This window comes from Coregonus lavaretus, assembly GCF_964263955.1.
Source record: "Coregonus lavaretus genome assembly, chromosome: 20".
Taxonomy (NCBI): domain Eukaryota; kingdom Metazoa; phylum Chordata; class Actinopteri; order Salmoniformes; family Salmonidae; genus Coregonus; species Coregonus lavaretus.
Genome location: NC_140007.1, coordinates 19,764,534 through 19,908,712, shown reverse-complemented (window position 1 = coordinate 19,908,712; position 144,179 = coordinate 19,764,534). Strand labels below are relative to the sequence as shown.

Below are 144,179 nucleotides of genomic sequence, written 5' to 3'. Positions count from 1 at the left end.
AATCTGCAAAGAGGAGTGGGACAAAATCCCTCCTGAGATGTGTGCAAACCTGGTGGCCAACTACAAGAAACGTCTGACCTCTGTGATTGCCAAAAAGGGTTTTGCCACCAAGTACTAAGTCATGTTTAGCAGAGGGGTCAAATACTTATTTCCCACATTAAAATGCAAATCAATTTATAACATTTTTGACATGCGTTTTTCTGGATTTTTTTGTTGTTGTTCTGTCTCTCACTGTTCAAATAAACCTACCATTAAAATGATAGACTGATCATTTCTTTGTCAGTGGGAAAACGTACAAAATCAGCTGGGGTCAAATACTTTTTTCCCTCACTGTATATATATAATCCTTTTGGAACAGTAATCGGTGACATTTTATTTCAAACCTAGACTTTCAAATATCTTATTCCCCAACATGGGGACAATTGGGGAACCATACCCCCCCCAAAATAATAATAATAATAATACAAATGACCGTGAATTGTAGCTTTCCTTTGCTTTCTGTTGCTCCGACTCTGTAATAGTCACATTGTTGCCTACACCTGAATCCCACAGTTCTTAACTTTCTAACAGTACTAGGCATGTGTTTGTAGGACTTATAATTTTGATATCGAAATGTATTTCATGAAGGTAGTATACAATATGTGTCACTTAAATAATGCCACCAGAGGGCATCAGAGTTGAACAGGAACATCAAGTTTGTTAGTGACTACATGCAAGAGATCATTCATTTATTCATCGCTATGATCATTGATCTCCTGAAGAAGCTATCCCTACTAGTAAAGTCACCAGGTTGTTAGCTAGCTAGAACCCTCTAGAGTCTTTTGACGCACAGGTATATATATATAAGTAACATAATAAAAAAATCACCATTGAAATACATCAGTTTAAGCTAGAGATATTTTTCGCATGGGCTGTGTCTCAATCCACCACATCCGCCTATGGCGGCCTCCCGCATCTGCGGTGGAATGTGGCCGAACTACAGCGGTGTTTGTCAGACCATGAGATATCCCGAAAATCGTTCTTCTCACGAAAACGGCTGTAGCCTCCGAACTATTATGACCACTCAATGGAATGGGGAGATTCTCACTAACACGATGGTGGTCTCCGTTTTGCTCTACGACCTCCACAAGCCTTGATGTGGCAACTTCTGCTTGTAGTGTCTGAACTGTTTGGGCTACAAACTAATGTGATGCCACAGTGGAAAGGGGAGATTCTCATGACCACGATGGTGTTCTCGGTTTTGCTCTATGATCCCCGTCTGAAGGTAATCAGTACTGGTTTAAAGAAATGTATGGAAGTATGGAGGTAGTTTTGTGCCTACCCCAAAAAAGGAGTTAAATATGTGTAAAAAAAGATATATATACAGTGAGGGAAAAAAGTTTTCATTCCCTGCTGATTTTGTACCTGAGAAAAACTCATGTCAAAAATTTTATAAATTGATTTGCATTTTAATGAGGGAAATAAGTATTTGACCCCTCTGCAAAACATGACTTAGTACTTGGTGGCAAAACCCTTGTTGGCAATCACAGAGGTCAGACGTTTCTTGTAGTTGGCCACCAGGTTTGCACACATCTCAGGAGGGATTTTGTCCCACTCCTCTTTGCAGATCTTCTCCAAGTCATTAAGGTTTCGAGGCTGACGTTTGGCAACTCCAACCTTCAGCTCCCTCCACAGATTTTCTATGGGATTAAGGTCTGGAGACTGGCTAGGCCACTCCAGGACCTTAATGTGCTTCTTCTTGAACCACTCCTTTGTTGCCTTGGCCGTGTGTTTTGGGTCATTGTCATGCTGGAATACCCATCCATGACCCATTTTCAATGCCCTGGCTGAGGGAAGGAGGTTCTCACCCAAGATTTGACGGTACATGGCCCCGTCCATCGTCCCTTTGAAGCGGTGAAGTTGTCCTGTCCCCTTAGCAGAAAAACACCCCCAAAGCATGTTTCCACCTCCATGTTTGACGGTGGGGATGGTGTTCTTGGGGTCATAGGCAGCATTACTCCTCCTCCAAACACGGCGAGTTGAGTTGATGCCAAAGAGCTCGATTGTGGTCTCATCTGACCACAACACTTTCACCCAGTTCTCCTCTGAATCATTCAGATGTTCATTGGCAAACTTCAGACGGCCCTTTATATGTGCTTTCTTGAGCAGGGGGACCTTGCGGGCGCTGCAGGATTTCAGTCCTTCATGGCGTAGTGTGTTACCAATTGTTTTCTTGGTGACTATGGTCCCAGCTGCCTTGAGATCATTGACAAGATCCTCCCGTGTAGTTCTGGGCTGATTCCTCACCGTTCTCATGATCATTGCAGCTCCACGAGGTGAGATCTTGCATGGAGCCCCAGGCAGAGGGAGATTGACAGTTATTTTGTGTTTCTTCCATTTGCAAATAATCGCACCAACTGTTGTCACCTTCTCAACAAGCTGCTTGGCGATGGTCTTGTAGCCCATTCCAGCCTTGTGTAGGTCTACAATCTTGTCCCTGACATCCTTGGAGAGCTCTTTGGTATTGGCCATGGTGGAGAGTTTGGAATCTGATTGATTGATTGCTTCTGTGGACAGGTGTCTTTTATACAGGTAACAAGCTGAGATTAGGAGCACTCCTTTTAAGAGTGTGCTCCTAATCTCATTTCGTTACCTGTATAAAAGACACCTGGGTACCAGAAATCTTTCTGATTGAGAGGGGGTCAAATACTTATTTCCCTCATTAAAATGCAAATCAATTTATAACATTTTTGACATAGGTTTTTCTGGATTTTTTTCAAATAAACCTACCATTAAAATAATAGACTGATCATTTCTTTGTCAGTGGGCAAACGTAGAAAATCAGCAGGGGATCAAATACTTTTTTCCCTCACTGTATACAGTGGGGAAAAAAAGTATTTAGTCAGCCACCAATTGTGCATGTTCTCCCACTTAAAAATATGAGAGAGGCCTGTAATTTTCATCATATGTACACGTCAACTATGACAGAGAAATTGAGATTGTTTTTCTCCAGAAAATCACATTGTAGGATTTTTAATGAATGTATTTGCAAATTATGGTGGAAAATAAGTATTTGGTCACCTACAAACAAGCAATATTTCTGGCTCTCACAGACCTGTAACTTCTTCTTTAAGAGGCTCCTCTGTCCTCCACTCGTTACCTGTATTAATGGCACCTGTTTGAACTTGTTATCAGTATAAAAGACACAACCTCAAACAGTCACACTCCAAACTCCACTATGGCCAAGACCAAAGAGCTGTCAAAGGACACCAGAAACAAAATTGCAGACCTGCACCAGGCTGGGAAGACTGAATCTGCAATAGGTAAGCAGCTTGGTTTGAAGAAATCAACTTTGGGAGCAATTATTAGGAAATGGAAGACATACAAGACCACTGATAATCTCCTTCGATCTGGGGCTCCACGCAAGATCTCACCCCGTGGGGTCAAAATGATCACAAGAACGGTGAGCAAAAATCCCAGAACCACACGGGGGGACCTAGTGAATGACCTGCAGAGAGCTGGGACCAAAGTAACAAAGCCTACCATCAGTAACACACTACGCCGCCAGGGACTCAAATCCTGAAGTGCCAGACGTGTTCCCCTGCTTAAGCCAGTACATGTCCAGGCCCGTCTGAAGTTTGCTAGAGTGCATTTGGATGATCCAGAAGAGGATTGGGAGAATGTCATATGGTCAGATGAAACCAAAATATAACTTTTTGGTAAAAACTCAACTCGTCGTGTTTGGAGGACAAAGAATGCTGAGTTGCATCCAAAGAACACCATACCTACTGTGAAGCATGGGGGTGGAAACATCATGCTTTGGGGCTGTTTTTCTGCAAAGGGACCAGGACGACTGATCCGTGTAAAGGAAAAAATGAATGGGGCCATGTATCGTGAGATTTTGAGTGAAAACCTCCTTCCATCAGCAAGGGCATTGAAGATGAAACGTGGCTGGGTCTTTCAGCATGACAATGATCCCAAACACACCGCCCGGGCAACGAAGGAGTGGCTTCGTAAGAAGCATTTCATGGGGCTGGAGTGGCCTAGCCAGTCTCCAGATCTCAACCCCATAGAAAATCTTTGGAGGGAGTTGAAAGTCCATGTTGCCCAGCAACAGCCCCAAAACATCACAGCTCTAGAGGAGATCTGCATGGAAGAATGGGCCAAAATACCAGCAACAGTGTGTGAAAACCTTGTGAAGACTTACAGAAAACGTTTGACCTGTGTCATTGCCAACAAAGGGTATATAACAAAGTATTGAGAAACTTTTGTTATTGACCAAATACTTATTTTCCACCATAATTTGCAAATAAATTCATAAAAAATCCTACAATGTGATTTTCTGGAAATTTTTCTCATTTTGTCTGTCATAGTTGACGTGTACCTATGATGAAAATTACAGGCCTCTCTCATCTTTTTAAGTGGGAGAACTTGCACAATTGGTGGCTGACTAAATACTTTTTTCCCCCACTGTATACATTTCCAAAATTTCTAAAAACCTGTTTTTTTGCTTTGTCATTATGGGGTATTGTGTGTAGATTGATGAGGGGGAGAAAAATATATATATTTCCTGAGCTTTCTTATATATAGGACAGACACTTCAAAACCTTATTCCTTATGATAAAAAAAAGAGAGTCATTTATGAATGTGTTATTCAATGCGTTTCTACGGGATTTGGTACTCAAGGCCAAATTTAATATTTTCTAGATTTTAATTTTTTTTCCTAAAGGGGTCCTAAAATTCTAAATCAAATAGCTAAATGATCCATGGTATGACCATCATAAAACAATTCCATATGCCAGTTCGTAATCCCCCCCCCCAACATAGTTTTAGAATGGCTGTTTTCGCTGTAGTAATGGTACAACCATGATGTTAACAAATAAATCTAAACATTACAACAATTATTATCTGGGTGATTTTTTTTCTAGGTGCACTGGTGCTTCACCAAAACAAATGTCTGCTGCTAAGGGAAAAGAGAGCCATGTTTGGATGAGTCATAGAAATAAAACTGCTGAAAACAATTTGGCTCACTATTTAAAAAGAAGATGTAGAACAAGCTATTAAGGAAAAAAATTTTGTAGCAGGTACAACTGACTAGAGCAAAAATAATTTTCTTACATTGTTGAAAATAATATTGCGATATATCTTGTCAAATTATAGCCCAATATGTAACTGTATAAAAATAAATCCCCATCACTACATGAGATGCCATGATTGTCCTGTTATAAGACACACATGGTTATGATTGTGACCGAGACAGTCAGTGAGTCATTGTGGAGACACCTGGGAGGACAGTATCATGGTATGTTTCCAGATTGTGTCTGTCTGTGAGGCACAGGCAGAAGGATTTGATACACGCTAGTAGTTTTATAAAACTACACACAAACCGTGAAACCTAACTTCACAGCTTGGTATTGTGGAGAGGATGTACAGGTAACTGCCAAAATAAAGGAAACACTTGAGTAAATGAGGGATACAATGTAGCAGGTGTTTCCACACAGGTGAGTTAACTAAGCAATTGATATCCCATCATGCTTAGGGTCAGTATAACAATGCCCGGTTGCCCATTATTTTGGCTTCCATGGTCTCAAAGGAGCATAGGGGGTTTAAAGGGTGTGTGTGTGTAAGTGTGTGTGTGCGTCTCAGTCACCAGATCTCAACCCAATTGAACACTTATTGGAGAATCTGGAGCGGCGCCTGAGACAGCATTTTCCACCACCATCATCCCTCCAATTGAGTTCCAGACACTTGTAGAATCTATGCCATGGCACATTGAAGCTGTTTTGGCGGCTCGTGGTGGCCCAACGCCCTATTAAGACGCTTTATGTTGGGGTTTCCTTTATTTTGGCAGTTTCCCTCTCACTTCTCCTTCTCAGCCTGTGCTTTCTTTTGATCTGTCTTACATTCCTATTTTCTTCTCCTTTCCTCTCACGTTCACCTCTCTCCTGTCAAGAAGGAAGCCAGTTTGGGATGGGACGCCTGAGTGGATGCACCCACCCACCCACCTCTCGCTCTCTCTCTCTCTCTCGTTCTCTCTCTCCTCGTCTCTCTCTTTCTCCTCTGTTTCTCTCCTCATTCCCCTCTATCTGTGCTATCTTGTCAGATATTCTTGTCAGGCATGTAGGAGCCCTCATCGCCACTACTAATCTTTTCATTCTGTTTGAGAAGGTCAGAATAATCTCAGAGGTACAGCACCCCTCTGTCTTGATATAGAAATGAATCAATCAGAGACACTACAGTTTAGCATGAAAGGGCTCACAATCACAATTCACTTATGAATATTTTTGGGATGGTGTGTAGTGTAGTAGATGAGGTAATAGAACAGTTATTTTATGGTACTGGGTTGTAATGTCACATACATCAACACATTACTCTACTCCCTTAGCCATCTATCGAGCTATAAAAAAGTAAGAGCAAACGCCAACAGAGGATTGCACAACGTACTTTCCCATAATAGTATATGCTAAGTCAAAGAAGTTCTAAAGAAGATATACTAAACCCCCTTCACAGATGTTTCCGATGAGGAGATAGCGTGCAGTGAGTCAGCCTGGAGCCTGAGGGTTTGAAGACACAGTGTTTGTTTGCTTAGGTGTTCACTCTCAAGTACCTGAGGCGTTAACAGCAGTAGTCACAACAAGGTAACAGGAGTCACATGCATTCCGCTATGTGGGGACACTGTTTCTTCCTCTGACTCTTCCTGGCCTCACCTCGTCAGACGGATCTGAAATGTACAGCTAGCCTCTGGTTCTGTCCTGTCGTCTCTTATCTGGGCACCACACTGCCTGTCTCTCTGTGGCACTTACTGCTTCCCCCTATAGAACCAGGGGAGCACACTCGTGTTCCTCAGGACTCTGTATGCTAATTTACTTGACTTCTCTCAGAGAGTTACAGTCTTCCCCACTGTAGGCAACTGGTAACTGACAAAATAAAGGAAACACTTGAGTAAATGAGGGATACAAGGCACATTGAAGCTGTTCTGGCAGCTCATGGTGGCCCAACACCCTTTTAAGACAGAAGCACACACATGAACATAAGGCCAGCGCAGGCTACAAGCCTAATCCTGTATTAGTCCTATTGATCACGCCAGGCTTGGTTTCTATTTACTGGGCTGGATGCTACACCATCTCTCCTGTGATGAGTGTGTGTAGCTGTGTGCCCCTCTGTTCCCCCCCCCCCCCGATATAGTGCACCATGGTCTCCAACAGCTAATATGGTCCAGTTGCGCCTGAGGTAGGACATGTTGAGTAAATAGTATGATTGTAAAGTTTGTGCAGTGTGAGAGAGGTAATGATTTGAAAGGAGATCATACTTTAGATAGGGAAGTGATCCATAAGAAGCATACTGTAGACTTAACATGTTTGTAATGACGTTGCCTTGCCACCCCAAAGTTAATGGAAACATAAGGGCAGAATCACAGTTTACACAAGGGCATGAGTGATATTAGTGCTGTGTTTGTTTGTTTCTACTCTTGCCTCTACCTGTAGAATCACGTCTCTATTTTGGGCTGCAACTGTAATAGTTATTTGAAAATACCTATAACTTCTGAAATATTCTTGCCTCCCCTTTCACTGGCAGTCTGCCAATGCTGAGGTATTGTACCGGAGGATGGTGAATGAAGAGAGAGCAATTAGAAAAACATTGCACAAAGCACAGAGATTGCTGTTTAAGTAGGAATTCTGAGGGTGCAGCACCCACTGATAAATCTAAATTAAAATAAAATAAAATTCTCACAAAATTAGTGAACTAGGCCTTTATTAGTGGAGTAAAATACTTCTCAACACCTTAACTCCCACTCCCCCCATCGTCCAGCACCCACAACCCAAAACATCTTCCTGCAGCCATGTGTTTATGTACTGTCTGATTGAAAAAATTCTACACCATTACATTTCAGTGGTGTTGCAACTGTTGCGATTCTTCAGCTCCTATCATTTGGTATTTGACACTGTTCAGCTCCCTTGTCTCCGAACCATTTAGAAGTGTGATGTTTTCCCCCTCATCAATACACATTTCTTTGCCAGACTTTCCTCCCTTCCATCTTCCACACTCTTTCCCTTTCACAGCCAATGTGAAATGTACAAAATGTCACTCTGTGTGTCAGAAATGAATGGAGTACACCTCTTACATTTGTGAGCCAAAAAGTCTCCAATTCAAACAGAATGTTCAGAACTGGAGGATCAGAAACCTTGTGTTTTTTTACTCTCACAGATTGAAGGCTTCAGATGAATGGGTAATTTGCAAGTTGTTTATGTCTGTTGGTTGAAAAGTTAGCATCTGCCTCAACACGTGCCTCTCCATCACAACCAGTTAAGTTCCATCACCTCATCTGCCACCATCATCTCCATCCCTCTCTTTTGTTCTCTCTGTACCTTCTTGCCTTTCAAGCACTCCCTCTCTCCTTCTCTCGCTTCTTTCCACTCTCTCTCTCTCTCTCTGAACCTGAAAAAGGATTGGGATTATTACAGCCATTTACTGAGCAGAGAAGTGGTTTGGGAGTAGCAAGTAATCAGTGCACATAGTTGTGTGACAACTGTGATTGATTAAAGTCAATGAAACAGGAGCAGAGAGTGCCTGGGTGGAATTAACTCTCTCCATTTGGCGAAGTGTTGTAGAGTGGGCACGTTACAAATCACAGGAACACTTTTGCATTCCTTGAAGAGATATGCATCGAAAAATTAAATTCCATAATGCCTCTTGACATGGAATTCAGTGTGCTAGCCTGAGAGCCTTGTGATATTGACCTGCAGGACATTAGCTGCTCCTTTAAATATGTGACATTGGTGCTGTGCGTATTTGGCCCATGGTTGGATGGTTGTTGTTTTCCATAAGCAGGAAGTCACCCCGCTGAATTATAGTGATGTCAAATTGCTGTGTCCACCTTTAATAGGATTTTCCTACAAACAACAACACACAAAGGAGTCAAAATCTTACATCTCGCAGCTCTCTCCCAAGACATGGTATTTGATATTTGATTTGATAAATTGATGCCAAACAAAGATCCATTGGCCTGTATGCCCCTGCCCTTTCCCTACCAGGCTAATCTGATTCCTTCACTCTCAGGGATATTACGTTTTCATTCATTACATAGAAAGCAAAAATACCTGGAGGCAGCCCGTGTGCATGTCTTCAGGCCACTCACTCTGTGCCCCCCCCCCCCAGCCTGTCTCTGCATCAGGTTGTTCTTCTGTGTTTCTCAGATGGTGTCATGGAGTAGATATTCATTTTGCAGACACCCCAATAGTCCTATTGCCTCTAATTGTGATGGCTGGAGGCATGTTTGAGAAAGTGAGCTGTAATAAAACAATGTGGCTGAGGATTTATACAGAAATGCTGATGCATTGCTGATCAAGCCATTACATTGACAAAATGCTCCACTTGTCAGACAGTCAGCCTCTCTTGAAAATAATTTTGCTTGAGATGGAACGCTGGGCAGGCAGGGTGAGTAGGGACGTTAATGGCCAAATACTTAGCACAGCCGACTGGTGGTTATGAATGATAATGCCAAAGGGGTTAGCACAGCAATATAACTACCCACAAATCAGGTTTTATTTCAACTTTTCATGCTTTACATGAACACACTGATCCCTGCACTGTAAAGTATGTGTGTGTGTACACCACCAAACTTGTTTAGCACTCTTTGGTAATTTGGAAGAGATTCTGGACACTGATAAAGGGCACACTGTCCAATCCCTGATATCTCTCATTAATACCAGTCTCTTAATAACCTTGATTGAAGACTGAGCTTCGGGTTTGATCGTTTTCTCTGATAGAAAAGGTTTGAGACTGAATGTTTCTAGGATTGGAAAGTTTTTGCCTAGAACCCACTCCATGCTGGCTTTACACAGACTTAGCAACAGCTGTCCTTCAAATTTATGTTGCTGAATTATCTGTACGTGCAGAACCGGATTAATGCAGGGGATTACAGGTGCTGAAGCCCCTGTGCCCAGGCCTATGAGAGCCCCAAGATGCAGCAAAGAAAAAGCTACAAAATAATGTACCAAAAATTAATATACATATATACAGTGTATATTATACAGTATATACAGTATATATTAGATATGTAGTATTTATTTTCTATTTTTTTACTGCAACCGCCAACCACAGGAGGATTCAGGAGCCCGCTCTCAATGACTGTAGACAGCCTGCTGCTGCCTGCTGCCGCTCTGCTAATCGTCAGATCGGGGGAGGAGAGGAGATAGAGGGACCACGTGGGTAACTGGGGGGCCCTGCCTTGATTGGGTAACTGATTAATAAAATAAAATAAAATAAACTGCATAATAAATAAATGTGACTGGTCAATTGTGTGAGTCAGGGGCTGGGCCCAAGCCCATAGTGAGCCCAAGAGGCAAAAAAAACATACAAAAAAAGAATGTTTTTCTTAATCCAACCACAGGAGCCCGATCTCAATGTTTAAAATACACCAGAGAGCATAATTTAGCCACAGAGGATCAGTAGTTTCTAAAACATTACTGTGGATAAAATGTTATCACAAGCGCATACAGGTAACTGCCAAAATAAAGGAAACACCAACATAATGTGTCTTAAAAGGGTGTTGTGCCACCACGAGCTACCAGAACAGCTTCAATGTGTCTTGGCATAGATTCTACAAGTGGACCTAAACCATGCCAGGAAAATGCACCCCACACCATAACATAAACTTTGTATCCCTCATTTACTATAGTATTTCCTTTATTTTGGCAGTTACCGATTGCCTACAGTGGGGAAGGCTGCAATTTGGGCAGCATGCATGCCAAATATATGGCTTGTTGTGTTGTGGCTATTTGTATTTGTATTTATTAAGGATCCCCATCCTGGGGTCCAGCAACATTAAGGCAGTTATATACAATTTAAAATATTAACATACTGTAACAGAGACACACTGTATAATCCTTAGATCATAGAAACGTTTTTCAATAGAATCAGCGGAATGAATACACCCCTGATCACACACAAACACAGTTCACTTTCATAGCAGCCACATAAAACAGCATGATCACTTTGCTCGTGGTATATATAATTCCTTCTTGCAACTATCTGAGCGCTCTCCTCCTCTCACCTTTTCCCTTCGCTTGTGGACTTCAGTGCACAACACATCAGCTGTCTGTGACCAGGCGAGAAAATCTTTCCAAGCCAAACCTTCATATCATGACCACTAACCTCTAAACACAGCCTACATCATTGTCACATCATAGTCAACATACTAAAACTAACAATAAACCTGCTACAATCATGCAGTACAGTGTACAGTCAGAAAGTAGTTTAGCAGTTACACCGCCAGGCCCCGGTGGAAATAAATGAATAAAACCAAAAGCTTACCTTTGAAGAGTTCCAGTGTTGGATAGCCATAGCCAGCTAGTTAACATAGCATCCCTCTCTGTTTGAGCCGGGTGTTTGAGTAGGCTAAACTAGCTCGTAGCTAAGTGAAAGTTTTTAAAAATACAACCAAATATAGCTATCTCTCTCTCTCTCTCTCGCGCTCTTTCTCTCTCTCTCTCTCTCTCTCTCTCTCTGTCTCTCTCTCTCTCTTACTGTTCAACTATTGTCTTTCTCTCTCTTTGAGCCAACTACTCACCACATGTTATGCACTGCAGTGCTAGCTAGCTGTAGCTTATGCTTTCAGTACTAGACTCATTCTCTGATCCTTTGATTGATTGCAAGAGCTCTGATAGGTTGGAGGATGTCCTCCTGAAGTTGTCACAATTACTGTGTAAGTATATGGAAGGGGGTGAGAACCAAGAGCCTCCTAGGTTTTGTATTGAAGTCAATGTACCAAGAGGAGGACGGAAGTTAGCTGTCCTCCGGCTACACCATGTTGCTACCCTACAGAGTGCTGTGAGGCTACTGTAAACCTTCATTGCAAAACAATGTGTTTTAATCAATGATTTGATGACGTGAATATATTTAATATACTTTTTTCAAATTTTTCTCTATTAAAATGTTTATGAAATTCACTGAGGATGATGGTCCTCCCCTTCTTCCTGTGAGAAGCCTCGGTTTCGGCCGAGGCTGCCTCTCTTCCTTGCTCGGGCAGGCTTCGGCGTTCGTCGTCTCCGGAATACTAGCTGCCACCGTTGTATGTTTCTATGTTCGTTTGGTCTTGTCTGGAATTGTACACCTGTTGTCGTTTAGTGTCATTAGTGTCCTATAAGTTCTCGTTGTGTTTGTCAGGTGTTGTGTGTGATTGTTTCGCTGTCGTGTTTGTGCTCTACAGTATACCGTTTGCTCTTTGTAGCTTTCCTCCTCTGTTAAGGAGAGTATTTATCGCACATGTTTAGTGCGCCCTTTTGTTTACGCCTGCGTGCGGAGTTTCTCGCCTCAGGGCTTTTGGCTCGTGTATTTTGTTTGTGCCTTCACTAAAGTCTTTTGGACTTATTTTCTGCGTCCTGCGCCTGATTCCAGCACCACACCCACCTACAGCACCTACTGACAGAATCACACACCATTCTGGTCCGGGAGCAGAATGACCAGATCCTGCGGATCGGGACCGCCCTGCAGGATGTTATCAACACACTCCAACGCTGGGAGACCCGAGGGACACCCCCAACTCCACCTTCCCTGCCATCACCATCAGCCAGTCAGCCCATTCCCGCTCCGGAACCCAGGGGAATTCGACTCTCGCTCCTGAGGGCCTACGATGGGACCGCTGCCGGGTGTCAGGGCTTCCTTCTCCAGGTGGAGCTTTACCTGGCCACCATGCACCCGGCGCCCTCGGGACACGAGATCGTGTCCGCCCTCATCTCCTGCCTTTCCGGCAAGGCGTTAGAATGGGCCAACGCCGAGTGGAGGAGGATAGACGCTACCACCATCACATACGCTGAGTTCTCCCGCCGCTTCAGGGCGGTGTTTGACCATCCACCGGAGGGGAAAGCGGAGGGGGAGTGTCTGTTCTGCCTCCGGCAGGGGAAGAGGAGTGCCCAGGAGTTCGCGTTAGAATTCCGCACTCTAGCGGCGGATGCAGGGTGGAATGAGCGGGCCCTCATCGATCACTACCGCTGTAGTCTACGTGAGGACGTCCGTCGGGAGCTGGCCTGTCGGGACACCAGCCTCTCTTTCGACCAGTTAGTCGACATGTCCATCAGGCTGGACACCCTGCTGGCTACCCGCGGACGTCCCGAGGGAGGTCCGTCCATTTCACCCTCCAGCGCCTCCGAGCCGAGCCCCATGGAGCTTGGGGGCGCTGGCGCTAGAGAGAGGAAGGGTCGGAGTACGAGGGGGCCCGTCTCCTGCACCAACTGTGGTCGTGGAGGACACACCGCGGCTAGGTGCTGGGGATGGCCTCCTAGGGGAGAAGACGACAGGCCCCGCACTGGGGAGTCCTTCCAGGTGAGTAGGCGCCCCACTCACCCAGAGCTCTCTGTTGCGCACTTCTGTATACCTGTGCGTTTTCCACAGGTAGCACCTCATTCCCAGCGTAAGGCGCTGGTAGATTCAGGCGCGGCTGGGAATTTTGTTGATAGGAAATTTTGTTTAGATTTAGGGATTCCCCTTCTTCCTGTTGACGTCCCATTCCCCGTTCATGCCCTAGATAGCCGTCCATTGGGATCGGGCTTGATCAGGGAGGTCACGGCGCCACTTAGGATGTGTGCGCAGGGGGGTCATCAGGAGATGATCCAGCTATTTCTGATCGACTCGCCTGCGTATCCGGTGGTGCTGGGCATGCCCTGGTTGAGTATCCATAACCCGTCTATTTCGTGGCAGGAGAGGGCTCTGATGGAGTGGTCTGACCAGTGTGTGGGTCGATGTTTAGGCGTTTCCGTAGGGGCTACCTCGGTGGAGAGTCCAAACCAGGTGCCCGCATTGCACGTTCCCTCTGAGTATGGGGATTTGGCTATTGTGTTCAGTAAGTCGAGGGCGACGCAGTTGCCTCCCCATAGGCAGGGAGATTGTGCGATAGACCTCCAGGCAGGAGCTGCGCTCCCACGGAGCCATGTGTATCCTCTGTCTCAGGAGGAGAAGAGAGCTATGGAGACTTACATAGACGAATCTCTGAGACAAGGATACATACGGCCCTCCACTTCCCCTGCGTCCTCGAGTTTCTTTTTTGTGAAGAAAAAGGATGGAGGGTTACGCCCGTGCATTGATTACCGTAGTCTCAATCAGATCACGGTGAAGTACAGTTATCCACTCCCGCTGATTGCGACCATGACGGAGTCATTGCACGGGGCGCGTTTCTTCATTAAATTAGATCTCAGGAGCGCGTACAACTTGGTGCGCATTAGGGGGGGCGATGAATGGAAGACAGCCTTTAGTACCACCTCGGGCCATTACGAGTATCTTGTCATGCCATACGGGTTGATGAACGCTCCTTCAGTTTTCCAATCATTCGTGGATGAGATATTCAGGGACATGCAGGGGCAGGGGGTGGTCGTGTACATAGATGACATTCTCGTGTACTCGTCTACCCGAGTCGAGCATGTGGCTCTGGTGCGCTGAGTGTTGCGGAGGCTGTTGGAGCACGACATGTATGTCAAGGCAGAGAAGTGTCTGTTTTTCCAGGAGTCGGTCTCCTTTTTGGGTTATCAGTTGTCTGCGTCAGGGGTGAAGATGGAGGTAGACCGGGTGTCAGCCGTGCGTAATTGGCAACCACTGTGAAGGAGGTGCAGCAGTTTTTGGGGTTTGCGAATTACTACCGGAGGTTTATCCGGGGTTTTGGACAGGTGGCAGCTCCCATAACGTCTCTTTTGAAGGGGGGTCCGGTGTGTTTGCAGTGGTCAGCCGAGGCGGACAGGGCGTTTGGGAGGCTGAAGGACCTGTTTACCTCGGCTCCGGTGCTGGCGCATCCGGATCCCTCTTTACCATTTCAGGTAGAGGTGGACGCATCAGAGGCCGGTATAGGAGCCGTGCTTTCGCAACGGTCCGGCACGCCACCTAAACTCCGCCCCTGTGCTTTTTATTCCAAGAAGATCAGTCCGGCGGAGCGAAATTATGACGTAGGGGACAGGGAGCTGTTAGCCGTGGTACAGGCCCTAAAGGTGTGGAGGCACTGGCTTGAGGGGGCTCAACACCCTTTCCTCATTTTGACGGACCACCGTAACCTGGAGTACATCCGGGCAGCTAGGAGACTGAACCCTCGCCAGGCGCGGTGGAATATGTTTTTGACCCGGTTCGTATTTAAGATCACGTACATCCCTGGGTCACAGAACGGTAAGGCAGACGCACTGTCTCGGCGGTATGACACGGAGCAGAGGTCCGTGGCGCCCACTCCCATACTGCCGGAGTCTTGTCTGGTGGCACCGGTAGTGTGGGAGGTCGATGCTGAACTCGAGCGGGCGTTGCGCACCGACCCTAGTCCACCTCAATGCCCGGAGGGTCGGAAGTACGTTCCGCTCGAGGTTCGGGATCGATTGATCTATTGGGATCACACGTCACCCTCCTCTGGACATCCTGGTATCGGCCGGACAGTGCACTGCCTTAGTGCTAAGTACTGGTGGCCCACGTTGGCGAGGGATGTGAGGGTTTATGTCTCCTCCTGCTCGGTGTGCGCCCAGTGTAAGGCGCCTAGACATCTGCCTAGGGGTAAGTTACTACCTCTGCCCGTTCCACAACGACCATGGTCTCACCTCTCGGTGGACTTCATCACTGACCTTCCTCCCTCACAGGGGAATACTACTATACTGGTCGTTGTGGACCGGTTCTCTAAGGCCTGTCGTTTGCTCCCTATGCCGGGCCTTCCTACTGCCCTACAGACCGCCGAAGCGCTATTCACCCATGTTTTCCGGAACTACGGGGTACCCGAGGATATTGTGTCTGATCGAGGTCCCCAATTTACCTCCAGAGTCTGGAGAGCCTTTATGGAGCGGTTGGGGGTCTCGGTGAGCCTCACCTCGGGTTACCATCCGGAGAGTAATGGGCAGGTGGAACGTGTGAACCAGGATGTGGGTAGGTTTCTTAGATCATACTGCCAGGACCGGCCGGAGGAGTGGGCACGGTACGTTCCCTGGGCAGAAATGGCCCAGAATTCCCTACGCCATTCCTCCACTAACCTAACCCCTTTCCAATGTGTGTTAGGTTACCAGCCAGTTCTGGCACCTTGGCAGCAGAGCCAGATCGAGGCTCCTGCGGTGGATGAGTGGGTGCGGCGCTCGGAGGAGACGTGGAACGCTGCACACGTCCACCTGCAGCGGGCCCTCCGTCGTCAAAAGGCGAGCGCCGATCTCCACCGCAGTGAGGGACCGGTGTACGCACCTGGTGATCGAGTCTGGCTCTCTACCAGAAACCTGCCCCTCCGCCTGCCCTGTCGGAAACTGGGTCGGCGGTTTGTGGGGCCGTTTAAAGTCCTGAGAAGATTGAACGAGGTGTGTTACAGATTACAACTACCTGTTGAGTATAAAAGTATTAACCCCTCGTTCCATGTGTCTCTTCTCAGGCCGGTGGTAGCTGGCCCACTCCAGGAAAATGAGATCAAGGAGACTCCTCCGCCCCCATTGGACATCGAGGGGGCACCGGCGTACTCCGTGCGGTCCATCTTGGATTCGAGACGTCGGATGCGGGGTCTCCAATATCTAGTGGAGTGGGAGGGGTACGGCCCGGAGGAACGGTGCTGGGTGCCGAGGAGAGACATTTTGGACCCGTCTCTCCTGACAGAATTCCATCGTAGTCACCCGACGCGCCCTGCTCCGCGTCCTCCTGGTCGTCCCCGAGGCCGGAGTCAGCGCACGTCTGGAGCCGCGCGTCAAGGGGGGGGTACTGTCACGGTTTCGGCCGAGGCTGCCTCTCTTCCTTGCTCGAGCAGGCTTCGGCGTTCGTCGTCTCCGGAATACTAGCTGCCACCGTTGTATGTTTCTATGTTCGTTTGGTCTTGTCTGGAATTGTACACCTGTTGTCGTTTAGTGTCATTAGTGTCCTATAAGTTCTCGTTGTGTTTGTCAGGTGTTGTGTGTGATTGTTTCGCTGTCGTGTTTGTGCTCTACAGTATACCGTTTGCTCTTTGTAGCTTTCCTCCTCTGTTAAGGAGAGTATTTATCGCACATGTTTAGTGCGCCCTTTTGTTTACGCCTGCGTGCGGAGTTTCTCGCCTCAGGGCTTTTGGCTCGTGTATTTTGTTTGTGCCTTCACTAAAGTCTTTTGGACTTATTTTCTGCGTCCTGCGCCTGATTCCAGCACCACACCCACCTACAGCACCTACTGACAACGCTGCCCCTTGGTCCGTCCCGTTCATGAACGATCGTGACACGAGTGGTGTCTTTTGAAGGTATTTATGATGGACTTTGACGATTAATGGGGTTTCTATGGGGGGTGATGATAGAATTCGCAATACTCAAGCAATGGACCTAAAAACTGTCTGGGGGGATGACAAATGGGTGAACTTCCCCTTTAAAGTAATAATTTTGTGCTACAGTACATACTTTTACTCTCAAAGCAATCATTGCCACTTGTGCTGTCTGAGATGAATGAAGAATGGTTAGCTGTAGGTGGGATTGTATAAAGAGATCCATTAGAGCCACCCACAGAGCCCATGCACAAGCCCTCGACCCATCCTCTTCCCCCTCCTGAACTCAAAATGAATAAATACTGACTTTCAAGTTATTCTATGACATGCTTTCGGCGTTCTATTTTGGAACATCTACTGATTTACTTACTTAGACAGACCAATTGTATGTCAGTATCAGCAGTGATTGTTTAAGCAATAAGGCATGAGAACCCGGGGATTCTTGTGTGATAAGTCCTGACTAAGGGCTGTTCTTAGGCCCGAGGTAAAGCCAAGGGCCGGGAAACAGCCCTTAGGAGGGAGTTATCATCTGATAATTCCCGGGTTCGAGGGCCTTCCCACTGGGCATAAACTGGTTGAATCAACGTTGTTTCCACGTCATTTCAACCCCCAAAAATTAAATATGATGACGCTGAATCAACTGATTGGATTTGCCTAAATAATTTTGTTGATTTCACATTGAATTCACGTAAGTTGACAACTCAACCAAATGTTTTAAAAAAATTAAATCTGTGCCCAGTGGGTTTTTGCTTTTATAAAACAGTTGCCAAAATATTTAACATATTTAAAGATTACCGACATGTTTTCATTAAAAACATAATTTTTATGAGTAAATTAGTTATATTTCATCCTTCCACCAGATGATATAGTCTGGGCAAAAGCCAGTTGTTAGTTCTGAGGTTCAGAAGTTGCTAACCAAACAGGCTGGTCGTTTTGACCCAGTCGTTCATTCTATTCATTGCTGCAACATGGACTCAGGGGTAGATGTAAAATGGAGTAGCCAAAATGTATATATTTTATATAAGATACTTTCAGCATTCAATAGTATGAATATTACTTAATTTTTATTTTTCTAACGTATTATCTTAGTTGTACTGGCAAAGATTGAATTTCAGGTACGGGGTTAATTGTAACAAATGTTGCAATGTACCCCCATTACAAATCTGAGTCTAATCTGAGTCTTGTAAGAAAACACAAGAATAATTATTGTCATCAACTATACCAATCAAAAGACTGCTTCTTACTGATAAAAATGATATACGATTAGATACTGTACGTGGGGAATGTTCCAGGTCAATAATAAAAAAAGAGAGGCAACAAAAATATAAAACATTTGTGTCACGGTCGTCGTATTGAATAGACCAAGGCGCAGCGTGATGAACGAACATGGTTAACTTTATTATCTTTAGTGATAATAGACACCAATAAACAAAACAAGAAACGACTCGTGAAGTCCACGGTAACAATGACCAACACGGAACAAAAACCCACAAACACAAAGGGAAAACAGACAGTTTAAATATGGCTCCCAATCAGAGACAACCAACGACAGCTGACACTCGTTGCCTCTGATTGGGAGTCACTCTAGCCAACATAGAAATAAACACAACAGAATGAACACACCCTGGCTCAACATATAGAGTCCCAGAGCCAGGGTGTGACAGTACCCCCCCCTAAAGGCGCGGACTGCGACCGCGCCTCAACTTGAACAAAACAGGGGAGGGCTGGGTGGGCATACCTCCTCGGCGGCGGACCCTCCAATAAACCCCCCATAGCGCCCCTGGTCCAGTCTGGCCCCGCTGGCTGGAGCTGAACTGGACTTAGCAGGAGCGGTTAGCTTCAGCTCCATAGTGGAGCAGTTGACCGGTACCTTACCAGGCACCGGTGACCCAGGCACGGGTTGTGCTGGACTGACGACGCGCACCCCTGGCTTGGTGCGTGGAGGAGGAACGGGCCTTACCAGGCTGACGACGCGCACCCCTGGCTTGGTGCGTGGAGGAGGAACGGGCCGGACCAGGCTGACGACTCGCACCCCTGGCTTGGTGCGAGTGGCAGGAACAGGCCGGGCCGGGCTGGCGACGCGCACCGTAGACTTGGTGCGAGTGGCAGGAACAGGCCGGGCCGGGCTGACGATGCGCACCATAGGCTTGGTGCGTGGAGCAGGGACAGGCCGGGCCGGGCTGGCGACGCGCACCGTAGACTTGGTGCGAGTGGCAGGAACAGGCCGGGCCGGGCTGACGATGCGCACCATAGGCTTGGTGCGTGGAGCAGGGACAGGCCGGGCTGGCGACGCGCACCGTAGACTTGGTGCGAGTGGCAGGAACAGGCCGGGCCGGGCTGACGATGCGCACCATAGGCTTGGTGCGTGGAGCAGGGACAGGCCGGACCGGGCTGGCGACGCACACCGTAGGCTTGGTGCGTGGAGCAGGGACAGGCCGGGCTGGGCTGGCGACGCACACCGTAGGCTTGGTGCGTGGAGCAGGGACAGGCCGGACTGGGCTGGCGACGCACACCGTAGGCTTGGTGCGTGGAGCAGGGACAGGCCGGACTGGGCTGGCGACGCACACCGTAGGCTTGGTGCGTGGAGCAGGGACAGGCCGGACTGGGCTGGCGACGCACACCGTAGGCTTGGTGCGTGGAGCAGGGACAGGCCGAACCGGGCTGTGGAGACGGATAGGAGACCTGGAGTGAAGAGCGGCCACAACCCGTCCTGGCTGAATGCCTACCCTCACACACTCTGTGTGAGGCATCCGCACAGGACGTACAGGGCGGTGTACCCGTAACCTGGTGGCCTTCTGAATCCGCCCCTTTTCTGCCTCCGTCAGCCCCGTCGTCCATGCCGTGTGCCCCCCCCTAAAAATGTTCTGGGGTTGCCTCTCGCCTGTCCGACGTTGACCCGTTTGGCGCCGCTGCTCCTCTCTACGGCGCGCCTCCACCGTCTCTTCCCACGGACGCCGATCCATCCCGGCCTGTATCTCCTTCCAAGTCCAGGATCCTTTCCCGTCCAATATCTCCTCCCATGTCCAGGCTGCCTGCTCCTGGACACGCTGCTTGGTCCTTGTTTGGTGGGTTTTTCTGTCACGGTCGTCGTATTGAATAGACCAAGGCGCAGCGTGATGAACGAACATAGTTAACTTTATTATCTTTAGTGATAATAGACACCAATAAACAAAACAAGAAACGACTCGTGAAGTCCACGGTAACAATGACCAACACGGAACAAAAACCCACAAACACAAAGGGAAAACAGACAGTTTAAATATGGCTCCCAATCAGAGACAACCAACGACAGCTGACACTCGTTGCCTCTGATTGGGAGTCACTCTAGCCAACATAGAAATAAACACAACAGAATGAACACACCCTGGCTCAACATATAGAGTCCCAGAGCCAGGGTGTGACAGTACCCCCCCCTAAAGGCGCGGACTGCGACCGCGCCTCAACTTGAACAAAACAGGGGAGGGCTGGGTGGGCATACCTCCTCGGCGGCGGACCCTCCAATAAACCCCCCATAGCGCCCCTGGTCCAGTCTGGCCCCGCTGGCTGGAGCTGAACTGGACTTAGCAGGAGCGGTTAGCTTCAGCTCCATAGTGGAGCAGTTGACCGGTACCTTACCAGGCACCGGTGACCCAGGCACGGGTTGTGCTGGACTGACGACGCGCACCCCTGGCTTGGTGCGTGGAGGAGGAACGGGCCTTACCAGGCTGACGACGCGCACCCCTGGCTTGGTGCGTGGAGGAGGAACGGGCCGGACCAGGCTGACGACTCGCACCCCTGGCTTGGTGCGAGTGGCAGGAACAGGCCGGGCCGGGCTGGCGACGCGCACCGTAGACTTGGTGCGAGTGGCAGGAACAGGCCGGGCCGGGCTGACGATGCGCACCATAGGCTTGGTGCGTGGAGCAGGGACAGGCCGGGCCGGGCTGGCGACGCGCACCGTAGACTTGGTGCGAGTGGCAGGAACAGGCCGGGCCGGGCTGACGATGCGCACCATAGGCTTGGTGCGTGGAGCAGGGACAGGCCGGGCTGGCGACGCGCACCGTAGACTTGGTGCGAGTGGCAGGAACAGGCCGGGCCGGGCTGACGATGCGCACCATAGGCTTGGTGCGTGGAGCAGGGACAGGCCGGACCGGGCTGGCGCCGCACACCGTAGGCTTGGTGCGTGGAGCAGGGACAGGCCGGACTGGGCTGGCGACGCACACCGTAGCCTTGGTGCGTGGAGCAGGGACAGGCCGGACTGGGCTGGCGACGCACACCGTAGGCTTGGTGCGTGGAGCAGGGACAGGCCGGACTGGGCTGGCGACGCACACCGTAGGCTTGGTGCGTGGAGCAGGGACAGGCCGGACTGGGCTGGCGACGCACACCGTAGGCTTGGTGCGTGGAGCAGGGACAGGCCGAACCGGGCTGTGGAGACGGATAGGAGACCTGGAGTGAAGAGCGGCCACAACCCGTCCTGGCTGAATGCCTACCCTCACACACTCTGTGTGAGGCATCCGCACAGGACGTACAGGGCGGTGTACCCGTAACCTGGTGGCCTTCTGAATCCGCCCCTTTTCTGCCTCCGTCAGCCCCGTCGTCCATGCCGTGTGCCCCCCCCTAAAAATGTTCTGGGGTTGCCTCTCGCCTGTCCGACGTTGACCCGTTTGGCGCCGCTGCTCCTCTCTACGGCGCGCCTCCACCGTCTCTTCCCACGGACGCCGATCCATCCCGGCCTGTATCTCCTTCCAAGTCCAGGATCCTTTCCCGTCCAATATCTCCTCCCATGTCCAGGCTGCCTGCTCCTGGACACGCTGCTTGGTCCTTGTTTGGTGGGTTTTTCTGTCACGGTCGTCGTATTGAATAGACCAAGGCGCAGCGTGATGAACGAACATGGTTAACTTTATTATCTTTAGTGATAATAGACACCAATAAACAAAACAAGAAACGACTCGTGAAGTCCACGGTAACAATGACCAACACGGAACAAAAACCCACAAACACAAAGGGAAAACAGACAGTTTAAATATGGCTCCCAATCAGAGACAACCAACGACAGCTGACACTCGTTGCCTCTGATTGGGAGTCACTCTAGCCAACATAGAAATAAACACAACAGAATGAACACACCCTGGCTCAACATATAGAGTCCCAGAGCCAGGGTGTGACAATTTGACCTGAAAAACCAAAACAATTTATGGATTCACGCAAAACTTCCTAGTAATGTGGATACACTAGCCAAGCATTAGCACATTGAATTTCAGCTTTCTAAGTGGTTTCTAATTTGAGTTATTTAGTTGTTACTTTGTGCCCGTGTTACTTTGTGCGCCGGTCTCCCCTACTATGTGTCCAGCTGCTTCCCTGAGCTGACTGAAGTACTCTCTATGAGTTTGTGCCTGTCCTACGTGACTTTGCAGAGTGTGGAGGACATAACTGAAGGAGAGCAGAGTTGTTTAGAGTTTCCCAGCTGAGTTTTCCATCTAATCTGCTGGCCATTATTTAACCTTTTACTGCAGTGGGCTAAATCAGGGTCACACAGAGTGTCTCTTAGTAGTCTTAAACAAATCTACTTTGAAACAAAAGTATACACCTCACACACATGGTTATGAGCTTAAAAATAAAGAAGACACCTGCACCATGTCAGATATAGAGTTGAAATTTATTCAATTCTGAGTCATCACAGAACACTGAAATATAACACAACAGTTTGACACAGAAACACCAGATTTTCGAAATAATGTTTATTAATTATGAAACTATGAAGAATATTAATAACACTCCACCCATGAGACCACTAGGTCATTTTACTGCAGGAAAGGGCTACTGAGGATAAGCCTCCAGTACAGGCCTATTCAGTCTGACAGGCCTGCTGAGATGACTTGACCATAGAAGTTGGACCCATTCTGAAATGGACCTGGGGCTTTCCCACCTGGACCTGATACGCATAAATAAATGTTTTAAATACAGAGACCCGTTCCGAACGGACCTGAGGACAACTAGACCTGTTCCGGTCGGATCCATTCCGGTGAGTGAGGGAAACAGCAGAAAACTATTTTTTAAGCTACTTTATTAACCGGAGCTGATAAAGCGCGAGAGGGGGAGAGAGGTGCTGCTCTAGCAGGCGGGGGAGGGGCTGTACTTTGAGCTAGTGACATGGGGAGCAGGGAGGAGGGAGCGAAATATGAGTTATAGATCTGTCATTCTCATTGAAAGCAAGTCTAAGAAGCGGTAGATATGTTCTATGTGCGCTATTTCTATGCTTCCCATTCTTAAGTTTTGTTTTTGAGTCTTTTACTTTCGGTTTTGTACACCAGCTTCAAAGACATGAAAAAACTATATTTTTGTTTATTGAAAATATATTTCATAGCGGTTTAGATGGTACAATGATTACCTACACTATACATTGGTTGTTTCGTCACATAAACTGAAATTAGGCAAACTAGTCGAATTTTAGAAACCAGGAAATGGCGGACCGATTTCTGCATATTGCACCTTTAAGCTAGATAATGTTAGCTAGTGTGGTGTCCAAGTCAACGTTGCTAATTATGCTGTGATGATAAGAAGTCCGCTTACACTGTTCTTTGATTATAAAGATTTATTGTATCAAAGTTCACAGTATTAATTTACAGATATCTGCAGTTATATCTGGAGAGAAACGGCCAATCTGTTGATCCAATATGTTGTCTCTCTCTCAGTCCTTTGTTTAAGACATGGTATTTATATCCTATGTGACATAGTATGGCGTGATTTTAATAAACCAATCCCCGGCTTTCACATATCTCCAAATGTCCTCTATTCCAAGAAACCTATGTAGCAATGCTTTTCCAAATGCTTCAGCAAAGCAGAGTAAAGTTCATCTATTACACCATTTGCAAACATCAGCAAAATCAATAGACCTTCAGACACTACACTAGCTAGGTTAACTAAGGCTGTACTGCATGCGCTTTCTCAACCTACAGTTACAAATAACAACAACTCCATTTAGAATATAAAGTAGCAGCCTACCTGTTGGCTCTTGGTTGTTGCAGCCTATCCTTCTCCTTTAGCTTTTAATTCCATCATTTAATTCCATCTTCCATTGATTAGATATCTCCTAACTTTTGCTTAACACAGAGGCTCTATGACTGTAACCTATTGCCGCTTTGATTACTTATGATTGGCCATCAACAACAACAAGCTACATGCGCCATGCTCCACTCTCGTGAAAAGCAAGAGCAGCAGCATAAATCATTTCTCTCTCTTTCTCTAACTCTATTTCTTGAACTGTATTGTTGGTTAAGGGCTGGTAAGTAAGCATTTCATGGTAAGGTCTACACCTGTTGTATTCGGCGCATATCACAAATAACATTTGATTTGATTTCATAACGTTAATTAAAGGGGCAGTGCAGTTAAAAACATGTTTTTCCTGTTGTAAAAAAAAAAAGATATTTCACACTATGAGGTTGAAATAACTCTCTGAAATTGTGAAAACTCTGATAATGCCCTTTTTGTGTAAGAGCTGTTTGAAAAAAAAAAAACGCCTGGAATTGCAGCTTGTTCAGGTGAGATGTAATTTTGGTCCACCGCATAACGTCACCCGTCGATCTGATTATAATAGACCAATTAACGTTAAGAATTTATTTACATATTCCCCCCTACTTTTGGTGCTGGTCCCGCCCAAAATAAAGAGTGATTGTGAAGTATGGCTGCATTTGCACTGTATTCCATCCGAACAATCACTTCGTCTGATTTGGCTTCAGTCGAACCTCCGGCACAGCATACTTTGTACTTTGACTACATTGCAAATCAGGTACACGTGGATTTCCCAGCAGCTCCATCAATTATCACATGGATCTTGAAATCGGAAGCAGCAACCATTCATGAAGTATCTAGATAGCTATTTTTCTATTATAAGTAAAGGACATATTATTCATGGTTTGCACGCTTCGTCACAATATTGTTTTGAATGTTCTCTTGAGGACTGATGCCAAAATGAAAGTTTTACTAGCTACTCAGTGGCATTCTCTGAGCCGCCATGTGCTGATGAAGATTTAGTCTAAAGTGCATTAAACTGACTTGGAAAAACAATTACATTTCTAAAGGAGGAATGTTGTTTCCTACTAATTATACTGAATTATACTGAACTAAATGGCACATTATTATTATTATTATTATTATTATTATTAACAAAAACATAAACGCTACATGCAACAATTTGAGGTACAGTTCATATAAGGAAATACATTATTAGGCCTAATCTATGGATTTCACATGACTGGGAATACAGATATGCATCTGTTGGTCACAGATACCTTAAAAGAAAGTTAGGGGCGTGGATCAGAAAACCAGTCAGTATCTGGTGTGACCACCAATTGCCTCATGCAGCGTGACACATCTCCTTCACATAGAGTTGGTCAGGCTGTTGATTGTGGCCTGTGGAATGTTGTCCCACTCCTATTCAATGGCTGTGCAAAGTTGCTGGATATCCAGAGCATCCCAAACATGCTCAATGTGTCTGGTGAGTATGCAGGCCAGGGAAGAACTGGGTCATTTTCAGCTTCCAGGAATTGTGTACCGTTCCCTGTGACATGGGGCCGTGCATTATCATACTGAAACATGAGGTGATGGCAGCGGATGAATGGCACGACAATGGGCCTCAGGATCTCTGTGCATTCAAATTGTCATCGATAAAATGCAATTGTTTTCAGTGTCTGTAGCTTATGCCTGCCCATACCATAACCCCACCGCCACCATGGGGTACTCTGTTCATAACGTTGACATCAGCAAACCGCTCGCCCACACGACGCCATACACGTCTGCCATCTGCTCGGTACATCTTCCGCGATTCATCCGTGAAGAGCACACTTCTCCAGTGTGCAAGTGGCCATCGAAGGTGAGCATTTGCCCACTGAAGTCGGTTACGAACTGCAGTCAGGTCAAGACCCTGGTGAGGACGACAAGCATGCAGATGAGCTTCCCTGAGACAGTTTCTGACAGTTTGTGCAGAAATTCTTTGGTTGTGCAAACCCACAGTTTCATCAGCTGTCCGGGTGGCTGGTCTCAGACTATCCCGCAGGTGAAGAAGCCGGATGTGGAGGCCCTGGGCTGGTGTGGTTACATATGGTCTGCAGCTGTGAGGCTGGTTGGACGCACTGCCAAATTTGCTAAAATGACGTTGGAGGTGGCTTATGGCAGAGAAATTAACATTAAATTATCTGGCAACAGCTCTGGTGGACATTCCTGCAGTCAGCATGCCAATTGCACACTCCCTCAAAACTTGACACATCTGTGGTATTGTGTTGTGTGATAAAACTGCACATTTTAGAGCGGTCTTTTATTGTCCCCAGCACAAGGTGCACCTGTGTAATGATCATGCTGTTTAATCAGCTTCTTGATATGCCACACCTGTCAGGTGGATGGATTATCTTGGCAAAGGAGAAATGCTCACTAACAGGGATGTAAACAAATGTGTGCACAGAATTTGAGAGAAATAAGCTTGTTGTGTGTATGGAAAACTTCAGGGATTTTTTATTTCAACTGAGACACACACACAGACACACACATACACACACACAGACACACACAGACACACACACACATAGGTCAGACAGGTGAACATCGACTGACAGAGAAGCAGCTGAACTGGTACCCCCCTAACCTTCCTAGGTTGATGCTGGTGGAGTTGGCTGCTGTACATACCATTATGGTGGTACAGGTCGTAGAAATGTTGTAGCCTGGTCCCAGATCTGTTTATGCTGTCTTGATAACTCCTAATGTTTGATAGTTGTCATGCCATGTTACCATAGCAGTTGGCTTGGCTATACATAGGAGTTAGCTATATATCACAAACAAATCAAAGACCAAGCTAACATTTGGCTAATTGTCAGAACAGAAAGAATGAAACTTCAATGTACTTGAGGATTACTCTAGCAATTGTTGGCTTTGTTTACAGGAAAGATAGAAAGGAGGATATTATGTGATTTCCTTGTGTGGCACCTGAATGTTAAGGCAAGCGGTTGTGTATGATGTTATGGTTACGATAGTGATGTTACTTGCACAATGTTTTTAGGTTTGAATGAGACAATGTATTCCCCTAACCTTATTCTTTCAATAAAGTTATTGTTTTATTAATATTATATTACTTGTGTGTCTTTCCTTATCATATTTAAGACTCAATGCTTTCTGTATTTTGTTGTGGTGCAGATATGTGTTTAATTTACTATCCGGATAAGAAAGTGTCTGATCCCGGAAAATTCCATAGAATTTTAGAAAAGTACCATCAGTCACTGAAACAGCTGTTCCTTATTTTGTAAAGATCAGAATATAAATTAATTTGACTGTGAATGAGTTATACCTTCCAGAGCTTGAGTTGTAAAACAATAACTTGAAAAGATACTTACATGCCATGATTTTGACTTTCATTATAACCTTGTTTACGATCTGAGATGGAGCACAGTTTACAATAAAGAAAACTGAATTGCAGTGCATCTGCTTATTATGTTATGTAAATAACTGACGAGAATTTATGAAAAATGACAACAACCTTTCATTGCAGTCTGGTTTCTTTATTTACTTTCAACAACACAACTTAAGTGTTTACTCATTAGAAAAAATGTAATAAGTTATGATCTCCAGTATCATCAAGTATTTCGCAAAATGATAAAATAGACATTGTGATGATACCGAAGATTATATAATGGGCCATTGCGTCTCAGAGGCCTAACGCAGCCTGTAGTCTGCCCTGTAGATAATCATGGCATTCTGGAATGAATAGACTGCAGACACGGTATAGGCCAGTATGGTCCAGCATGCAAACAGGCTGTTCTGGACCTGCATCTTCTGCATCTTCTGGTGACCTATTGAAAACAGTACAACAATGATATAGCAAATTAGGATGCATTATGTAGGCCTTTTGTTTTGATCACAAAACAAAGTAGCCTACACACCTGTGGATGTTTGTTTCTTTCAGTGTCCAACTCCAGCTCTGACTGACAGGTTGATGTGCCTTTGTTATTGATTTTTGAAAGGGTAAGGGGGCAGCTCTAGACCATCCTATCAGCCAATCAGACTGTGTATGTAAATAGCTAATTTCATATTCAATTTTATTTCCTTACACCCACACGATCAGACTGAGCATTTCAGTGGCCCAAGGAGGATCAGCGAAATAAACTATTACAAATATAAAATTAAAAACACAGTGATTTATTAGACATAAAGTGATGATTTAAAAATTAAATTAAAAAGACTGCATGGGGGCTTTAAGCTGTCACAATGATTGACAACAATGTTGTTGAAGATGACCACAGATAAATACAAAATCACTTTTTAAACCTTCCTTCGTATACCTCACCCCCAGCACGCTGTATCAGCTGTTTGGCTGAGCTGGGCTGTGGGCCATATTGTTGTGGTGACCTGGGGAGTCTTCGGACCTCCATTAACGCAGAGGCTTAAATCACAGCTCTCAACTCCCATGCCCCTGCCTATCTGTCTCCTCTGTAGTACACTCATGAGCTCTCAGTTGCTCTCTGGGTCTGTTACATTACTGTGTTCACTGTGTGTTACTTCTCTGATAAAATGTAAATGTTCTACTCTTAGCATGTGAGAATGATTGCAGTGTTAGTGCTAGAAAATGGATCTAAGAGTGGATGGTGTCATTGCAGAGGACTCTTTCCCCAAAAATTTGGTCTTGAATGAATGAGAATTTAGAATTTTGAGATTCGGTCTAGCAGTGTGGTGCACAGCCTCTCATTCCTACCCCATTTGGTCTTGGATGACTGCTCTGTGTCCAGGACAACTGAGGATTAATAGACAATAAACAATAACCTCATCAAGCTAAGTGATTACTCCTTTCATATTGGAATAATTATGAAAGTGGTCTCCAAAACTCCTTTATTGAAAATGATTTCACTATAATTGACTTCCTCAGGGTTTATCTATTTAATTTGCATTTGCTCTCATCAAGTCTGTACTGAAAATCAGGCATTGATTTCTAATTAGTATTTTCTCTCTATTGAAGATGGCAGCATTCTTGGTCTCAAGTTTGATAATAATATGTTTTTACATTTTTATTTTAAGTTTGGGAGTCATGTTACTCATCATCAGAATGAACTCCTCTGTAGTGTGTTGTTATAGCCATGTTAACATTTTTTTACAGACAGAACTTTGATCTTTTACATTGATTCCATTGCAACATGCTCTTTCTCAGTTGTACTGATCTCTTTGTAAAGGAAAATGCTTATTATTTTATTGCACAATTTTTGTTAAGCTGCACAGTGGTCCGTCTGTTAGCCCCTTCATGCTCATGCCACGATGGGATCATTATACCTCATCCCTCTCGTTCTCTCAAATTCAATTGCTGTCTCTTTCATGTCTTATGAATCTGTAACAGATTGCCTCATTGAAGGTCAATATATTTGAGGGCAAGCGGAATCATTAATTGGCTCTATAATTGATTGACGGGTCCTTGGTGTCGCTGGTGTGTACGTGTGTTCTTATGCATCTATGTGTTCCAATATACATCTGCATTTGTGTCACATAATGAGCATGTGTATTCATAGCCGCGGGAAGTAGGGGTGCTTTTCCCCCCCACCAAATTAGTGCACTGGGCCTTTATGACTCCAGTATGAGCTGAATTTTTTTGTTTTTTATTATTTTTTATTCCCACCAAATTAATGCACTGGGCCTTTATTACTCCTGTATGAGCAGAGAAAAACAGTTGTTAGCAGCACCTCCCATCCCGATACACTCTCCCTAGTTGCGGCTTCTAATTGTAACTCCATATCCACTGTATTTATCTAACTTTTTCTGTCAGAGAAGTTACAGTTCCATTTCATTTTAGGGTGAGTGGGAGGGAGTATGTGGGGGATGATGGTGATGGGGATGGGCGATAACGAAGTGTGTTGTGTCAGAGATCAGTCTACACGCTCACATAAGTAATTCTCCCAATGCTCTGCTCTGCCCTGTCCTTCCTCAGGGAAGAGGTGCATAGCAGTGACAGTGATCTGACAACTACCCTCTGTCTCCGCTTCCTAATATAGTACATACTGCCTTTGGTATCTTCTCTGTTGTTATTTCAATAATCGGCCTCAATATCTTTCCTCCCAATTATTTTCACTTATAGCTTTACATGTTCTAATCTTCTTCCTGTCCCTCTCTATGGGGAGTCAGGTTCATTGTCTGTATTTGTCTTTCTTTCTTTTTCTAGTCAAGAATCCCCAGTCTCCCAGTGTCGTCAGTATATGTTATGTTACGATTTAGACTCTTAGAATGTGAGTTGAGTAAGCGAGTGTGAGTAAGAGAGAGAGAGAGAGCAGCTGAGTGAATGAACGAGTGAGTGGGAGCTGTGAGGGGATAAATGGGGAATGTCCGTTCATGGCGGTGATATAGGATAGTACCAACCTGATTGATGATCTTTGGCTCACCAGCCTGAGGTCTCCTATACCCCCATACCCTCGGCAGCGTACCCATAACTCACCTCTGATTTTAGATCATAAATCAGACATGAGATACAGGCTCACGAAACGACCTCTAAGTTCCTTCATACTGGACAGAGACATAAAAATGGTATCCACAAGTTCATCTGACTCTGGTGAAGTAGATGAAGGGCCTCTGCCAAAATCTCAATGTATTCCTTTAATGCATTCCAGGTGACTACCTCATGAAGCTGTTTGAGAGAATGCCAAGAGTGTGCAAAGCTGTCATCAAGGCAAAGGGTGGCTACTTTGAAGAATCTCAAATATAAAATATATTTTGATTTGTTTAACACTTTGTTGGTTACTACATGATTCCATACATGTTATTTCATAGTTTTGATGTCTTCACTATTATTCTACAATGTAGAAAATAGTCAAATTAAAGAACAACCCTGGAATGAGTAGGTGTGTCCAAACTTTTGACTGGTACTGTATATTTACCCAAAAAATATATGGGGGATGGGAAATAATGCCGACAATCAAATAAAATAAAATTATATTTGCCACATGCGCCGAATACAACAGGTGTAGAAATTACAGTGAAATGCTTACTTACAAGGCCTTAACCAACAATGCATTTTAAGAAAAAAATTAAAATAGCAAATAATTAAAGAGCAGCAGTAAAATAAAATAACAGTAGGGAGGTTATATACAGGGGGTACCGGTACAGAGTCAATGTGCGGAGGCACTGGTTAGTTGAGGTAATTGAGGTAATATGTACATGTGGGTAGAGTTAAAGTGACTAGGCATAAATAATAAACAGAGTAGCAGCAGCGTAAAAGAGGGGGTTGGGGTGGGGTGGGGTGGGGGGCAACGCAAATAGTCTGGGTAGCCATGATTAGCTGTTCAGGAGTCTTATGGCTTAGGGTAGAAGCTGTTAAGAAACCTTTTGGACCTAGACTTGGCGCTCCAGTACCACTTGCCGTGCGGCAGCAGAGAGAACAGTCTATGACTAGGGTGGCTGGAGTCTTTGATAATTTTTAGGTTCTTCTTCTGACACCGCCTGGTATAGAGGTCCTAGATGGCAGGAAGCTTGGCCCCAGTGATGTACTTGGCCGTACGCACTACCCTCTGTAGTGCCTTGCGGTCAGAGGCCGAGCAGTTGCCATACCAGGCGGTGATGCAACCAGTCAGGATGCTCTCGATGGTGCAGCTGTAGAACTTTTTGAGGATCTGAGGACCCATGCCAAATCTTTTCAGTCTCCTGAGGGAAAATAGGCTTTGTCGTGCTCTCTTCACGACTGTCTTGGTGTGTATGGACCATGATAGTTTGTTGGTGATATGGACACCAAGGAACTTGAAGCTCTCAACCTGTTTCACTACAGCCCCGTCGATGAGAATGGGGCGTGCTCATTCCTGTCATTTAAACCCTTGTAAAAGAAAGGGAACAGGTAATATATGTAGGTACCGCGATATATGGAATGGTCACAACTACCATGGCACCTTGGCGGTGTAGGCTATAGCTAAGGGCCACCTCAGCTTCCCTAAAGGTCATTTAGATGGAAATGCCAATCAATTAAGAAAAAATCTTAGTTTTTTATAACAGGACCTTTTGGCCTATTATTTTGACACACGTAATCCCTCTGCAGTCAGTCTTGTCACGACTTTAGCTGCCTTGGCAGTAATGGCCTTGCTGTATAAGTATATTATCTGCAAGGGGGTGTTTATAAGCCTTTTACTCCTTAAAAAAAAAAACACAGGCATGGAAAGTCTGCTTTGTAAAAATCCTATATTTGAAAATATAAATTATACTTTTACATCGCTGAAACTTTGGTTGTAAACTTTCACATATTTTCAGCAATTACATGCAGGCAGAAAGACATATTCAGAAAGAAAATATAATGAGCTAAATGTTACATAGCAGAAAACATGGCAGCAACAACTAAGAGAGGAAATACGTTTTGAGGGAAGGAATGGAGGAATGGGTTAGAAGAGCGGAAATGTCTAACAAGGGGGAAATATGGAATGAGAAGATGTATGGAAGCAGTATGAGAGAAAATAATAATAATGGCTATAGAGAAAAGGAGGGCCATGCGAGATGATGACGCATTATTCAGTTTAACTGTCCCTGTCACAACACAAGCAACATCAAGACTCGTATCAAAATAATGATATTCCCCAAGAGGCCTAAAGTTTAGCCAAGGATTATCACATTTCAGAAAGATCCAGTACGAAAGAGGAGAAAGCAATAGCTCATCATGTTTATGTAATTTTTAAGTGTATTACAATAGCTTTTTGAATTTTTCTCCACAGTCAAAAACAGCTTCCCTATTGAACACCAAATGTGTTCAATTTATCTCAACTGTCTTGAATGTACTGATTTTTGCTTGCCCAGGGGCTTTCTGTGACACAGGTAGGAAATCAAATAAGTCATAAACAAAGCAAGCATAAGCTTTTCTACAGCTTTTTTTTCAAACCTTGAATGAGCCAAATTCTAATCTCCTTTATTTTTTCACTTCCTTTGTATTGCTTTCATCGTCCTCTCATCCCTACTTTCCTCACTTGTATTATTTCTCATTCCTTTAGATAAATTGAATCACATCCTGCTTATACTGTATATTCAGCACACACACACACACACACACACACACACACACACACTGTAACTTGTCTGTGTGTGTCGTGTGGACATTGTTGCCTGCTTGATTGCAGGACCGATTATTTGTCTACATTAATGAAAGTGGTATCTACGATGCTGTGACACAAATAAGCAGAGACATCAATTGGTCCTGATGGATGCACTGCTTGTGTCACCTATCTTCAGACACGTCCAGGGATATCTGAGCCTCTCTAGGTGGCATTCCAATAAGCTACTGTCTAGCCCCTGTCATTTAAACCCTTGTAAAAGAAAGGGAACATCCTGTAAAAGAAAGGGAAGAAAGTGAGGAATGCCCTCCTTGGCTTGCCAACTTGACTCTTCCAGTCCACTGCCTGGGCATGCCTCTGTTGCTTTGCCAAAGTCTGGACTAATGAGAATGACAGGAGCCCTGTATAAAAATCTGTGGGAAAGCTGCACTGTAAAAAGTGGGAAAGCGCTGTTGTTCATCTGAAGTGTTTTTACTGATTGGAATGATCGAAAATTACGTTTTGGTTTGTTCAACCGATTTCATTCAATCTTTCTGAAATCCAATAACGAATTTAATGAAAGTTTCTAAATTGCTTTCAACACCTCATGCGAATTGAGTAGCAGTGGGGGCAATGTAGCAGTGGCAGAATCATATATTGGGTTTCAACAAATGCTATTTTTTTTCAATTGAGAAAACACATTTACTTGTAACCAGCTGAAGTAACAACATTTTGGTTGATCCAAAAATGTATTGTTTACAGTGTGGTTCGTGCTCCAATGTTTCCTTAAAAAATAATTTGCAGAGCAAGTTCCCAGAGCTGAAACTATTTGCACCTGCATTAGTTTGACAGCCCAGAGTGATAGGATAATAACTTGGGGTTCATACGCTTCATATCACTCAGTATTTTATTTCTCTTTGTCCTTCTGGTTGTGTATTGAGAGCATTTTCTGCCTGACTGCTCCGGGTTCCCGGCTCCACAGAAAGACTGGCTCAGAGAAGGAGGAGGCACAGTCACTCAGCCAGCAGTGCACAAAAAACCAACCATGAATCCAGTCCAATTTCAGACAACACTGAGGACAGAAAAAACAATGTGAAAGAGCAATGGGGAGAGAAAAGCACAGAATGAAACCAATGGTGCCATTTCTAGAGTAAGGAAATGGAAACCAGTATTTCCTTTAGCGCTGTCATTGGGGAAACAAACGTGACATGGCTGTGACCTTTCATTAATGGACTGGGACAAGATGAGAGACACACTTCACTGTAATATGACCAGATGATCTTGCATTCAAACAGATTGATTTGCATTCACAAATGTGTTGGTGTATCGTCTTACTTTTACACATGAATTCCTTTATATGCTCACTGTACAGTGAAAAGAGAAATGCAATATACATATCAGTACATTGTGTTCCCAACTGTGACTAGTGTACATTGCCATCAACATGAATAGCACAACTTTTCACCTACTTTTCTTTGCGGGATATCCAGGGGCGTCATGCAACCATCATTTTAGAGGGGGTACGAAGTACTTGAGTATGGAGAAGTTGGAGAATTTTGAATTTTTCAAACACCTGCAATCTAGAACCATAATCATTATGCCTAATTGTAGGTAAAATATATGTCGATGTTTCTGCATAGGCTATCTAAGCATACCTCTTTACCTGTTCAATTGTCATTTTAATGAGGGTGTCATTCTGACTGTTGTAAATCACACATCTCAATATGCTGCACTAACATGCCTAGAATATTACATCCATATGAAAACAGTACATGAGATCATAACACACATCATCAATACAGGCATATATCATGGCATCACAATTAATACGCAAATATCATGATATTATCATAAGGTGCCAGACTACATTTAAACCAAGTATTTTTCTGCATATCTAAGCATACCTCTTGAACTGTCTGTATCCTCCTGACTGGTGTTTCTTTTTTTTTTTAAGAAACTAAATATGCTTCTCTGCATCTCTGCACAAATCTGGGTAATAGATTGAAAGGAATGTGAGTCTTATTCAGTACATTTAGTAATTGCTTGCTTTTCTAAAGTAGCAACCTTGCCAACAGGCATGCCGGATAAGATAGTTAGACAAGCTACTATAACTTGATTGATAGCCTGAAATGGTTTGGTTGCTAGTTATGAGGTTGGGAGATTGGGAACTTATGTAGCTGGCTAGCTAAAGCCAACTTCATAAAATTGCTAGGTGGCTAGTATTACAGAGAAATAACAAAATATTGTATTTTTTTATTCAGCAAAAATGAATCAGTAGGCTACATAGCTTGATCAAATTCATTTACAAACGAGTCCTTCCCGTCACCGGCAGCTAAAATCCAACCAAACACTACACTTTCTCTCCTCCTGCACTGATGATACTGTCTGCACACACTAGAGTATCTAGCTTCCTGCCTGGCATATCTTTGCTCCGTTGTGCACCATGAAAGGAACCACTTACTAGGGAGAATAGGGGGGTCAAGTCAGCAAAATACTGTTGAGAGATCTTTTTATAAATAATTATGATAAAACGTGGACTTAAAGATGAAGTTTAGTAGTTAATTGAACACAAAAAATACAAAAATCTGAGGGGGCACATGCCCTTGTGCCCCCTATGGGCATGACACCTCTGGTGATATCTATGATCTTCTGCACATGTGTCTTAGATTAAGCAAGTCTTAGATGATTTTCTGTCTTATATATATATGCATTCCTTAACTCAGGCTGTCATCTGATATCTTATCACTGCATTTATCGTTGGTGAGAGTAAGGAGATTTGGGGCTTACAGGAATAGACAATCCCTTGGGTTCCAGCTTTAAAACAAAATGAACATAACCTGGCTGTAGTTAATCATTCAGTCTGCCTTGCAGGCTACAAGTTATTCTCTCTCCACTCCGCCAGGCAGGAATCTTGTAAGCTCCTCTCCCTCCCTGAATGGGAGTAGCCAAGCAGGTAACAGAGCAGAAATGAGAGGAGATTATGATTCCTGTTGAGTGATTTCCTGAGAAGAGAAAGCTGGTCACTGAGGTGAACTCTACCCGGTGTGCTATGCCGGTTGTCTTAATCCACATGTTCCTATTTTGTGCAATCCCCCAACACCTGCTGTAAGTCAAGTCCTGGGTTCGTGACATAATCATGAGGGGGGTGATCCAGCCCTCTGGACAGAGAGAGAATGGCAGAGCCTTTCCACTGGGCACAGACGTCAGTTCAACTTTATTTACATTTGGTTGAGTTGTCAAAACTAACCGTGAATTCAATGTGAAATCAACAACAAATGTCACCATGTCATTGGATTTAGGTTAAAAGTTCGGTGAAAAGACTAAATGCCTTTATGTTGATTACTTTCTGCAAATCCAATCAGTTTTCCACGTTGATTCAACGCCATCACATCGATTTTTTGGTTGAAATGATGTGGAAACAATGTTGATTCAACCAGTTTTTGCCCTGCGGGAGAGAGCAGAGAAAGGACAGGCAGAGAGTGAAAATGGAGTGAGAGGCAGAGGGGAATATGGAATTGGGTGAGAAGGGACAGCACAGATGGGTGAAATGGCATGATCATTAAGCTGCATCAGGATTGGACTTTTAGAAAGCTTCTACCTTTACCAAGTTGGGCATCTTGTGCAAATTGCTGTTGCTCTCAGAAAAAGACTTTACAAACTGTCACTTGGCTTCTGCAGTGTTCATTTGGTATTCAAATGAATGGTTGGTTATATTGAGTGACAGTGTACTGCATCTGTATCTCTGAGACAGTATGGTATAGGGTAGACTAGTGAAACAGGGAAAGCACATGAAAATGCTTTAGAGAACATTCTAATTTAAACTCAAGGCTGCTGCCTGCATGTTCATTGCCTTAAAACTGCTAATAAATCAAATAAAATCAAATAAAATGTATTTGTCACATGCGCCAAATACAACAGGTGTAGACCTTACAGTGAAATGCTTACTTACAAGCCCTTAACCAACAATGCAGTTTGAAGAAAAATAAGTATTAAGAAAGTATTTACTAAAATAAACTGAAGTAAAAAATAATATTAAAGAGCAACAATAAAATAACAGTAATGTGGCTATATACAGGGGGTACCGGTACAGAGTCAATGTGCGGGGGCACAGGTTAGTCGAGGTAATTGAGGTAATATGTACGTGTAGGTAGAGTTAAAGTGACTATGCATAGATAATAAACAGAGAGTAGCAGCAGCGTAAAAGAGGGGGTGGGGGAACAATGCAAATAGTCCAGGTAGCCATTTGATTAGCTGTTCAGGAGTCTTATGGCTTGGGGGTAGAAGCTGTTAAGAAGCCTTTTGGACCTAGACTTGGTGCTCCGGTACCACTTGCCGTGTGGTAGCAGAGAGAACAGTCTATGACTAGGGTGGCATGAGTTTGACAATTTTTAGGGCCTTCCTCTGACACCGCCTGGTATAGAGGTCCTGGATGGCAGGAAGCTTGGCCCCAGTGATGTACCGGGCTGTATGCTCTACCCTCTGTAGTGCCTTGGGGTCGGAGGCCGAGCAGTTGCCATACCAGGCAGTGATGCAACCAGTCAGGATGCTCTCGATGGTGCAGCGGCATAACTTTTTGAGGATCTGAAGACCCATGACAAATATTTTCAGTCTCCTGAGGGGGAATAGGCTTTGTCGTGCCCTCTTCACGACTGTCTTGGTGTGTTTGGACCATGATAGTTTGTTGGTGATGTGGACACCAAGGAACTTGAAGATCTCAACCTGCTCAACTACAGCCCCGTCGATGAGAATGGGGGCGTGCTCAGTCCTCCTTTTCCTGTAGTCCACAATCATCTCCTTTGTCTTGATCAAGTTGAGGGAGAGGTTGTTATCCTGACACCACACGGTCAGGTCTCTGACCTCCTCCCTATAGGCTGTCTCATCGTTGTCGGTGATCAGGCCTACCACTGTTGTGTCGTTGGCAAACTTAATGATGGTGTTGGAGTCGTGCCTGGCCATGCAATAATGGGTGAACAGAGAGTACAGGAGGGGACTGAGCACGCACCCCTGAGGGGCCCCCGTGTTGAGGATCAGTGTGGCAGATATGTTGTTACCTACCCTTAATAACAGCTTTATCGTTTGCTAAATTGTAAAAAAGAAAAGAAAAAAGAAGGACTTTCACCACCACAAAACACTCAATGGGCTGGGTGGATGAAGAATACACTCTTCTATCTCAGCTTGTCCCATGACCCCCGTGATTGACAGCTCCATTATAAGGCAGAGCTGACAATCCGCCAGGGTACACTTTGGAAAAGGTCAGACACATCTGTGCTAAATGGTGCATGTGCTTGGTGTGCCTGCCTCTGTGTGTGTGCTTGGTGTATCCATCTGGGAGTGTGTGTACTTGGTGTGTGTGTGTGTGTGTGTGCATCTGTCTGTGTGGCAGGTTGAATGCACGGTGTGCCTGTGTGTGTGGGTGTGTGTGTACTTGGTGTGCCTGTGTGTGTGTGGAAGATCATGAACCACAGAGCGAGGCAACTGATATCACTATATTCACTCATTTATTCACGTATAGCAAAATGAGATGGAATGATTTATTTTCAAAACATATATTATATAAAGCAGAGCCATCTATACAGTATATAACTCTGAGATGAAGCAGAAATACAGTGGCTTGCAGAAGTATTCACCCCCCTTGGCATTTTTCCCATTTTGTTGCCTTACAACCTGGAATTAAAATGGATTTTTGGGGGGTTTGTATCATTTGATTTACACAACATGCCTACCACTTTGAAGATGCAAAATATTTTTTGTTGTGAAACAAACAAGAAATAAGACAAAAAAACAGAACACTTGAGCGTGCATAACTATTCACCCCCCAAAGTCAATACTTTGTAGAGCCACCTTTTGCAGCAATTACAGCTGCAAGTCTCTTGGTGTATGTCTCTATAAGCTTGGCACATCTAACCACTGGGTTTTTTGCCCATTCTTCAAGGCAAAACTGCTCCAGCTCCTTCAAACAAAGACATCACCTTTGGCATAGAGCACAGTACTTACAGTAAGCAGCAGGTGTACACCATGAGCAAATACTTAGATAAACGGTATGAATACGTACAACATCAGCACCTGTCAGAAGCTATCCGCTGGGCACAGACGTCATTTCAACATCTAGTTTTGATTTACATTTGGTTGAGCTGTCAACTATTGTGAATTCAACGTGAAATGAACAAAAAATGTCATTTGATTTAGGTTAAAGGCTACGAAAAAAGAAATATGAAATTCCCTTACGTTGATGACTTTTTGCAAATGCAATGAGTTTTACACGTTGAGTCAACTCCATCACATTGATTTTTGTGGTTGAAATGACATGAAAACAACGTTGATTTAACCAGTTTTTGCCCAGTGGGTAGGTAACATGGTTCAGGATTGGGGTCTATTTCAATATACTGTGGCGTATTGTGGGGTGTGACACACCCGCCTTAGCCACTAAGAATTTCACTGTACTGTTTTACACCTGTTGTGTCCTGTGCACGTGGCGAATAAACGTTTAAACTCCAAATTATGATTATTATATTGAAGGCTACAAGGTGTGTTTGTTGGTTCCATACTAAGCTGTGGAACCTGCACACCTGAGTGTTACTAATCAAAGCCTGCCAGCAGTGTTGAAGAGGGGCATGCTTGCTCACACTGCACCCACTTTCAGTTCAGGAATTTGATGATCACCATTCATGGAATTAAATAATTTCTCATTATTTTGATTTTGGATTCCAGACTTGACAGAATTGAACATTTAGGCTACGCTGCGCTACTGTTTACTACATTCACCTCATATCCAAGCTACCTTTGGGGAGACAAACATAACTTTCAAAGTTCCGTTTTCTTATTAGGATCTTATTACGATCACATTCAAACCATCACCATGGCAATGGCTGGGAAAGTGGTAATAGATTTTTGCCTAGATATCCTGAGCATAGCCTTGTACAACAAACTGTTACTCTGTCATTAATGCACTTTATATGTCATGTCTTTTACTATAACAGCCATTTTACGGGCTCCTGACCAATTGTGCTATTTTGTGTTTATTTGCATTGAGCTTAAAAAAATTTTGCACGTAATGTTTCCGCCATTGTTTCCTATAACCGAAAACAGCTTCTGGACATTAGAACAGTGATCACTAACCTCGATTTGGATGAGGATTTCTACTTCTACCCTCTGTTCTATTGGTGAACGTGCAATCACTGGAGAATAAACTGGACGAGCTAGGTTCGAGACTGTCCTAACAACGTGATCTGAAGAACAGTAATATCTTATGTTTTTCCGAGTCGTGGCTCAACAAGGACATGGAAAATATACATCTAGCTGGTTTTTCTATACATCAGCAGGACAGAACGGCAGCGTCGGGTAAGCTCGGGGGGGTGTCTTTGTTAACTTTAGCTTGTGCACAACCTCTAATATTAAGGACGTCTCGAGGTTCTGCTTGCCTGAGTTAGAATACCTCATGATAAGCTGTAGACCATACTATTTACCAAGAGAGTTTTCATCTATATTTTTCGCAGCTGTCTATTTGCCACCACAAACCGATACTGGCACTAAGACCGCGCTCAACGAGCTGTATAGGGCAATGAGCAAACAGTTTTACCTAATTTCTACCAGCATGTCACCAGTGCAAGTAGAGGCAAAAAAACTCTAGATCACCTTTACTCCACACACAGGAACACATACAGAGCTCTCCCTTGCAAGCAAAAACTCAAGCATTAAGTACTAGTGACGCACACGCTCAATATGGAAGTGGTCAGATTAAGCGGATGCTAAGCTACAGGACTGTTTTGCTAGCACAGGATTCATCTGATGGCATTGAGGAGTTTACCACATCAGTCACCGGCTTCATTAATAAGTGCATCGACGATGTCGTCCCCACAGTGACCGTACGTACATATCCCAACCAGATGCCATGGATTACAGGCAACATCCGCACTGAGCTAAAGGCTAGAGCTCCCGCACTCAAGGAGCATGACAGTAATCCAGACGCTGAGAATAAATACCGCTACACCCTCCAACGAACCATCAAACAGGCAAAGCTTCAGAACAGGACTAGGAGCGAATCCTACTACACTGGCTCTGACGCTCGTTGGATGTGGCAGGGCTTGCAAATTATCCCGGATTACAAAGGGCGAGCTACCTAGTGACAGGAGCCTACCAGACAAGCTAGATGTCTTCAATGCTCTCTTCGATGCAAGCAACACTGAACCATACATGAGAGCACCAGCTGTTCCGGACGACTGTGTGATCACACTCTCCGTAGTTGATGTGAGTAAAACCTTTAAACAGGTTAACTTTCACAAGGCCGCAGTGCCAGACGGATTACCAGGACGTGTACTCAGAGCATGCACTGACCAGCTGGCAAGTGTCTTCACTGACATTTTCAACCTCTCCCTGACCCAGTCTTAATACCTACATGTTTCAAGCAGACCACCATAGTCCCTGTACCAAAAAACACCAAGGTAACCTGTCCTCTGTAGCTCAATTGGTAGAGCATGGCGCTTGTAACGCCAGGGTAGTGGGTTCGATCCCCGGGACCACCCATATGTAAAAATGTATGCACACATGACTGTAAGTCACTTTGGATAAAAGCGTCTGCTAAATGGCATATTATTATTAGTATATTAATTGACTACTGCCCCGTAGCATTCACATCTGTAACCATGAAATGCTTTGAAAGGATGGTTATGGCTCACATCAACAGCATCATCACAGACACCCTGGACCCACTCCAATTCGCATAATGCCCCAACAGATCCACAGATGATGCAATCTATATTGCACACCACACTGCCCTTTTCCACCTGTACAAAATAAACACCTACGTGAGAATGCTTTCATGGACTACAGCTCAGTGTTCAACACCACAGTGCCTGCCAAGCCCATCACTAAGCTAAGGACCCTGGGATTAAACACCCCCGTCTGCAACTGGATTCTGGACTTCCTGATGGGCTGCCTTCAGGTGGTGAAGGTAGGCAACAACACATCCGCCACACTGACCCTCAACACGGGGGCCCCTTAGGGGTGCGTGCTTAGTCCCCTCCTGTACTCCCTGTTCACCTTTGACTGTGTGGCCGCGTACGACTCCAACACCACCATTACATTTACCGACGACACGATGATGGTAGGCCTGATCACCAACGACGATGAGACAGCCTACAGGGAGGTGGTCAGAGACCTGGCAGTGTGGTGCCAGAACAACAACCTCTCCCTCAACGTCAGCAAGACAAAGGAGCTGATCGTCGACTACAGGAAACGGAGGGCTGAGCACGCCCCATTCACAACAACAGGGCTGTAGTGGAGAGGGTCGAGAGCTTCAAGTTCCACGGTGTCGACATCACTAAGGACCTATCATTGTCCAAACACACCAACACATTTGTGAAGAGGGCACGACAAAGCCTCTTCTCCCTCAGAAGGTTGAAAAGATAAGAGCATCTTGAGAGCATCTTGACTGGCTGCATCACCGCTTGGTATGGCAACTACTTGGCATCCGAACGCAAGGCGCTGACTCTCTTTCACTGGCTCTGTGCACACTCACCGGACTCTACCCACACACTCACACATACTACATTGACACTCCAAAAAACACACACATGCATATTGACCCCCCACACACACACTCACATAGACACACTTTCACACTATTCCCATATGCTGCTGCTACTCTCCTTATTGTCTATCCTAAATTGCCTGGTCACTTTTACTCCTACCTATATGTACATATTGCCTCAATTACCTCAAACGACTGCACATTGACTCGGTACCGTTACTCCTTGTATACAATGCATTCGGAAAGTATTCAGACCCCTTTAATTTTTCCACATTTTGTTACATTACAGCCTTATTCTAAAATGGATGAAATGTCCCGAAGCCACTCCTGCGTTGTCATGGCTGTGTGCTTAGGGTCGTTGTCCTGTTGGAAGGTGAACCTTCGCCCCAGTCTGAGGTCCTGAGCAGGTTTTAATAAAGGATCTCTCTGTACTTTGCTCTGTTGATCTTTTCCTTGATCCTGGCTAGTCTCCCTGTCCCTGCCGCTGAAAAACATCTCTACAGCATGATGCTGCCATCACTATGCTTCACAGTAGGGATGGTGCCAGGCTTTCTCCAGATGTGACGCTTGGCATTCAGGCCAAATAATTAAATATTGGTTTCATCAGACTAGAGAATCTTGTTTCTCATGGTCTGAAAGTCCTTTACGTGCCTTTTGGCAAACTCCAAGCGGGCTGGCATGTGCCTTTTACTGAGGAGTGGCTTCCGTCTTGCCACTCTACCATAAAGGCCTGATTGGTGGGGTGCTGCAGAGATGGTTGTCCTTCTGGAAGATTATCCCATCTCTACAGAGGAACTCTGGAGCTCTGTCAGAGTGACCATTGGGTTCTTGGTGATCTCCCTGACCAAGGCCCTTCTCCCCCGATTGCTCAGTTTGACCGGGCGGCCAGTTCTAGGAAGAGTCTTGGTGTTTCCAAACTTCTTCCATTTAAGAATGATGGAGGCCACTGTGTTCTTGAGGACCTTCAATGCTGCAGACATTTTTTGGTACCCTTCCCCAGATCTGTGCCACGACACAATCCTGTCTCGGAGCTCTGCAGACAATTCCTTCAACCTCATGGCTTGGTTTTTGCTCTGACATGCACTGTCAACTGTGGGACCTTATATAGACAGGTGTGTGCCTTTCCAAATCATGTCCAATCAATTGAATTTACCACAGGTGGACTCCAATCAAGTTGTAGAAACATCTCAAGGATGATCAATGTAAACAGGATGCACCTGAGCTCAATTTCGAGACTCATAGCAAAGGGTCTGAATACCTATGTAAATAAGCTTTTTCTGGTTTTTTTTTATACTTTTGCAAAAATGTCGAAAAACCTGTTTTCGCTTTGTCATTATGGGGTATTGTGTGTAGATTGATGAGGAGAAAAATTACAACGACCCTAAGCACAAAGCCAAGACAACGTAGGAGTGGCTTCGGGACAAGTCTTTGACAAATACATTTGATTTAATTGATTTGATTTTTTATTTGAGTGGGCCCTCCCTCCCTCCAGGAGAATGCACTTATTTCCCCTCCTTTGTCCCAAAAAATCTGGTCTATTTCCTGCATCTTTTGATTAATCGGAACCGTGTAATCAGAGTCTGACTCAATGTCTCCATTCTTCTCTTCTTCTATCTCTCAAATGTTCGTCATTCTCCATGGTACACAATGTATTGTATAGACACTGAGTAGTTATGACAGTAGGGTGTACGCTATATCCATTTCAGCTACAGTGCTCTCTCCATGCTTCAAAGACCAGAGTCCATATTGTGTCCATAGTTCTCTGTCTTGTAAAGTAATCTTGCTGCCACTGTTCGAGCTCTTCTCTCAAGATCAGATGCTATGGATTCAAAGTTCATAGCCTAACTACAGAACAATTGGCAATGTAGCATTTATTGTATACAGTGAGGGAAAAAAGTATTTGATCCCCTGCTGATTTTGTACGTTTGCCCACTGACAAAGAAATTATCAGTCTATAATTTTAATGGTAGGTTTATTTGAACAGTGAGAGACAGAATAACAACAACAAAAATCCAGAAAAACGCATGTCAAAAATGTTATCAATTGATTTATATTTTAACGAGGGAAATAAGTGTTTGACCCTCTCAATCAAAAAGATTTCTGGCTCCCAGGTGTCTTTTATACAGGTAACGAGCTGAGATTAGGAGCACACTCTTAAAGGGAGTGCTCCTAATCTCAGTTTGTTACCTGTATAAAATACACCTGTCCACAGAAGCAATCAATCAATCAGATTCCAAACTCTCCACCATGGCCAAGACCAAAGAGCTCTCCAAGGATGTCAGGGACAAGATTGTAGACCTACACAAGGCTGGAATGGGCTACAAGACCATCGCCAAGAAGCTTGGTGAGAAGGTGACAACAGTTGGTGCGATTATTCGCAAATGGAAGAAACACAAAATAACTGTCAATCTCCCTCGGCCTGGGGCTCCATGCAAGATCTCACCTCGTGGAGTTGCAATGATCATGAGAACGGTGAGGAATCAGCCCAGAACTGCACGGGAGGATCTTGTCAATGATCTCAAGGCAGCTGGGACCATAGTCACCAAGAAAACAATTGGTAACACACTACGCCGTGAAGGACTGAAGTCCTGCAGCGTCCGCAAGGTCCCCTTGCCCAAGAAAGCACATATACATGCCCGTCTGAAGTTTGCCAATGAACATCTGAATGATTCAGAGAACTGGGTGAAAGTGTTGTGGTCAGATGAGACCAAAATCGAGCTCTTTGGCATCAACTCAACTCACCGTGTTTGGAGGAGGAGGTATGCTACCTATGACCCCAAGAACACCATCCCCACCGTCAAACATGGAGGTGGAAACATTATGCTTTGGGGGTGTTTTTCTGCTAAGGGGACAGGACAACTTCACCGCATCAAAGGGACGATGGACGGGGCCATGTACCGTCAAATCTTGGGTGAGAACCTCCTTCCGTCAGCCAGGGCATTGAATATGGGTCGTGGATGGGTATTCCAGCATGACAATGACCCAAAACACATGGCCAAGGCAACAAAGGAGTGGCTCAAGAAGAAGCACATTAAGGTCCTGGAGTGGCCTAGCCAGTCTCCAGACCTTAATCCCATAGAAAATCTGTGGAGGGAGCTGAAGGTTTGAGTTGCCAAACGTCAGCCTCGAAACCTTAATGACTTGGAGAAGATCTGCAAAGAGGAGTGGGACAAAATCCCTCCTGAGATGTGTGCAAACCTGGTGGCCAACTACAAAAAACGTCTGACCTCTGTGATTGCCAACAAGGGTTTTGCCACCAAGTACTAAATCATGTTTTGCAGAGGGGTCAAATACTTATTTCCCTCATTAAAATGCTAATCAATTTATAACATTTTTGACATGCGTTTTTCTGGATTTTTGTTGTTGTTATTCTGTCTCTCACTGTTCAAATAAACCTACCATTAAAATTATAGACTGATCATTTCTTTGTCAGTGGGCAAACGTACAAAATCCGCAGGGGATCAAATACTTTTTTCCCTCACTGTACAAGCCTCCTAAACATTCTTATTTCAAGTAAAACACTGTTAAATGTAAGTTAAATCACAGTTATATAAAAAGAAAAGCCTCAGTAGGAAAGATTGACTACTGTGCAGTAGTGTGATACATCTAAATTATTCCAAAACCAGTCCTACAAAATAGCTGTGTTTGCTGTAATGGGTCAGGAGTTGGCACATTAGAACAGCCTATAGGGCTCAACACCACAGCAGATCATCCACTAGCTGTAACTGCCATCTGTTGCTCCTCTTCATAATATTACATATTCTCTCAGCATTTAATTAACATTCACAGTCCAAGCAGAGATGTTGTTTTGATCAATACTCTTTCCAGTCGTTACTTCCTCAGCAGATAACAAATGGTGGTTAATTTGACCACCATTCTCTCAATCCCAAAAAAGAGTCAGAGAGAGATGATAATACCCTGTGAAAGTCACCGCCCCTTCCACTTTAATGCCGTGTCATGTCCTCTAATCTTTTGAACAGGCTTCACGATTATATCATCAAATTTGTGAAAACGCATTTCAGATATTTATACAATTATATTTGTGTTTCTGGATTAATTTACTTCTGCCAGATGCCTTTTATTAAGTTTTTGCTCTTGAAACACCATTGCACTTAGTTTTTGCCCATTGAAGACCATTTAAAAAGCCTACAATGTTCAAAAACTGAGGGGAAGTCACTTCCTGGTAGCTGTCACAGCGTATAGTTTTTATCCTCCTATTTCAAAGATCCAGACGTATGCTGATAAGTGCAGAATGTTCTGATCGTCATCATATCATTTGATAAACTACTGTAAGTGGTTAAATCTGAGTAGCATTGATAGTTCTATAAAACTCTGAATGTACATACGTTACAATATTTACAGCGTTAAAGACTATTACATCCAAAAATTAATCTTTCTTTCTCTCTCTTTCTTTCTCTCTCTCTTTCTCTCTCTTTCTTTCATCATAACAATATATCACATTTTGGATATGTTGTGTGTGTAACCTATCTAGGACAATGTGTCAGTGATTCAAAGTGCCAGGGTCCCCATCAAGCCCATATTGAGTCCTGCAGAGCACTATAATACATACATTGCAATTCTGAAATGGAATGTTATCAGGGGTGTGGTTCTGTCATCGTCAGTAGACGGTCTCCTTAACGACATTGGAGGAGAAGGTGTGGTTACTGCAGATGCTGATGGAGTGTCTGGTCAGAGGACGTCTCTGTTTCTTGCGACGATACGGTAGGCAGAAGCAGCGGAGCGTGTTGAAGAAGATCTCCCGGTAGTTGGCTGAGACCAGGTTGTAGAGGACTGGGTTGATGGCTGAGCTCACATAGAAGAGGACGTTGGTCACCATGAAGAAGTAGTGGTAGTAATCATACCCTTCCCTGTCGGGGAGGTGGAGGGAGGGGAACACAGGGAGGAACAATCAGTGATTTTCATTGACTGATGCAATACTGAAAAGCTTCACATCACCAACATGTCAATTAATGTGTCATTGTAAATGAAGATAATTGTTTGCCCATATTTTTCCTCTTTATAAACCACAATTGTTGACCAAATGTACTTCTACCGTCCTCTCCAAGACAGATGTGTTTAAATTAAGCATTAGGTCTCAGAGGATAGATTGGTGACGCATGTCAGATGGGAAACCTTGTTTACAGAAGGCTTATACACCGAGTGTACAAAACATAAGGAACACCTGCTCTTTCCATGACAGACTGACCAGGTGAATCCAGTTGAAAGCTATGATCCCTTATTGATGTCACCTGTTAAATCCACTTCAATCAGTGTAGATGGAGAGAAGACAGGCTAAAGAAGGATTTTTAAGCCTTGGATTGTGTATGTGTGCCATTCAGAGGGTGAGTGGGAAAGACAAAATATTTAAGTGCCTTTGAACGGGGTATGGTAGTAGGTGCCAGGCGCACAGGTTTGAGTGTGTCAAGAACTGCAATGCTGCTGGGTTTTTCACGCTCAACAGTTTCCTGTGTGTATCAAGAATGGTCTACCACCCAAAGGACATCCAGCCAACTAGATACAACTGTGGGAAGCATTGGAGTCAACATAGGCCAGCATCCCTTTGGAATGTTTTCGACACCTTGTAGAGTCCATGCCCTGACAAATTGAGGCTGTTCTGAGGGCAAAAGGGGGTGCAACTCAATATTAGGAAGGTGTGCCTAATGTTTTGTACACTCAGTATATACACAACCACCTTCTCCATCTGTAAAGTTTTGTTTTAATCGTTTCTGGGACATGCTTCCTTAGCTTTAAACTCCCTTCTGCAATCACTTACTCAATGGTGTGCATTTGGTTCAATTAAGAAAACCATATATTGTGAGAGTAGTCAGGCGATCATTTGGACATTAGCGAGAGACAGACTTAGGTAAATAAAGCTTTCACTCTGATCACTCTGACAAATGATGCTAATTAAATCAGGGAGATCTATCTATTCTGACTGGGTGGCTGAGCTCCCCTCTATGTCACCCTGCTCTGACGGATGACTCTCTGACCAGTCAACCAATGTGTGTGTACTATGTATGAATGTGTGTATGAGAGAGAGAAATAAAGTATATAGAACATTGAAGTGCTTAAAAGCATGCATTCCATTTAGGTTTGCACTTATTGATGGATGTTCACTTATTTACTGGTATGTGACGTATGGTGGCTAGATGGACTTGTTACAAAACCCATTGAAATGTCTGCATGTTACTCACTCTGTGAACTCTGCGTAGCAGTACATGAGGCGCCGTACATAATAGGGTAGATAGCACACCACAAAGGCAACAACCACAGCCCCTGCCAGAGAGAGAGAGAGAGAGAGAGAGAGAGAGAGAGAGAGAGAGAGAGAGAGAGAGAGAGAGAGAGAGAGAGAGAGAGAGAGAGAGAGAGAGAGAGAGAGAGAGAGAGAGAGAGAGAGAGAGAGAGAGAGAGAGAGAGAGAGAGAGAGAGAGAGAGAGAGAGAGAGAGAGAAATTAAGGTAAAGACATGTTGTACTATTCAGGCAGAGACAGAGGCTCCATCTGAAATGGTACCCTATCCGTTATATAGTGCACTATAGTGATAGGATGCCATTTGGGACAAAAGCAGGGTGTGAATCTCTCTTTGCCATCAGGGTAACACATGATCAAAGCCTGCACAGTTGAATTAGGTGCAGTGGGTCTAAGACAAACATTGCTTTCACAGTTAGAATAGCAGTACAGTGTTATATTAGCAGTACACTGTAGGTCAGGGATCATCAACTAGATTCAGCCACAGGACGATATTTTCTTGAGCGGATGGTCATTGGCCGGAACATACACTACCGGTCAAACGTTTTAGAACACCTACTAATTCAAGGGTTTTTCTTTATTTTGACTATTTTCTACATTGTAGAATAATAGTGAAGACATCAAAACTATGAAATAACACATATGGAATCATGAAGTAACCCAAAAACTGTTAAACAAATCAAAATATATTTTATATTTGAGATTCTTCAAATAGCCACCCTTTGCCTTGATGACAGCTTTGCACACTCTTGGCATTCTCTCAACCAGCTTCATGAGAGTCACCTGGAATGCATTTGAATTAACAGATGGGCCTTCTTCAAAGTTAAAATGTGTAATTTCTTTATTTCTTAATGTGTTTGAGCCAATCAGTTATGGTATGTTGTGACAAGGTGGGGGGGGGGGGGATAGCCCTATTTGGTACAAGACCAAGTCCATATTATGGCAAGCAGCTCAAATAAGCAAAGAGAAACGACAGTCCATCATTACTTTAAGACATGAAGGTCAGTCAATACTGAAAATTTCAAAAACTTTGAAAGTTTCTTCAAGTGCAGTCACAAAAACCATGATGAAACTGGCTCTCATGAGGACCGCCACAGGAATGGACAATCCAGAGTTACCTCTGCTGCAGAGGATACGTTCATTAGAGTTACCAGCCTCAGAAATTGCAGCCCAAATAAATGCTTCACAGAGTTCAAGTAACAGACACATCTCAACATCAACTGTTCAGAGGGGACTGTGTGAATCAGGCCTTCATGGTTGATTTGCTGCAAAGAAACCACTACTAAAGGACACCAATAAGAAGAAGAGACTTGCTTGGGCCAAGAAACACGAGCAATGGACATTAGACTGGTGGAAATGTGTCCTTTGGTCTGGAGTGCAAATTTGATATTTTTGGTTCCAACCGCCATGTCTTTGTGAGATGCGGTGTGGGTGAATGGATGATCTCTGCATGTGTATTTCCCACCGTAAAGCATGGAGTAGGAGGTGTTATGGTGTGGGGGTTCTTTGCTGGTGACACTGTCTGTGATTTATTTAGAATTCAAGGCACAGTTAACCAGCATGGCTACCACAGCATTCTGCAGCGATACGCCATCCCATCTGGTTTGGGCTTTTCAAAAGGACAATGACCCAACACACCTCCAGGCTGTGTAAGGGCTATTGTACCAAGAAGGAGAGTGATGGAGTGCTGCATCAGATGACCTGGCCTCCACAATCCCCCGACCTCAAACAAATTGAGATGGTTTGGGATGAGTCGGACCGCAGAGTGAAGGAAAAGCAGCCATCAAGTGCTCAGCATATGTGGGAACTCCTTCAAGACTGTTGGAAAAGCATTCCAGATTAAGCTGGTTGAGAGAATGCCAAGAGTGTGCAAAGCTGTCATCAAGGCAAAGAGTGGCTATTTGAAGAATCTCAAATATAAAATACTTTTGTGGTTACTACATGATTCCGTATGTGTTATTTCATAGTTTTGATATCTTCACTATTATTCTACAATGCATAAAATAGTAAAAATAAAGAAAAACCCTTGAATGAGTAGGTGATCTAAAACCTTTGACCGGTGGTGTAATTACAAATAATTTGTAGACTGCAAATTGACCGCAAGAAGTCCAAACAGATATAATGTTTTACTAAAACATATTTATTTCAAACCTTGCTTACATTTCTATACGATCACGTATCTCTCTATTATGCGTGGGAATACTTGGGAACAGATTTCTTGAATCAAAATCACATGGAGCTGATTTCCTGGTGTTTTTAGTCTATTATGTCCAACAAAAATAATATATATTTATATACAGTGACTGGTATATATACAGGGAGGGAAAAAAGTATTTGATCCCCTGCTGTTTTTGTACATTTGCCCACTGACAAAGAAATGATCAGTTTATCATTTTAATGGTAGGTTATTTGAACAGTGAGAGACAGAATAACAACAAAAAATTCCAGAAAAATGTTATAAATTGATTTGTATTTTAATGAGGGAAATAAGTATTTGACCCCTCTGCAAAACATGACTTAGTACTTGGTGGCAAAACCCTTGTTGGCAATCACAGAGGTCAGACGTTTCGTGTAGTTGGCCAGCAGGTTTGCACACATCTCAGGAGGGATTTTGTCCCACTCCTCTTTGCAGATCTTCTCCAAGTCATTAAGGTTTCGAGGCTGACGTTTGGAAACTCGAACTTTCAGCTCCCTCCACAGGTTTTCTATGGGATTAAGGTCTGGAGACTGGCTAGGCCACTCCAGGACCTTAATGTGCTTCTTCTTAAGCCACTCATTTGTTGCCTTGGCCGTGTGTTTTGGGTCATTGTCATGCTGGAATACCCATCCACGACCCATTTTCAATGCCATGGCTGAGGGAAGGAGGTTCTCACCCAAGATTTGACGGTACATGGCCCCGTCCATCGTCCCTTTGATGCGGTGAAGTTGTCCTGTCCCCTTAGCAGAAAAACACCCCCAAAGCATAATGTTTACACCTCCATGTTTGACGGTGGGGATGGTGTTCTTGGGGTCATAGGCAGCATTCCTCCTCCTCCAAACACGGCGAGTTGAGTTGATGCCAAAGAGCTCCATTTTGGTCTCATCTGACCACAACACTTTCACCCAGTTCTCCTCTGAATCATTCAGATGTTCATTGGCAAACTTCAGATGGGCATGTATATGTGCTTTCTTGAGCAGGGGGACCTTGCGGGCGCTGCAGGATTTCAGTCCTTCCCGGTGTAGTGTGTTACCAATTGTTTTCTTGGTGACTATGGTCCCAGTTGCCTTGAGATCATTGACAAGATCCTCCCGTGTAGTTCTGGGCTGATTCCTCACCGTTCTCATGATCATTGCAACTCCACGAGTTGAAATCTTGCATGGAGCCCCAGGCCGAGGGAGATTGACAGTTATTTTGTGTTTCTTCCATTTGCGAATAATCGCACCAACTGTTGTCACCTTCTCACCAAGCTGCTTGGCGATGGACTTGTAGCACATTCCAGCCTTGTGTAGGTCTACAATCTTGTCCCTGACATCCTTGGAGAGCTCTTTGGTCTTGGCCATGGTGGAGAGTTTGGAATCTGATTGATTGATTCTGTAGACAGGTGTCTTTTATACAGGTAACAAGCTAATATTAGGAGCACTCCCTTTAAGAGTGTGCTCCTAATCTCAACTCGTTACCTGTATAAAAGACACTTGGGAGCCAGAAATCTTTCTGATTGAGAGGGGGTCAAATACTTATTTCCCTCATTCAAATGCAAATGAATTTATAACATTTTTTACATGCGTTTTTCTGGATTTTTTTGTTGTTATTCTGTCTCTCACTGTTCACATAAACCTACCATTAAAATTATAGACTGATAATTTCTTTGTCAGTGGGCAAACGTACAAAATCAGCAGGGGATCAAATACTTTTTTCCCTCACTGTATATATATATATATATATATATATATATATATATATATATATATATTGCTCCGAAAACTTGGGGGGCCACCCCCGGGCTCCTGACCAATTCTGCTATTTTGTGTATTTTCTTTACGCTGATCTTAACTGTTTTTGTACATAATATCTCTGCCATCATTTCCTATGACCGAAAACAGCTTCTGGACATCAGAAAAGCGATCACTAACCTCGTTTTGGATGACAATTTCTACTTCAACGTGTTTACTATGGACCAGGCCCTAATCCAGGGACTCGAAAGAGGAAGCGACGGCGCAAGAGAGGCAGAGGAGCCGGTATCCTGACGGGACTATGTTGGCGAGCAAATAAACTGCCTCTACATTTCGTTCTATCATACAGTCACTAGAGAACAAACTAGATGAGCTCCGTTCGACCCTAGCCTATCAACGGGACCTGAAGAACAGTAATATTCTATGTTTCTCAGATTTAACCAGCATGTCACCTGTGCAGCTAACGGAGACACAACACTAGATCTCCACACACAGAAACGCATACAAGGCTCTCCCTCGCCCTCCCATTATCTGACCATTACTCTATTCTCCTGATTCCTGCTTACAAGAAAAAACTCTAACAGGAAGTACCAGTGACACGCTCAATACGGAAGTGGTCCGATGAAGCGGATGCTAAGCTACAGGACTATTTCGCTAACACAGACTGGAATATGTTCCGGGATTCATCTAAAAACATTGAGGAGTTCATTAATAAGTGCATCGACGATGTCTACCCATTAGTGACCGTACGTACATATCAAAACCAGAAGCCATGGATTACAGGCAACATCTGCACTGAGCTAAAGGCTAGAGCTGCCGCTTTCAAGGAGCGGGACACTAATCCGGACGCTTATAAGAAATCCCGCTACGACCTCCGACGAGCCATCAAACAGGACTAAGATCGAATCCTACTACGCCGGCTCTGACACTCATCGGATGTGGCAGGGCTTGCAAATTATACGCATTACAAAGGGAAACCCATCCGCGAGTTGCCTAGTGACGCGAGCCTACCGACCCAACAAATCAACAGATGACGCAATCTCTATTGCACTCCACACTGTCCTCTCCCACTTGGACAAGAGGAATACCTACAGTATGTGAGAATGCTGTTCATTGACTACAGCTCAGTGTTCAACACTAAATTCTCAAAGAACCAACAGGACCCTGAACAGCTTCTGCCCCCAAGCCATAAGACTGCTAAATAATTAACCAAATAGCTGCATTGACCCTTTTTGCACTAACTCTTTTGACTTTGAGGAAAATGGCGCCGACAGACATGACAGCTCTGCTTCTAGTTCCTAAGCAACTTTGCAGTATTTAGTTTTTTTGTGTGTTATTTCTTACATTATTAGCCGGAAATAACTTTTGGATATCAGAGCGACAGTAACTCACCAGCATTACGACCGGGAATACGACTTTCCCGAATTGGATCCTTTGTTTGTACTCCCCAGGGCGTTTTAACTGATTTCAGAGCGTGATCCAAAACACTGCCGGCGGAGAAGAGGCATTCGAAGTGGACTTCTAGTCCAACTCAGGAGGCGCGCACACCATCCACCGCTTCCGAGTATGTTACTCGCTAATGTTCAGTCTCTGGATAATAAAGTAGACGAGCTCAGGGTGAGAATCTCCTTTCAGAGCGACATCAGGGATTGTAACATACTCTGTTTCACGGAAACATGGCTCTCTCGGGATATACAGTCTTTGTCCATACAGCCAGCTGGGTTCTCAGTATATCAAAATGGAGTCGCAATTCAACGTCTCAAACACAACGTATGTGAAAGGGTCTACAGACAATCACGGACTACAAAAGGAAAACCAGCCACGTCGCGGACACCGACGTCTTGCTTCCGGACAAGCTAAACATCTTCTTCATTCACTTTCAGGATAACACAGTGCCACCGACGCGGCCCGCTACCAAGGACTGTGGGCTCTCCTTCTCCGTGGTCGACATGAGTAAGACATTTAAGTGTGTTAACCCTCGCAAGGCCGAGACGGCATCCCTAGCCGCATCCTCAGAGCATGCGCAGACCAGCTGGCTGGAGTGTTTAGGGACATATTCAATCCCTCCCTATCCCAGTCTGCTGTCCCCACTTGCTTCAAGATGTCCACCATTTTTCCTGTACCCAAGAAAGCAAAGGTAACTGAACTAAATGATTATCGCCCCGTAGCACTCACTTCTGTCATCATGAAGTGCTTTGAGAGGCTTGTTAAGGATCTTATCACCTCTACATGTTTCAAGCAGACCACCATAGTCCCTGTACCAAAGAACGCCAAGGTAACCTGTCTAATTGACTATTGCCCCGTAGCACTCACATCTGTAGCCATGAAATGCTTTGAAAGGCTGGTCATGGCTCACATCAACAGCATCATCCCAGACACCCTAGACCCACTTCAATTTGCTTACCGCCCCAATAGATCCATAGACGATGCAATCGCCATCACACTGCACACTGCCCTATCCCATCTGGACAAGAGGAATACCTATGTAAGAATTATGTTCATTGACCATAGCCAAGCTCATCATTAAACTCGGGGCCCTGGGTCTGAACCCCGCCCTGTGCAACTGGGTCCTGGACTTCCTGATGGGCCGCCCCAGGTGGTGAAGGTAGGAAACAACACCTCCACTTCGCTGATCCTCAACACAGGGTCCCCACAAGGGTGCATGCTCAGCCCCCTCCTGTCCTCCCTGTTCACCCATGACTGCGTGGCTAAGCACGCCTCCAACTCAATCATCAAGTTTGCAGACGACACAACAGTAGTAGGCCTGATTACCAACAATGACAAGACAGCCTACAGAGAGGAGGTGAAGTCCCTGGGAGTGTGGTGCCAGGAAAATAACCTCTCCCTCAATGTCGACAAAACAAAGGAGCTGATCGTGGACTTGAGGGAGCACGCCCCTATCCACATCGACGGGACCACTGTGGACCAGGTGGAAAGCTTCAAGTTCCTCGACATACACATCACTGACGATCTGAAATGGTCCACCCACACAGACAGTGTGGTGAAGAAGGCGCAACAGGAGGCTGAAGAAATTTGGTAAATTACCTTTTAATGGTGTCAGTCCAAGGCTCTGCATCTGTCCTCGTGCTCCTAGACCTTACTGCTGCTTTTGACACCATCGATCACCACAATCTTTTGGAGAGATTGGAAACCCTAATTTGTCTACAGTCGTGGTCAAAAGTTTTGAGAATGACACAAATATTAATTTTCATAAAGTCTGCTGCCTCAGTTTTTATGATGGCAATTTGCATATACTTCAAAATGAACTTAATCCCCAAAAAACATTTCCACTGCATTTCAGCCCTGCCACAAAAGGACCAGGCAAGGCTGGAGATCACTCTGTCATGCTGATTGAGTTAGAAAAGCTTTAAAAGGAGGGTGGTGCTTGACATCATTGTTCTTCCTCTGTTAACCATGGTTACCTGCAAGGAAACACGTGCCGTCATCATTGCTTTGCACAAAAAGGGCTTCACAGGCAAGGATATTGCTGCTAGTAAGATTGCACCTAAATCAACCATTTATCGGATCATCAAGAACTTCAAGGAGAGAAATTCAATTGTTGTGAAGAAGGCTTCAGGGTGCCCAAGAAAGTCCAGCAAGCACCAGGACCATCTCCTAAAGTTGACTCAGCTGCGGGATCGGGGCACCACCAGTGCAGAGCTTGCTCAGGAATGGCAGCAGGCAGGTGTGAGTGCATCTGCATGCACAGTGAGGCGAAGACTTTTGGAGGATGGCCTGGTGTCAAGAAGGGCAGAGAGGAAGCCACTTCTCTCCAGGAAAAACATCAGAGACAGACTGATATTCTGCAAAAGGTACAGGGATTGGACTGCTGAGGACTGGGGTAAAGTCATTTTTTCTGATGAATCCCCTTTCCGATTGTTTGGGGCATCTGGAAAAAAGCTTGTCCGGAGAAGACAAGGTGAGCGCTATCATCAGTCCTGTGTCATGCCAACAGTAAAGCATCCTGAGACCATTCATGTGTGGGGTTGCTTCTCAGCCAAGGGAGCGGGCTCACTCACAATTTTGCCTAAGAACACAGCCATGAATAAAGAATGGTACCAACACATCCTCCGAGAGCAACTTATCCTAACCATCCAAGAACAGTTTGGTGACGAACAATGCCTTTTCCAGCATGATGGAGCACCTTGCCATAAGGCAAAAGTGATAACTAAGTGACTCGTGGAACAAAACATCGACATTTTGGGTCCATGGCCAGGAAACTCCCCAGACCTTAATCCCATTGAGAACTTGTGGTCGATCCTCAAGAGGTGGGTGGACAAACAAAAACCCACAAATTCTGACAAACTCCAAGCATTGATTATGCAAGAATGGGCTGCCATCAGTCAGGAGGTGGCCCAGAAGTTAATTGACAGCATGCCAGGGTGGATTGCAGAGGTCTTGAAAAAGAAGGGTCAACACTGCAAATATTGACTCTTTGCATAAATGTAATGTAGTTGTCAATAAAAACCTTTGACACTTATGGAATGCTTGTAATTATACTTCAGTATACCATAGTAACATCTGACAAAAATATCTAAAAACACTGAAGCAGCAAACTTTGTGAAGAGCAATACTTGTGTCATTTTCAAAACATTTGACCACGACTGTACTGTCTTTGAGTCAGTCATGTGCGTGGTTTAAATAACTTGATTACGAATACGAGTATGGCCATGTCGGCACACCCCTACCAGACAGACTTGTCTAAATTGATGGGTCATGTGGAAGAAATGCTATAACCACCCCGCAGCCACATCTAGCTAAGTGGATGGGTCACTATTGTCTAGACATGTACACATGTTCATGAAATATTATAGATGGCCGTAATCACCCCCAGACACACCTGGCTAACTTGATGGGTCAAGTAATCCTCTGGCAAAGTGGAGTCTTTTCTTTAGACATGTAGCTAGCTAACGTTCGCTAGCTAGCTAACAGTATGCTTTAACTTGCAATGAAAATGACATCTGACAAAATTAGAAACGTATAATATCTGAAAATGTAGCCAGACTCTTACCCGCATACATGAATGAACGCTTCATGGCAACGTGTCTTTTCCATTTGGTTTGTAACTAGCTACAGCTTGTTTGGCCCGTTGTTGTGTCAAGTCACTCCAGTTCACATTGACCGTGTGCAGAATGTTGTCCATCACAACTTTTTCCCACAGATCTTTGTCGATAGCGCCTGCTAAATTCTGGGCAGCAATAGCAATAGCGGTAGCAAGGATTATCTACACATACTGAGCAGCTCATGTTATAGACAGAAGCGTGCTACATGGCAGGCCATTCCGAACTCATCTCTCGGCATGTCCAGCCCATCCATTATCTCAGCCAATCATGGCTAGCAGAAAGGTTCCTGTCTTTTTCCGTGGCTAAACCAACTAGGCTAGTATATTTAACCATTGTATTCGTATTTACAGATGGCATACAAGTTTGTTATTAAGGCACATGAAAATTCACATGTTCCAGAAGGCATTTCTGCCATAAAACGCATTTTGATTAAAAAACAAAAAACAAACTTAAAATGCCTTTCCTGTGAAGTAGTGACGTGTGATATATGCCTAGCTTCTTGAAACTAGGCATATATACTCTACTATACTCTATGTGATCTATATAGAGTATAGTGCATTCGGAAAGTATTCAGACCCCTTGACTTTTTCCACATTTTGTTACGTTACAGCCTTATTCTAAGATTTATTAAATATGTTTTTTTCCCTCATCAATCTACACACAATACCCCATAATGACAAAGTGAAAACAGGTTTTTAGAAATGTTAGCACATATATTATAAATAAAAGAAATACCTTATTTACATAAGTATTCAGACCCTTTGCTATGAGACTCGAAATTGAGCTCAGGTGCATCCTGTTTCCATTGAGCATCCTTGAGATGTTTCTACAACTTGATTGAAGTCCACCTGTAGTAAATTAAATTGATTGGACATGATTTGGAAAGACACACACCTGTTTATATAAGGTCCCACAGTTGACAGTGCATGTCAGCGCAAAAACCAAGCCATTAAGTCGAAGGAATTCTCTGTAGAGCTCCGAGACAGGATTGTGTCGAGGCACAGATCTGGGGAAGGGTACCAAAAAAGTTCTGCAGCAATGAAGGTCCCCAAGAACACAGTGGCCTCCATCATTCTTAAATGGAAGAAGTTTGGAACCATCAAGACTCTTCCTAGAGCTGGCCGCCTGGCCAAACTAAGCAATCGGGGGAGAAGGGCATTGGTCAGGGAGGTGACCAAGAATCTGATGGTCACTCTGACAGAGCTCTAGAGTTCCTCTGTGGAGATGGGAGAACCTTTCAGAAGGACAACCATCTCTGCAGCACTCCACCAATGGAGTGGCCAGACGGAAGCCACTCCTCAGTAAAAGGCACATGACAGCCCGCTTGGAGTTTGCCAAAAAGCACCTATAGACTCTAAGACCATGAGAAACAAGATTTCTCTGGTCTGATGAAACCAAGATTGAACTCTTTGGCCTGAATCCCAAGCCTCATGTCTGGAGGAAACCTGGCACCATCCATATGGTGAAGCATGGTGGTGGCAGCATCATGCTGTGGGGATGTTTTTCAGTGGCAGGGACTGGGAGACTAGTCAGGATCGAGGGAAAGATGAACGGAGCAAAGTACAGAGATATCCTTGATGAAAACCTGCTCTAGAGTGCTCAGGACCTCAGACTGGGGCGAAGGTTCACCTTCCAACAGGACAATGACCCAAAGCACACAGCCAAGACAACGCAGAAGTGGCTTCGGGACAAGTCCCTGAATGTCCTAGAGTGGCCCGGCCAGAGCCCGGACTTGAACCCAATCGAACATCTCTGGAGAGACCTGAAAATAGCTGTGCAGTGACGCTCCCCATCCAACCTGACAGAGCTTGAGAGGATCTGCAGAGAACAATGGAAGAAACTCCCCAAATACAGGTTTGCCAAGCTTGTAGCGTCATACCCAAGAAGACTATAGGCTGTAATCGCTGCCAAAGGTGCTTCAACAAAGTACTGAGTAATGGGTCTGAATACTTATGTAAATGTGATATCTTTTTTATTTTGAATAAATTTGCAAAAAATTGTACCAACCTGTTTTTGCTTTGTCATTATGGGGTACTGTGTGTAGATTGATGAGGGGGAAAAAACTATTTCATCCATTTTAGAATTAGGCTGTAGCGTAACAAAATGTGGAAAAAGTCAAGGCGTGTTAATATTTTCCGAATGCACTGTAAACCCACACACTGAGCATTAAAACCCTTTCATTGTGGCAGGCTACCCCACTGGCCACCCAGAGGCGGAGAGCTACGACGAGGACCTGAGACATCTGAAGAAGAAAGTGGACGCTGGGGCCGACTTCATCATCAGCCAGCTCTTTTTCCGGGCCGACACCTTCCTCAAGTTTGTCAGGGACTGCAGGGCCATAGGGATCACCTGCCCCATCCTACCAGGCATCTTCCCTATCCAGGTACTGTGGGACATGGACGTGTGTGTCGGTGTGGTGTGATCAAAGATGACATTTGTCAAAGATTAAAAGGGAGGGGTAGCGTGGGTGTACTTTGTAATGGTCTCTTTGAACAGAACATTATTTCTAATGTGATGATAGCCAGCAAAGGTGTAACACATTACCAAGTACGTTCAGTGCAATTCAAAACAACTTTTTCTCATAATCGGACCATTGTCCCTTGGAATTTGAGTCAATTCCACATTGATGCCAGTCAATTCAGAAATTGAACAGAAATCCATTATATTTATTGATAACACTCCCACCGTGATGTGCGTATTTGTCTTTTTTCATTGTCTTAGCGCTGTGGGAGTACATCAGCTGCATGGAGACATCCTTTGTTTCTTCATGACATTTGTTTTTCTGTTGGTCACATTTTGTCATGATGAGTACATTACAGGCTAGTGGTTTCACCCCTGCTCTCAGTCTAAGCCAATCTCTCTTCCTCAGTCTGGACACCCACACAGTGTGAAACAGAGCAGAAAAGTTTGTCCCCATACGAAATGACTTTACATTTTAAAATCAAGTTTGCTGTTTTTGCTAGTCTCTTGTGACAGATGTGATGTCACACATAATAATTGGTTCTCGGTGCCAAGATTAGTTTAAGCGAGCGCTGATCTGGGGTCCAAATTGCAAAATAATTTAACCATTTTCATTTGATATTTGCAAGGGTTGAAATGTTACCTCAGATGGGTGTCCATTAGGCTATGTGTCAGTGGCAGGCCCTGAAAGCTGCATCTTAGCCTGGTTGAATCAGAGCCCTGGCTTTAGTCATGGACCATAAAGGATGATTAGAGATGCTGTAGCCTTATTATGGTCAAGCTTATTGTATCTGTATATCACAATTAACATATCTGCTTTCTAATTCGTTTATATATTTGTGCTATGGTCCTTGATAATCTAATAGCGAGGACAATTACAAAACCTGAATCTCAGAGGATGAATGTAATTGTGATAACTGTTATGATTATCAGCTAGCAGTGCTATCAAATCTTGGATCAGGTTAACAGAATATACAGTAGTATACAGATATGGATGTGTGCACCCAGTCTGTTTCTGTGTATATGCATCTTTATCTTATAGTCAAGGTAACAAAACTGTGTCTAATTAACAAACTTGCATGTCTGCATGGATGGCAACATACAGTGCATTCGGAAATTATTCAGACCCCTTTACTTTTTCCACAATTTCTTACATTACAACCTTATTCTAAAATTGATTAAATAGGTTTTTTCCCTCATCAATCTAGACACAGTACCCCATAATGACAAAGCAAAAACAGGTTTTTAGACATTTTAGCAAATGTATTAAAAAAACAACAACTGATATATCACATTTACATAAGTATTCAGACCCTTTATTCAGTCTTCTTGGGTATGACGCTACAAGCTTGGCACACCTGTATTTGGGGAGTTTCTCCCATTCTTCTCTGCAGATCCTCTCAAGCTCTGTCAGGTTGGATGGGGAGCGTCGCTGCACAGCTATTTTCATGTGTCTCTCCAGAGATGTTAGATCTGGTTCAGGTCCGGGCTCTGGCTGGTCCACTCAAGGACATTCAGAGACTTGTTACGAAGTCACTTCTGCATTGTCTTGGCTTTGTGCTAAGGGTCGTTGTCCTGTTGGAAGGTCAACCTTCGCCCCAGTCTGAGGTCCTGAGCGGTCTGGAGTAGGTTTTCATCAAGGATCTCTCTGTACTTTGCTCCGTTCATCTTTCCCTCGATCCTGACCAGTCCCTGCCGCTGAAAATCATCCCCACAGCATGATGCTGCCACCACCAGGCTTCACCCGAGTGGCGCAGTGGTCTAAGGCACTGCATCGCAGTGCTAGTTGTGCCACTAGAGATCCTGGTTCGAATCCAGGCTCTGTCGTAGCCGGCCGCGACCGGGAGACCCATAGGGCGGCGCACAATTGGCCCAGCGTCGTCTAGGGTAGGGGAGGGAATGGCCGGCAGGGGATGTAGCTCAGTTTGTAGAGCATGGCGTTTGTAACGCCAGGGTTGTGGGTTCGATTCCCACGGGGGGTATTAATTAAAAAAAAAAAAAAAAAAAAAAATGATGTATGCACTAACTGTAAGTCGCTCTGGATAAGAGCGTCTGCTAAATGACTTAAATGTAAATGTAAATGTTTCCTCCAGACATGACATTTGGCATTCAGGCCAAAGAGTTCAATATTGGTTTCATCAGACCAGAGAATCTTGTTTCTCATGGTCTGAGAGTCTTTAGGTGCCTTTTGGCGGGCTGTCATGTGCCTTTTACTGAGGAGTGGCTTCCGTCTGGCCACTCTACCATATAGGCCTGATTGTTGGAGTGCTGCAGAGATTGTTGTCCTTCTGGAAGGTTCTCCCATCTCCACAGAGGAACTGTGGAGCTCTGTCAGAGTGACCATCGGGTTCTTGGTCACCTCCCTGACCAAGGCCCTTCTCCCCCGATTGCTCAGTTTGGCCGGGCGGCCAGCTCTAGGAAGAGTCTTGTTGGTTCCAAACTTCTTCCATTTAAGAATGATGGAGGCCACTGTGTTCTTGGGGACCTTCCATGCTGCAGAAATGTTTTGGTACCCTTCCCCAGATCTGTTCCTCAACACAATCCTGTCTCGGAGCTCTACAGAGAATTCCTTCGACCTCATGGCTTGGATTTTGCTCTGACATGCACTGTCAACTGTGGGACCTTATATAGGTGTGTGCCTTTCCAAATCATGTCCAATCAATTTAATTTACCACAGGTGGACTCCAATCAAGTTGTAGAAACATCTCAAGGATGATCAATGGAAACAGGATGCACCTGAGCTCAATTTTGAGTCTCATAGAAAAGGGTCTGAATACTTATGTAAATAAGGTATTACTGTTTTTAATTTTTGAAAATTAGCTAAAATGTATAAAAACCTGTTTTTGCTTTGTCTTTATGGGGTATTGTGTGTAGATTGATGAGGATTTTTATTTATTTAATCCATTTTAGAATAAGGCTGTAACGTAACAAAATGTGGAAAAAGTCAAGGGGTCTGAATACTTTCCGAAGGCACTGTATGCCGTCACAGTGGACAATCAGTTGTTATAGGAACTATGCTGGACTGTATGGAATAGGCGATATGCACAGGCGAGCATGACGTATTTCCAGTTAAATCTCAGGATGGATGTAAACTTCCGGTTATCGTAGAATGCTGTGCTACCGTATGCTAGCATTGAACATCTGAAACGGTTAATTTTCATTGTTGTTGTTGTTTATCTTAATATTTATGTTAATGTTTTTACTTGTAATACTTCGTCTTGACTTATAACACGATGACGTGTAAACGTACAAAAGTGTCCTTTCAAAAACGGGATGACAGCTCTTCCAGCCATCACTGCTGTGTGCCGCAATGTACGGTGTCTGCCACTGAATTACATAAACGGTTGGTGATTAACCTTCGACGAGTCAACTTTCTTACAACAAACACACGAGTCTGCAGCTGACACTTTCTAAGTGAAGATGTGATAGAGCCTCCGACTCCAGCTGGGCGCAGACGTCTGAAGAAGGGAGCTGTTCCAGTGCTGTTTCAATGGAACCATTGTTCGTGGTTTATGCTACTTCTGCTCTGTTTCAGTGCACGAAAGTACAGGAGGGACGACAGACATGCCACATTCAGAGTAATGGGCAGTCTGATATAGTAATGCAACCAAATGATTGCATATCCCACACCCAGCCACACAGGAACAGTAGCTTTTAACAAGCACAACTGGCTGTGAATCACGCAATGTCATCTGAAATACACAGAAACATAATTTAATGGGTTTTGAAAGGCAAGGGTCTACAGCAGCAGGAGTAGGAGCAAAACTTGTTCTTTCTACTTTTTACTGGTGTAAGCAACTTATCTACTCGTGTCACTTTTGTGCTTTCTGCATCACTTTCCTACTGTCTTGCACCACTTGGCTATACTGTCTCCCACCACTTACCTATTGTCTTGTGCCATTTACCTACCTTCAAACAGTATTGGCAGAGCAGTAGGCGAGTGGTGCAACATTGTAGCCTAGTACCAATAACAACAGTAGAGTGAAGGTTTTGCTCCTAATTCCTCTTGAAAAGTAGAAACATCAAGTACAAAAGCAAGGAAGTTGGGCCATATGTTTATAAAGAAAGAAGTAAAGATGACAGGACAGTTTTGAGTAGAACATCAGCAGTTTGAAGAATAGCTGAGTGGAATATGTTACTGTCATTGCAGTCATCAAGTCAGGAAAAAGTAGTAATCTCATTATTGTTTACATTTCAAACCAAACTCCAAACAGACCCAACAACAAAGCTACCCTGGTCTGTATTAGGCTACCACTGTTCAGCTATCGTGAAAACCACTAAAGTTCTAAAGTGTTCTCTTAGCAATGGCAATCAAAGCTGTGGTAACATTAAACGAGTAAAACATGTGTTGAACGGAACCTTGAACAAGTTCAACAGAACTTTGAACGTGTCACTTAATCTAGTCCTACTCTCAGCTGGTGTGGTGGCTTTAGTTTCTTCATTGAGCGGTAGCAGTGGGCTCTCACAGAGATCTCATTTGTAGCCCTGTTTTTACCTGATACTTTCATAAAAGTACAAACACATGAAGTGAGAGGTATATACACATGATTAAACTTTATTTAAAGCATGATTAACCTGAAGCAGGACGGAGTCATGACTCAAAACACCAAAGCAAGGCTTCTAGCTCAGGCTAGCTAGCGTTAGCATATTACCTTCAAAGTTGCAAAGAAAATAAGAAACGTAAAATCTGAAGCCTTTATCCAGTTTGCTAAGTGGTGTCGTACTGGATGTCCGGACGACCCTCCGTATATATCATTAACAGATACTTTAGGCAACTCCAGCAAACACCTTGTAAACTTCATCTCTGCCATCATAACGGTCTACTGTCACTGTCTAATGTTTTTTTCCGGTAACCGGAAATGCCCAAGCATCCTTACGCCAATACAGAAGTGATGCGTGCATAGAGCCTGCAGTGACTCAGCTTGGGCAGACTGGATAATACTGTCACAGTGATTAAGCCCTCTGACTTACTAAGTTAATTTCTAACTGTCTCCATGCTGTAATATGTAGGAAACATGAATAACTCTACGGCACCCAAAAAGTTCAGTTATTGACCTAAGTTGACCTGAGAAATAGCTTGGCCCACTTCGGCCTTCGCACTGTCCTTTGGTGTAGGGTGAAAAGGAAGAAATTCAAGAAAAATATGAACACGCACACACATTAACTTACATTAAGTCCACTTTGTTCCGCTCTGTGATTGCAATTAAATTAAGCATGGGCCTTCCCCTTTCCCCTGTCATAATAAGAGGCAGGAGTGACAGGCATGAGCTAGCGTGTGCAGGGGAGGTTAATGTCTGTTACCAAAACAAGCCAGTTCCATCAGTCTGAGTGGGACTCTGAGTGCTGTTACTTTGAGGTTAAGTGCCAACAGTAATGGCCTTGTCCTACTACTATATAGCAGTTTTCCAGAAATATTCCCTTTGCATTTATTTATCAGTGGGCAGCTAGTTCACTAGGAGGACAGAGGCTGATGATTATTGTCCACTACTGTTTCAAGTGCATGTAATCACTGAGTGGAATCCATCCATCTTCCACTCTAGAAGGAGGCATGGAGCTAATAATGCTGACAGCCTGACGCCAGGCATAATGAAACAACTCCATACTATTATTATGGTAATCAGGAGTTGAAGGAGTTTAATTTGTCCTTTGAAGCCTTTGGTCATGTGTCTACCCAACTAGCCACAGCAGATGGAGAAAGCTATGAGATACTATTCTCCTTTTTGGTACTTCGAGTAAAATCATACATGGTAGGATCTTTTTGTGTCGGTAAAATCAATTATGCGAGAAATGGCAATGGAAATGCCTTTGTGCGCAAATATTGATATAATAACCATCACATCGAAGTAAACTTGGAGTCATGCGATGATATGTTGTGTGGTCCTCCCACTACGACTAGGGAAACCATGCAGTGTATTAGGCTACAGATTAAATAACTTATGATGAACTTCACAGGGCGGTGAAAGTGCACAGTGACCTTGATGCTACTTCCCAATAAATATCGAGGGTCTTATTCTGGTGACATGATGATCGATGCTTGACTGCCGTTTGACAAATAAAAATATTCAAAAAAAATGTTTTTTCTACATTGGAGATAATATAAGACAAGTACTGGAAACAATAGAACACTATGAAAAATCTGGGAAACCAGGCCTGGTATTCATAGCTGACTTTGAAAAGGCTTTTGATAAAGTATGACTGGAATTTATATATGCCTGGAATATTTCAATTTTGGAGAATCTCTTATACAATGGGTTAAAGTTATCTATAGTAAACCTAGGTGTAAAATAGTAAATAATCGCTACTTCTCAGAAAGTATTAAACTGTCAAAAGGAGTAAAACAAGGTTGTCCACTATCGGCATATCTATTTATTATGGCCATTGAAATGTTAGCTATTACAATCAGATCCAACAATAATATCAAGGGGCTAGAAATCCAGGGCTTAAAAACAAAGGTGTCATTGTACGCTGTTGATTCATGTTTTCTTTTAAATCCAAAATGTGGATCCCTCAACAGCCTCATAGAGTGTACTATAGTGTACTATATTACGTATTGGATCACTAAAAAATACAACTTTTACATGAACGTGTAGTTTACCAATAAAATGGTCTGACGGTGATGTGGACATACTCGGTATTCATATCCCGAAATAAATAAATGAAAGTTAGAAAAAATGTATAAGATCTTGCTACCATGGGGAAAAAATACCTGTCTATTTGTAGAAAAATCACCCTGATTAACTCTTTAGTCATATCCCAGTTTACCTATTTGCTTATGGCCTTGCCTACACCTAGCGACCTGTTTTTTAAATTATATGAGCAACAATGATTCAATTTTATTTGGAACAGCAAGCAAGACGAAATTAAACAGGCCTATATTTATAACTAATATGAATTCGGAGGGCAGAAATGATTAAATATTAAAGTATTAGACCTCTCACTAAAGGCTTCAGTCATAAATAAATCCAAACTGGTTCTCTAGTAGATTAGTAAGAATGTCTCACCCCATGTTCAAGAATGACCTTTTTCCCTTTATTCAGATTACAATCTCTCACTTTCGATTACTTGAAAATGAAATAATCTCCAAAATATCACTATTTTTAAAACAAGCCATAGAAAGTTGGTTGCAATTTCAGTTTAATCCACCAGAAAAGACAGAACAAATAATACAACAAATATTATGGTTAAACTCAAATATACTAATTGATTTAAAAAAAACATTATATTAAAAAAAGGTATAATCTTTGAAAATGATATCATCATAAATAGGACTGGTGGAGTTATGTCACACATGCAACTAACAAAAATATATGGAAATGTCTGCTCTACCCAAAATTACAACCTACTAATTGGAACATTAACGCAAAAATGGAAGAGGCAATTGGAAGGGGGAAAAGTAAGCAACATTTACCTGGAGCTACTACTGAGTGATTTGAAAAGTCATAGTCAATTCAATCAATAATATAATAAATATTTTAGCAAAAAATTGTATCTTTAATTTACAATCTGTAGAAACTATGAGAATAGAAGGGTTCAGAACTTTTGTGAAACATCACAGCACATTTGAAATATATATTGCAAATATACATCTAAATAGGATGGTGTTAAAAGATAGATGGGAGGGGGTTGAGTGGCGCTGAAGGGTGGGACTAAAAACATCAAGATACAGTGCATTCGGAAAGTATTCAGACCTCTTGACTTTTTCCACATTTTGTTACGTTATTCTAAAACGGATTAACTTGTTTTTCTCCCCCTCATCAATCTACACACAATACCCCATAATGACAAAGCAAAAAAACAGGTTTTTAGAAATTTTGGAAATGTATACAGTGGGGAAAAAAAGTATTTAGTCAGCCACCAATTGTGCAAGTTCTCCCACTTAAAAAGATGAGAGAGGCCTGTAATTTTCATCATAGGTACACGTCAACTATGACAGACAAAATGAGGAAAAAAAATCCAGAAAATCACATTGTAGGATTTTTTATGAATTTATTTGCAAATTATGGTGGAAAATAAGTATTTGGTCAATAACAAAGTTTCTCAATACTTTGTTATATACCCTTTGTTGGCAATGACACAGGTCAAACGTTTTCTGTAAGTCTTCACAAGGTTTTCACACACTGTTGCTGGTATTTTGGCCCATTCCTCCATGCAGATCTCCTCTAGAGCAGTGATGTTTTGGGGCTGTCGCTGGGCAACACAGACTTTCAACTCCCTCCAAAGATTTTCTATGGGGTTGAGATCTGGAGACTGGCTAGGCCACTCCAGGACCTTGAAATGCTTCTTACGAAGCCACTCCTTCATTGCCCGGGCGGTGTGTTTGGGATCATTGTCATGCTGAAAGACCTAGCCACGTTTCATCTTCAATGCCCTTGCTGATGGAAGGAGGTTTTCACTCAAAATCTCACGATACATGGCCCCATTCATTCTTTCCTTTACACGGATCAGTCGTCCTGGTCCCTTTGCAGAAAAACAGCCCCAAAGCATGATGTTTCCACCCCCATGCTTCACAGTAGGTATGGTGTTCTTTGGATGCAACTCAGCATTCTTTGTCCTCCAAACACGACGAGTTGAGTTTTTACCAAAAAGTTCTATTTTGGTTTCATCTGACCATATGACATTCTCCCAATCCTCTTCTGGATCATCCAAATGCACTCTAGCAAACTTCAGACGGGCCTGGACATGTACTGGCTTAAGCAGGGGGACACGTCTGGCACTGCAGGATTTCAGTCCCTGGCGGCGTAGTGTGTTACTGATGGTAGGCTTTGTTACTTTGGTCCCAGCTCTCTGAAGGTCATTCACTAGGTCCCCCCGTGGGGTTCTGGGATTTTTGCTCACCATTCTTGTGATCATTTTGACCCCACGGGGTGAGATCTTGCGTGGAGCCCCAGATCGAGGGAGATTATCAGTGGTCTTTTACAGTGGGGAAAAAAAGTATTTAGTCAGCCACCAATTGCGCAAGTTCTCCCACTTAAAAAGATGAGAGAGGCCTGTAATTTTAATCATAGGTACAAGTCAACTATGACAGACAAAATGAGAAAAAAAATCCAGAAAATCACATTGTAGGATTTTTAATGAATTTATTTGCAAATTATGGTGGAAAATAAGTATTTGATCAATAACAAAAGTTTCTCAATACTTTGTTATATACCCTTTGTTGGCAATGACACAGGTCAAACATTTTCTGTAAGTCTTCAAAAGGTTTTCACACACTGTTGCTGGTATTTTGGCCCATTCCTCCATGCAGATCTCCTCTAGAGCAGTGATGTTTTGGGGCTGTCGCTGGGCAACACGGACTTTCAACTCCCTCCTAAGATTTTCTATGGGGTTGAGATCTGGAGATTGGCTAGGCCACTCCAGGACCTTGAAATGCTTCTTACGAAGCCACTCCTTCGTTGCCCGGGCGGTGTGTTTGGGATCATTGTCATGCTGAAAGACCCAGCCACGTTTTATCTTCAATGTCCTTGCTGATGGAAGGAGGTTTTCACTCAAAATCTCACGATACATGGCCCCATTCATTCTTTCCTTTACACGGATCAGTCGTCCTGGTCCCTTTGCAGAAAAACAGCCCCAAAGCATGATGTTTCCACCCCCATGCTTCACAGTAGGTATGGTGTTCTTTGGATGCAACTCAGCATTCTTTGTCCTCCAAACATGACAAGTTGAATTTTTACCAAAAAGTTATATTTTGGTTTCATCTGACCATATGACATTCTCCCAATCCTCTTCTGGATCATCCAAATGCACTCTAGCAAACTTCTGGACATGTACTGGCTTAAGCAGGGGGACACGTCTGGCACTGCAGAATTTGATTCCCTGGCGGCGTAGTGTGTTACTGATGGTAGGCTTTGTTACTTTGGTCCCAGCTCTCTGCAGGTCATTCACTAGGTCCCCCCGTGTGGTTCTGGGATTTTTGCTCACCGTTCTTGTGATCATTTTGACGCCACGGGGTGAGATCTTGCGTGGAGCCCCAGATCGAGGGAGATTATCAGTGGTCTTGTATGTCTTCCATTTCCTAATAATTGCTCCCACAGTTGATTTCTTCAAACCAAGCTGCTTACCTATTGCAGATTCAGTCTTCCCAGCCTGGTGCAGGTCTACAATTTTGTTTCTGGTGTCCTTTGACAGCTCTTTGGTCTTGGCCATAGTGGAGTTTGGAGTGTGACTGTTTGAGGTTGTGGACAGGTGTCTTTTATACTGATAACAAGTTCAAACAGGCGCCATTAATACAGGTAACGAGTGGAGGACAGAGGAGCCTCTTAAAGAAGAAGTTACAGGTCTGTGAGAGCCAGAAATCTTGCTTGTTTGTAGGTGACCAAATACTTATTTTCCACCATAATTTGCAAATAAATTCATAAAAAATCCTACAATGTGATTTTCTGGAAAAAAAATTCTCAATTTGTCTGTCATAGTTGACGTGTACCTATGATGAAAATTACAGGCCTCTCTCATCTTTTTAAGTGGGAGAACTTGCACAATTGGTGGCTGACTAAATACTTTTTTTCCCCACTGTATGTCTTCCATTTCCTAATAATTGCTCCCACAGTTGATTTCTTCAAACCAAGCTGCTTACCTATTGCAGATTCAGTCTTACCAGCCTGGTGCAGGTCTACAATTTTGTTTCTGGTGTCCTTTGACAGCTCTTTGGTCTTGGCCATAGTGGAGTTTGGAGTGTGACTGTTTGAGGTTGTGGACAGGTGTCTTTTATACTGATAACAAGTTCAAACAGGTGACATTAATACAGGTAACGAGTGGAGGACAGAGGAGCCTCTTAAAGAAGAAGTTACAGGTCTGTGAGAGCCAGAAATCTTGCTTGTTTGTAGGTGACCAAATACTTATTTTCCACCATAATTTGCAAATAAATTAATTAAAAATCCTACAATGTGATTTTCTGGATTTATTTTTCTCATTTTGTCTGTCATAGTTGACGTGTACCTATGATGAAAATTACAGGCCTCTCTCATCTTTTTAAGTGGGAGAACTTGCACAATTGGTGGCTGACTAAATACTTTTTTTCCCCACTGTATGTTCAGAACTTTTGTGAAACAGCACAGTTAAAAATATATGGCAAATAGAAATCAAAATGAATGGTCTTCAAAGATAGATGGGAGGGGTTGAAGGTAGCTGAAGGATGGAATTAAAAACAAACAAAATGTATATAGTATGTACAAGCTGGAAGTAGAAGAGTAAGTGTTGTTGTCCATTAGTTTACTCCAATTAGGGGAGGGGTGGTAGGGTTAGGGGAAAATAATAAAGGAAAATATATATTTTTTCATATACAGTAGGGAGAACAAGTATTTGATACACTGCCGATTTTGCAGGTTTTCCTACTTACAAAGCATGTAGAGGTCTGTAATTTTTATCATAGGTACACTTCAACTGTGAGAGACGGAATCCAGAAAATCCAGAAAATCACATTGTATGATTTTTAAGTAATTCATTTGCATTTTATTGCATGACATAAGTATTTGATACATCAGTAAAGCAGAACTTAATATTTGGTACAGAAACCTTTGTTTGCAATTACAGAGATCATACGTTTCCTGTAGGTCTTGACCAGGTTTGCACACACTGCAGCAGGGATTTTGGCCCACTCCTCCATACAGACCTTCACCAGATCCTTCAGGTTTCGGGGCTGTCGCTGGGCAATACGGACTTTCAGCTCCCTCCAAAGATTTTCTATTGGGTTCAGGTCTGGAGACTGGCTAGGCCACTCCAGGACCTTGAGATTCTTCTTACGGAGCCACTCCTTAGTTGCCCTGGCTGTGTGTTTCGGGTCGTTGTCATGCTGGAAGACCCAGCCACGACCCATCTTCAATGCTCTTACTGAGGGAAGGAGGTTGTTGGCCAAGATCTCGCGATACATGGCCCCATCCATCCTCCCCTCAATACGGTGCAGTCGTCCTGTCCCCTTTGCAGAAAAGCATCCCCAAAGAATGATGTTTCCACCTCCATGCTTCACAGTTGGGATGGTGTTCTTGAACACGGCGAGTGGAGTTTAGACCAAAAAGCTCTATTTTTGTCTCATCAGACCACATGACCTTCTCCCATTCCTCCTCTGGATCATCCAGATGGTCATTGGCAAACTTCAGACGGGCCTGGACATGCGCTGGCTTGAGCAGGGAGACCTTGCGTGCGCTGCAGGATTTTAATCCATGACGGCGTAGTGTGTTACTAATGGTTTTCGCATGGAGCCCCAGACCGAGGTTGATTGACCGTCATCTTGAACTTCTTCCATTTTCTAATAATTGCGCTAACAGTTGTTGCCTTCTCACCAAGCTGCTTGCCTATTGTCCTGTAGCCCATCCCAGCCTTGTGCAGGTCTACAATTTTATCCCTGATGTCCTTACACAGCTCTCTGGTCTTGGCCATTGTGGAGAGGTTGGAGTCTGTTTGAGGTGTCTTTTATACAGGTAACGAGTTCAAACAGGTGCAGTTAATACAGATAATGAGTGGAGAACAGGAGGGCTTCTTAAAGAAAAACTAACAGGTCTGTGAGAGCCGGAATTCTTACTGGTTGGTAGGTGATCAAATACTTATGTCATGCAATAAAATGCAAATTAATTACTTAAAAATCATACAATGTGATTTTCTGGATTTTTGTTTTAGATTCCGTCTCTCACAGTTGAAGTGTACCTATGATCAAAATTACAGACCTCTACATGCTTTGTAAGTAGGAAAACCTGCATAATCGGCAGTGTATCAAATACTTGTTCTCACCAATGTATATATTCTTGCTCTTATCCATAATCATTTAATTATGTAGACTACCTGTATCTCAAGCTGTTGTCTAGAGCGCACATGCCAAGACCAGAGTATTTGTAACAAAACTATCAGTAGAGTTGAAAATGCGATGGAAACACATTGAAGATTTTTCTTCGGTATATGAAAACGTAAGCCAAAAAGTACATTTTGTGTGCACTACGTCATCATGCACTGATTTTTATCTGCAGCAAGTCCGTTTGGTGGAAATGCCACTGGTGGGAAAATGCGCATATTTTCTTAATGTAGATGTTTTGATATTCGCAGGAAAATCTGTCGCCAATTAAATGGAAACCTAGCTAATGGAAAGGATTAATTCAGGTAGTAGATTTGGCTGCAGGTTTTCTCTTTTAGATAGTGTGTCCCTTAATAGACTGCTAATGAAATCAGTGGTGCTTAGAGATACGGAGAGTGAGGCTAAGGCTGGAGGGGCCTGCGTCTGTTCTTTTATACATCTTTACACACACTTGTCATGGGAGGGAGGACTACTTTGGCGTCCTTGGATAAATGTACTCTTTATAGCTCCAGTACGCCATTCTATCAGCCAACTCAGTGGCCTTGTAGTTAGTGTGTCTAAGATTGGAAGGTTGGGAGTTCGATCCCCGGCCGAGTCATATCAAAGACTGTAGAAATGGGACCTGATGCGTTTTTGCTAGGCATTCAGCATTAAATAGATAGATAGGGGGTAAGGCCCTGCGAAAGTCTAGCGTCCTGTCCAGGGGTTGTACTTGTACATCAAGCTGCCTCACACTACAGAAACAGGAGATACCACTGTTCCTATGAGCTGTTCCGGCTCCTGCAAGGCTACTTATTTATACCATTTTATCAGGACATAAACAACCACAATCTCAGTAATTCCCAATATGTTATCTGCTGGCTTGGAGATGGGGTCTCACAAAAGTTAAGACCCCATCACCTAATGTCTAATGACACACAGATAGTGGACTGTTCTTCGGTATGTAGTAGTTTTTACAAACATACGTACATACCTGTGTAAGCATTTCTGCCAGTTAAAGGAATAGTTTTGTGTTTAACTCCTCATGGCTGTGTGTGTGTGTGTGTGTGTGTGTGTGTGTGTGTGTGTGTGTGTGTGTGTGTGTGTGTGTGTGTGTGTGTGTGTGTGTGTGTGTGTGTGTGTGTGTGTGTGTGTGTGTGCGTGCGTGCGTGCGTGCATGCATGTATGTGTATACAAGTGAGCATAGTATACTCACGTAGAACCATGACTCCATGACGCAGCGACTGTGTGCGGTTTGGCTCCACAGCGATACTCAGCATGGTGGGGTTGCCTTCAATGATGCAAATGCGGGTGTCCTGCTTCGTCTCTCTGAACATACGCAGCAGCTGACTGGCGATGATCCCGTTCAGAGCAGATATGGCTACCATGGGAACCACAAAGGACAGGAACACATTCACCTGTCCAGAGAAAGGGAGAGGCAGAGAGAGAATAAGTTAGTAAGACTGTACTTTTTGGAATTGTTGGCTTTCTGCCAATTAGCCAATATAGTATTTGCCTTAAACAATATTGGAAATGCCAGTAAAGGAGAGGAGAGGACAATGTGGAAGATGGCCCTGTATATGTGTCTGGGTGTAATTAGTTATATGTTATCTGATATCTGAATGCTACACCAGACAGACCAGAAGTATCAGCCATTTTCCCCTCTCTTATTAACTGCAGTCCTTTTAATATAATGGTCAGTCTATGTCATGCAAAGAGAAGGTGTCCTTAATGTTTTGTACACTCAGTGTATGTTGTGTGTGAATGAAGGCGAATGGATGAGTAAGTAGATGTATAGAGGGGTGTAGATGTGTCTGAGAAGAAGGGAGGGTGGAATAAACTTGGCCTGGGTGGGTAAGAGAGGACATGTATGGGAGGTGGTGATAAGCTTGGCATGTTGGGGGGCAAGGGTGGGTAAGGATGGGAGGATGGGACAAGCTTGGCTTGGGTGGGAAAGGGTGAGTAAAAATGTAAGGTTGGAATAAGCTTGGCTAGGGTGGGGTAAAGGGGGGAGAACTGGGAGGGGTAGTGGAGAGGGATGGATTTGGTTTGAGAGAGAGAGAGAGAGAGAGAGAGAGAGAGAGAGAGAAGGAAGGACTTAATTATATACAACAATGCATTTTTTTTGTGACTTGCAAACCCATTTTAAAATGAATAAGCGTTTTGGACAGATAAGAAAGGATGTCGAATCATTATTATTCCTTGCTTGTCATAATAACTAAGATTCAATGGTGGTTATTGGTGAGAATGGAGAGGGGCTTTAGCCAGTGGATTGGGATGGGATGACATCAGACACTTCTCTGAGGTGTGTGTGGTGCCTCCACTCATCCCATTTCAGTCTCTCGGTGGACCCACTCTCCCCAAGTAGACCCCCACCAGTCACTATACTTTAATTTAATTTATAAGGTAATACAAACTGACCACAGTACTTAACTGGCAGTCTTTCTTCAATGTATGTATAATGACATAATCCACTTTAGGAGAGGAGTTTGAGCTAAAAAGACCTAAAAAAGGCACAGCGCCTCGAGTACAAAGACGTACCTTGCTTGAATTTGTATTTCTTTATTTTTTTGTCTGCTCAGTCCACATGCCCACACATTCAGAACATATTCAGACCCCTTGACTTTTCCACATTTTGTTATGTTACAGCCTTATTCTAAAATTGATTAAATTGTTTTTTCCCCTCATCAATCTACACACAATAATGACAAAGCGAAAATGTTGCACATTTATTCAAAATAAAAAACAGAAATACCTTATTTAGATAAGTATTCAGACCCTTTGTTATGAGACTCGAAATTGAGCTCAGGTGCATCCTGTTTACATTAATCATCCTTGAGATGTTTCTACAACTTGATTGGAGTCCACCTGTAGTAAATTCAATTGACTCCCGAGTGGCGCAGTGGTCTAAGGCACTGCATCGCAGTGCTAGCTGTGCCACTAGAGATCCTGGTTTGAGTCCAGGCTCTGTCGCAGCCGGCCGCAACCAGGAGACCCATGGGCGGCGCACAATTGGTCCAGCGTCGTCCAAGGTAGGGGAGGGTTTGGCCGGCAGGGATGTGGGTTCGTTTCCCACGGGGGGCCAGTATAAAAAAAAACAACAAAAAAAACGTATGCATTCACTAACTGTACGTCGCTCTGGATAAGAGCGTCTGCTAAATGACTAAAATGTAAATGTAAAATGATTGGACATGATTTGGAAAGGCACACACCTGTCTATATAAGTCTATATGTCTGTCTATATGTCAGATCACAAACCAAGCCATGAGGTCAAAGCAATTGTCCGCAGAGCTCCGAAACAGGATTTCATTTATATTATGGTGTTTCTATTCCAAGAAAAATGAAAATACATTTTACAGTAGCCTATGTCTTGCCTACCTAAAACATCTGTTAATACATTTGAAGTCCTTTAAAATAGAAATAAACTAGATATAGGCTACTGTGGGTGGGGTAGGCTAAATAATTACAACCGAATAGGCCTAATTAAAATAATAGTTATAAAGGGAATTAAAAATGCTAGGTAAAGAATGCCCGGAGCAAAATTGTAGCGGGAGAGAAGGCAGACACCATTTTTTAAACCTGCTCGAATTACACCTGCTCCTCACTCTTACAGTGCCTTCAGAAAGTATTCATACCCCTTGACTTATTACACATTTTGTTGTGTTACAGCCTGAATTCAAAATGGATTAAATAAATACAAATATCACCCATCTACACACAATACCCCATAAAGACAAAGAGAAAATATGTTTTTATTGTTTGCAAATTGATTGAAAATTAAATACAGAAATATCTAATTTACAGTGCATTCGGAAAGTATTCAGACCCCTTTACTTATTCCACATTTTGTTACGTTACAGTCTTACTCTAAAATTGATACAATTTTTGCTACACACAATACCCCATAATGACAACACAAAAACAGGTTTTTAGAAATGTTTGCAAATGTATTGAAAATAAAAAACGGAAATATGGACTTAAGTAGCAAAATTTGAAATTGTGTTTTTTTTACATTGGATAAAAGTAGCAACTCAGAGCTAGAAAATGGTATATCATACACTAAAGTTGAGGAACAGCTCCTGAGTGGCGCAGTGGTCTAAGGCACTGCATCGCAGTGCTAACTGTGCCACTAGAGATCCTGGTTCGAATCCAGGCTCTGTCACAGCCGGCCGCGACCGGGAGACTCATGGGCGGCGCACAATTGGCCCAGCGTCGTCCAGGGTAGGGGAGGGAATGGCCGGCAGGGATGTAGCTCAGTTGATAGAGCATGGCGTTTGCAACGCCAGGGTTGTGGGTTCGATTCCCACGGGGGACCAGTATAAAAAAAATATGTATTCACTAACTGTAAGTCGCTCTGGATAAGAGCGTCTGCTAAATGACTAAAATGTAAATGTAAAAAATGAACAAAGGGAAAGTAATTCTGCTTTGAAAGTTGATAAACTTGTAACCCCACTTTTGTGAAAATGGCCCTTGAATGTTTTGGTAAACCTACTGGAGAGCACTTCTTTGTCTACACCCATTCAGCATCGTTCACACCCTCTTAAGCCTTAGCTCCATCCATCTCATTAAGGATTCACAGGTGAGGCCATGTACTAAACAACCAAAGATTTCAAGATTAAAGATTGGTTTATACTACGTCTATCGACAGTTGTCGCAGTGACATCATAAACATTCTATTGTCGTCCGATATCATACTTGTCGTTATGAAAAAGTGTAAATACAAAAACTACAGGCTGGTGGTCCAAAATAGCATAACTGGTGTATTTTAACACCAATAAACGCACCCGTTTAAAAATGAATTTCAAATAATGACCATATCATATAGCTGACAACGTTTTCACTTAAGCTAATTTGTATTCATTATTACAGGAAAATAAACTCACAACAACATAATTATTTACAAGTTAATGGCGAGCAAATTACAGAAAATAGCTTATGGTTTTGAGTGTGACTAAATAAAAGCAGGGCATTCTACTGGAGAAGTTTAGAACATGGACACTGTCTCGTTGGCCTAACGTTATATCCTAATTTGACTTCGGTGCGTTCTTCACATTACTGTCTCTGGTAAACACATACTATATCAAATAAAATGAACGTTTATTTGTCACATGCACAGGATAAAGAAGGTGTAAACAGTACAGTGAAATTGTTACTTGCATAGTGGAGTATTTTGCTTAGACATGTAGCTAGCTACCTAAACAATGAACCATAATCCCAAATCATTACGTTACTTCCCGTCATTAATATGCAGATACTAACCAACCAGGTTCAATGTTAGCTAGCTAGTTAACATTAGGCTATAACTACAGTGAGGGAAAAAAGTATTTGATCCCCTGCTGATTTTGTACGTTTGCCCACTGACAAAGAAATGATCAGTCTATAATTTTAATGGTAGAAAAAAAATCCAGAAAAACGCATGTCAAAAATTTTATGAATTGATTTTCATTTTAATGAGGGAAATAAGTATTTGACCCCCTCTCAATCAGAAAGAGTTCTGGCTCCCAGGGGTCTTTTATACAGGTAACAAGCTGAGATTAGGAGCACACTCTTAAAGGGAGTGCTCCTAATCTCATCTTGTTACCTGTATAAATAAAACCTGTCCACAGAAGCAATCAATCAATCAGATTCCAAACTCTCCACCATGGCCAAGACCAAAGAGCTCTCCAAGGATGTCAGGGACAAGATTGTAGACCTACACAAGGCTGGAATGGGCTACAAGATCATCGCCAAGCAGCTTGGTGAGAAGGTCACAACAGTTGGTGCGATTATTCGCAAATGAAAGAAACACAAAATAACTGTCAATCTCCCTCGGCCTGGGGATCCATGCAAGATCTCACCTCGTGGAGTTGCAATGATCATGAGAACGGTGAGGAATCAGCCCAGAACTACACGGGAGGATCTTGTCAATGATCTCAAGGCAACTGGGACCATAGTTGCCAAGAAAACAATTGGTAACACACTACACCGTGAAGGACTGAAAATCTGCAGCGCCCGCAAGGTCCCCCTGCTCAAGAAAGCACATATACAGGCCCGTCTGAAGTTTGCCAATGAACATCTGAATGATTCAGAGGAGAACTGGGTGGAAGTGTTGCTGTCAGATGAGACCAAAATCGAGCTCTTTGGCATCAACTCAACTCGCCGTGTTTGGAGGAGGAGGAATGCTGCCTATGACCACAAGAACACCATCCCCACCGTCAAACATGGAGGTGGAAACATTATGCTTTGGGGGTGTTTTTCTGCTAAGGGGACAGGATAACTTCACCGCATCAAAGGGACGATGGACGGGGAAATGTACTGTCAAATCTTGGGTGAGAACCTCCTTCCCTCAGCCATGGCATTGAAAATGGGTCGTGAATGGGTATTCCAGCATGACAATGACCCAAAACACACGGCTAAGGCAACAAAGGAGTGGCTCAAGAAGAAGCACATTAAGGTCCTGGAGTGGCCTAGTCAGTCTCCAGACCTTAACACCATAGAAAATCTGTGGAGGGAGCTGAAAGTTCGAGTTGCCAAACGTCAGCCTCGAAACCTTCATGACTTGGAGAAGATCTGCAAAGAGGAGTGGGACAAAATACCTCCTGAGATGTGTGCAAACCTGGTGGCCAACTACAAGAAACGTCTGACTTCTGTGATTGCCAACAAGGGTTTTGCCACCAAGTACTAAGTCATGTTTTGCAGAAGGGTCAAATACCTATTTCCCTCATTAAAATGCAAATCAATTTATAACATTTTTTACATGCGTTTTTCTGGATTTTTATGTTGTTATTCTGTCTCTCACTGTTCAAATAAACCTACCATTAAAATTGTAGACTGATCCTGTCTTTGTCAGTGGGCAAACATACAAGATCAGCAGGGGATCAAATACTATTTTCCCTCACTGTAGCAATCAAATGGCTCTGAGATATGAATAATATTACTACAGATCATACACGTAATGTTAGCTAGCTAGCTAACAGTACGCTTTAACTTTTGGACAAAATTAGAAACGTATAATAACTGAAAACGTACCCATATACATGGATGGACACTTCTCCCGCTCTGTCACAGATGCCATGGTTGCCCTTAGTTTGAAGATGTAATCTGGAGACAGGTGTTTTATACAACAGCCTTCTGTGTGCTCTCTTTTCGACTCTGTCTGTATATTTGCAATCAAACGCCAGAATTTTCTCCATCTCCTTAGCTATCATACTCTAATTCCACCGGGCATTCCACTGATTTCAAAACTCGGTCCTCCAGAAAGTGGAGAACAACACTTTGGCAGATCTATTATGTGATATCTTTTAAAAAAAGCCACGTTAGAAAGGATTACCTACACATACTGACCAGCTCATGTTATAGACAGAAGCATACTACATGGCAGGCCAATCCGAACTCATCTCTCGGCATGTCCAGCCCATCCATTATCTCAACCAATCATGGCTAGCCTGAAGGTTCCTGTCTTTTGCTGTGGCTAAACCAACTAGGCTCGTAATTTAACAATTGTATTCGTATTTACAGATGGCATACAAGTTTGTTATTAAGGCACATGAAAGTTAACATGTTCCAGAAGGCATTTCTGCCCAAAATCGCATTTTGATTAAAAAAAATGCCTCTGCTGTGAAGTAGTGACGTGCGACTTACGCCTAGTTTCCTGAAACGAGTCACATTTCCATAAGTATTCAGACCCTTTACTCAGTACGTTGTTGAAGCACCTTTGGCAGCGATTACAGCCTTAAGTCTTCTTGGGTATGACGCTACAAGCTTGACACAGCTGTATTTGGGGAGTTTCTCCCATTCTTCTCTGCAGATTCTCTCAAGCTCTGTCAGGTTGGATGGGGAGCGTCGCTGCACAGCTATTTTCAGATGTTCGATCAAATCAAATTGTATTTGTCACATGCGCCGAATACAACAGGTGTAGACCTTACAGTGAAATGCTTACTTACAAGCCCTTAACCAACAATCAAAAAAATTGATCACTAAAAAATAAGAATAAAACATAATTAAAGAGCAGCAGTAAAATAACAGTAGCGAGGTTCAATTTAAGTGTGTGTGCCACCAGGCTTAAAGGGAAGCAAAAGTCATTCTGCTACCTAAAAATAGTAAAGCCCCCTTTACTGGCTCAAATAGCTGACCAATTAGCCTGTTACCAACCATTAGTTAACAATTGGAAAAAATTGTGTTTGACCAGATACAATGCTATTTTACAGTAAACAAATTGACAACAAACTTTCAACATGCTTATAGAGAAGGACATTCAACAAGCACAGCACTTACACAAATGACTGATGATTGGCTGAGAGAAATTGATGACAAAAAGATTGTGGGGGCTGTTTTGTTAGACTTCAGTGCGGCTTTTGACATTATCGATCATAGTCTGCTGCTGGAAAAACGTATGTGTTATGGCTTTACTCCACCTGCTATACTGTGGACACAGAGTTACCTGTCTAACAAAACACAGAGGGTGTTCTTTAATGGAAGCCTCTCCAACATAATCCAGGTAGAATCAGCAATTCCCCAGGGCAGCTGTCTAGGCCCATTACTTTATTCAATCTTTACTAATGACATGCCACTGGCTTTGAGTAAAGCCAGAATGTCTATGTATGCGGATGACTCAACACTATACATGTCAGCTACTACAACGACTGAAATGACTGCTACACCTAACAAATGGCAAGGAATAAGTTAGTCCTAAATATTTCTAAAACTAAAAGCATTGTATTTGGGACAAATCATTCACTAAACCCTAAACCTCAACTAAATCTTGTAATAAATAATGTGGAAATTGAACAAGTTGAGGTGACTAAACTGCTTGGAGTAACCCTGGATTGTAAACTGTCATGGTCAAAACATATTGATACAACAGTAGCTAAGATGGGGAGAAGTATGTCCATAATAAAGCGCTGCTCTACCTTCTTAACAGCACTATCAACAAGGCAGGTCCTACAAGCCCTAGTTTTGTCACAACTGGACTACTGTTCAGTCGTGTGGTCAGGTGCCACAAAAAAGGACTTAAGAAAATTACAATTGGCTCAGAATAGGGCAGCACGGCTGGCCCTTTGATGTACAGAGAGAGCTAATATGAATAATATGCATGTTGATCTCTCCTGGCTCAAAGTGGAGGAGAGATTGACTTCATTACTACTTGTGTTTATGAGAGGTGTTGAGGTGTTGACATGTTGGGTGCACCGAACTGTCTGTTTGAGCTACTGGCGCACAGCTCGGTCACCCATGCATACCCCACAAGACATGCCACCAGAGGTCTCTTCACAGTCCCCAAGTCCAGAACAGACTATGGGAGGTGCACAGTACTACATAGAGCCATGACTACATGGAACTCTATTCCACATCAAGTAACTGATGCAAGTAGTAAAATTAGATTTAAAAAACAGATTAAAAAAACACCTTATGGAACAGCGGGGACTGTGAAGCAACACAAACATAGGCGCAGACACATGCATTCACACACACGGACACATGGATTTTTGTACTGTAGATATGTGGTAGTGGTGGAGTAGGGGCCTGAGGGCACACAGTGTGTTGTGAAATCTGTGAATGTATTGTAATGTTTTTAAAATTGTATGAACTGCCTTAATTTTGCGGGACCCCAGGAAGAGTAGCTGCTGCCTTGGCAGCAGCTAATGGGGATTTATCCTCAGAGTTCGTACTGCTTGGTGACCTAAATTGGGATATGCTTAATACCCCGGCCATCCTACAATCCAAACTAGATGCCCTCAACCTCACGCAAATTATCAACGAACCTACCAGGTACAACCCTAAATCCGTAAACATGGGTACCCTCATAGATATCATCCTGACTAACATACCCTCTAAATACACCTCAGCTGTCTTCAACCAGGATCTCAGCGATCACTGCCTTATTGCCTGCGTCCATAACGGGTCCGCGGTCAAACGACCACCCCTCATCACTGTCAAACGCTCCCTAAAACACTTTAGCGAGCAGGCCTTCCTAATTGACCTGGCCCAGGTATCCTGGATGGATATAGATCTCATTCCGTCAGTAGAGGATGCCTGGTTGTTCCTTAAAAGTAATTTCCTCTCAATCTTAAATAAACATGCCCCATTCAAAAAATACAGAACTAAGAACCGATATAGCCCCTGGTTCTCCTCAGACTTGACTGCCCTTGACCAGCACAAAAACATCCTGTGGCGTACTGCATTAGCATCAAATAGCCCCCGCGATATGCAACTTTTCAGGGAAGTTAGGAACCAATATACACAAGCAGTCAGGAGAGCAAAGGCAAACTTTTTCAAACAGAAATTTGCATCCTGTAGCACTAACTCCAAAAAGTTTTGGGACACTGTAAAGTCCATGGAGAATAAGAGCACTTCCTCCCAGTTGCCCACTGCACTGAGGCTAGGAAACACTATCACCACCGATAAATCTACAATAATCGAGAATTTCAACAAGCATTTTGCTACAGCTGGCCATGCTTTCCATCTGGCTACCACTACCCCGGCCACCAACTCTGCACCCTCCGCTGAAACTTGCCCATGCCCCCCCCGCTTCTCCTTCACACAAATTCAGACAGCTGACGTTTTGAAAGAGCTGCAAAATCTGGACCCCTACAAATCAGCTGGGCTAGACAATCTGGACCCTTTCTTTATAAACCTAGCCGCCAAAATTGTCGCAACCCCTATTACTAGTCTGTTCAACCTCTCTTTCATAACGTCTGAGATCCCCAGAGATTGGAAAGCTGCCGCGGTCATCCCCCTCTTCAAAGGGGGTGACACTCTAGATCCAAACTGCTACAGACCTATATCCATCCTACCCTGCCTTTCGAAAGTTTTTGAAAGCCAGGTTAACAAACAGATCACCGACCATTTCGAATACCACCGTACCTTCTCCGCTATGCAATCCGGTTTCCGAGCTGGTCATGGGTGCACTTCAGCCACGCTCAAGGTCCTAAAATATATTATAACCGCGATTGATAATAGACAGTACTGTGCAGCCGTCTTCATCGACCTGGCCAAGGCTTTCGACTCTGTCAACCACCGCATTCTTATTGGCAGACTAAATAGCCTTGGTTTCTCAAATGACTGCCTCGCCTGGTTCACCAACTACTTCTCAGATAGAGTTCAGTGTGTCAAATCGGAGGGCCTGTTGTCTGGACCTATGGCAGTCTCTATGGGGGTGCCACAGGGTTCAATTATTGGGCCGACACTTTTCTCCGTGTATATCAATGATGTCGCTCTTGCTGCTGGTGACTCTCAGATCCACCTCTACGCAGACGACACCATTTTGTATACATCTGGCCCTTCATTGGACACTGTGTTAACAAACCTCCAAACGAGCTTCAATGCCATACAACACTCCTTCAGTAGCCTCCAACTGCTCTTAAACACTAGTAAAACTAAATGCATGCTTTTCAATCGAACGCTGCTGGCACCCGCCCACCCGACTAGAATCACCACTCTTGACGGGTCTGACCTAGAGTATGTGGACAACTACAAATACCTAGGTGTCTGGTTAGACTGTAAACTCTCCTTCCAGACTCACATAAAGAATCTCCAATCCAAAGTTAAATCTAGAATCGGCTTCCTATTTCGCAACAAAGCCTCCTTCACTCATGCTGCCAGACATGCCCTCGTAAAACTGACTATCCTACCGATCCTTGACTTCGGCGATGTCATTTACAAAATAGCCTCCAACACTCTACTCAGCAAATTGGATGTAGTCTATCACAGTGCCATCCGTTTTGTCTCCAAAGCCCCATACGCTACCCCCCACTGTGACCTGTACGCTCTTGTTGGCTGGTCCTCACTACATGTTCGTCGTCAAACCCACTGGCTCCAGGCCATCTATAAATCAATGCTAGGCAAATCCCCGCCTTATCTTAGCTCATTGGTCACCATAGCAGCACCCACCCATAGTCTGCGCTCCAGCAGGTATATCTCACTGGTCATTCCCAAAGCCAACACCTCCTTTGGCCGCCATTCCTTCCAGTTCTCTGCTGCCAATGACTGGAATGAATTGCAAAAATCTCTGAAGCTGGAGACTCTTATCTCCCTCACTAACTTTAAGCATCAGTTGTCAGAGCACCTTACCGATCACTGCACCTGTACACAGCCCATCTGAAATTAGCCCACCCAACTACCTCATCCCTATATTGTTATTTATTTTGCTCTTTTGCACCCCAGTATCTCTATTTGCACATAATCTCTTGCACATCTAGCATTCCAGTGTTAATACTATTGTAATTATTTTGCACTATAGCCTATTTATTGCCTTACCTCCATAACTTGCTACATTTGCACACACTGTATATATATTTTCTGTGGTATTTTTGACTTTATGTTTTTTACCCCATATGTAACTCTGTGTTGTTTTTATCGCACTGCTTTGCTTTATCTTGGCCAGGTCGCAGTTGTAAATGAGAACTTGTTCTCAACTGGCTTACCTGGTTAAATAAAGGTAAAAAAAAAAAAAAAAAAAAAAAAAAAATCCATAAGAAATACAAATACAAATACATGGGGTACCGATACAAAGTGAATGTGTGAGGGCACAGGTTAGTCAAGGTAATTGAGGCAATATGTACATGTAGGTAGAGTTAAAGTGACTATGCATAGATAATAAACAGAGAGTGGCAGCAGCGTAAAAGAGGGGGTGGGGGGGGGGGGGTGGGGGGGGAGAGAGACAATGATTAGCTGTTCAGTAGTCTTATGGCTTGGGGGTAGAAGCTGTTAAGAAGCCTTTTGGAGCTAGACTTGGCGCTCTGGTACCACTTGCCGTGCGGTAGCAGAGAGAACAGTCTATGACTAGGGTGGCTGGAGTATTTGACAAATTTTAGGGCCTTCCTCTGACACCGCCTGGTATAGAGGTCCTGGATGGCAGGAAGCTTGGCCCCAATGATGTACTGGGCCGTACACACTACCCTCTGTAGTGCCTTGCGGTCGGAGGCTGAGCAGTTGCCATACCAGGCAGTGATGCAACCAGTCAGGATGCTCTCGATGGTGCAGCTGTAGAACTTTTTGAGGATCTGAGGACCCATGCCAAATCTTTTCAGTCTCCTGAGGGGGAATAGGCTTTGTCATGCCCTCTTCACGACTGTCTTGGTGTGTTTGGACCATGATAGTTTGTTGGTGATATGGACACCAAGGAAGTTGAAGCTCTCAACCTGTTCCACTACAGCCCCGTCAATGAGAATGGGGGCGTACTCTGTCCTCTTTTTCCTGTAGTCCACAATCATCTCCTTTGTCTTGATCACGCTGAGAGAGAGGTTGTTATCCTGCCACCACACGGCCAGGCCTCCCTATAGGTTGTCTCATCGTTGTCGGTGATCAGGCCTACCACTGTTGTGTCGTCGGCAAACTTAATGATGGTGTTGGAGTCGTGCCTGGCCATGCAGTCATGGGTGAACAGGGAGTACAGGACGGGACTGAGCACGCACCCCTGAGGGGACCCTGTGTTGGCAGATGTCTTGTTACCTACCCTTACCACCTGGGTGCGGCCCGTCAGGAAGTCCAGGATCCAGTTGCAGAGGGAAGTGTTTAGTCCCAGGGTCCTTAGCTTAGGGATGAGCTTTTGTCCAGGTGGGAAAGGGCAGTGTGGAGTGCAATAGAGATTGCATCATCTGTGGATCTGTTGGGGCGGTATGCAAATTGGAGTGGGGTCTAGGGTTTCTGTATAATGGTGTTGATGTGAGCCATGACCAGCCTTTCAAAGCACAGGGACTATGGTGGGCTGCTTGAAACATGTTGGTATTACAGACTCAGTCAGGGACAGGTTGAAAATGTCAGTGAAGACACTTGCCAGTTGGTCAGCGCATGCTCGGAGTACACGTCCTGGTAATCCGTTTGGCCCTGCAGCCTTGTGAATTTTGACTTGTTTAAAGGTCTTACTCGCATTGGCTACGTAGAGCGTGATCACACAGTCGTCCGGAACAGCTGATGCTCTCATACATACTTCAATGTTGTTTGCCTCGAAGTGAGCATAGAAGTAATTTAGCTCATCCGGTAGGCTCGTGTCACTGGGCAGCTCGCGGCTGTGCTTCCCTTTGTAGTCTGTAATAGTTTGCAAGCCCTGCCACATCCGACGAGCGTCAGAGCCGGTGTAGTACGATTCAATCTTAGTCCTGTATAGATGCTTTGCCTGTTTGATGGTTCGTCGGAGGACATAGCTTGATTTCTTAAAAGCATCCTTGAAAGCGGCAGCTCTACCCTTTAGCTCAGTGCCGATGTTGCCTGTATCCATGGCTTCTGGTTGGGGTGTGTACGTACGGTCACTGTGGGGACGAAGTCATCGATGCAGTTATTGATGAAGCCAGTGACTGATGTGGTGTACTCCTCAATGCCATCGGAAGAATCCCGCAACATATTCCAGTCTGTGCTAGCAAAACAGTCCTGCAGCTTAGCATCTGCGTCATCTGACCACTTCTTTATTGACCGAGTCACTGGTGCTTCCTGCTTTAGTTTTTGCTTGTAAGCAGGAATTGGGAGGATAGAGTTATGGTCAGATTTGCCAAATGGAGGGTGAGGGAGAGCTTTGTACATGTCTCTGTGTGTGGAGTAAAGGTAATCTAGAGTTCTTCTCCTCTTGTTGCACATTTAACATGCTGGTAGAAATGAGGTAAAACGGATTTAAGTTTCCCTGCATTAAAGTCCCCAGCCACTAGGAGCGCCACCTCTGAATGAGCGTTTTTCTGTTTGCTTTTGGTCTTATACAGCTCATTGAGTGCGGTCTTAGTGCCATTATCGGTTTGTGGTGGTAAATAGACAGCTACGAAAAATATAGATGAAAACTCTCTTGGTAAATAGTGTGGTCTACAGCTTATCATGAAATACTCTACCTCAGGCGAGCAAAACCTTGAGACTTCCTTAATATTAGATTTCGTACACCAGCTGTTGTTTACAAATATACACAGAGCGCCATCCATTGTCTTACCGGAGGCAGCTGTTCTATCTTGCCGATACAGCGTATATCCCGCCAGCTGTATGTTATCCATGTCGTCGTTCAGCCACGACTCTGTGAAATATAAGATATTACTTTTTTTTATGTCCTGGTGGTAGGATATCTGTGATCATAGTTAATCTATTTTGTTATCCAATGATTGTACGTTGGCTAATAGGACTGATGGTAGAGGCAGATTACCCACTCGCCGTCGGATCCTTACAAGGCACCCCGACCTACGTCCCGATATCTCTGTCTCTTTCTCATGCGAATGACGGGGATTTGGGCCTTGTCGGGTGTCTGAAAAAAAATCCTTTGCGTCCGACTCGTTAAATAAAAAATCTTCGTGCAGTACGAGGTGAGTAATCGCTGCCCTGATATCCAGAAGCTATTTTCGGTCATAAGAGACGGTGGCAGAAACATTATAAAATACAAAATACATTACAAATAACGCGAAAACACACACACAATAGCACAATTGGTTAGGAGCCCGTAAAATGGAAGCCATCTCCTCCGGCACCATTATCATTATCACGTTCAAGTCCGGGCTCTGGCTGGGCCACTCAAGGATATTCAGAGACTTGTCCTGAATCCACTCCTGTGTTGTCTTGGCAGTGTGCTTAGGGTTGTTGTCTCGTTGGAAGGTGAACCTTCGTCTCAGTCTGAGGTCCTGAGTGCTCTGGAGCAGGTTTTCATCAAGGATCTCTCTGTACTTGGCTCCATTCATCATTCCCTCGATCCTGACTAGTCTCCCAGTCCCTTCCGCTGAAAAACATCCCCACGGCATGATGCTGCCAACACCATGCTTCATCGTATGTATGATGCCATGTTTCCTCCAGACGTGACGCTTGGCATTCAGGCCAAAGAGAATCTTGTAGCTCAGTTGGTAGATCATGGCGCTTGCAACGCCAGGGTTGTGGGTTCGATTCCCATGGGGGGCCAGTATGAAAAATGTATGCACTCACTAACTGTAAGTCGCTCTGGATAAGAGTGTCTGCTAAATGACTAAAATGTCAAATGTAATTGTCTGAGAGTCCTTTAGGTGCCTTTTAGCAAGCTGTCATGTGCCTTTTACTGAGGAGTGGCTTCCGTTTGGCCACTCTACCGTAAAGGCCTGATTGGTGGAGTGCTACAGAGATGGTTGTCCTTTTGGAAGGTTCTACCATCTCCACAGAGGAACTCTGTAGCTCTGTCAGAGTGACCATCGGGTTCTTGGTGACCTCCCTGACCAAGGACCTTCTCTTCCGATTGCTCAGTTTGGCCGGGTGGCCAGCTCTAGGAATAGTGGTTCCAAACTTCTTCCATTTAAGAATAATGGAGGCCACTGTGTTCTTGGGGACCTTCAATGATGCAGAAATGTTTTGGTATCCTTCCCCAGATCTGTGCCTCGATCCTGTCTCTGAACTCTACGGACAATTCCTTCGACCTCATGGCTAGGTTTTTGCTCTGACATGCACTGTCAACTGTGGGACCTTATATAGACAGGTGTGTGCCTTTCCAAATCATGTCCAATCAATTGATTTGACCACAGGTGGACTCCAATCAAGTCCTAGAAACATCTCAAGGATGATCACTGGAAACAGGATGCACCTGAGCTCAATTTCGAGTCTCATAGCAAAGGGTCTGAATACTTATGTAAATAAGGTATTTCTGTTTTTTGCAAACATTTCTAAAAACCTGTTTTCACCTTGTCATTATGGGTTATTGTGTGAGGAAAATGTATTATTTACTACATTTTCGAATAAGTCTGTAACGTAACAAAATTTGGAAAAAGTCAAGGGGTGTGAATACTTTCCGAATGCACTGTATGTATTGTATACAATAAGTATGAATTCTTACTATGATCCTCCTGTTCTATGGAATGCCCACTGCCCTCATATATCATGTCTGCTAAAAGGTTTTATTTTGTTCTTCAATGACAGACGGAACAGATAAGGTTAACTTTGATTCTATACAAGTAAAGACCATCAAAATCCAACTTATAACATGGAATGTTCACAGGCATATGGTTCTCGAACACTTAAAGAGATTGTCTTCAGCTGTGGTTTTCTTGCAAGAGTTACATTTTTTTTTTTTTTACATTTAATATTTAAAGAGGATCTGGGTTTAGTAACAGCAGAGGTGTGGGCATGCTGATAAGTAAGAATACACAATTTTCCCTTATATCCCTGCACATGGACCAAGAAGGCTGTTTTCTAGTGTTGAATTGTACCTTACATGGTGAAAAATACAGATTGATTTCATTGTATATCCCACCAGGGGGAAATCTGGTGTTTTTAGATAGAATTCAAGTTGTATTAAATAAAATCCAGACAGGAACTATTATTTGAGATTATTCAAATAGCCACCCTTTGCCTTGATGACAGCTTTGTACACTCTTGGCATTCTCTCAACCAGCTTCATGAGGTAGTCACCTGGAATGCATTTCAATTAACAGGTGTGCCTTCTTAAAAGTTAATTTGTGGAATTTATTTCCTTCTTAATGGGTTTGAGCCATTCAGTTGTGTTGTGACAAGGTGGGGGGGGGGGGGGGGGGGGGTATACAGAAGATAGTCCTATTTGGTAAAAGACCAAGTCCATATTATGGCAAGAACAGCAAAAATAAGCAAAGAGAAACGACAGTCCATCATTACTTTAACATATGAAGGTCAGTCAATACGGAACATTAAAATAACTTTGAAAGTTTCTTCAAGTGCAGTCGCAAAAACCATAAAGCGCTATGATGAAACTGGCTCTCATGAGGACCGCCACAGGAATGGAAGACCCAGAGTTACCTCTGCTGCAGAGGATAAGTTCATTAGAGTTACCGCCTCAGAAATCGTAGCTCAAATAAATGCTTCACAGAGTTCAAGTAACAGACACATCTCAACCTCAACTGTTTAGAGGAGACTGTGTGAATCAGGCCTTCATGGTTGAATTGCTGCAAAGAAACCACTACTAAAGGTCACCAATAATAAGAAGAGACTTGCTTGGGCCAAGAAACACAAGCAATGGACCTTAGACCGGTGGTAATTTGTAATTTGGTCTGGAGTCCAAATTGGAAATATTTGGTTCCAACCGCCATGTCTTTATGAGACGCAGAGTAGGTGGACGGATGATCTCTGCATGTGTATTTCCAACCATAAAGCATGGAGGAGGTGGTGTTATGGTGTGGGGGTGCTTTGCTGGTGACACTGTCTGTGATTTATTTAGAATTCAAGGCAAACTTAACCAGCATGGCTACAACAGCATTCTGCAGCGATACACCATCCCATTTGGTTCGGGCTTAGTGGGACTGTCATTTTGTTTTTCAACAGGACAATGACCCAACACACCTCCAGGCTGTGTAAGGGCTATTTTACCAAGAAGGAGAGTGGTGGAGTGCTGCATCAGATGACCTGGCCTCCACAATCCCCTGACCTCAACCAAATTGAGATGGTTTGGGATGAGTCGGACGGCAGAGTGAAGGAAAAGCAGCAAACAACTGCTCAGCATATATGTGGGAACTCCTTCAAGACTGTTGGAAAAGCATTCCAGGTGAAGCTGGTTGAGAGAATGCCAAGAGTGTGCAAAGCTGTCATCAAGGCAAAGGGTGGCTATTTGAAGAATCTCAAATATAAAATATATTTGGATTTGTTTAACACTTTTATGGTTACTACATGATTCCATATGTCTTATTTCATAGTTTTGATGTCTTCACTATTATTCTACAATGTAGAAAATAAGAACAAATAAAGAAAAACCCTTGAATGAGTAGGTGTTCTAAAACTTTTGACCGGTAGTGTAAGTGTGTTGGCTACGGAGAGAAACAAAATGGTGCAGTTTGAGGCCATGTGGTGGAAAGTAATACGGCCGCTTAGAGATAATCTGGGTCCCTCAAGAGTCGTCAGTGACGTTTCCTGTAAACCGTGACGTGGGACACAATCCTGTTCGCCTGCCATGAACGAAGCGGTCGATTGGCTCAAGCAATAGCTCTATCGAAGCAGAAGGAGCTAGGCTATCGTCCTGTGCTAACGGTTTGACCGTATCTCATTCCTACCCAAAACAATAGCATCATATCTAAAAATTATTGTATATGAACAATATTTTTTTATAAATGCAATATTTCAGGTGTTATGTCTGACTGAGAACAACGTGATTATTACGCTTTGATATATTAGAATCATAGTTATCAATACAGCACTCCTACATTGTTCTCAGACAAACAATGGCCCGTGTAGACTTCAATAAAAGACTGCCGTCTCGACTCATAATGTACTGTTTAGTACGTTACCACTTTTAAGCTATGCTTTTTTAAATAAATAAGGCATGCATTTTCTGGGTGAAGCCTGTGCGATACATTTTATTGACATGTTTGATAGTGCACCTAAAGTGAAAAAAGCCTTTGCCAGTTTGTGGTTCTTTGGGTACATTTTTGGTTCTTTTGGGTTGTATGGGGTACCTGTTTGTGGATGTTTTGGGTCATTTTGGGTTATTTTGTGTACTTTTAAGTACCTGTTTATGGTTGTTTGGGGTCGTTTTAGGCACGTTGTGGTTGTTTTTTGTACTTTTTGATTGTTTTGGTTAAGTTAGTGTTATTTTGGGTACCTGTTTTGGTTTGTAGGACCCAGACAGAGGGTGAGAGGAGAATTTGGGAAAGAGGTTGAATTCACTTTAGTTGGACATATGGTGCATCTATCAGCCCTATTCCAGAGCCTTTCAGGCCACAATGTTCAAGCATATTCAACTTCATATTCTGTCATGAAAGGCTGTAATAGGGAAACCTGACCTTAAAGCCATATATATCATTAACGTGATCACCATACATTATAGTATAGTTAGTCTCTACAAATCTCATCACATGTTGAATGGATACATACTTTTGTCAATTGGTCAGTCAGCTGATTGCCAGCAGACTATAAGTACCCTTGCACAAGCCTTGACTTGTGCGAGGCCGGAACGGCTCATAGATGCAACAACTTATCTCCTGTTTCTGTAGTGTGAGGCCGCTTGATGTACAAGTACACCCCCTAGGCAGGATGCTAGTCTATCGCAGGGCCTGGCTATGCATACTGCTACCTGATATAGGGCGGAAGGTAGCCTAGCGGTTATAGGGTTGGGCAAGTAACTAAAAGGTTTCTGGTTCGAATCCCCGAGTTGACAAAGTATCAAATCTGTCAATGTGCCTTAGCAAGGCACTTAACCCCTATTGCTTCTGTAAGTTGCTCTGGATAAGATGTTAAATGACTCAAATGTAAAATGATATTAAGAATGGGCAGTACTGTACCTGTTGATACAGACTCATAAATGTGAGCTAAGTACAGCATGTCACATTATTATGATTCATAGGAATACTGCCGATTAGAGCGTTGAGCACAACGTATAAAAATCAATTTACATGTGCACTTTATGATCCAACAGAGACATGAGGAATGGAAGCAACTCAATATCTGCTTACGTTACTACCCCTGACACAATGGGTCTGCACTGGGCCAACAAATGCAAGAGAGTTAATAGTGCTCGTTTAAACTTTTTAAGTATACTGTATGCCTTGAGCCTTGGATAGGCGTTGAATCTTTGACACCACTCCCTACCCTTATCCTCATCACAGACATCTTTCAGAATTACAATATTCAGCCATGTCAAGAGATGCTACAGTAACAAGATTTCTGAGTGTCTCTGTGGATCCAACAAACCCTAATCTTTGGTCCCATACTCATTCTATATCCATAAGAAGAGGTACATTCGTTAACTGGATCTCATTTTAGATAGCATACTTTGGCATCGTTTCCTGTAATTCCACTGAACAAAACAGATAAATGTGACCAAGAGTGATGTTTACTGGAAAACACAGACCTGTGACCTTTCAAATCAGAGGCTGTGACTTCAATTTAACATGAATGAAAGTAGGATCAGCCAGTAGATTGGAGTGGAGGGGTAGAAAAAAACAAGGGCTGTGTCTGAAATCTGGCTTGACTACTACTTACTTAAACTGCATACTGTTTAGAACGTACGGTTTAGTAAAAATGCGTCATCTAATGCGCATTTGCGTTGATTCCCGCCATTTGTTCATTTGGTACAGTGCGTCTCCTCAGCTGATTATTAGCTGTTGTCAGACACACATGGGTCTCTAAAGATGATTCTCTTCCTCAAGTGTGCAGCGAATTCTACTAGATTAAAAGCTGAAATGAGTATGACATCCTGGCATTTAAAACATTCAACATTTTTGAAATTTCACATACTATAAAACATACTTTTTTCGCACACGGCCAAAGTATTCGGACACGGCCAAAGTCAGTTTTCTTGGCACGGGCCCCTTGGAGTTTGGGGTTTCCCTTTGCCCTGTTCTGCCCTCCTGCTTTTAGACAGATGACTGGAAATGAGGTGGTTGGTCTGTCTGCCAGGAAAATTGGTGTAAAAGCTCCCCCTTCTGAAAACCCGACAGGACGGGACTTAGTGTGCGTAATGAACAGGGTCAGAAACGGCAGGGCAGTACATGCTTTGGGAAAACATGAACCGTCTAATTGCACGGCCCTAACGAGGCTAAGCTGGAACAGGCAATTAGAGGAGACAAGACCCTAACGAGCTGCAGCCAGTCTGAGCCACTTTCAATGACAGCTTTCAATGATTAGACCTTTCTAATTATATTTCTTGCTCTGAACTTGTACTTTATATGAGAGAAAAAAAGGCTATATAAGGCTTTTAACATTTTGCTTGCATGCTCTGTTGCATGCTTTGAAAATGCCATGTTATTAGTACCCCGTAGCTTTAGCAGACCTTTGAATTTCAGAGCATATACTTTATCACTCGCTAAGCATTCCCCATTTATTCAGTGGAACTGACATGATAAACAGAGTGATCATGAATCTGAGGTCACCCCTCTAGACTTTGAACATATGACACCTCTAAATCATACTCTGTGTCTCTGTCTGTCTGTCCCCAAGATCAATACAGTATGTTCCAGCCACAGCAGCTCCTAGCCTCCAGTAAAAGATGAAAAGCTGAACAGCTTTATTTTGGTAATATGTTGACTGTTGAATGCTCTGTCATGAAAGCCACCTTTCAGAAACCTCCTCTATGGGCATCCAGTTGCCATACAGTTGAAGTCGGAAGTTTACATACACCTTAGCCAAATACATTTAAACTCAGTTTTTCACAATTCATGACATTTAATCCTAGTAAAAATTCCCTGTCTTACGTCAGTTAGGATCACCACTTTATTTTAGGAATGTGAAATGTCAGAATAATAGTAGAGAGAATGATTTATTTAAGCTTTTATTTCTTTTATCACATTCCCAGTGGGTCAGAAGTTTACATACACTCAATTAGTATTTGGTAGCATTGCCTTTAAATTGTTTAACTTGGGTCAAACTTTTCGGGTAGCCTTCCACAAGCTTCCCACAATAAGTTGGGTGAATTTTGGCCCATTCCTCCTGACAGAGCTGGTGTAACTGAGTCAGGTTTGTAGGCCTCCTTGCTCGCACACGCTTTTTCAGTTCTGCCCACAAATGTTCTATAGGATTGAGGTCAGGGCTTTGTGATGGCCACTTTGTTGTCCTTAAGCCATTTTGCCACAATTTTGGAAGTATGCTTGGTGTCATTGTCCATTTGGAAGACCCATTTGCGACCAAGCTTTAACTTCCTGACTGATGTCTTGAGATGTTGCTTCAATATATCCACATAATTTTCCTTCCTCATGATTCCATCTATTTTGTGAAGTGCACCAGTCCCTCCTGCAGCAAAGCACCCCCACAGCATGATGCTTCCACCACGTGCTTCACGGTAGGGATGGTGTTCTTCGGCTTGCAAGCCGCCCCCTTTTTCCTCCAAACATAACGATGGTTATTATGGCAAAACAATTCTACTTTTGTTTCATCAGACCAGAGGACATTTCTCCAAAAAGTAAGATCTTTGTCCCCATGTGCAGTTGCAAACTGTACATGGCGGTTTTGGAGCAGTGGCTTCTTCCTTGCTGACCGGCCTTTCAGGTTATGTCGATATAGGACTCGTTTTACTGTGGATATAGATACTTTTGTACCTGTTTCATCCAGCATCTTCACAAGGTCCTTTGCTGTTGTTCTGGGATTGATTTGCACTTTTCGCACCAAAGTACGTTCATCTCTAGGAGACAGAACGCGTCTCCTTCCTGAGCGGTATGACGGCTGCGTGGTCCCATGGTGTTTATACTTGCACAAAGTAGATGTCCTAACCGACTTGCCAAAACTCTATTTTGTTAACAAGAAATGTGTGGAGTGGTTGAAAAACTAGTTTTAATGACTCCAACCTAAGTGTATGTAAACTTCCGACTTCAACTGTATGTGGGTATACAGTTGAGTTAGATTGTATTGTCAATGCTGGGCGATGATTGCAGCTTTTCATGCGCACACACACACATTTTTGGTTTGTATAGCAGTCTGTGGAATGTGCGAGTCCATTGAGCATCTGGCAGGCTGGCTCTGGGTTTGCCCCCGGTGCTGTCTCTGACTGGGTCCTGGGGAGAGCTGTCTGCTCTGGGCTCAAGGCCAGTCTCACACACAAAACAAAGACTACCTGCCCAGAAAAAAATATAAATTCTCTGTCTCTGTCTCTGTCTCTGTCTCTGTCTCTGTCTCTGTCTCTCTCTCTCTGTCTCTCTCTCTCTCTCTCTCTCTCTCTCTCTCTCTCTCTCTCTCTCTCTCTCTCTCTCTCTCTCTCTCTCTCTCTCTCTCTCTCTCTCTCTCTCTCTCTCTCTCTCTCTCTCTCTCTCTCTCTCTCTCTCTCTCTCTCTCTCTCTCTCTCTCTCTCTCTCTCTCTCTCTCTCTCTCTCTCTCTCTCTCTCTCTCTCTCTCTCTCTATTCTCATTAAGTTTTATGATCAGAGGACAATCTGACGTCAGGCTATTTGCTCTGTGGCGTTATGCATACAGGACTCAGCAGGACTAATCAAACACACTTTGTCTCTGTTCGGAAATACAAAGTGGGGAAATAGCATGATTTCCAACAGCAGTATTGGCTGTGGCTCTGATGATGACTGGTCCTGGGTAGCCATGTTCTGTCCCTTTGTGTCAGCCCTCCTGCTCCTGATCCAAACACAGATGCCACTGACCGTGTTTCTCTTTAATTAACAGTCTCTTTTCATAATTTCTCCAGCAATTAATTTCACAGTTCTTTACCCTCTTGTTTTCCATCCATTCCCTTATTGTGGGTGTTGTGTGAGCCTTTCTTAGTTTGGCTGAGTAATTCAAGTTGTCTGCTTTGACCACCCCTTAATGACCAGGCACATTTTGAGTTTTTGTGCCCACAGACCTGAATCCAGGCCTCATGGTATGAAAATACTAATTATGAATTCCCTTGAAATCCTCACTCTATACTATAATGTAATTATGATATGAATACCACTAAACCACATAGCTTCAGTACAGTCGTATTCTATAAACATGTGTTTTTTATTTATTTATTTTTATTTCACCTTTATTTAACCAGGTAGGCCAGCTGAGAACAAGTTCTCATTTACAACTGCGACCTGGCCAAGATAAAGCAAAGCAGTGCGATAAAAACAACAACAACACAGAGTTACACATGGGATGAACAAAACATAATGTCAAAAATACAATAGAAAATCTATATACAGTGTGTGCGAATGTAGTAAGTTATGGAGGTAAGGCAATAAATAGGCCATAGTGCAAAATAGTTACAATTTAGTATTACAGTTTCTCTCAATTGCTAAAACACTAAAACCCATTGGCTGAACAAAGTTATCAGTTGCCTGGACTCATTTAGCTAATTATGCAGTCTGTTGTCAATGCCTTAAACCATTTCACATGGTAAAACACAATTTGCAGATCTCACTTAGACTTTTCAGCAAAACACATTTTCATTCCAAAACACATTCTGCACTCTAATGCACATGTCATCCATACTGGTAAACACGAGTGGCAACAATCAAATACAAATAGAGAACACATGTCATTGATTGAACACAACCACTCAAAATTGATTTAACCTGTTTCAAATGATGCGACACAACCAATATAAGACAGTTCAGAGAGCAAACAGGTTGTTGAAGGTGGGAAGGAGAAAGTCTGAGAATGGATAGAAGAAACAATGTGAGAGGACGAGTGCGTATGCGAGGTGGGCGGCGAGGAGGAAGAGGAGGAGGAGGGCAAGAAAGAGGAAGAGGAGGACGAAGAGGAAGAGGAAGACAAAGAGTGGAAATATCTGAAATTCAAGCAATAGTCATAGACCATGTTCTTGTCCATGGACTGACAATGAGGGAAGCAGGACTTAGAGTGCAACCCAATTTGAGCCGATTTTCTGTGTCCACCATAGTAAGGACATTCAGAGAAGAGAACAAGTACAGTATACTACTGTATTTTTGTAATTGCAAATTTACTGTACTACACTATATGCAGCTGTTTCAATAGACATTTGTAAAGTTAATCACTGTATGTATTGTACTCCCTAAAATGTATGTAAATGTACTGCCTAAATATGTTTTGTAACTGCACAACTACTTTTTGTAGAATTGCAAGGCTGCCACATGCAGGTGGAAGGACAGCTATATTCACTTGGGAGCAAGAGGCCATTATAGTTGGCATGGTCCTTCAAGGTAATGCAATACGACTCAGATAAATCCAGGAACGAGTGATACAAGACAACACACACTTCCAGGGAATCGACAGTGTGAGCATGACCGTGTCCTCCATCGTAACAGGATGTGAATGAAACAAGTATACAGAGTATCTTTTGAGCGCAACTCACCAAGGGTGAAAGAACTGCGAGCTCAGTATGTGCAAGTAAGTGTACATTCAGAAAGATTTACTGTAATCCAGATTGTCTACAGTACTAACACATACTATGTGAATGACATTACTCTTCAGTACATACAATGTATGTGAACCAGAAGTGCATACAGTAGGCCTAATTGTACTCTACAGTATAGCACTGTCTCTGTACGACTTACAAAATCCTACATACAGTATATTGTATTCCTACACAGACAATATTTGACTTGGAATCCTTGGACAGACCCCATGAGTTAATCTTTGTCGATGAAGCAGGCTTTAATCTAACAAAGAGGAGAAGGAGAGGCCGAAACATGATTGGACAGCGGGCCATTGTTGAAGTCCCTGGTCAATGAGGTGGCAATGTCACAATCTGTGCTGCTATCAGCAACCATGGTGTTCTACATCCCCATGTTACACTCGGGCCATATAACACCCAGCACCTTCTAAGATTTATTGCCAATCTAAGAGATATTTTATTTGAGCAGCAGGTTCAAGAGCAGCAGGGTCAAGAGCTAAATGAGAATCCCATTCCCACCTATGTGATAGTGTGGGACAATGTCAGTTTCCACTGAGCTGCTCAGGTAAGGGAATGGTTTAACATCAAAGGGCAGTTTATGAACTTGTACCTCCCTCCATACTCGCCTTTCCTGAATACGATTGAGGAGTTTTTCTCCTCTTGGAGATGGAAAGTGTATGATAGACAACCCTACACCAGAGTAAATATGCTGCAAGCCATGGATTTAGCCTGTGGTGATATAGGTGAGGAATCATGTCAGGGCTGGATATGGCACACAAGAGGCTTCTTCCTCCGTTGCCTCAGGAGGGACAATATTGCTTGTGATGTCGACGAAGTGCTCTGGCCTGACCCAGCCCAAAGACAAGAAGAAGCACATTGATCACATGTTTACTCCTTTGATTTTTGTCCCTTTCAGTATTGTATACTGTAGTGCAGTGCATTGTAGGCTGTATACTGTAAAATGGACAAATTGTATGGCCCTGAACATTGTGCTTTCCATTTGTTAACAGTACTGACTGCTCAATAGATTTTGACTGGTTGCAGGTTCATATCAACAAAGAACAAGAATTACAGTATCACGGAGACAAAGGACAAGTTTCTGAGATGCAGGGTACAGTACTGTAAAAATAGGGGTACAAGGAGGAGGAAGAACAAAAAACAAAATTGCAAAGAGCAAAGCAGAGTAGTAATTTCTGATCAATTTTGAGCTACTATGATAGAACATGTTTTCGTTCATATAAAAATATGAAATTTGTTTTGAGATTAAAAATGTACTTCTCCCTGAGAACTGTATGTTTTGAACAATGTGTTTTCTATTTTTCGGTGTATTGTTTACTGACTGTTTGAGAGTGTATATCATTTTGATCACTTTGTTTATGATTTGAGAGCAGTGTTTGATTTTGAACACAGGTAAAACTGTTTTGAGGCGAATGTTTCATTTTGCGAGAGTGGTCAGAGGTTTTGTAAATAGTGCTTGAAGATGAGGTTTTGTGTTTAATGTTTTCAGGAAATGGAGCAAGGTTTCAGAAATTGTGTTTTAGCAATTGAGAAAAACTGTAACACTGGAGTGATAGATGTGCAGAAGATGATGTGCAAATAGAGATACTTGGGTGCAAATGAGCAAAATAAAGAACAATATGGGGATGAGGTAGTTGGGTGGGCTAATGACAGATGGGCTGTGTACAGGTGCAGTGATCGGTAAGCTGCTCTGACAACTGATGCTTAAAGTTAGTGAGGGAGATAAGAGTCTCCAGCTTCAGAGATTTTTGCAGTTCGTTCCAGTCATTAGCAGCAGAAAACTGGAAGGAATGGCGGCCAAAGGAGGTGTTGGCTTTGGGGATGACCAGTGAGATATACCTGCTGGAGCGCATATTACGGGTGGGTGTTGCTATGGTGACCAATGAGCTAAGATAAGGCGGGGATTTGCCTAGCAGTGATTTATAGATGACCTGGAGCCAGTGGGTTTGGCGACGAATATGTAGTGAGGGCCAGCCAACGAGGCTTTCGTGACAAAACGGATGGCGCTGTGGTAGACTACATCCAATTTGCTTAGTAGAGTGTTGGAGGCTATTTTGTAAATGACATTGCTGAAGTCAAGGATCGGTAGGATAGTCAGTTTTACGAGGGCATGTTTGGCAGCATGAGTGAAGGAAGCTTTGTTGCGAAATAGGAAGCCGATTCTAGATTTAACTTTGGATTGGAGATGCTTAATGTGAGTCTGGAAGGAGAGTTTACGGTCTAACCAGACACCTAGGTATGTGTTCCTAACAGCCAGGTACATTGCATTAGACAATGTGTTGACTAATAAAACAATGTCCTTTGCGCAATTGAGTCATGAAATAATCGGATTTGTCTATTGAAGATCCTAATGAAATTATGTGATTATTCAGTTCTCAGCAAGTGGGGCTCTGACTTTTTAGGTAAAAAAAAAAGTTTATGTGGAAAGCAAGGTGATCGGAAGGTTGGGTGTTGGATCCTCGATCGAGTCATACCAAAGACTAACATATTCCTCTCTGCTTGGCACTCAGCATTAAGGAGATGGATTAGGGGTAAAGACCTGTGACAGACTAGCGTCCTGTCTAGCGTCCTATCCAGGGGGTGTACTTGTACACCAAGCTGCCTCGCGCTACAGAAAGAGGGGATCCTCCTGCCCTATGGGTCACTGTGACTTGGGCTCTATTCAATCCGTAAACGGAAGTTCAGCCTTACAGCGTGATTTAAATTTAAGGCAATTTTCCCGCGTTAGCGGACTATGCATTCACGGTAAACGCTGCATATGTTGGCTCAATCGGAAATTACCTTTACATTTCCATCGCGCAATCTGTAACGCTTCAGCGATACAGATTGAATAGAGCCCATACAGTACTTTCTGTGACCACAGGTTGATGTGACCTAAGTCACTTTGGATAAAACCCACTGGACAGACACAACTCAACACCTGTCGAACAACATTAAAAAACCAGGCTCATCAAGAAGGGGCAAGTACTCTGGTGGGCCTTATGGAGAACTTTTCCTCTCCCCTTACTCGCATCCCTTTCCATGCCATCCTGCTGTGGTGGAACCAGTCAAAATCTCTCCAGGTACTCATCGACTCTGGGGCCAATGAGAGTTTTTTGGACGCTACCCTGTTGTCCGAGATGGGCATCCCCACTCAGCCCCTCTCCATTCCCATGGACGTTAGAGTGCTGGACGGGCGCTCTATGGGCCGGGTCACTCACAATACCACTTTATGCTGATTAAGTCTCCTCAGGTTCCTGTGGTATTGGGATTCTCTTGACTCCAGCGACACAATCCCATCATAGACTGGACTGCGGGTGCCATTATGGGCTGGAGCCCGTTCTGCCACGCCCATTGTCTGAAGTCAGCGCAGCCTGCCCTGGGACGTCTTCCTCTGGGCTTGGAAGTTGCCCCGGACCTCTCCGCCATTCCCGCGGAGTACCAGGACCTCCGGGAGGTGTTCAGTATGGCCCGGCCCACTTGGCTTTTGCCGCACCAACCCTATGACTGGGGGATTGACCTTCTCTCAGGCACCACTCTGCCCCGGGGACGACTGTACTCTCTGTCGGGTCCGGAGACCAAGACTATGGAGACCTACATTGAGGACTCCCTAGATGCAGGGTTCATCCGTCCTTCTGCCTCCTCCGCCGGCGCAGGGTGCTTCTTTGTGGAGAAGAAGAACAAAACCACTAATCTCCTCAGCCTTCAAGCCGCTCCAGGGGGCCACAGTGTTCTCCAAGCTGGACCTACGGAACGCCTACCACCTGGTGCGGATACGGGAAGGGGACGAGTGGAAGAATGCCTTAAAAACAGCCAGTGGTCAAAACGAGTATCTGGTCATGCCATTTGGCCTTACCAACGCCCCAGCTGTGTTCCAGGCTCTGGTTAATGATGTTCTCCGCGACATATTTAACCGGTTTGTCTTCGTCTACCTCGGTGACATCCTCGTCTTCTCCCGCTTCGCCTAAGAACACGTGCTCCACGTCTGACAGGTTCTCCAACGCCTCCTGGAGAACCAGCTTTTTGTGAAAGCGGAGAAGTGTGAATTCCATCGTTCCACCATCCACTTCCTGAGTTACATCATCGCTGCAGGGAGTGTACAGATGGATTCCGGGAAGGTGAGAGCGGTGGTGGATTGGCCCCAGCCTACGTCCAGGGTGCAGCTGCAATGTTTCCTGGGATTCGCCAACTTTTATCGTCGCTTAATCCGGGGTTACAGCACCCTGGCTTCCCCACTGTCTGCACACACCTCTCCCAAGGTTCTGTTCATGTGGTCCCAAGCTGCTGACCGGGCGTTCCGGGATCTCAAACACCGTTTCACCACAGCTCCCATCTAGGTTAATCCTGACCCGTCCCGCCAGTTCATGGTGGAGGCCGATGCTTCGGATGTCAGAGTAGGGGCTGTCCTGTCCCAGCGTTCTGCCCTGGACCTCAAGTTACATCCCTGCGCCTTCTTCTCCCATCACCTCAACGACACGGAGAGGAACTACGATGTGGGGAATCGTGAGCTTCTCACGGTTAAGATGGCGTTGGAGGAGTGGAGGCACCGTCTGGAGGGGGCGGAACGTCCATTCATTGTGTGGACCGACCACAAGAACCTGGAATATCTCTGGACTGGGCAAGCTAGGTGGGCCCTGCTCTTCACCCAGTTCAACTACTCTCTCTCCTACCGACCAGGATCCAAGAACATCAAGCCGGATGCGCTGTCACGCCGCTATAGCCCCGTGGCTACACCCTCAGATCCCGAGACCATCCTTCCCACCTCGTATCTGGCGACGGCACTAAGCTGGGGAAATGGGAAGCATGTTCGTGAGGCGCAGCGTTCTCAGCCGAACCCCGGGGGGGCACAGATAACCGGATGTTTGTGCCTGACGCTGTCTGCTCCTCAGTCCTGGGAGTGGGCCCACTCCTCCAGGCTTGCCTGCCACCCAGGCTCCCGTTGGACCCTGGCCTTTATGCGACAATGCTTCTGTGCGCAGAACAAGACTCGTCGGCAAGCTCCGGCTGGTCTTCTTCAACCACTGCCTGTCCCTCACCATCCCTGGTCTCACATATCCCTGGACTTCGTCACGGGTCCTCTCCGTCTGATGGCAACACCGCCATCCTGACAGTTGAGGACCGGTTTTCCAAAGCCGCCCACTTCATTCCTTTTCCCAAGCTACCCTCAGCCAAAGAGACAGCCCAACTCATGGTGCAGCACGTCTTCCGGATACATGGACTCCCGGTGGACATGGTCTCCAACTTGGGTCCTCAGTTCTCGTCCCGGTTCTGGAAGGCGTTCTGCATGCTCATTGGGTCGTCGGCCAGCCTGTCCTCCGGGTTCCATCCCCAGTCCAACGGCCAGTCGGAGTGAGCCAACCAAGACTTACTCTTTGCTGCCTGGTCTCCACCAACCCCACCACCTGGAGCCAGAAACTAGCGTGGGTCGAAAACGCCCGCAACACCCTTCCTTGCTCTGCCACAGGTCTCTCGCCTTTGAGTGTTCCCTGCGCTATCAGCCCCCGCTCTTCCCTGAGCAAGAGGAAGAGGTCGGCATACCTTCGGCCCAGATGTTTGTCCGCCGCTGTCGTCGTACCTGGAAGGGAGCCCGGTCGGCCCTTCACAAGACCACCTCCAGGTATCGATGACAAGTGGACCACCACCAGACCCCGGCTCCACGGTATCGTCTCGGGCAGAAGGTATGGCTATCCACCCTTGGATCTGCTCCTCCGGATGGAGTCCCGCAAACTCCCCCCCCCCCCCCGGTTTATCTGCCCTTTTTCCCCATCTCCAAGGTCATTAGCCCCTCTGCTGTTCGTCTTCTGTTGCCCCTTACCCTCTGTATACATCCCACTTTTCATGTGTCTAAAATCAAACACGTCTCACAGCCCTTTGTCTCCTGTTTCCAGGCCCACCCCTCTCCCCAGTCTCATCAACGGCCAACCGGCGTACACGTTGAGGTGTCACCTGAAGGTTCGACCTCGGGGTAGGGGATTCCAGTACCTGGTTGACTGGGAGGGTTATGGCCCGGAGGAGAAGTGCTGGGTCCCTGCTAGGGACATCCTGGACACAGGCCTCATCTCTGAGTACCAACACCGGCACCCCAGTCAACCAGGTAGGGGGGGGGGGTACTGTCACACCCTGATCTGTTTCACTTGTCTTTGTGATTGTCTCCATCCCCCTCCAGGTGTCACCCATCTTCCTCATTATGCCCAGTGTATTTATACCTGTGTTCTCTGTTTGGCTGTTTCCAGTTTGATTTGTTCATCAAGCCTACCAGCGGTTTCCCCCTTGCTCCTGTCTTTTCCAAAGTTCCTGTTTTCTAGTTTTCCCAGTTTTGACCATTCTGCCTGCCCTGACCCTGAGCCTGCCTGCACCTTGTCCCACCACACTGGATTACTGACCTCTGCCTGCCCTGACCCTGAGACTGCTTGCCGTTCTGTACCTTTTGGACTCTGATTTGGATTACTGACCTCTGCCTGCCCTTGACCTGTCGTTTGCCTGCCCCCTGTTCTATTAATACACTAAAACGTGATAATAGGAGTACCTATTTCTTTGTTAACCACTCAATACAGAATTGCTGCATGTGCACACTCCCTCAAATCTTTTGGAGAAAATATCCTTTCTATTTTATTCAGCTTTATAATTGTATTCTTCATACTATAAAATAAAATAATGCCAAGGAATTCTAAGCAAATCTTGTCTGCTAAATGAACGAATGTAGCCCACAGCCATTTGGCACAGCCAGATCAGGACCTAACATAAGGACAACTCAGAGTATGCTGTTCTGTTCTTCTGAAATAGTCTACATTTTCTTCATATCATGCTTCTTTAGAACTGTCTAAAATAAATAGATTATGGATTTATTGTGAAGGTGTAGGCTATATTACATGGATTTATTAGACTTTTTTAAATGTAGATGTTCCAAAGGTCTGTATCAGTGCCTTGTAGGCTATGTGTGGAATCCAGGAGATGCTAAATGTATTTATGTTAATTAACAGCCAATTACCGTGAGACTGACAGTTATTTGCTTGACTGTAAGAAGCGCTCATCATTTCAAATAGGCTACATGTCGTATTAAAACAGTATATAAACACTAAATAGATCAGAAGAAGGAACGAAAATATATTATTTAGGCTATATTAAGAAGGAACGAAAATTAATTATTTAGGCTATATTATTAGCCTTTTACTTCAAGGCTATAGCCTACAAATAAATAAATTGTGAAGCACTTGCGAGTGCAACACACTAGGCTGGCAGGAACATTAAGCGCTCAGCATTTAAACAACATTTAGATGTATTCAATTATTAGAGTCTATAAACTGCGCACATAGGCTGTGACTGACTTAGAATTAAATAAAAATTAAACGAAAAATGCCATATTAGGCTCAATTAAATAAAAATCCCTTTGAATTAACTTTTAGAAACAGGAGTTTGGCCAGAGTCTGTGGCTTCAGGTTCATGCGATGGTGCCTGGAGAGCAGGCCAGCAACAGAGAATATCCTCTCCGCACTTGCAGAGCCACTGGAGATGCTAAACACCTTTCGGGCCACTCTTGCAGGGATGGGCAGGGATGCAGAGTTGTTTTTTGATTTTTCTATAGGTAGGCCTAAAGGTTTTTAGGCAAAATTACCCTATCGAAACAGAAAGCTCCTTGAAAGAGGTAATATGTCAGGCCTATTGGGCCAAAATAAATGATAGCCTATTGTATAGCTAATAGAACGAAAATGAACAAAACTTTTAAGAGATCTGATTTTTTGTGTGTAAATACTTTGCTAAAATGACACGCTTAGCTAGCTACCTATCTCGTTCCTTTCTGTTAGCATGTGCACGTAGTACACCATCATGCTTTCGGGATACACGTCTTTTCAGATTCCACAATGATTCTTTAGTTGTGGACACTACATCACTGCACTCCCTCTCTTGCTCTTGGTCATCCTCATCTTTGTAAGTCACCTTGATTTTGCACCTGTGTTTTTTCAGTTTATTTTTGAAAATATTTAGTGAACTCCATGACAGTAGCTAAAGCAAGGGGTTATAGCAGCACACAAGTAGCCTACAAATGCATGCTGGGCATGCCCTGAACTCATGAAGTGAAGTGAGCGCTACTAGAGCGAAATTGAAGAGGGTGAGAAGGCCAAAGCTCCAGCCTTTGGGAAACTTGCTCCGCGCTCAAATCAGATTGGGCACGCTCCGCTCCTCACTCCGCTCACATACTTTGCTCACAATCTCTGTCTCTTCCTGGTGGATGGACAGAGCAAGGGAATCAACTGGACAGCTCTCTGAGCCATAACACTGTATATAGATGAGCCAAGAAAACTGTCAATTTATTTTCTGTTAGATTTTCTTATTTTAATTTAAAACTAAATCACTAGAATTGCACCAGGATAGATTGAAAATGTATTCAAGGATTTAGCAGGCTTTTACACACACGCCAAAAAAGCAATAACTCTTACTGTTTTCCCTATAGAAGATACATTTAATAATGTACTGTAGGTTGTGATTATTTGGTAATACCATATTGTTAACCTTATGGCCAGCATAGCCCCTTAGTCTGTTAAAACACTCTTGAGTCCCTGTGTCATGTAGGTACACTAAGCTGAGCAGTTCTCTGAATGGTGTAACTCATGCTTTTGACATACAGTTGAAGTCGGAAGTTTACATACACCTTAGCCAAATACATTTAAACTCAGTTTTTCACAATTCCTGACATTTAATCCTAGTAAAAAGTCCCTGTCTTAGGTCAGTTAGGATCACCACTTTATTTTAAGAATGTGAAATGTCAGAATAATAGTAGAGAGAATGATTTATTTCAGCTTTTATTTCTTTCATCACATTCCCAGTGGGTCAGAAGTTTACATACACTCAATTAGTATTTGGTAGCATTGCCTTTAAATTGTTTAACTTGGGTCAAACGTTTCGGGTAGCCTTCCACAAGTTTCCCACAATAAGTTGGGTGAATTTTGGCCCATTCCTCCTGACATAGCTGGTGTAACTGAGTCAGGTTTGTAGGCCTCCTTGCTCACACACGCTTTTTCAGTTCTGCCCACAAATGTTCTATAGGATTGAGGTTAGGGCTTTGTGATTGCCACTCCAATACCTTGACTTTGTTGTCCTTAAGCCATTTTGCCACAACTTTGGAAGTATCCTTGGGGTCATTGTCCATTTGGAAGACCCATTTGCGACCAAGCTTTAACTTCCTGACTGATGTCTTGAGATGTTGCTTCAATATATCCACATAATTTTCCTTCCTCAAGATGCAATCTATTTTGTGAAGTGCACCAGTCCCTCCTACAGCAAAGCATCCCCACAGCATGATGCTGCCACCCCCGTGCTTCACGGTTGGGATGGTGTTCTTTGGCTTGTAAACATTCCACTTTTTCCTCCAAACATAACGATTGTCATTATGTGCAAACAGTTCTATTTTTGTTTCATCAGACCAGAGGACATTTCTCCAAAAAGTACAATCTTTGTCCCCATGTGCAGTTGCAAACCGTAGTCTGTTTTTTTTAGGACGGTTTTGGAGAAGTGGCTTCTTCCTTGCTGAGCGGCTTTTCCGGTTATGTCGATATAGGACTTGTTTTACAGTGGATTTAGATACTTTTGTACCGGTTTCTTCCAGTATGAAAATGTATGCACTAACTGTAAGTTGCTTTGGATAAGAGCATCTGTTAAATGACTAAAATGTAAAACAATATTAAAATGACCAGTGTTCAATGGCTAAGTACATTGGACAGCAGTCCCTAAGGTGCAGGGTAGAGTACCCGGTCTAGATGGTAGTGGGGTAAACAGGCCGTGGCTCGGGTGGCTGAGGTCCTTGATGATGTTCTTGGCCTTCCTGTGACACTGGGTGCTGTAGATGTCCTGGAGGGCAGACAGTGTGCCCCCCATGATGCGTTGGGCTGACCGCACCACCCTCTGGAGAGCCCTGCAGCTGCGAACGGTGCAATTGCTGTACCAGGCGGTAATACAGCCCAACAGGTTGCTCTCAATGGTGCATCTGTAGAAGTTTGTGAGGGTCTTAGGGGCGAAGCCAAATTTCTTCAGTCTCCTGAGGTTGAAGAGGCGCTGTTGCACCTCCTTCACCACACTATCGGTGTGAAGGGACCATTTCAGGTCGTCAGTGATGTGCCACGCCAAGGAACTTGACGCTTTTGACCCTCTCCACTGCGGCCTGTCATTGTGGATGTTGGCGTGCTCCCTCTGCTGTCTCCTGTAGTCCACAATCAGCTCCTTCTCTTTGTTGACGTTCACGAAGAGGTTATTTTCCTGGCACCACTCCAGAAATAACACAACAAAAAATGAATACTGCAAAGTTGGCTAGGAGCTAGAAACAGGGTGACCATGTCAGTATAACCTACTATTCCTAGTTGAATCAATTTCAACTTTAGATAGATCAACATAAAAAATGTAGAGTTTTCCTAAGTAACACCAAATTTACTTTGATTAATAAAAGAAAGTCAGCATAACCTGCTATGTATAGTTCAATCAATTTCGGTTTTGGTAGAGATAACGTCACATTTTCAATTAATCTAATTGACTATCAACTTAAATAGACTAACTGTATATACCCTTGACTTTTTCCACAGTTTGTTACGTTACAGCCTTATTCTAAAATGTATTACATTTTATGTTTTCCTCATCAATCTACACACAATACCCCATAATGACAAAGCAAAAACAGGTTTTTAGAAATGTTTGCTAATTTATTAAAAATAAAAAACTGAAATATCACATTCACATAAGTATTCAGACCCTTTACTCAGTAATTTGTTGAAGCACCTTTGTCAGCGATTACTGCATAGAGTCTTCTTTGGTATGACGCTACAAGCTTGGCACAACTGTATTTGGGGAGTTTCTCCCATTCTTCTCTGCAGATCCTCTCAAGCTCTGTCAGGTTGGATGGGGATCGTTGCTGCACAGATATTTTCAGTTCTCTCCAGAGATGTTCGATCGGGTTCAAGTCCGGGCTCTGGCTGGGCTACTCAAGGACATTCAGACACTTGTCCCGAAGCCACTCCTGCATTGTCTTGGCTGTGTGCTTAGGGTCGTTGTCCTGTCGGAAGGTGAACCTTCGCCTCAGTTTGAGGTCGAGTGCTCTGGAGCAGGTTGTCATCAAGGATCTCTCTGTACTTTGCTCTGTTCATCTTTCCCTCGATCCTGACTAGTCTCCCATTCCATGCCGCTGAAAAACATCCCCACAGCATGATGCTGCCACCACCATGCTTCACCGTAGGGATAGTGCCAGGTTTCCTCCAGAAGTGATGCTTGGCATTCAGGCCAAAGAGTTCAATCTTGGTTACACCAGACCAGAGTATCTTGTTTCTCATGGTCTGTTAGTTTTTAGGTGCCTTTGGGCTGTCATGTGCGTTTTACTGAGGAGTGGCTTCCATCTGGCCACTCTACCATGAAGACCTGATTGGTGGAGTACTGTATAGAGGGTTGTCCTTCTGTAAGTTTCTCCCATCTCCACAGAGGAAATCTGGAGCTCTGTCATTGACCATTGGGTTCTTGTTACCTTCCTGACCAAGGCTTTCTCACCCGATTGCCCAGTTTGGCCGGGCGGCCAGCTCTAGGAAGAGTCTTTGTGGTTCCAAACTTCTTCCTTTAAGAATGATGATGGAGGCCACTGTGTTCTTAGGGACCTTAAATGCTGCATACATTTTTTGGTACCACTCCCCAGATCTGTGCCTCGACACAATCCTGTCTCGGAGCTCTACGGACAATTCCTTCGACCTCATGGCTTGGTTTTTGCTATGACATGCACTGTCAACTGTAGGACCTTATAGTGTCGCACATCTGGATTTGGGGATTTTCTCCCATTCATCCTTGCAGATTTTCTTAAACCCTGTTAAATTAGATGGGGAGCGGCAGTGAACAGCAATCTTCAATTCTTTCCACATATTTACAATGGGATTCAAGTCTGGGCTTTGGCGGGGCCACTCAAGGACTTTCACATTCTTGTTCTGAAGCCATTCCAGCGTTGCTTTGGCTGTATGCTGTGGGTCATTGTCCTGTTGGAATGTAAATCTTCACCCCAATCTATGGTCGTTTGCACTCTGAAGCAGGCTCTCAAGGATTTGCCTGTATTTGGCTCCATTCATTGTTCCCTCTATCCTTACCGGTCTCCGAGTCCCTGCAGCTGAAAAGCATCCCCATAGCATTATGCTGTCACCACCATGCTTCACGGTAGTGATGGTGTTCGACAGGTGTTGAGTTGTGTCTGGTTTTCTCCAGACATAGTGCTTTGCATTCAGGCCAAAGAGTTCAATGTTTGTCTCATCAGACCACATCTTTTGCCTTATGCTCTCAGTCTTTCACGTGCCTTTTTGCAAACTCCAGGCATGCTCTCATGTGCCTTTTACTCAACAGTGGCTTCCATAAGGCAACTCTCTCTAAAAGTCCAAATTGGTGAATTGCTGTAGAGACTGTTGTCCTTCTGGCAGAGTCTGGGTAGTTCCATATTTTTTCAATTTCCCAATGATGGAGACCACTGTGCTCTTGGAAACGTTCAACACAATTGTTTTAAACCTTTACCCTGATACAGTGGGGAGAACAAGTATTTGATAAGCTGAAAAATCGGCAGTGTTTCCTACTTACAAAGCATGTAGAGGTCTGTAATTGTTATCATAGGTTCACTTCAACTGTGAGAGACGGAATCTAAAACAAAAATCCAGAAAATCACATTGTATGATTTTTAAGTAATTAATTTGCATTTTATTGCATGACATAAGTATTTGATCACCTACCAACCAGTAAGAATTCCGGCTCTTACAGACCTGTTAGTTTTTCTTTAAGAAGCCCTCCTTTTCTCCACTCATTACCTGTATTAACTGCACCTGTTTGAACTCGTTACCTGTATAAAAAAAGACACCTGTCCACACACTCAATCAAACAGACTCCAACCTCTCCACAATGGCCAAGACCAGAGAGATGTGTAAGGACATCAGGGATAAAATTGTAGACCTGCACAAGGCTGGGATGGGCTACAGGACAATAGGCAAGCAGCATGGTGAGAAGGCAACAACTGTTGGCGCAATTATTAGAAAATGGAAGAAGTTCAAGATGATGGTCAATCACCCTCGGTCTAGGGCTCCATGCAAGATCTCACCTTGAGGGGCATCAATGATCATGAGGAAGGTGAGGGATCAGCCCAGAACTACACGGCAGGACCTGGTCAATGACCTGAAGAGAGCTGGGACCACAGTCTCAAAGAAAACGGAACGGGAGAAGGTCATGTGGTCTGATGAGACAAAAATAGAGCTTTTTTTAGTCTAAACTCTACTCACCGTGTTTGGAGGAAGAAGAAGGATAAGTACAACCCCAAGAACACCATCCCAACTGTGAAGCATGGAGGTGGAAACTCATTCTTTGGGGATGCTTTTCTGCAAAGGGGACAGGACGACTGCACCGTATTGAGGGGAGGATGGATGGGGCCATGTATCGCGAGATCTTGGCCAACAACCTCCTCCTCTCAGTAAGAGCATTGAAGATGGGTCGTGGCTGGGTCTTCCAGCATGACAACGACCCGACACACACAGCCAGGGCAACTAAGGAGTGGCTCCGTAAGAAGCATCTCAAGGTCCTGGAGTCTACAGACCTGAACCCAATAGAAAATCTTTGGAGGGAGCTGAAAGTCTGTATTGCCCAGCGACAGCCCCGAAACCTGAAGGATCTGGAGAAGGTCTGTATGGAGGAGTGGGCCAAAATCCCTGCTGCAGTGTGTGCAAACCTGGTCAAGACCTACAGGAAACGTATGATCTCTGTAATTGCAAACAAAGGTTTCTGTACCAAATATTAAGTTCTGCTTTTCTGATGTATCAAATACTTATGTCATGCAATAAAATGCAAATTAATTACTTACAAATCATACAATGTGATTTTCTGGATTTTTGTTTTAGATTCCGTCTCTCACAGTTGAAGTGTACCTATGATAAAAATGACAGACCTCTACATGCTTTGTAAGTAGGAAAACCTGCAAAATTGGCAGTGTATCAAATACTTGTTCTCCCCACTGTATATGCCTCATCGCAATTCTCTCTGAGATCTACGGACAGTTCCTTGAACCTAATGGTATTGTTTCTGGTCTGACATGCACTGTCAACTGTGGGACATTATATACACTACATGACCAAAAAGTATGTGGACACCTGGTCGTCAAACATTTCATTAAAAAAATAATATGGACTTGGTCCCCCCTTTGCTGCTATAACAGCCTCCACTCTTCTGAGAAGGCTTCCCACTGAATGTTGAAATATTTCTGCGGGGACTTGCTTCCATTCAGCCACAAGCATTAGTGAGGCCGGGCACTGATGTTGGGCGATTAGGCTTCACTCGCAGTCAGCATTCCAATTCATCCCAAAGGTGTTCGATGGGATTGAGGTCAGGGCTCTGTGCAGGCCAGTAAAGTTCTACCACACAGATCTCGACAAACCATTTCTGTATGGACCTCGCTTTGTGCACGGGGGCATTGTCATGCTGAAACACGAAAGGGCCTTCCCCAAACTGTTGTCAGAAAGTTGAAAGCAAAGAATCGTCTAGAATGTCATTGAATGCTGTAGTGTTAAGAACTGTTCCTCGGGAGCTTCATTAAATGGGTTTCCATGGCCGAGCAGCCACACACAAGCCTAAGATCACCATGCACAATGCCAAGTGTGGGGTGGTGTAAAGCTGGAGTGGTGTAAAGCTCGCTGCCATAGGACTCTGGAGCAGTGGAAACACGTTCTCTGGAGTGATGAATCACGCTTCACCATCTGGCAGTCCGACGGACTAATCTGGGTTTGGCAGATGCCAGGAGAACGCTACCTGCCTGAATACATAGTGCCAACTGTAAAGTTTAGTGGAGGAGGAATAATGGTTAGGGGCTGTTTTTCATGGTTCGGGCTAGGCCCCTTTGTTCCAGTGAAGGGAAATCTTAACGCTATAGCATACAGTGACATTCTAGATGTTTCTATGCTTCCAACTTTATGGCAACAGTTAGGGAAGGCCCTTTCCTGTTTCAGCATGACAATGCCCCCGTGCACAAAGCGAGGTCCATACAGAAATGGTTTGCCGAGATCGGTGTGGAAGAACTTCACAGGCCTGCACATAGCCCTGACCTCAACCCCATCAAACACCTTTGGGATGAATTGGAAAACCAGCTGTGAGCCATCCAAATCGCTCAACATCGGTGCCCAACCTCACTAATGCGCTTGTAGCTAAATAGAAGCAAGTCCCCGCAGCAATGTTCCAACATCTAGTGGAAAGCCTTCCCAGAAGAGTGGTGGCTGTTATAGCAGCAATAGGGGGGGGACCAAGTCCATATTAATGCCCATGATTTTGGAATGAGATATTCGACGAGCAGGTGTCCACACACTTTCGATCATGTAGTGTATATTATGGGACAAGCTGGAGTCAAATTGGTCTAAATGGTAACATCCTGAAATGCTTTATAGCCATGCATGATAATGTGAAATGTTGTATTCGAGTCAATGACTGCCTAACTGACTGGTTCCCCGTTGACATTGGAGCGAAACATGGTTGCATTTTATCACCTATTCTGTTCTCAATGTATATAAATTCTCTCTCTCTGGCCATAAAAGCTCTAGGAAAAGGTGTCTGTCGGAACAATTAATGAGCGTCTTATTTTACATGCAGATGACATTGTATTGATTTCTGAAACTAAAGATGAGCTTCAAGAAATGTTACATATTGTTTTTAATTGGTCTGAACAATGGAAACTGAATATCAATGTAGACAAAAATAAAGTAGTATACTATACACAGTGTAGAAAACATTAAGGACACCTGCTCTTTCAATGACAGACTGACCAGGTGAAAGCTATGATCCCTTATTGATGTAAATTGTTAAATCTGCTTCAAATCAGTGTAGATGAAGGGGAGGAGACAGGCTAAAGAAGGATTTTTAAGCTTGAGACAATGGAGACATGGATTGTGTATGTGTGCCATTCAGGGTGAATAGGCAAGGAAAAATATTTAAGTGCCTTTGAACGGGGTATGGTAGTAGGTGCCAGGCGCACCGGTTTGTGTCAAGAACTGCAACGCTGCTGGGTGTTTCATGCTCAACAGTTTCCCATGTGTTTCAAGAATGGTCCACTACCCAAAGGTCATCCAGCCAACTTGACACAACTGTGGAAAGCATTGGAGTCAACATGGGCCAGCATCCCTGTGGAAAGCTTTCGACAGCATGTAGAGTCCATGCCCTGATGTATTGAGGCTGTTCTGAGGGCAACTCAATATTAGGAAGGTGTTCTTAATGTTTCTATACTCAGTGGAGGAACTCAGCAGTATCTAGTACACCTTTTATTTTCTCATGTGGTCCTGCTATGTTAGATATCAGTGAGTACAAGTATTTGGGGTTGATTTTTAATGACATTTTGGATTTCAATTTGTCTGTTAAGTACATAGCTAACCATGTGAAATGTGCCCTTGGTGCCATCATTGGTAAGTGTAAAGCCATGGGTGGCCTACCTTTTAAATGTTTCACAAAACTGTTTGATTCATTGGGGCCATGCTACCTATTATTACTTCTGCTGCAGCTGTATGGCCGCACAGAAATGATACTTGTGTTAATGCTGTTTTTAACCGTGCTTGCAGATTTGACCTTGGTGTGGGTAAATACACACCAAATGCTGCTATATGGGCTGGAAAACTCTATGGCATCACCAGTGGCTATGTATTTTAAGGCCAGGCACCACAGGCTGAAATGACACTTTTGCATTTACTTATCAATTTTGAGATTTGTTGGTATTTTGGTTCATTAATATTAGTATTTTCAAAAAGTAAATATAAAAATGTCAAAAACGATGGAAATGTATAATTTTTTTTGTTTATCATACTACAGTCATCAGAATTTATGAATTTTAACCACTTTAAAATGAACATTATGTACATCAATAATTTCAAAGCTCACTACATAAAAATTACACAATTTAAAAGCCCATTTCATAGAACATTTTAAGAACTGGAATATATTTAGTAACTTACTTTGAATAGATGGTGATTGGGTCTAAATAGGCGTTTGGCTATGGTAGTCTAATTTTGTGTGCATTTCCCTAAGGTCAGACTTTCCACACGCCAACAAATTTCTCAGCTTCAGAATCATCTGCATTCACCAAATGTTGTGTTGTTATTCTTAGATATATTCTCCAGACTTACCCAGAGGGAATTGTTGACATGTTGTACATTTTTTAGTCGAGATTACATTTTTGAAAAATGCGTTTATGTATTTTGCATGCATTTCTTTAGTACAGTATTTTACAGATTGAAAAATGAAACAAGTATTTATCCACAATCTGCACTGGACAAGTCCAGTCCTGGATTGACTTAACAATATGAAACCAAAATATTTAGACTGGCTTCATCCAGTGTCCAGAAAAATGTATTTGCACGATATGCAAATATAGCATATTTAATGAGATATTGCCTACTTTGCATATTTAAATAACATATTTAAAAACAAAATGTAATACAAAAAAGTATTATATTTATCTCTACATTTAACTGGTCAAAGTTGATTATGATAATATGAAGGGGGATCAGGCTGTTGATTGTGGCCGGTGGAATGTTATCCCACTCCTCCTCAATGACTGTGCGAAGTTGCTAGATATTGGCGGGAACTGGAACATGCTGTCGTACAGGTCAATCCAGAGCATCCCAGACAGCTCAATGGGTGATATGTCTGGTGAGTATGCAGGCCATGGAAGAACTGGGACGTTTTCAGCATCCAGGAATTGTGTAGATATCCTTGCGACATGGGGTCATGCATTATCATGCTGAAACATGAGGTGATGGCGGCGGATGAATGGCACGACAATGGGCCTTAGGATCTCGTCACGGTATCTCTGTGGATTCAAATTGCCATCGTTAAATGCAATTGTGTTTGTTGTCAGTAGCTTATGCCTGCCCATACCATAACCCCACCATGGGGCACTCTGTTCACAACGTTGACATCAACAAACTGCTCGCCCACACAACTCCATCTGCCCAGTACAGTTGAAAACGGGATTCATCCATGAAGAGCACAATTCTTCGGTTGTGCAAACCCACAGTCTTTCCGTCTGCCCGGGTGGCCGGTCTCAGACGATCCCACAGTTGAAGAAGCCTGATGTGGAGGTCTTGGGCTGGCGTGGTTACACGTGGTCTGCGGTTGTGAGGCCAGTTGGAGGTACTGCCAAATTCTCTAAAACAACTTTGGAGGCGGCTTATGGAAGATAAATTAACATTCAATTATTTGGCAACAGCTCTGGGGACATTCCTGCAGTCAGCATGCCAATTGCGCACTCCCTCAAAACATGAGACATTTGTGACCTTTTATTGTCCCCAGCACTATGTAATGATCCTGCTGTTTAATCAGCTTCTTGATATGGCACACCAGTCAGGTGGATGGATTATCTTGACAAAGGAGAAATGCTCACTAACAGGGATGTAAAGAAATTTGTGCACAAAATTTGAGAGAAATAAGCATTTTGTGCGTATGGAACATTTCTGGGAAATTTAATTTCTGATCATGAAACATAGGACCAACACTTTACAGGTTGCGTTTATATATTTTTGTTCAGTGTAGTTTTTGGAATGATGGTTACATTGAAACTGAAGCTCATGCTTTACTTTACTGTGGGTTATACAACAAAATTAGGGATGATCTGTTTTGTCAATTGTAACAGTCTTGACAATTATGTAAATGCCTGCGCCAAAGCCTGCCACCTTATCTTCTAACAAGGATGATTCTTTATTAGTGCCTAATCGTCCTTTTATCCACTGTACTTTGTTTGTTTTTGTTGTCCCCCACGATGAAGCCGGGGAGGGGACTGGATCTGTCTCCGTCCATTCGTTCGCTAGTCACACGCGATCTCAGACAGCACTGGGACGATTTTGACTAAACTTGAGTGAATGATGCGTTTTGCCGGCATTTACAAAATTACACTGATTGGCCCGAGTCGAGAGCTATAGTAATGACCAGAAATGTATTAGTCAAACGCTATATCTCAATTAGCCGAAGGGTGGCGCTGCATCATTCGTGGGGGACGACAAGTTTACTGTTGCCTTGTTTATGCATTCATGTGTATAGATGATGTAATGCATTATACAGTGCATTCGGAAAGTATTCAGACCCCTTGACTTTTTCCACATATTGTTACTTATTTACATAAGTATTCAGACCCTTTGCTATGAGACTCAAATTGAGCTCAGGTGCATTCTGTTTCAATCGATCATCCTTGAGATGATTCTACAACTTCATTGGAGTTCACCTGTGGTATATTCAATTGATTGGACATGATTTGGAAAGGTACACACCGGTCTATATAAGGTTCCACAGTTGATTGTGCATGTAACAGCAAAAACCAAGCCATGAGGTCGAAGTAATTATCTGTAGAGCCCGAGACAGGATTGTGTCGAGGCACAGATCTGGGGAAGGGTTCCAACACATTTCTGCAGCATTGAAGATCCCCAAGAACACAGTGGCCTCCATCATTCTTAAATGGAAGAAGTTTGGAACCACCAAGACTCTTCCTAGAGCTGGCCGCCTAGAGCTCCAGAGGTCCTCTGTGGAGATGGGAGAACCTTCCAGAAGGACAACCATCTCTGCAGCACTCCACCAATCAGGCCTTTATGGTAGAGTATCCAGACGGAAGCCACTCCTCTGTAAAAGGCACATGACAGCCCGCTTGGAGTTTGCCAAAAGGCACCTAAAGATTCTCAGACCATGAGAAACAATATTCTCTGGTCTGATGAAACCAAGGATGAACTCTTTGGCCTGAATGCCAAGCATCACTTCTGGAGGAAACCTGGCACCATCCCTACGGTGAAGCATGGTGGTGGCAGCATTATGCTGTGGGGATGTTTTTCAGCGGCAGGGACTGGGAGATTAGTCAGGATCAAGACTGGGGCGAAGGTTCACCTTCCAACAGGTCTGCAGAGAAGAAAGGGAGAAATTCCCCAAATACAGGTGTGCCAAGTTTGTAGCGTCATACCCAAGAAGACTCAAGGCTGTAATCGCTGCCAAAGGTGCTTCAACACAGTACTGAGAAAAGGGTTTGAATACTTATGTAAATGAGATATCTGTATTTAATTTTCAATACATTTGCTAAAATTTCTAAAAACATGTTTTCACTTTGTCATTATAGGGTTTTGTGTGTAGATGGGTGAGAACATGTTTTATTTATTCCATTTAGAATTTAGGCTGCAACGTAACAAAATGTGGAAAAAGTCAAGAATTGGGCTCCCTGAACGCAGCGAGACACTTTTGGACTCAAGTCAAGCCTTGGCTGAGTTTGTGAGATGTTAACTGGAAGGTACAGAAAGCTGTGCCACGGTTCTGTCATCAGTCATGAGTGTTAGAGTTTGGTTTGTTTCCCAGTGGCTTCACAGCAGGCTGAGGTGGTTGGAAAGAGAAATACCATAATCCCAAGTGTTTCACACAGCATAGACTCTCCAGAAATACAACCAGAGAGTTCCCTGCACGGTGGGACACCACTCATGTTAATCCCAGAGTTGCCCTATTATTCTGTGGTGCTCTATACCAAAAACTAAGTAATACTGCACACGCAAACACACTCACATACGTGCACACACACACACAAATGCACACACTACACCCATCGACAGGGGATAGCATCAATTTGAGGGCTACGTTTCCGCCACACCCAAAAACATCTGTGGGCAGCTAGTGGAGTATCTCTCTCACTCTCGCTCTCTTTCTTTCTCTGTAGTGATCAAACTGGTGGATGAAGTATTAAATGACCCTGCACTACAGCAGGAAGCCAAACAAAGGTAAACAGACTTATTAGTCCTGTTGCTTCTGAAATGGGAGTCACTAATAAATCTCTGGCACACACACACACACACAAGCACACAACTAGTGTAGTAGTGGTGATCCCTCCTTTTATCACCGTGCCTTAGGTTGATAAACTGCCTCCCATGCCCTGATGCTTGACAGTCAGTATTTAAGAAAATAAGCGAAGACATATGTGGCTACCCTCCAGGTATCCTAGGCTACACATGGTTTGTTGTGGTGGAGAGTGTGTTCCTGCAGCATGTGTAATGACATCCCTATGCGTAGGAGGAGGAGAAGACTCTTCAGCCTTGAAATTACATGATGTAAGAAATGGTCATGTTGTATATAGGGAATAGAGGAAAAGAACTGACAGCTCTGGCAATGCAATTCTTAGAATTAGGAGATGGTAAGTTCTGTGGAAGTGCAAAATTCATACAATTTATGGTGCCATTCCATCAAGCTCCGAGCTCGACCTTGCTATACCATACATTCTGAAGAAATATGTTGTGCAACAACAGCACCCCTAGAAGACAGGATTTCCTGTATTTGTTTGCTGTTCTCTCAGTTTTTGTGTGCGACAATGATATGTGAGGATGGAAGTGGAGGGTGTGGGGACAATGCAAGGAAGGACAAGATAAGATTATATGTACTTTATAGTCCATTAATGTACAGAGAACGGAAATGTGTCTTTACGCACAACCAAGGGGTGGGAAGCAATGGGTCAGCCGCAGTGCAACAATTATAGGTGATTAAGTGCCTAGTTCAGGGGCACAACAGCAGGCAATGGTATCTAGGATAATGCCAGCAACCCTCTGCAACAAATTTTCCTGTCTGAGCTAGGATTCTAACCAGCAACCCTCCAGTTGCTGGCCCACTTCTTTTACCAGTAGGCTACTTGCTGCCACAATATCACCAGTCACACACTTCCACATACAACTGCAGCAGCCCATTACCGTGACAACAGTTTTAGGTATTGCATCTCCAAAATGTACCACCAGGTTCTCTCTCATGAGTGGGGAAATTAATTAAAATGTTCTGATTATTGGGTATTCATCTCATCCTACTCCCTTGCACCGTTTCTCTCTCTATGTGTGTGTGTGTGCGCGCCTGCGTGCATGCGTGTGCAGTGACTAAATAGGGGCGTAAAATACCGCTACACCAGTGGAGGCTGCTGAGGGGAGGATGGCTCATAATGGCTGGAATGGAAACCATGTGTTTGATGTATTTTATACCATTTCACTAATTCTGCTCCAGCCATTACCACAAGCCTGTCCTCCCCAATTAAGGTGCCACCAACCTCCTGTGCACTACACAACTGATTGTTGCAAAATAAGGAGTTTCAAACCCACCTGAATCACTATCTTCAATAAGACGGGTGACACGATGGTGGTGCATATCTTCTCCCCTTGGTGCCCATGGTACTTCTGGCCCATGGTGAAGAGCATCGGAGAGGCCAGGAGGAACGAAGCCACCCACATCCCGCTGATCAGCTTCTTGGTGCGGCTGCGTGACATGATGCTCTTTGCCTTGAAGGGGTGGCAAATTGCCATATAACGCTCCACGCTGAGGCTGGCGATGTTGAATGCAGTGGCATACGAGCAAGCATCCCGAATGAAATAGTAACCTTTACAAACGACTCCTCCGAACGCCCAAGGGTGATGGACCCAGATGAAATTATAGAGTTCGACGGGCATGCTAAGGACAAGTATGAGCAGGTCGGAGACGGCGAGACTGGCTAGGTGGTAGTGGACAGTGCTTTGGAGATTTTGTAGTGACTTCTTGGTCAGCAGGGTGTACAGCGTAACGGAGTTTCCTAAGCAACCGACCGCAAAGAGTGCAATATAGATCACAGTGACCAGGACTTTCGAGTAGATGTTAGTGTTGACGTCCAACGAGTCCTCCTCATAGAACTCCGATCCGTTGTCAAACAGAGAGTAGTTCCCCAGACGCAGAGAGTAGTTGTTCCTTTGAGTGAGAAGTTTCTGCGCCAGCGCGCGTAAGTCTAGAAAGTCGCGCCCTGTCAGTGTAAAATTAAACTCCATATTGTTTAATGTAAATAATTTACTCTTAGAATCACTTGTGTAAGACTGCAAAATATAAAAATCCTGTTGAGAAAACACATGTAGCGTTCGTGAGGGAAGGTTGTTTGCGCGTAAAAGCAGCAAGGTGACTACGGATTTGAGCCCAAGAGGAAAGTTATGATGCTTTTATATATGGCACAGGAGGAGGCGTGCTTGACTCGAAACCTTGTTCGATGACGCAGTGCCATTCGGTGATTTTTTTGTTGTTGTTGTAGATATATCCATTGATAGTTCACCTTGAATACCTAAAATAGACTCGATCTTTATAAACGGGTTCTTGCCATTTCATGGCTTTAGAAAGTAGATAGGTGTAGGCTGTCGATAAATGTTGATTTAAATATCATTAGCTATTGGACGGATGATGATGATCTCTGGATTTTGAGATGTAATAGTTGTACTGTCATTTGTGAGACACTTAGCCTAGAAAACTAGAGTGCTTGGGTGTGCTTAACTGCTCTTTGTATCAGAGACAGCCAGACTGTGTGTGCACCCAAGATAAAGATTCATGATCATAATGAATGGTTACCGTCACTCACATATCTGAATGGAGAGTAGCAGAGCAGAGGATAATGCCTAATCAATTTGAAATATACAGCAGCAGACAATTAATACAAAAATAAAATGTAAACAAATAAGCAGACAATATGTAATGAATACTCACAGAGAAAAAGGGGTAGATTCACGCGCAGAGTGTGGCAGGTGTTTATTTCACCTTCCCAAAAGGCAGGAATCGTGGTCACAGGCAGGCAATGGTCATACACAGGTAGGCAAACAGGCAGGAGAATCAAAACTAGGACTGAAGGCTATAACTGGTTCTCACAAACAAGCTAGGAAAAGGATTAGTAGAGTCAAAACGAACAATACCTCACAAGGCACAAACAGAATGAACTGAACAAAATAAGGAGCTAATGAGACCAGGTGAGTAACAAACACAGGTGAAATCAATGAGCAAATATGAAAGACAGGGCTACGTTCAAGAACACAAAGAAACAGGGCTTCGTCCAAGAACACAAGGTTGACTAAGAAAATAAATACAGATCTTACAGGAGGTCATTAATGTAGACGATGAGAGAGCGGTTGATCATATCCTGGAAAACCTTGTTCATAAAGGATTGGAAGACGGCGGGGGCGTTAGTAAGGCCGTAGGGCATGACCAGGTATTCGTAGTGCCCTTGTGCGGTGATAAAAGCAGTCTTCCATTCGTCGCCTTCACGTATACGGACAAGGTTATATGCACGTCGCAGGTCGAGTTTTGTATAGACGTTGGCGCAGCCCACTTGTTCAAGGGTCGCTGGGATCAGAGGAAGAGGGAAACGGTTCTTGACCTTGACGTCATTCAGGGAACGGTAATCAATAAATGGACGGAGACCACAGTCCTTTTTTCAAACGAAGAAGAAGCTGGATGCAGCCGGGGAAGAAGAAGGACGAATGAAACCATTTGAGTGCTTCATCAATGTAGTTCTCCATTGCCTCATTTTCCGGGATGGATAGGGGGTAAATACGGCCCGTCGGTGGGCACACTCCAGGGAGTAAGTCAATAGCACAGTCCACTGGGCGATGTCGTGGCAGAGTGGAGGCCTTGATTTTGCTGAAGACATTGCTGTACTGGACGTATTCGGATGGTATAGTGGGTGGCACTGCAGAGGCAGAGTCCTCAATGGTGGTGGCTCTGCAGTGTAGGCTGAGACAACTGGTGAAGCAGGTAGAAGACCAGGACAGTAGTTCACCTTGTCTTCATGAGATGGCAGGGTCGTGACGACAAAGGCAGGGGTGTCTGAGGAGGAGTGGCTGTTTGGGGGATGATAGTTCCATGAGTTGAATGGTTTCGGTGTGGAAGACTCCAATCTGGAGGGTTACGCTCTGTGTCGGGTGCGTAATGAAGCCCGTGCCCAATGGCTGCCCGTCCAGGGCGTTAATCCTTAAGGGAGGGGTGACAGGTGTTAGATCAATGTCAAACTCTTGTACTAGCTGGTGGTCGATCAAATTACCTGCTGCTCCCGAATCTATCAAGCCCTCTACGTACTTAGTAACCCCCTTTGCGGTTATCAATACTGGGATGGAGAATTGCTTCTGGGAGATATTTAGAAATAAGGACACGCCTACCTGCATGGCAGCGGAGGGACCCTTCTCATCTCTCCGTGGGGGACGAACAGGGCAATGGCAAGTAGATTATCTTTCCCTCCACAGTATAGGCAGAGCCCTTCTTGGATCCGCCTTTGACGTTCGATACGCGGGAGAGGAGCATGGCCCATCTGCATGGGCTCTACGTTCAAGAACACAAAGAAACAGGGCTACGTTCAAGAACACAAGGTTGACTAAGAAAGTAAATACAGAATCTTACACAATGATTACATGCATCAGTGTATAGAGTGCTCATTGTACAGTCTTATTGCTAATTGGATATAGGAGCCCCTAAATCTTTTTTAATGGATTTTGTGTTGGAGAAGGTGCCGACTCCCTCTCCTCCTACATCTTTCTCCACAGGGCCCCATGGAGCAGATGTAAGCTACTCCATCCTTAGAAGCTTCCCACTGTGGATAGACGTCAATTTAGTGTCTATTCCACGTTGGTGCAACATAATTTAATTGAAATTACATGGAAACAACGTTGATTCAACCAGTGTGTGCCCAGTGGGAAGTGTGTAGATAATAGCAATCTCTCCCTCCCCCCATCTCTCTCTCTGTCTCTCTCGCTTTCATACACACACACCATTTTAGCTGCCTATTGAAATTGCAGCCAGATAGCTCAAGATTGACATCGAAATTGGACATTTGTCCATGTCCTGAGGATTTCGGGAAATGCCTTCAAAACCGGCCACTAGGGGCAACAGTGAGTGCGCTATTAACATCAAGTTGGCTTGGGTTTTACTAGGGCATTGTGGACGGGGGTGGCGGATGGACGTGTATCCCTGGCTCCCAAATTCAATCCAAGTCGTAGACAATCTTTTTTAAAAGTTTTTTTTTACCCTATCCAAAAACTTGAACCCTTAACTTAACCATTCGGAATGTTGCGGAGCAGGTTGAGCAACCCATTGTGTGAAAAACACTTACAAATTTGACGTTTGGAGCAACTTAAAAATGTAACATTTTTGGATAAAAAGTCAGAATCTAAAGTCAAATTGGTAAAACCGTGAGATCTTGTTGCGAAGTTGGTGTTGCCATAGGTGGGAGAGGCGGGCGCTGGTGTGCTCCACACATTTTGTTGCAGGTGCGTAACACACACAAACACAAAATCCCGCCACAGTGTGCAGAGGTTAAAAAGAAAAACTCTTTCACAGCTGGAAACCATAAACGGCAGATTGCACATAGTGAGTTGCCAGTTATAATGACCCAAACTCAAAGGAGAGAAAATAATGTTGCCTAGCCTCTGAAAGGCGATGGGACTTTAATGTCGTATCTGCTGCTGCAGAGCCCACTGAGGCAGGCAAGTCTGACGTTGCACACAGTTAATCAACTCAGACACATCTCCACAAGTTATGTTTTTAACACAGCATTTTTAAAAATAATTCTCAGAATCCATCCGTGTTTATCTGCTTCAGTGTGCAATGAGATATATTGTGTGGATTAAACACTGTAGCATTCATTGTGCTCTAGCTCTCAGATGGATGGATGCTTGGCGTAATTTCAACATTGACACATTTGTCAAACTGAGAAGTTCTCGCTATCTGTCATTGGGGGATTCTTATTTTCTGTGTGCCTGAGGCCACCCCTGTAAACTGACATTTGGCTGCCTTCCTCTCTCGGAGGGAGATGGGTGTCTGTCTGTCTGACTCACTCGCTGTCCTCAGGCAAGGCAAATCAAAGTGCCTGGCTATGCTGGAGGGCTGCTCTGCTCTGTCTGCATGCTCAAGTTAAGCAGCTCAAGTTTTCAGTTGTTTTGTCTTATTTCTTCTTTGTTTCACAATAAAAAATATTTTGCATCCTCAAAGTGGTAGGCATGTTGTGTAAATCAAATGATACAAACCCCCAAAAAATCTATTTTAATTCCAGGTTGTAAGGCAACAAAATAGGAAAAATGCTAAGGGGGTGAATACTTTCGCAAGCCACTGTATTGCCACTTTAATGTTTTAGTTTATTGTCGAATGAATACCAACAGAGTGGTCCAACACCAAAAGGTCATGATTTAGATGTTTTTGTTGTTGAAAATAACATAAGCTTAAATATGTGCAGAAAACATTTTTGAACATCTTGGCATGGTTCTGTTATAATCTCCACCCGGCACAGCCAGAAGAGGACTGGCCACCCCTCATAGCCTGGTTCCTCTCTAGGTTTCTTCCTAGGTTTTTGCCTTTCTAGGGAGTTTTTCCTAGCCACCGTGCTTCTACACCTGCATTACTAGCTGTTTGGGGTTTTAGGCTGGGTTTCTGTACAGCACTTCGAGATATTAGCTGATGTAAGAAGGGCTATATAAAATAAAATTGATTGAAATACATGTGCCTAGAACTTGCATAAAGTGAGCAATTGATAGGGTCAAATGTTTGCTTTATACATTCCACCACTACAATCTTAACCCATGTTTTCATATTGTGATAACACAGTTATGATGATCAGATTTACAAGATCATAGAAGCTACCATAAAATATAACAAGAAAAGTGATCCCTGCCTGATCCAATTTATGTTATGTTTGATTGTAGATCTGCACCTCCCTGACCTATCTGCACACATCCCCTCACTCTGGCCACCATACACAAGGACAGAGGAAATTGCTCCCCTTGTATATGTTCCTCTCGCTACAGCCTGTAGAAAATATCCTGTGAGCATCTGCTCTGCCTTCTCTCTGACCTCATCTATTTCTGTCTGTTGCTTCAATGTTCTATCTTGCTCCTCTCTGATTGTTGTCAGCGTTCTGGAATATCTCGTTATTTTCATGGCCATATCCGCCATCCGTTTTCTCTCACCATCCCATCAATCTTCTCTAGAGTTTTTACTCAAACTGTTGAGATTTGCATTTGAACACATGATCTCCACCATGTCCACCACATGATAATAGTAGAATAGTAGAAAGCAGTCAATCATTCAGTCGACGTTCTGATAAGTTGCGTCAATTCAAATCTGGTATTGGGAACAAAAGAGGTCAATACGCGTCTTCTAAAATAGACTAGTATTTTAATGAATGCAAAACAATTCAATGGTAAATATGATGTTCGTATATACGGGTCCACTGAAATACCACGCAGGGCAGACAGAGAACTGGTCCATTGTTATAAATTCTTCTTTAAATACTCTGACAGAGATAGTTCCCGCTCCCTGCTGGCCTATCAGAGTAGAGACTGAGCGTGGTTTAGACTTACTCAGCCTATCGTTGGCGCACAGGCTGGTCCCAGACCCTTGGCGCTTCACTGTTGCCAGGTGTCTAGTTGTTTTGCAACTTGTCCAGAGAGTCAGCAACCTCAGACATCTTAGTAGCAGAACACATGTCATTGAGCACGGTTTAACAAAGAGGCAGTGTTTGTGTATGTGAGACACAAGTCTTATCTCCCCCTACTCCCTAACAGCTCCTCACATGAATCACAGCTTGTTATGTTAAACAGTCTATATCAGTACAGCACAAACCTATTATGTTTAAACATTAATGTATTCTTTCTAAGCTAGGCATCACATCTAAAATGTAAGAGAATAATTTCCCACAATCCCCCTTTTCACACCCACTGGGTGTGAACCCACTAGGGTGTCACTCATTAAAATACAATACAAACAAAAATAATCACACTTTTATTAATAGGCAATAATGATAATAAAAAGGCCTTCGGTCCTTCCATCTACACCTAACTTGTACTAGGTTGGCTACCAGCCACCCAGGAACTTCAAACCTTCACATAAGGAAATACAAACATTCACAATAGTTAAAATGGATTTATAAAACATAAAACACAGGATAAATAGAACACAAAACACAAGATTAATAAAAAATTTAAAAACACAAACAGGGAAGTACATTTTGGCCCCCTTTAGACACCCACTAGGTTGTCACTCCACCACCTCACCAATAGCAAACCAAGGGTCATCCTTTGTCAACCCCATCTCCGTGTCTGCATCTCCTTCTTGAGCCCCTAGGAGGGGCATCATACCAGCCGCATGCACAACATCTGTAACAGACTTTCTCAGACAAGGAATTACACAGGCAGTACAACACATTAATATTAGAAACACAACTACTAGGGTCAGCAATCCAGTAACCACCAATGATGCGAATTTACCAAACCACTCCCCCAACCAGGAGAACAGTCCGTTTCCCTCCATTCCAGCCATGCTCTTCATTTCAGCTGATAGTTTATCTAAACCAACTAGGGCTTTAGAGATACTCCCATCAGGACTGGCATTGTTAGGGATAAACGTACAACAATGGCCTACCATTCTATAGACACCACCCCTTTCTGCCTGATCTAGAGCCAACCTCTTTTTACTAAGTCATATGAGTGAGATGGCGGATAATTGTTCAAAAGATCCCTTCCGTTGCATCCCTAGTCCAGCCAATAAATCGTTGTTGGTCGTAATAGATATAATTAATCCAATTCACAATTTTGTTTATTGTCACCCACCAAAAGAACGTGGTAGTAAACCCTTCCCCTAATTGTTTCATAGCTCGGTATCCATCCGATACCCCCCTTGGTATCCCAATCGCATCCATCTAAATAGGGCTATTCTCCTTCTTGTTAAAACTCCTCCTACATCTGTTTAATCCTTGGTTCCTAGTGACTAATTCTAACTAGTTGAACCAGTAGAACCAGGGCGCATGTATCTAGCCACCCCTTTGGAATTCTCTGCCTTACACTGCCTTTACTGGCACACGCCCACCACACATCGGTTACAGGGGCTGTAAGGTTCAAAATTCTCTCCTGTGCTTCCGAACTTAAGTCTCCAATTGATAATTGGTGATGTCTTTGTTTCTCTTTACCCCCCATCTGGATGTTCAGTCCCCCTCGGTCTCATATCCCCACCCCAAGTGTATTTAAACACTTGAGTCTAGGAACAATCCGCCGTGGGGTCCGAACACGAATATAATAGGATTTTATAATCCCAATTTGTTTATTGACATGTACCCCACCCGTTGGCTACGTCCCTAACCCTTATTTTGAATCTGACAGTCTGCCCTTCTCTGACTCCTATTTTGTAGGCCACTCGTCCTTGACGGTCAGTATGTCGGGTCGCTTCTCTTCTCTTTTACTTCTTAACAATGGTAAGGGCATAGCATAATTGGTGGTGGATCTTGACATATCAAGACCATTACCGAGACTATGATGCAACCCAAGTTATCCATATTCCCAAAAACCGCCAACCCTCTCCTGTCCTCAGTCTTTCTGCTTGGTACTACCCCATACTCACACCTCTATAAACACCCCACAGTGATGAAAGGTCGGGGTAGGGTTTCTTCGTTAACAGAGTTTACCCCCGAACCCTAATGGCTCAGTTCTTCTCTCTAACTCTGTGTGTGTTCAACGGTGTTGGTATGTGGTCCTACGTTTTTGCAGTGGGTAACGTTGACCCAAGTGGCTCTCTCAGCTATTGTTATAGCGAAGGCAGTGACCAATATAACCTGATAGGGCCCTTCCCAACAGGCCTGCTTCCAGTTTTTCTTCTTTAGGGACTGGATGCTCACCAGTCACCTGGTTAGATAGAGTGGGTCACCTTCTCCTTTAGTTCACCTGTGGGGCACAAAACCTCTGACATACGGGTGTGGTTAATAAACTATCTTCACATGTGTTCAGCTCTCAATTTCTATTTCTGACTGCATTCTCTTTCTAGTCTGTATCTACATTTTTTAAAAGTATTTTGTCCTCTCCTTCGTATATATTTATTATTTAATCCTACCATCTCCTACCATCCCCCTTTTGACACATGATTTGCCCATGTGTCAATATTACCACCTACCTAAACAAACACTTAGGTAATATTGGTAATTTATCATCCAATTGCCATCCCTTATTTATTTTTGAGACTGTCCCTTGCTTCTTTATTGCTCCTATCTTCCTGATCTCATTACTAAATAAATGATCTAGGTAATAGCTGTTTCGCATTAGATTGTGCCTTCCTCTGATTACTGCAGCTCATTGCAATAATTTAGTTTCAAATACCAACTTGTTGTTTATTAAAGCATACTAAAAATGAAATTTAAATGACAACATTTGATAATACCTCAATTTACTTCTATCCCGTAAAAGTAATCCAAGATTAGTACAATTGACTAGCAACAGTTATCCCTCATTCAGGGAAAGCTCTCTCTCTCTTCTGTTATTTTATGGTTCAAATCATATATATTATTACCAAATTATAATCTTCTTCACACTTTTCACAGTATCATAAATTACCCTCAACTTAGTAAAATAAACTATCTTAAAGTCCTCCTCTCATGCCTTTAGAATTTACTAGTGTGGATGATTAATTACCACCAGAAAGTTAAAACAGAGTTCAGAGGCAATTGAAATTATTCAACGAACTGTTCCATCCCATAGTATACCAAACATTACCATTATTATAAATATTTCATAAATGTTACTTATCCCAAGCGTTCATTAAGTCCTCATGACATTCATTCTCATAAGAAATCAATATACAGTGAGCTCCATAATTCATTGGACAGTGACCATTGTTTTGTTATTTTGGTTCTGTACTCTAGCACTTTGAGTTTGAAAGGATACAATGACAATGAGCGTGAAGTGCAGACTGTCAGCTTTAATTTGAGGGTATTTTCATACATATCGGATGAACTGTTTAGAAATGACAGCACCTTTTGTACATGGTCCCCCCATTTTAAGGTACTACAAGTATTTGTTAAATTGGCTTCACAGATGTGTGTCGTTAGGCAGGTGTATTCATTTGTGTCGTTAGTGAATGCAGGAGAGCTGTTGATGAATAGTAATGATTCTAGACTTTGCTATTGCCTTTGGAGGTTATTGGGGTGTGACAACATGAGGAAGACAGCAGTGTCGATGCAAATGAAGTTGGCCGTCATAAGGCTCAGAAATGAAAATCAATCATTCAGGAACATTGCAAAAACCCTGGCCATGCCCAAGTCAACAGTTTTGTTCATCATTAACAAGAAAAAAACAACCGGTGACCTCAATTATGTCAAAAGACCCGGTAGACAGAGGAAGACCACTGTAGTGGATGACCGGAGAATACTCTCTATGGTGAAGAAAAAACCCCTGATAACAGCCCAACAGATCAAAAACAATCTCCTGGATGCAGGTGTAGATGTGTCAAAGTCTACCATACGCAGAAGACTACACCAGCAGGACTACAGAGGGTACACTATAAGATGCAAACCACTGATAAGCCTGAAGAACAGAAAGGCAAGATTACAGTTTGCTAAAAAGAGCCCCAAGAGTTCTGGAAAAAAGTATTGTGGACAGATGAGACAAAGATTAACATGTACCAGAGTGATGGAAAGACAAAAGTGTGGAGAAAATATAGAAATGCCCATGATCCAAAGCATACCACCTCATCCATGAAACATGGTGGAGGGGGTGTTATGGCCTGGGCCTGTATGGCTGCCAGTGGAACAGGCTCACTTGTCTTCATCGATGATGTGACTGCAGACAGAAGTAGAACAATGAATTCTGAAGTCTACAGAAATATTTTATCTGCTCAGATAAAAGCAAATGCCTCCAAACTCATTGGACGGCACTTAACCATGCAACAAGACAATGACCCTAAACATACTGCAAGAGCAAAAAGGGGTTTTTGATGGCCAAAAAGTGGAAAATCCTTGACTGGCCGAGTCAATCACCAGATCTGAATCCAATTGAACATGCATTTTACATGCTGAAGAGGAGACTTAAGGCAATAAGTCCCCGAAACAAGCAGGAACTGAAGATGGCTGCAGTACAGGCCTGGCAGAGCATCACCAGGGAAGATACCCAGCGTCTGGTGATGGCGATGCATCGCAGACTTCAAGCAGTCATTGCATGCAAAGGATATGCGACCAAATATTAACAATGATTACTTTATTCTACATTATGTTAAACTGTCCAATGTTTTTTGATGCCCGAAAATGGGGGGGACCATGTACAAAAGCTTCTATAATTCGTAAACAGTTCATCCGATATGTATGAAAATACCCTCAAATTAAAGCTGACAGTCTGCACTTCACCCGCATTGTCATTGTATCCTTTCAAACTCAAAGTGCTAGAGTACAGAACCAAAATAACAAAAGAATGGTCACTGTCCAGTGAATTATGGAGCTCACTGTATACCCCAAACTCAGCCAAAACCGAAAAACTCCATAAAATTCACTGTGCGTGCTCCTCCAAGACCTATCACCCTTGACCTGCTGAAAACCCCCAAAATTGAAACAACAAGGCTTTATATACATCATACTAGGTGTGTTGTTTTTTGTTTGAAAAACCCAATTTGAAAAACAACAACCACAAATAGCCAGGCCCCACTTAAATACTGCCTAACTTCACTACTGCTCCCCCTAGCCCTGGGCAACATTCCAATGAGATAAGCTAATTCTCTTTCTCCTGGTTATAATTTTTGTTAACCTTCAATTACCATCAGTAATCTAAAGATGGTAGTACACACAAAACATGATACAGATATCCCCAGTCCTAACCCATCAATAATTGTTTGTATCAATCTAATTCCTCATAACTAATCCATAAAACCACTAAAAATTCCTAGAGTATACAATGATTATTTAATTGATTACCCTAAATCTGCTACATGTGATCTCATCTCAAATGATCCATTATCAATTATTTGATCAACCCCCTAGGAAAATCTGTCTCCCCTTCTGCTTTCCCTAAATGAGATTTAATCCCTTGCCTTTCCTCTACTATCCTTCTATCATTACTGGATCAATGATAATAACTGTAATAACTATTAATAATAATTGTAATAACTATTTCACATTAAATTGTGCCTTTTTCTGACAATGTTATAATTGTAGCCTATTGCATTACTTTAGTTTAAAATATAAGTTTGTTTATTTAACAAATCTAGAACCCACTTAGGTTGGTGCTATTCCCTCAGCATAATAGCTAAAGCTACTTGCATCCCCTGGTCCCCGTAACAAAAACAAATAATTGTTCTAGAATTCACCAACTATTTGCATACACCACTGGTGTTAAGCAACCTATCGAATAAAGTAATAACCATTAGACTTCGTCAAATAAATGCTTTTCATTCAACTATTAAAACTTCTGCTCGATCTAGTCAAGCAAGTACAACCCTTTTACCCGGGAACTAGAATCATAAATGATTTTCCTTTGTCCTCAATTTAAATAATTTTCACAGCTCTATCGCCATTTCAGTTCGCTATTCAATTTCTTTAACTGTTCTCTCTGATTAGGCCCTAATTAATAAAACAAATACTTGCTATCGTTGACAAGCATACATTTAATGATATTCCTATAATTTGAACTATCTCTCACCCCTCCCCTTGCTCCTTCCTACACAACGGGGAAGGCGCGGGGACCTTGTAACATATTTTTTCATAGACCTTTCTAGAATACTTCTACTTAAGCTATCTAATTCAACCTTTCACATTTCTCAATCCACGTAGTAATCTAGGTCTATAGCCCCAATGCGAAAGCTTTACCCACTGTCCCTACCTGTGTTCGAACCAGGGACCCTCTCCATACATTGCCAGTCACCCCACACATTCCGCGATGCTTTCAAAGCACGCCAAACAACCACTTCCATGTCGCACAACCAGCCACGTCATCACTCCCGACTAGCCAGCCCTTTCATCTCAAACACTAAATCCCCTAGTAGCAAAAATAAAACACACTCTCAAACAGCGTTCTGCATTTACCTCTATCATCGGGTTTAAAAACTAACGTAACAACATTAACCATCCTCTATTGCTGTAGTAACGTCTTGTTTGGTTCAGTTAATTTATTACGGAGTGTCCATAATACTTCTCTATTCTCAGTAGTTTAACTCTCACCTCATTCAGTAACACAAAAACTCTCTCCCCGCACCTATTTCGGTTGAATAAGTGAGCCTTTCTATTTAACCCAAAACACGCTACAAATCGTCCATTCAACATCACCAAACCAAATACTCAGTAGTATCCGGTCACCACCCATACCAGCCGTCGAATTCCACTCATACATACAGATTTCACCTTATGTCATTGAAATGCCAAATAAACCATAATAGTTCAATGGAACCCTCTGTTGGCTCTCTACTATATTATACATTACTTCTATACCCACATTAGTTATGGTCCGATTACCCATTAAACCTTATCACATGATCAAACAACGGTACAACCTCAAACTCATATTCTCTACTTTCTCACCCATTACGTATGTCTACGTTCGGGTGAGCAAGTTCATACGTATACAGTGGGGGGAAAAAGTATTTAGTCAGCCACCAATTGTGCAAGTTCTCCCACTTAAAAAGATGAGAGAGGCCTGTAATTTTCATCATAGGTACACGTCAACTATGACAGGCAAAATGAGAAAAGAAATCCAGAAAATCACATTGTAGGATTTTTAATGAATTTATTTGCAAATTATGGTGGAAAATAAGTATTTGGTCAATAACAAAAGTTTCTCAATACTTTGTTATATAACCTTTGTTGGCAATGACACAGGTCAAACGTTTTCTGTAAGTCTTCACAAGGTTTTCACACACTGTTGCTGGTATTTTGGCCCATTCCTCCATGCAGATCAGTATCAGGAATGATGTTTCCACCCCCATGCTTCACAGTAGGTATGGTGTTCTTGGATGCAACTCAGCATTCTTTGTCCTCCAAACACGACGAGTTGAGTTTTTACCAAAAAGTTATATTTTGGTTTCATCTGACCATATGACATTCTCCCAATCCTCTTCTGGATCATCCAAATGCACTCTAGCAAACTTCAGACGGGCCTGGACATGTACTGGCTTAAGCAGGGGGACACGTCTGGCACTGCAGGATTTGAGTCCCTGGCGGCGTAGTGTGTTACTGATGGTATGCTTTGTTTACAGGCCTCTCTCATATTTTTAAGTGGGAGAACTTGCACAATTGGTGGCTGACTAAATACTTTTTTTCCCCACTGTATATCGTTAGAAATGTATAGGTACCTCTCAAATAATTGCTTCGTGGTGTTTTTAGCCAATTCTTAATCGACACAAATCACCCCCCAGTCTTTCCTGACTCTCCAAAAGCCATACTCTCGCTGTCTCCAGCCCCTCCCCTCGCGGCTCTCCCTCCTGTGTCCATTCGGAACAGGCCCCGTCTGTTCCTCGTCCTAATTTGTAATATTCGTCCGTTATTTAATTATTTAAAGTACGTCTATCTATTTATTTAAATCAAATTATTCCCACCTAATTAGTTAAAGTCGGTGCATATTTATATTTCAACGATAAACCAAATTATTTCAGTCTAATTATTTAACCAGTATTTTGCAGGGTCAAACATCAAACGTTAAATTAAATAATAAACCAAATTGCTTCAACTTAATTATTTAAAACCAGTATTATGTTATGTCAAACATCAAACTTTACAGTTCAATTATATCAGTTCAAACGTTTCAGTTTAGTCATACTAGTTATTCATTATTTTTACCTTTATATTCCCAATTGTTATTAACAACCACAGACTTCTTTAACTCCTAATTAGTTTTCTATCAAGGTATACAGGTTTATTAATTTTAGTAACCCGCATTCACTCTTTTATTTAATCTGCAAACACTATTTTATTACACTGGGATCATTCGCACTCTCATGCATACAACAACACCCTATACTCTAAAGTGTCCCTCTGATCCTAGCCGTATCCAGCCCTCTGATACGTGTCAGTAGCGTAACACCTTTAATCAATTATGCCCTACGCCTCCAGTTCTCACCACTGGTGATCCTAGCCTGGAGTCGACTAAAATGTAAGTGTCCCTATGATCCTAGCCGTATCTAGCCTTCTGATACGTGTCAATAGTGCAACACCTTTAACCAATGATTCCCTATATCCCACAGTTCCCACCCCTGGTGGTCCTAGCCTGGGGATTTCAGTATTTACCCCGATCCTAGCCATACCTAGCCCTCTGGTACGTGCCGGTGGAACAATACTCTATGGTACCAAGGTTTAACATCACATTCACCACAGGTTTGCATGTCACAATATGGTGCTTATCTACTCATAATAATTCGTATAATAATTCATAATTTAGTTCACTTACATCAGACAGGTGTTTCACAAAATTAATTTGGATAAAGCCAATGTGCAGAACTTTAGTTATATAACAATAGGTGTCTGCTTACCTTTTTTAGTAGTCCGGACTCTTTGTGAAACACACCGTTCAATGATAGAGATGTCCAATGGGTCGGACAATACCCAGCGAAGTCCCTTTACCAGATCACAGTCGGTGGTCACCAATTGATAAGTTGCGTCAATTCAAATCTGGTATTGGGGACAAAAGAGGTCAATACACGTCTTCTAAAATAGACTAGTATTTTAATTAATGCAAAACACTTCAATGGTAAATATGATGTTCGTATATACTGGTCCACTGAAATACCACGCAGGGCAGACAGAGAACTGGTCCATTGTTATACATTTTTCTTTAAATACTCTGAAAGAGATAGTTCCCGCTCCCTGCTGGCCTATCAGAGTAGAGACTGAGCGTGGTTTAGACTTACTCAGCCTATCGTTGGCGCACAGGCTGGTCCCAGACCCTTGGCGCTTCACTGTTGCCAGGTGTCTAGTTGTTTTGCAACTTGTCCAGAGAGTCAGCAACCTCAGACATCTTTGTAGCAGAACACATGTCCTTGAGCGCGGTTTAACAAAGAGGCAGTGTTTGTGTATGTGAGACAAGCCTTATCTCCCCCTACTCCCTAACAGCTCCTCACATGAATCACAGCTTGTTATGTTAAACAGTCTATATCAGTACAGCACAAACGTATTATGTTTAATCATTAATGTATTCTTTCTAAGCTAGGCATCACATCTAAAATGTAAGAGAATAATTTCCCACAGTTCCTACCGGTACTAGACTATGGTGACATCATCTACTGTATATGAATGCAGCTGCCACCTTATTAAAGCCGTTAGATGCAGTTTATCATAGCACACTTCGTTTTATTACAGGCGACATGTTTAGTACTCATCACTGCATTCTCTACCAGAAAGTAGGCTGGCCCTCTTTGATGTCGCATAGGTCGAAACATTGTATTATTTTCATTTATAAAGCTCTTTTACAAAAACATCCATATCACCTAACATCATTACTAAACGTTAGATGTACGAGTTACCATACCTGGTCACAAGGAATTCCATTGGTCACTACAGAGTTAGCCAAAAAAGCATTTTGTTTTTTTACACCTCACTTGTGGACTAATCATAAAAATGCTCTACAATTTGATGTATTGGTGCCTCTAGGGCAATTCAGATTGCCTATTGAGGACCTTTTTACTGAAGAATGTGTTTGTTTTTTATGATTGTTTTATTTCTGTTTAGCCTTTCATATTTGCACATTTTATGTGTGTATTTCTTGTATTGAAAAAGAGGAATAAATAGACCTTGGTCTCAATATGACTCCCTGTCAAAATAAAGGTACAAAATAAATAAAACAATATATCTACCATGGCAGCTAGAGACAAACCGGGGAAGGTTTTCACTCTCCCCTATGAACAGTTCTATGGTTTTTTTTCAAGGCCATCTCTATGGGTTAACAACACCATTGTATAGTTTCCTGACTCATTCTTCATTGACTCATTGCCACAGTTTGTCTCTCCTATCGTGCCAGTGAGGAGATCCCCACCAAAATTGGATTCTGACCCTCAGGCTCATTCACTTTGTTTTGCATGTAATTTACATAGCTTTTGCACTTATTTGTAGGGCCGGGACGATACCAGTATCACAATATATTTTCCATGCCAAAAATGAAACCACGAAGCAGACCAAACTCTTTGATCCTTTAAAAACCTGCTGTATGTAAAATATTATGTGCCTTTGGCTTGGAAAATAAATAAATGTAATTCTGGATGACAACATAATTATGTTTGTTTCCAACATTAGGGCTTTTCCTAAAGAAGTTTAATCCGCTTTGTGTTTTGTTTCCTTGACACAATACTAACGAGTATTGTGATATTGGTATCGTCCCGGCCCAACTTATTTGTTTGTGGATTTACTGCACTGAGTGTGTTTGTTTGCAAGAGCTTAAATATTGAGCTGGTTCTTTCAGCATTGGTCTTTCATTATCATTCTCTCCTAAATGCCAGGAAGTCCATTCTTCTTCATTGTCTGTATCAGGAGTCTGAAAGAGAGCGATGCAAAGAGGGAGGCCTGTTGTCTCGTCTGAAGGCCTGTGTGTCTGCTAGTCTCAGTGGGACACAAACTGGAGCCGTGCGGTCTGACACTCTTTGTATAGGAGCCTCCAAAATGGCTACATGGCATTTCACCCTCTCAAAGGCATCAAGGCAGCATCAATGATTAACTACAGCCACGTTGACCGTCCTGGAGTCTAAATAAGTAACTAGCACAGAAACCAACTGATTCTTTAGAGAATGCCTTCACATTTCCCACTTCAAGGGAATATGTCTTCACAAAGTTCCCTTTCCTTTTCTGATCAATTTAACCTAGCCTGTGGTGTGTGGTCTGAATTAGGTCTTTCATATTTCAGATAAGTATTATTGTACAGTAGGTGGGTTTTATCGATCCAGTAAGGCCACCTGCGGGCCACGCACGACTCCAACTCAATCATCAAGTTTGCTGACGACGTGTTAGTTGTAGGCCTGATCACCAACAACGACGAGACAGCCTACAGTGAGGAGGTTAGAGCCCTGGCAGAGTGGTGCCAGGACAATAACCTCTCCCTCAATGTCAACAAAACCAAGGAGCTGATCGTGGACTACAGGAGACAGAAGGGAGAGCACGCCCCCATCTATATCGACGGGGCTGCAGTAGGGAGGGTCAAAAGCTTCAAGTTCCTCGGCATGCACATCACCAAGGACCTGACATGGTCCCATCCACGGCTGGCCCGCTCATTAAACAGGATTAGGAGGCCGCCTATGGCGCCAGATTGACGAGGGTGGCATTTTCTGAGCTAAACTGAACAAGACGCACCTCCAACAACAACACATAAAACCTCACATAATTCTGCCCAAAACCAATGACAATTGTGACTCGTTTCAGGAAACTAGGCGTATGTCGCGCGTCAGTACTTCACAGGAGCGCCATTTGAACTGAAACTTTTTTTAACAAACTTTTTTTACTATCTTGTAGGCCATCTGTAAATACGAATAAAATGGTTAAATTACGAGCCTAGTTGGTTTAGCCATGGAAAAAGACAGCAACCTTCCCGCTAGCAATGATGGGCTGAGATAATGAGTGGGCTGGACATGATGAGAGATGAGTTCGGATTGGTCTGCCATGTAGCTCGTTTCTGTCTATAATATGAGCTGTTCAGTCTGTGTAGGTAATCCTTTCTAACACAGCTTTTTTGAAATATATAACTCAGTAGAACTGCTTAAGTGTTGCTTTCCCCTATCTGGTGGACCGAGTTTAGAAATCAGTAGAATTAGAGTATGATAGCTAAGGAGATGGAGAAAGTTCAGGCGTTTGATTGCAAATATGCAGACGGAGTCGAAAAGAGAACACACAGAAGGCTTCGGATTACATCTTCAAACTAAGGGCAACCATGGCATCCGTGACAAAGAGGGAGAAGTGTCCATCCATGTATACGGGTAAGAGAGTCTAGCTAGCTAAATTTTCAGATATGACATGTTTCTAATTTTGTCAGAAAGTCATTTTCATTTCAAGTTAAAGTGTACTGCTAGCTAGCTAATGTTAGCTGGCTGGCTAGCCAGCTAAAGTTACATGTATGATCTGTGTAATAATATTATTAGTCTCTCAGAGCCATTTGCATTGCTACAGTGGCTTGCGAAAGTATTCACCCCCCTTGGCATTTTTCCTATTTTGTTGCCAAACAACCTGGAATTAAAATGGATTTTTTGGGGGTTTGTATCATTTGATTTACACAACATGCCTACCACTTTGAAGATGCAACAAACAAGAAATAAGACAAAAAAACGAACACTTGAGCGTGCATAACTATTCACACCCCCAAAGTCAATACTTTGTCTCTTGGGGTATGTCTCTATAAGCTTCACACATCTAGCCACTGGGATTTTTGCACATTCTTCAAGGCAAAACTGCTCCAACTCCTTCAAGTTGGATGGGTTCCGCTGGTGTACAGCAATCTTTAAGTCATACCACAGATTCTCAATTGGATTGAGGTCTGGGCTTTGACTAGGCCATTCCAAGACATTTAAATGTTTCCCCTTAAACCACTCAAGTGTTGCTTTAGCAGTATGCTTAGGGTCATTGTCCTGCTGGAAGGGGAACCTCCGTCCCAGTCTCAAATCTCTGAATGACTGAAACAGGATTCCCTCAAGAATTTCCCTGTATTTAGAGCCATCCATCATTCCTTCAATTCTGACCAGTTTCCCAGTCCCTGCCGATGAAAGACGATGCTGCCACCACCATGCTTCACTGTGGGGATGGTGTTCTCGGGGTGATGAGAGGTGTTGGGTCTGCGCCAGACATAACGTTTTCCTTGATGGCCAAAAAGCTCAATTTTAGTCTCATCTGACCAGAGTACCATCTTCCATAATGTTTGGGGAGTCTCCCACATGCCTTTTGGCGAACACCAAACGTGTTTGCTTATTTTTTTCTTTAAGCAATGGCTTTTTTTCTGGCCACTCTTCCGTAAAGCACAGCTCTGTGGAGTGTACGGCTTAAAGTGGTCCAATGGACAGATACTCCAATCTCCGCTGTGGAGCTTTGCAGCTCTGTGAGTTTTGGTGGGTGGCCCTCTCTTGGCAGGTTTGTTGTGGAGATTAAATCCATTATTAAAAAATTGAAAGAATATGGCACCATAACAAACCTGCCAAGAGAGGGCCACCCACCAAAACTCACGGACCAGGCAAGGAGGGCATTAATCAGAGAGGCAACAAAGAGACCAAAGATAACCCTGAAGGAGCTGCAAAGCTCCACAGCGGAGATTGGAGTGTTTATCCATAGGACCAGTATAAGCAATACATTCCACAAAGCTGGCCTTTACGGAAGAGTGGCCAGAAAAAAGCCATTGCTTGAAGAAAAAAATAAGCAAACACGTTTGGTGTTCGCCAAAAGGCATGTGGGAGACTCCCCAAACATATGGAAGAAGGTACTCTGGTCAGATGAGACTAAAATTGAGCTTTTTGGCCATCAAGGAAAACGCTATGTCTGGCGCAAACCCAACACCTCTCATCACCCCGAGAACACCATCCCCATAGTGAAGAATGGTGGTGGCAGCATCGTTTTTCATCGGCAGGGACTGGGAAACTGGTCAGAATTGAAGGAATGATGGATGGCTCTAAATACAGGGAAATTCTTGAGGGAAACCTGTTTCAGTCTTTCAGAGATTTGAGACTGGGACGGAGGTTCCCCTTCCAGCAGGACAATGACCCTAAGCCTACTGCTAAAGCAACACTTGAGTGGTTTAAGGGGAAACATTTAAATGTCTTGGAATGGCCTAGTCAAAGCCCAGACCTCAATCCAATTGAGAATCTGTGGTATGATTTAAAGATTGCTGTACACCAGCGGAACCCATCCAACTTGAAGGAGTTGGAACAGTTTTGCCTTGAAGAATGTGCAAAAATCCCAGTGGCTAGATGTGCCAAGCTTATAGAGACATACCCCAAGAGACTTGCAGCTGTAATTGCTGCAAAATGTGGCTCTACAAAGTATTGACTTTGGGGGGGTGAATAGTTATGCACGCTCAAGTTTTCTGTTTTTTTGCACGTCTTCAAAGTGGTAGGCATGTTGTTTAAATCAAATGATACAAACCCCCAAAAAATCAATTTTAATTCCAGGTTGTAAGGCAATAAAATAGGAAAAATGCCAAGGGGGGTGAATACTTTCGCAATCCACTGTAAAATGTATGACAATGTAATGAGGACTGAAACTTTTTACATCATGCAGGTTTCTCAGATCAAATAGCCTAACCTCAATGGTGCTCAATCAAATAAAAAATGCACTGTCATGTTAACAAACAACATATCCTAAAAACAGGACAAGTCAAAGTAAAATGGACAATATGGAATGGACAATCACAACTGTTGTCCAGGAGTTTCACCCTATTGTCATGATCAGTGGTTTGAAGTTTGTATCCGTCAATTTTTGACAAGCTGATCATAGCAAAAAATAAAATACTTCACGATTTCCCACTGTGTAAACACATAGCAAATAGGCTTGTGATAACTCCTGATAAAGTTGGGTAGCTGATATTCAGAGCTTAAATAGACAAATTGATTAGTCACAGGAATGGCCTGTTTTACAAACGGTGGGTCTACGAAATGGATGGGCATCAGTGGAGTGAATGGAATGGATCAAACCCATAAAAACCATGTTTTTGATTCCATTCCATTTACTCCATTCCAGCCATTATTATCAGCCATTTTCCCCTCAGCAACCTCCACTGATGGGCATTCATAAAATTCCATTGCTGGCCGACATGGTAGGCTACACCCCAGTAAGCACGGCCAGCGTTTTTTGGACTTCTTATTTTGGTCCTTTCCGGACGTTGTTTTTTGGTGTTTTACAAACGGTAGGCTTACCACATAGATGGGCATTCATAAAATACAATTTCAGGCAATACTGTAGTCTACACCTCAGTAAGCACGGACCGACGCCAACACCTTTTGGACGTCTTTATTTGGTGCAGCTCCGGACCGGCCTTGATTTCCACATCCACGAACATTGGTATTTGGTCCGGTCCAGACCAAATCTGAACCAATCATAGACGTCTATCTATGGTTCAGATTTTGTCTGGTCTAGATCAGCCTTGATTTGGCCCAAACATAGACATCTATAAATGACTTACTTTCAACTTTCATTCAGAACCAAAAATGAGCCTGATTTAAACATTTGTAAAATACATATTTTCAACGTCTGTAAAATACGTATTTTCAACATCTGGAAAATAAGTATTGTGGAATGTGTCATGGCCCCTAAGACCCTCACAAAATTCTACAGATGCACAATTAAGAGTGTTCTGTCGGGTTGCATCGGGATTGCAAGGCACTACAGAGGGTGGTGCACTCAGCCCACACTGTAAGTCTTTTCTGTAATTTAAACAGTAAAACACTACAATGCACAGTAAAATACCTACATCTGTTGACAGCATTAATGCTGTAGATTGCACTGCATTATGGGTAGAATGCTAGAAAATACTGTTATTAACTGTAAGCCTCCTGTAAAAATTACTCTAACATACTGTATTTCTTTACAGTAATAGCTTATGCTTACTGTAGATTCAAATGATCAGTTTCAGGCGCCAACCTCATGCTGTCGGGTGAGACACATGAAGCTCAGACTATTTTAGTAAATATCTTTGTGAAGCTGCTGTGAAGTGTTCCAGGCTCTGTCGTAGCCGGCCGCGACCGGGAGACCCATGGGGCGGCGCACAATTGGCCCAGCGTCGTCCAGGGTAGGGGAAGTAATGGCTGGCAGGGATGTAGCTCAGTTGGTAGAGCATGGTCTTTGCAACGCCAGGGTTGTGGGTTCGATTCCCACGGGGGGGGTATGAAAAAAAAAAATAATAATGTATGTAAGTCGCTCTGGATAAGAGCGTCTGCTAAATGACTAAAATGGAAAATGTAAAAAATTTAAAGTGGAAGAATATTTTCAGCTGCTGGGTCGGTACCTTGACTTGTTTATAAGTAACTTTATTGCTAGCCGACATTGTTCCATAATGTTACAGTATTAGCTAAACCTGTTCAATTGACCAGTAGTATGCAAACATTTGGTGACACACAAAAAAAGAAAAATGTCTGGTAATATAATCTGTGGTATTGTGTAGGCTATAGCAATGCTTTATTAGTTACTCCTGAGTGGTGCAGTGGTCTAAGGCACTGCATCGCAGTGCTAACTGTGCCACTAGAGATCCTGGTTCGAATCCAGGCTCTGTCGCAGCCGGCCGCGACCGGGAGACTCATGGGCGGCGCACAATTGGCCCAGCGTCGTCCAGGGTAGGGGAGGGAATGGCCGGCAGGGATGTAGCTCAGTTGATAGAGCATGGCGTTTGCAACGCCAGGGTTGTGGGTTTGATTCCCACGGGGGGCCAGTATAAAAAAAAAAAATATGTATTCACTAACTGTAAGTCGCTCTGGATAAGAGCGTCTGCTAAATGACTAAAATGTAAATGTAATTAGTTAGCTAGGGTTCAAAGTAGGTGTATCTAGCTGTCTTAATTGTATTTGTTCAATGCCTCAATTTATTTCATGAACTATATTGGACATATGGCTGTACAGATTCCTGGTTCGAATCAACCCAAGATGATGACTCCTGAAGATGGGACAAAGTGCATGACAAGGTGGCCCAGATGAAGCCAGCTGTTCTCAACCCCTGCATTGCCCCATTCTTCCAAGAGGTCACTGACTTTGAATGAAGACCCTCACACACGCACACACACACACACACACACAGTCTTCGCTGCTGTCCCATGTACTGTATATAGAGACATTGACCACTGGTCATTTCACATTTATATACTGTGTAATATACTGTATACTCGACCAGTAGCGGTGCGTGGGTAAAATCACTGGGGAAGCCAGAAGGAAATTGCATATTACAACCTATGTGTTGTGAC

General features: G+C 43.5%; 1 protein-coding gene across 1 annotated transcript; it reads right to left on the bottom strand.

Annotated features, from left to right (window-relative positions):
• Positions 1–46,092: 46,092 nt before the first annotated feature.
• LOC311147837 (neurotensin receptor type 1-like) lies at positions 46,093–121,697 on the bottom strand. Its single transcript, XM_084184643.1, has 4 exons — positions 120,882–121,697; positions 74,372–74,573; positions 48,895–48,976; positions 46,093–47,568 (listed from the first exon to the last, which is right to left on the bottom strand). Exons 1-4 carry the CDS (start codon positions 121,572–121,574, stop codon positions 47,319–47,321), a joined length of 1,227 nt encoding a protein of 408 aa, XP_084040769.1. The 5' UTR covers positions 121,575–121,697; the 3' UTR covers positions 46,093–47,318.
• Positions 121,698–144,179: the final 22,482 nt, after the last annotated feature.

Coding starts and splice junctions, on each gene's coding strand:
- LOC311147837 (XM_084184643.1), bottom strand. CDS start 121,574: ATGGAGTTTAATTTTACACTGACAGGGCGCGACTTTCTAGACTTACGC. Junction 74,574..120,881: donor TATTGAAGATAGTGATTCAG/GTGGGTTTGAAA, acceptor TTCTCTGGACAG/GTGAATGTGTTCCTGTCCTT. Junction 47,569..48,894: donor TGCTACGCAGAGTTCACAGA/GTGAGTAACATG, acceptor CCTCCCCGACAG/GGAAGGGTATGATTACTACC.